The sequence below is a fragment of the Mytilus californianus genome, unplaced genomic scaffold, assembly GCF_021869535.1.
Source record: "Mytilus californianus isolate M0D057914Y unplaced genomic scaffold, xbMytCali1.0.p SCAF_5, whole genome shotgun sequence".
Taxonomy (NCBI): domain Eukaryota; kingdom Metazoa; phylum Mollusca; class Bivalvia; order Mytilida; family Mytilidae; genus Mytilus; species Mytilus californianus.
The window spans coordinates 17,531,055-17,673,970 of NW_026262701.1; the positions used below are offsets into that span (position 1 = coordinate 17,531,055).

At 32.3% G+C, this 142,916-nt stretch overlaps 4 protein-coding genes and 1 pseudogene across 6 annotated transcripts; 3 read left to right on the top strand and 2 right to left on the bottom strand.

Annotated features, from left to right (window-relative positions):
• Positions 1-22,217: 22,217 nt before the first annotated feature.
• Positions 22,218-43,111, bottom strand: LOC127701054 (Friend leukemia integration 1 transcription factor-like). The gene is made up of 7 exons (XM_052204835.1): positions 42,961-43,111; positions 41,385-42,363; positions 33,060-33,263; positions 32,530-32,634; positions 27,262-27,318; positions 23,110-23,160; positions 22,218-22,859 (listed from the first exon to the last, which is right to left on the bottom strand). Exons 1-7 carry the CDS (start codon positions 42,961-42,963, stop codon positions 22,330-22,332), a joined length of 1,929 nt encoding a protein of 642 aa, XP_052060795.1. The 5' UTR covers positions 42,964-43,111; the 3' UTR covers positions 22,218-22,329.
• A 21,762-nt stretch (positions 43,112-64,873) lies between these two features.
• On the top strand, positions 64,874-70,433 carry LOC127701078 (uncharacterized). Of its 2 annotated transcripts, none has more exons than XR_007981813.1 (3): positions 64,874-65,019; positions 65,349-65,502; positions 65,991-67,092. XR_007981813.1 is itself a non-coding variant. In XM_052204875.1 (3 exons), the coding sequence occupies exons 1-3, from the start codon at positions 65,005-65,007 to the stop codon at positions 69,592-69,594; spliced, it is 1,047 nt and encodes a 348-aa protein (XP_052060835.1). In that variant the 5' UTR covers positions 64,874-65,004; the 3' UTR covers positions 69,595-70,433. The 2 variants fall into 2 exon arrangements, 1 of the variants encoding a protein (XP_052060835.1); XM_052204875.1 differs by lacking the exon at positions 65,991-67,092 and adding an exon at positions 68,717-70,433.
• Positions 70,434-84,185: 13,752 nt separating this feature from the next.
• LOC127701082 (uncharacterized) lies at positions 84,186-89,822 on the bottom strand. Its single transcript, XM_052204888.1, has 2 exons — positions 89,576-89,822; positions 84,186-85,566 (listed from the first exon to the last, which is right to left on the bottom strand). Exon 2 carries the CDS (start codon positions 85,558-85,560, stop codon positions 84,655-84,657), a length of 906 nt encoding a protein of 301 aa, XP_052060848.1. The 5' UTR covers positions 85,561-85,566; positions 89,576-89,822; the 3' UTR covers positions 84,186-84,654.
• Positions 89,823-96,135: 6,313 nt separating this feature from the next.
• LOC127701056 (RING finger protein 145-like) lies at positions 96,136-103,833 on the top strand. Of its 2 annotated transcripts, XM_052204840.1 has the most exons (4): positions 96,136-96,174; positions 97,881-98,034; positions 98,993-99,011; positions 101,213-103,833. In XM_052204840.1, exon 4 carries the CDS (start codon positions 101,242-101,244, stop codon positions 102,676-102,678), a length of 1,437 nt encoding a protein of 478 aa, XP_052060800.1. In that variant the 5' UTR covers positions 96,136-96,174; positions 97,881-98,034; positions 98,993-99,011; positions 101,213-101,241; the 3' UTR covers positions 102,679-103,833. The 2 variants fall into 2 exon arrangements, with proteins under 2 accessions (XP_052060800.1, XP_052060799.1); XM_052204839.1 differs by lacking the exon at positions 98,993-99,011 and having other exon boundaries at positions 96,142-96,174.
• A 13,872-nt stretch (positions 103,834-117,705) lies between these two features.
• On the top strand, positions 117,706-124,034 carry LOC127701871 (uncharacterized; annotated as a pseudogene).
• The last annotated feature ends 18,882 nt before the right edge of the window (positions 124,035-142,916 follow it).

The following is a 142,916-nucleotide window of genomic DNA, read 5'->3' on the forward strand; positions in this document are numbered from 1 at the left end:
TATTTACCGACACAGTAAGTGGATTAACGACAAACGGTCGATTTACTTCTATTATACATTCTTTAGTTAAAAGTTCTTCAATAGAATTTTCCACAAATTCTGAGTGTTTTAACGCGGATCTATTATTACTTAGAAAAATAGTCGGTGGTTCACTCAGAAAAGGAATTCTGTAACCAAAATTAATAACATTCATTATAAAATCATTAGCGTTAAGTACATTTTTCCAAAACAATGCATGTTTTCTTAAATTTCCTTTCACAATTATAAGATTTTGACAAGATTTTTTCTCATACTTGTTAACAAATTGAAAACAATACTCAACTTCATCTATGTCTGTATCTGTTTTGTTACTGGGTCTTTCCTGTGTTCTATTCCAACTTTCAACGGCAGCAAGCCTCTCCAGACGCTCGGTATTAAACGAATGTTGCACTTTAATTCCCTCACTTTGGAATACAAATTCTGGTTGGTCGACACCGGTTGCTTTAACACTTTTTCCTAAACGAGCTTCGAAATGATTAATCAAGGAATGTTTTTGCTTCTCTAATTAATATGTCCGAGGAAGGCTCCGACCATGATGAACGCCGTGCTACTACTCAACATGCTGAAAATAGTAACGAAACAGAGTTAAGTACGGACGGGGCTATTTCGCTTTTCACTTCAGCTTTAAACAATGCTTTAGAGAAGCAAAAACATTCCTTGATTAATCATTTCGAAGCTCGTTTAGGAAGAAGTGGTCTGATGTTACTGTTGTTTTCTGCACGAATATTTCGAGGGCGGTAGTACGGGTGGGGTTTTATAGGCATATATAAGTCCTGATTACGTTTGATTATTATCGATGTGCTCCAGTAACTTTGATAGACGTTAACGTCTGATTTACATACTAGCCAAACTTGTACCACAAGTCTAAAGATAGAAATAGAATAGGGAAATTCCAAATATAACGGAATAGAAATAAATATAACCGCTGAGTTACATGTTCCTGACTTGGGAGAGTTTACATTTGAGTGGAAGGATATTTGACAAGGCTGTCTCATGCCTAGTGATAACAAGACTGTTCTGTTCGTCAACAGCTGAACACAGAGTACTTAGTAAAATTCCGAATTCATTATCAAATAGTATTTTTCTTTACCATTATAAGGGTGTTCGCAATATTTCTCTCTTTGGGAAATATATTACATAAATAGATACATACCTTTAACCCTTATGAAAACTAATAACATTAATTTGACAAGGCATCATAACTGTTACTTAGTATAATTCCATGCGACCAAGTAATGTGTCGCGCTCGAATCTGGTGAAAACTTTGTGTCATTTAAAATATAATTGCTTTGTGATTATAGAATACACTTATATTATAAATATTCAACACTCATGTAAAACTCCTTTTGGTATATCTTATATTATATACATGTATAATGGTTTTCTTTTGCTCTTGATCAAATAAATATTTTGGGTCAACCACGATAAAACGTGCAACATTATATAAATAACACATAGCTGAGAGGGTGATTGAGCAGATTGTTACCCCGAGAAAACATTGTCAACTGAGGCGAAGGCAAGGTTGACAATGTTTTTTCGAGGGGTACCAATCTGCTCTATCACCCTCTCAACTATGTGTTATTTAATTTATTGTCCATAGATTATCGATTTTTGATTGGTCTTCACGAGAGGGTGACATTCAAAAAATTGTCTCCCGCTCAGCCATGGGATATTATATAAATAACACATAGCTGAGAGGGTGATAGAGCAGATTGTTACCCCGAGAAAACATTGTCACCCTCTCAGCTATGTGTTATTTAATTTATTATACTGAATGTCCTATCATTATTTTTTTTTATATATGATTATGAGAACTTTAGATGTACAGTGCATCATAAGCCTATGAAGCCTGGCTGACATTATAAAATATGTTTTATATTTGTATTATTATGTTATATAAGGTTGCACTTTAATAAAACAATATATATATATATAGATGAATTTTATTTAAAAGTATTTTCTATGACGTCAGCTACATAACAACGTTACGGGTATTAGAAAAATCAACAGAAGTGAAGCAAGATGTTATATTTTTTTTTATTTTGACAGCCAAATAATAAAATCAGAGCCAAAACGTAGAACTTAAGCATTGTCTTTAATTACTTGATGTAAATTCAATTCATTGTCATTTAAATTATCGATTTTTGATTGGACTGGACGAGAGGGTGACATTCAAAAAAATTGTCTACCGCTCAGCCATGGGATAGAGTAAATTTTCTCCCTCGTATTAGCCAGTCAAAAGCTTGCATTTTAACGTGAAGTATAATAAAGTAAATTATCTCCCTCGTATTAGCCAATCAAAATCTGACATTTTAATGTGAAGTATGATAATTTCAGATACTGCCCTTTGTGATACAAAAAAAAAGCCGGGAAATTAAGGAGACATGTTAAGTCGGTTTTTGTTTGTTTGTTTGTTTGTTTGTTGTTGGCGAGTTTGATCTCGAATCTAACAAGATTATTAAAAAAAAATACGACAACGACCTGTACACATATGACTATCGTGCATTTCATCAACAATTTTTCATTTCAAACAGCGAAATATATATCATTTTATCTTTCAGAGTTTCTATCAACTTCTATGTTTCTACCTTTTAATAGTGTGAGAGTATCACTATTATTTTGCCAATCGGTTTAACTGTTTATGATCTTTGCCTCAAGAGTAACTTTTTGTATTTAAAATTTTCTTACATCTTTTTTCAAAATAAATCACAGTATATTAAATATAATTCGACCAGAACGTTTAACAAACTTTTTGGTCCAGTAGCTGTCGTTGTATATTTTTCTGGCTTATCAAAATAAAGGTATGATTGTTAGTTTTTCGTTCATTATTATAAATCAGGCTGTTAGTTTTTTCTTTTGAATTGCGAGTTTTACATTTTGTCACAAAGGGGTCTTACAATATGGTATGGGTTTTACTCATTCTTGAAGGCACACGGTCTGTTATTGTTCCATTACATCTTTGCTATTTGGCCTTTATTTTTAGCTGTCTTATTGGCAACCAAACCATCCTTTGTATTGCAACGGATAGACATATATCTCACATCGTCGTAGGGGGGAAAAGGGGGGGGGGGTATTCAGGGGACTCTTATCCACCACTTAATTTTCTTCAATGATGTTTAGTCACAGGTGTCTTTTATTATAGTCGACCCTTATTAAGAAGTTTTATTGCTATATTTATATACATTGTATCTTCCACCGTGCATCTATAATACTAATGGAATGAAGTTTTTGATTTTTAGAGAAACGCGTGGCTCATACTGAAAGAGATATAGTCTTATTGTACAAGTTGTTTTAGCATTTTTAACCTCTATTCATATGCATATACTTTTTTCTCGCGTTAAATTCATTTTTTATATACATGCATGAATGTCGTAGAATACTCTGGAATTATGTGACGACAAAAATATTTATACTGGGTATGACTTATTCTCCTACTGCGTTGGAATAACCTCCATGTGGATTGTATGTAGTACTGCGTATTACAGTGTTTTCTTTTAAGAACAAAAGAACAACACAAACGCAACGATAACCACGCGGCACATCGACATAAATGTTAGATAACTTGACAGACGTGTCTTTCTCGGAATTTTGAGAAATGGAAATTTCGTGTATAAATAGTTTCTTTTTATAAGATTTTTACGTGCATTCTATTCATTATGATAGACGTCCCAAGTTTTTACTCGATAATATATCTGGAAGAATATGTGCTACAAACATATTTTCTTCGATATTTGGAATGATAGAGTTAAACATCTAAATGAAGACAACATCTTTAAATGATAGAAAAAAACCCTCCTAAATACATATACATTACTCTGCCTGAAGTTTACAGAAAATGAAGGAACAAATCATAAACGGTCAACATAGAATAATGCCATATTTCAATCAGTACAACATTTCAAATACCTCAAATTTCAGTCAAATAGAATAGAAAGGATATGGTGTTACAATTCATGACGAAATTTTATTCAACGCACTTAAAAAAAAAAAAAAAAAAAAAATAAAAAATACTATCAAATATAATTTGCATAAGAGAAACTGAATTATTTTCAACTCTATACTAGTACCTTCCAATGAACCTTTTCAGGTATATATATAATACTATTTGGACAATTCAATGACTCATTAATCTGTTAATAAAACTTCACAATGATATCATATTGTAAGTATAACAAATGCAAGCTCTTCCATATCGTACAAGCTAACACATACATATTCCATAAACAAGAATGAATTGATCTTCATTGCTAGGGCTTGGAAATTAAATAATTTAACAGTTGACACAATCTTGTCTAAGTATAAAAGCAAATAGGTACAGTCAGTTACCATATGAATGCTGTTAACCTGCTTCAAACAAAACAAGTATGTTATCTATGAAGGGAAATTCGGGTCACAATGGAAATGTTGACACGTTCGCTAGAAAAAAACGTGGGTCAGTTTGTTCGCATACACGTTGCAACACGTTGCTGTTGGTTCGCTTACCTTAGAACAACGCGTTGCTGTTGGTTTGCATACCCTAGAGCAATGCGTACCAGTTAGCTCACGTAGCCTAGAGACTAATGCATTACAGTTTCTTCGCGTTACTTAGAGCAACGTGTTGCAACTGTTGTACGTTTGAAGTTGTTCACGATAGAAACGATATCCTGTAAATTTGTAATGAACTCGTCTGTTCTAGGAATTCAAAAATATGTTCTAACCAATAAAATTTGAAATGAAGGACACACACACTTTGCAATTTCTGAATGATATCAAACGAAAATTAAGTGCCTCTGATTATTGTATTCAGACATTAGTATTTGGGAAGTCTTCTCATTGCCTGTCGACTGACTCCAATTCGAACAATCTTCAACGCTATTCTCTATCGAACGTGTAAAAATTTCATTGTGACCTAAATGCCCCTTCATAGTTATCGAGGTGAACTCCTAGCATACGGAGCATGTTTTTCTTTCACTTCCTTAATGAAAAAAAAAGAATATAAAGTGGCTGTATCAATGTGAACTGAAACTGAGAGTAGTGCTCTAGTTTGATTCCCTACATAGCGGATGGAAAATTGATAAACCAAAACAAGACTAACTTTGACTTGTCAAACAAAATAGAAACTCGAATGTCAATTCCAACTTTACATCGAAATCGAGTATTTAACTTTAACCCAATATTAAGACACTCTTCAAAGAATGTCCTTACGGATATCCGTCTCATTCTCTTTATTATTCACGAAAACAAGAAAACATCAAGTGCATTTCCTGGACTAAGATCATGATAGATGTACCTTAAACTATTCTTAGAATTCTGTCTTGTTATTAAGTCAAATGATATTATTGATACACTTAAAATATGATAAGAGAACAATAAATACGATCTTAAAACAGTACTTTATCGTCTTTCGAGTTACCTAGCCATTAGATGAAAACTTAAAAAGCATAACGAGAGGTATAGGGTAATCTTAATAGATGAGTGTGCAATTAGAATTTTAAGGGCTGTCAATCATCCAAAGATCACTTCTTGATACATTCTAAGCAGATAAGATGATCTTAAAATGATTTAAGTACTAAAATAAGTTCATGATACTAGTGTTTGTGGTGGTGGTAGTAGGTGGGGTGCATTGCATTTGCGCCAATTTGTGCAAAAATCCAATCTTACATTTGCGCCACAATGTTATATTTCATTTGCGCCAAAAAATAAAACTACATTTGCGCCATTTTACAAGTAATATATAATGGAAAATTTTAAAATATTCATTGCTGCATCGTGAGTAAGATTTTTTTAAGTATCCCCCCTGGGTATATAAGTAAGTTCATACTCATTTTTTTAATATAAAACTGAGAGTCACTTAGGGGTAAAAGTATATAGTGTTCACATGTTTGAGGTGTCAAGATGGACAATGTCAATTCTGAGACAAACAGGTCGTTAGTTTTCTCAGAATTGGATTGTTTCATATTTTTCATGTTGGGGCCGCTAATAGCCGACTATACGGAATGGGTTTTTGAAGGCCGTACTGTTGTCTATTATGGATTTCATCCACTTCATTTGAACTTTGGTGGATAGTTGTCTCATTGGCAATCATACCAAATCTCCTTATTTGTATATAGAGGGAAACAGTCTGTATTTTTTTATGACCACACATATAGGTTATCCAGTGTAAATGAGTACATCCTAGTCGTTGCTTACAAGTCTTGTGTCAGAACAAACTTTTGGTTTAGTCCAGTGTATAGTGCTTTCTTTTAGGTTTTTTGATCTCGTTAATTTATAACAAACTATGTTTTAACATTATAAGGAAAAGCCTCTAATATATTAAAAACGTATCAGTATACTGTGCTTTCATTATGGTTACGATGACCGCTTTCGGAGGAATATGTTATATTATGCAATCAAAACTATGTTTTAAAGTTATTATTAAAAATCTCCTATGAATACAACTATTTTCTATACTATTTACCTGTGTTTACCTGTATTATTGGCGCAAATAAAATGTTTTATTTTGGCGCAAATGAAATATGGTTTGTGGCGCAAATGAAAGATTATTTTGGCGCAAATGAAATGCCAATTGGCGCAAAAGCAAAGCACCGAATAGGTGTTAACCTAGATGGATTGGGTGGTTATTGTTTGGGATTTCACATTTTAAAAGGTCTAATTATGTTTTGTATGCATAAAATCGTTTGAAATCCTAGTAGCACTGTCATTTGCGGTTATAATCTAAAGTTTAAACTTTGAGATTCCTTAATTCAAAATTCACTCAATCTGATTAATGTACAGACACAAAGCGGAGCGTTCATACAGGATCTGTATTCTAATCAGATTGACATTCACTATAATCTACATTCAATGTTCGAGATAACAGTTAATAATGGGCAATCAGAAGAAACTCTTGAATCACAAATCTAATACGGCCAGAGAAATACCATAATAATTCATCAAATTGTATGGTTCCTCTTTAACATCGTACTTTATTTGGCCTTTTTTATTTGAGGGTCACTGTTGGGTCTTTTGTTTACAAAACGCGCGTCTGGAGTACACAATTTTAATCCTGGTATCGATGATGAGTTTATTTAGAATTGGTAACAAAATTAATGATATATGTATCGAACTCGCTATGATTGATTGATGTTTGCTTAACGCCGCCTCAGCACAAAAAGGCTGTATCTCAGTGATCAATGTCGCTATGAAAATCTTTGTATTCAATTATTATTCTGATCAATAAACAGAGAAATACATTTTGATTTTTACTGGTTTATAGTTTCGCTTTGATAACTTAAACTCTTCTTCTCTTCGCGATATCAAATTCGAGATCCCCCCCCCCCCCCCCATAATTATGTAAATCATTATATATGTAAATTCGTGAAAAAAACCTAACACGTTTTTTGAATATTTTCTCACATTACAAAAACTTAAATGTGATTGGATTTTCGCAAATTGAACTTCAGATGTCAGAATTAGATACTGATTTTCAAATTTTGGATCTAAACCTCCCTCAGGGATTTCGAATTGGATTCGTGATAACACGTGACTGCACCCCAATATAAATGTATAATAAGAATCAATGAATGAATCCATTGAAATATGAGATAAGTTCAGCTGAGTGAAGAAAGTATGGATTGAAAGTAGATGTCCCATGTAATATAACAATTATAACTAATTAAAATATGTATCAAAATACTGTATTGTTATTATAATATGTAAATATCCCGCATCACTTGCATCACTAGTTGTTGAGTTGGACGAGATAGTCATATCCAAGTTGTTTAGAATACATTTCAGTATGAATAAAAAGAAAAATGAAGAGGTTTATATCATTTTTATCCGTTTGTGTAAGTATTTTCCAACTAATGAATTATTTACCAGAACTGGTAATCAATATTAAAATAGGTGTGATACGATTGTCAATAAGACAACTAACCTGCAAAGAAAATAGGACAGAGAGACAGTTCTCTCACATGCAATCAACTTATAACTAATATATCAAGTCATACACCACAAGCACGGGGGTACTTGAAACTACATCCACACATTAGAAGCACAATACCCGGCAACTAAAGTTCAAAAGGGGAGGTGTGGTATGATTGGCAATGAGATAACTATCCATCAAAGAATCAAACATAGATGGTGCAGTCAACCAAATATTGTAAAATCTAAGGCAATATACCGCAAGCACAGGGGTACTTTCTACTGCATCCACAAAGAGCAACAAATCAATATTCAAAAAAAAAGAAACTATGCTAAGACTATGTCCTCGAGACACATTTAAAAACTTCACTGACAACTAAAATATGTTCTAGTATGAAAATAAAAGAAATCTGATATGATTGCCAATGAGGCAACATCTACCAGAAACCAAAGGACGAGGATGGAACAATAGTTATAAATATCACCGTACGACCTAAACTCATACCGCATAGAAATATCTAACAGGTCCCGGCATGACACAATGTGAAGCTAGGAAAACAAGATTCAAAAGAGAAAACCAACGATTTGATTTATGCTAAATACAATAAACGAAAAGCAAAAACAAAAAATGGAGGGCAGCAACGGACAACAACCACTGAATTGTAGGCTCCTGTATTTTGACAGACACCCACAGAATGTGGCAAAGCTTAACATGTTTGTGGTGACGCTACACTCCCCCATTTACTTGCACAGCGGTGTATAAGAATAACATAAAAGTAACAGTAAAAGTCGGTTTGACTGAGATTGACGCATATGTCGACACGAAGCAAAAAACAGACCAATTAACAAAAAAAAAATAGGATTTAGGAGTACTCAGAGTTACAGAAATCAAGTTGATGGCCTATTTCAACTAGAAAATAAATCAGTTTGTAATTTCCCTAGATTTAGATATCAATCAGTACACATCCAAAAGATTTAGTATCAAGACGTTATAAACAGCAAGAAAAGCATAACATTTGGCAATACCAAAATTTAACTATCTATAATACAAATCTAGTTACTAGTATATTTTAATTCATTTAAAACAAAATCAATGTTACCGATACAAAGATCTTACTACAATGTTAAATTAATAACCGTGGATTAAAAGATTCAATAAATTAATGCGAATCTTGTCTAGACTTACGGGCTCTATAAACAACATATTCGGAAAAATTAGGGTGTGATTTCACGTTTGTAGTACGGTTTCCACATTTACAGCCAAACTTCCCAATTAATCTAACATTTAAGTATTTAGTAAATGTTATAAGTAAATTGTGGATACGTAATTTCTGACTTAGTTATTTACTAATCATACATAGATTCCATTCATTGAAATCCAAAACGTCAGTACATACACGGGCATAGTAGAAAAATACAAACCGACAGAAGAAACATCAACGAACAAAAAGTGTGTAATTGAAATATCCAAATATAGAAAAGAGCACGTATTGCTGTTAAAGTCAGTTCCTTTGTGTAAATTTGCGGGATATAACTTAAGAGAATTCTTTGTCTATGTCTATTTTATCGCATATTCAATGCTAAACACGTCATTATTCTTGTTATTATCCTTACAATCAATTTAAACCAAAACAGTATGTAATTAATACCGCATTTCTTTTTATCTATGTTCATACGACATTGTTATTCCAAGCAGATGACAAAATGTTTAATTTTTTACTTCGGATTGTGCATCAATTATTCTTTTGATAATGCGCTTTGAGGATGCAAATCACAATTGCGTTAAGTACCGCCTACCAATGATCATGTGAGCATACTATTGACTATTAACTACGCTGCACTGACTATCCGACAAAAGTTCGCTTTTCCGAAAGGATTTATTTGACCTCTGTACCAAAATAAAGAATGTTAAATATCAAAGAACATTCTTAAAGAAGTATAACAATTTGCCCGTAATAGATTGGTGATATTACATTGAAGAAACGTCAAGCTTAGCAGTAAAAGTGCATCTGCACTTCTTTGGTAGTATTCTGGCTTAAAATAATTTCTATTACATTCTATCAACAGATTAATAATTGTGTCAGGCATTTTTGTCAGACCAAGATCAAGAAACCCCAATTATGCAATCACGCTGTAACAATCAGGTCAGCAACGCATTAAGATAGACCAATATCAACATTCTTTATATTTTCTCACGTATTCTTTTTCCATTTCACACAGTTGTAAATTCTACTATCGTAATAAAATGCATCATTAAAACCAAGAAGAAACCTTACAATCATGGCAATTTGCGTGCTATAATAACAGTCAAAACAATTGCAGGATATTGGACGTTCGATTTGACATGAAGCGGTGCTTTATGCTTTGTGTGTAAGGAAATACAGCACCGAACCGGAGATGGTTCTATGTTAAGTGGCGTACAACTTCACATCAAAGCTTTTATAATCGTGTTTTATAATTGCTGTTTTTAGCGTTTCCCTGACTCTGACCAACAACCGTTTGACGCTCCATCGACTAAATGTTGTTATTACGAACTGACATTTCCCGATTGTTTCCCGTCTCTAATGGCATTGTTGTCGTCATTTTCCTTTGAAAGAGGAAATTATACTTCCAAGAGATATAGTTTTCTATGTAATGTTCATTTTAACTGAATAGATTCATGATTAGTGTTGCATAGACAAGCGAAATAAAATGTCTTTGAAAAATGGTGCAAATTACTTTCTAAAATATAATATGGAAAATTAGCATCGATATATTTCTTTTATAAAAGTGAAAGCATTGCAATCGAATTCCAATTTGCCCATTTGCTGTTTAAAAAGAATTTCAATACGGTCCAAATAATATTACCAATATAATAAAACACTCTAATAATGAAAGAAATATATTTGAATTTCCCTGTCATCACTAACATACGACTTTAAATACTAATTAAATCAATTTCCGTAAAAAACACGTATGACTTACAATGGCGATATTTCTATGTGCCGACATGTTTTATCGTCAACGAACAACCTCTTATTTATTATTTAATTTTGCAAAAGGTTAGAAGACTTGAATCAGAAGTGGTTACAAGGATAATCAATTTACTGCACAATAGAAAGAAAACTTGTTCAGTTCTTTGTATATTAATAGTTATTGAAAAGTACCCGAGGGTCTCTGAGTTCGCTTATTGAATTTCGTCCCCGTTGCCTTCAATATTAGGCTTGTTTTCCTTGTAGGTTTGCTTTATAATTAAACAGTTAGGTTTCCATTTTTTGCAGTGAATCTAACGAGCTGTAAACTACCGGCGATTGACGTGCAAAAGATTATTGTTAATTTCCTGTGAAACACGATGTAGAGAGTGCGTTAACTCGTACCACTGTAAATTCAAGGTAATCCACGTGGAATCGCGCGAGGATTGACTTAAAGTGGCACGTGGCATTTCTACTTTCGAACAAATTATAAAATAAATCAATTTGAGGTTTGTATTTTCTTAGTACCTTCAAATGCATAAAGTTCCTGTGAATAAACTGCTAATTTTAAGTTGAGCTATAAAATGGTATAATTATAAAAAAAAACTTAGGATCTGTTTTTTACTGTTTGAGACATTGTTTTCTAAAAGTAGACTTTTCAGATATTTTCATTTTGATACATTAATGCAGATGTTATTCAGATATTAAAATGCAAACTTTTATATTGCAATCAATTATTAAACACATTCTTATAAGGGGTTGGATCCTGGCTTACATCTCAACACAAAACATGTATTGGTCCAGGAAGAAAATAAATATAAGCATTGAGTGCAAATAGTGCCCTGTGAAGAAGTCATTAGAACAAGTTCATAGCTGTTCTACATCCAGACTAAACGATTTGTAGTTTTGGTATACATGTAATGACAAATACAAAGACGAACAAGTCGAAAAAATCATACGCACAAAGCATCAAAACGATTAGAGGTAAAACAGTTTTCCCCCAAACTGCATGCAATACAAATTCTAACATTTTCGAATTTACAAAATTTCTGTCTGTGTGTATCTTTGAAGGATCACTGCAATAGAAAAAATTGGATTTTTCATAGAATTGCATGGAGATAAATCAGTGTTACTTTGTATTGAAAATATATAAGAAATCCCAAGAATTTTAAAATATTTTACCAGAAGTGTAAAACCAGGTTTAATCCACCATTTTCTACATATGAAATGCCTGTACCAAGTCAGGAATATGACAGTTGTTATCCATTCGTTTGATGTGTTTGAGCTTTTGATTTTGCCATTTGATTATGGACATTCCGTTTTGAATTTTCCTCGGAGTTCAGTATTTTTGTGATTTTACTTTTGAGATGTATATGTTTTTAAATATTGATAAAATATAGAGGTCACTTGGCAACGTTTTGAATTCACAGCATATAGAAAACAATACAAAGGGTAACGAAATATAAAGCAAAAGTTAAAAATGGAAGACGTTAAGGTGGTACCCAACACCTTGACTAATATTAATTTGACTCGTTTAATTTTCATAAAATTTTGACAAAATGTTTACTTTGACCCTTTGACAAAAATATAAAAATTTCAAAAAATTTGAACCAACCACTTTATCAGAAAAATTTCATTGGTTATATAGCAGTTTGACAACCACTAATTTTGATCATTGAGAAACTTAATATTTCCTTAACAATACAACGTAATTAAAACGTTTAGCTGATTTTTACAGAGTTATCTCCCTGTAGTGTTAGGTACCACCTTAAAACATCATTAAGAATTTATTTACCGGATTCAATGAAAGTGGAACTTGCTTTAGATCAAACTCCGAAACAGCGGTTACGTCCTCCTTACTGACGCAACGTCACCACTGTTTCGGAGTTTTGCTTTAGATCTTCCCTAATCTAAGAGTAAAGGAAATCGTATCTCTTTATTTGTTCCTAGTTAAACTAGAGACATGCATTTTATAATTATTACCTAACCAAACGAATAAATTAATTACTTCTTGATGTGACTTGTCTCTTCCTGTAATTTTAATTTACCAACAAACTCTGGGTCTGTAAGGGGGATACAAAACATATCATCCATGGTATAGCTGTAATAAAATTAAAAATCTGTGCGGTTTCAACCAATCAGCTTTAATTTTTAATTGACAATTATCATTACTGCATTTATTTTCATATCAGTATCTCCACAAATATAGTGGTTCAAGTTGAAGAGAAATCCTACAGTATAAGATCAACAGGGAAGAGATTATTACTAGTATATATTTTGATTCATTGGATAAGTTTTGCACTATAAATAGTACTTTGTAGTTCAATCGTATTCCCGTCTATTTAGAAGCCTTTGATTTCAATAGTATCATTAGGGAAGAAAATATTGTTCTAAACTGCTTGGTATTTAAAAAAAAATATAGAAATTAACTACCAATAAACAAAATGAGAAAAAAAGGGAAACTAATAATTTTATTCCCGTCTATATTTAAGTAAATAATTTCAATATCACCATACTAATAGGATGAGAATATGTGTGACACTCTTGCACGGATGCGTTCCTAAAAATTTGAATCAATAGCTTTCTTTCTTCTTTTTTTTAAAAGAAAACAAGATGGGATTTCATTTCAGTATATTACTAAATGTTGTTTAAAAGGTTTGAAAAAAGGAATCCTCGAAAATAAAGATTATATGAAACATGAAAGTAAAATTTTTACATCCAAATATTAAAAATTAAACGAAGTAATATATAGAGAGAGCGGAGGTTTTGGTACGGATAATACAGTTCCTTTTTTCTTGATTTTGAATGATGTCTTATAGATTTCATTTTATTGTTATTCTTTAGATGTTAAGACTTTTTAATTCAGACACTGATTACAGACAAAATTAATGAACCGAGTACATACCATACATGTGAATTATTTAACTCTACAACATGACCAAATGTAAAAAAAATATTTGAAATGAAAAGGCTGTAAGTTTTCAGGATAGATGAAGGCCAGGACTAGTATTTATATATAGATTCACGCAATATTTCGCTGGACATACTAGCGTCATCAGGCGTGGATATAACATGATGATAGAAATAAATCGAAGGCCGAGATAACACTTTTCAGCCTATCTGTGATGTGTAACATTGTATGACTTTTAAGATTTATGCAACTATTTTTCGTCTCTCTCATTGAGTCTATCAACAAGAGTATGTTTCTTTTGCAGTCACTTTGGTTTCTGTGACTCCCTTGTGGTCTCCAATTTTGGTAAACCTGTATTATTAGAAAGAGGGTATTTTCAAAAGAATGTCTCGTTCTTAAGAGGTGTTACGTGATTAGACAGTTTTTTCTCTTGGTATAAATTGACCGGTGGTGATTTATTCTGTTCCTGTTTAACTAATATCTTGCACCTTGAAAGTTTAACTAATATCTTGCACCTTGAAAGTTTAACTAATATCTTGCACCTTGAAAGTTTAACTAATATCTTGCACCTTGAAAGTTTAACTAATATCTTGCACCTTGAAAGTTTAACTAATATCTTGCACCTTGAAAGTTTAACTAATATCTTGCACCTTGCAAGTTTAACTAATATCTTGCACCTTGCAAGTTTAACTAATATCTTGCACCTTGCAAGTTTAACTAATATCTTGCACCTTGCAAGTTTCACAAATAAGAACTTCAATACAATTTTCCGTTTAACAGTGGGATGTTGCATAGATGCAAAATATTCCTGCTTGTATTACTTTGCTGACGAAAGATTTTTCAGTGTTGACAGGTTTTCAGCACTTACAATTGCTTTTTCGCATGCATGATTAGTAATCCCCGACCATCGAGGTTTTTTTCACGATAGATGTAACTTAACAATGTTTGTCTTTGTGAGATTTTTTTATCTGCGGTAAGCCTTAACTGAAGGTGTTGGAAAAATCTGTTATATTGAGGACCATTTCGATAAGACGACAGTGCTTAAGAAACATGCATGAAATATTTGTCTGAAAGGGACGAAAGGTCTCAACTGCCTGGAAGCAGTGTTTATGATGAGAGAGACACTAGTATTTTCAGCTTTCTTCATGCGCAGATCAGGTGTCATTACGTTTTTAAAACTATGGTGGTGTCGAGAAACGCATTTTGTTTCAATAAAAGTATAATATTTAATTTCTTGTCCGAGAGAGAGAGAGAAAGTTTTAAAAATATACATATATACTTTGTTCTTGTATTTTTATTTCTATTCAGTTTTGAAAATGAATAATATTACAGATTTCATGGAAATCCCTATATTCAACGTGATTAATTTTAACGTATACAATATGTAAACTCCTCCGGATGCGTTTTGGAAAGCTCGGAAACTTTTTCCATTAAAGCTTACCATTTTTGTTTCATTTACCATTAGCGGACATTCAATTGTATTCAACGATGCATTGAAAAATTGTTAAAAACCGGATGTGAGCTAACAAGCCATTTTCCACAACACACAGGTAACAGTTCATTACGCCGAAACGACAATGTGAAAATTCGCTTTCTCAACGAGATTTAATGTTTGGCAAACGCCATTCGGAAAAAATCAATAGCGCTATACTTAGATACCTGGTCTGTTGTTGAGATAGGTTTCCGGGCTTTTGTATGTTCTCATTTAACACACCGGAAGCCACTTCAAGGCTTTTTCCTCATTCAGGAAAGTGCTTCCATAATATCAGGATATTTGCTACGGCATAAAACACTTTCAGAACCCTGTGATTGTAATAAAAGTTTATGCTATCAAAGATGGCGATTGTATGTAATTAAAGAAGTTTCTTTAGCGGCTTAAAATTTACATTTACCTGTGGTTAATTAAGCATACTTTATTGAGTTTAGTCATATTTTTATGAATTTATTTAAAAAGCTACATACTTATATTACCTACACATGCTATTTGACATATCTATTCGTTAATCTAGAATGACTAACATGCATTAGGAACCGTTATTTACGATCATCGGGAAATTAACGTATAAACGGTTTGTCTTTTATTGTAATAAATCAATGTTTGTACCATAAATTGACGTTTTACTGTTTGTTGTAAATCGTGACTTTTACAGCAGAAAACTTCCAGTAATTGCAACATCAAAAACAGTCTACAGCTCGTGTTTTATATCATTATGTGCAAACTAAGATATTTTGGAGTCAGATGCTTATGTTTTATAAAAAACATATTGAAATCTTCTTATAGAGCGTTTTGTGCTCTTTTCATACAAACTCGTCAGTGCTAGATCTTCTATTAGCTTTTCATTCCTAAATATTTGCATATCAAATGATGCATTTCCTGTATACGTTGTATATGCGTATCATACGTGCTATTGCCTATAAACGAGTACAAACTAGTACAATAATTGGAGTAAGACCATTTATAGTCCTTTTCAACATTCATTTTCGGCATATAAACCAAGGAAAAGTCGAGGCAGGCTGAGTAAGTGAACTTTCCGTCAGGTTTTCTGGCAGGGACTATCAAAAATGTATTATGATATTGTAGGGTCAATATAGGGAAAGTGTCTAATCAAACTGTGCCTCATGTTTGTATTTATATAGAGTTAGCACATATAACATTTAGTGTTAGTGGGCGATACACAAAAATTAAGCTACTGTCTAGATCACTCGTAGTCATAAGTTTGATGCAGGTTTATGTTTATAAAGAGCTATGTACGGAAGCGTATTGGCGCCACATGAAATGTTTTTAATCTTTGCGCAAACCTTGCGTCATTTAACACACTTTTCCTTTTATCATTTTTTGGAATTATTCAACATTAAATATATTGGTGTAAACGGAATTATCTGTCGTAATTATGTTAGTCATATATTGAGGAAGCTATAAAATTTCAATTTTCTTTTCATTTCATGCAAATGGAAAATCTGGAATCTTTAGCGCATACTCATGACATAATAGCGAGTAGAACGGTAAAAATAAAGTTGAGTAAATTGAAGTGTTAACCAAAAGTATTTAAAAGCAATCTTGTTGATGTAGCCAAATTTATTCAGACCATGCAATTTACAAGCGTCTGCGGAAGCATTAAAAATAGCATAAAAAAATCAAGGTTTTATCATTGATGAAGAATCTGTTTGATATATTGCATTAGTTATAGACCCTTATAGTGCTATCCAACGCAAAACAAGAAGATTAAATTGTAAAATGAACTTTAAGTTGCAGTGAGGTAAGAGTTTTTTTTCTCCGCGTTGAAGGCCTCACTGTGACTTTGAGATGAAGATCAGCAATAAAAGCGCTGTTCCATTGCTTTTTGTTTGTTTTTTTTTTTTGTGCATGTACTGATTTTGTGTCATGGATGGATACCCCATATTCTTTGTGTTTCTATTAAAGGGGCATTAGCTACGATTTTGACAAAAAATTAAACTACAATTTTTTTGGTTTCAATTATTAATGAAAGCGGAATTTTGAAATATTATTTTGTTACAAGCAGTCAGTTTGGCCCAAATTTGTTGAAATAAGCTCAAAAACATTCCTGATGTATTATTGACTTGAATTCAATCCGTATTCATGTGACCTTTAATTTAACCCCTTAGCTGAAGATGAGTTACGCACGTGTTCAGCTATTAAAAGGAAAATAGTGAAAACAAAGAAAGTGAAACAAGGGTGAACCTTTTCGTTGACTAATTTACAAAAAAATCATTCAAAAAACGATGAGTAATATATTTTTTTAAACCTATAACATAAAATCAAACAGACCTACAAAAATCCAATTGCACGTGCTCTCTATCTATTTATATTTATGTTTATGTTTATATCGGTTATATGACCGTCAGTAGTCTTTGGAGGTCATCTCGATGGTCGATTAGATGGCGTCTAGGCTATATTACACACGAAATGCTGATACATATTATCGATTCCATGCATTGTTAATTGTTAATTTAAGACTTATTGTAATTTGGATATACGTTTTGGTATGTTATACTAAAATAAACTAAATGTGAGAATTTGAGTCAAATCGGTGAACGTGAATTTGACAGCTAATGCCCCTTTAAATACTGGTCTTGATGAAATATAAGTGATTTTTTGTACTGCATGGTTTTTATTGTATATTCTTTTGTGTACATGATAAGTTTTAAATTGCCATATTTTTATGTACCTGTCCAAATTCAGGAACAGCGTCAGTTGTGGTCGTATGTAATATGTTTTATTTTTTTCGTTCTTGGAGGATTGGGTGTAAATGACAGAAAATTGATTTGATACATTCGTTCACTACTTTTTCGTTCTTGGAAGATTGGGTGTTAATGACAGGTTATTGATTATTTCTGATACATTCATTCACTACTTTTTCATTCTTGGAAGATTGGGTGTTAATGACAGGTCATTGATCTGATACATTCGTTCACTACTTTTTCGTTCTTGGAAGATTGGGTGTTAATGACAGGTCATTGATTATTTCTGATACATTCATTCACTACTTTTTCGTTCTTGGAGGATTGGGTGTTAATGACAGGTCATTGATTATTTCTGATACATTCATTCCCTACCTTTTCGTTCTTGGAAGATAGGCTGTTAATGACAGGTCCTTCATCTGATACATTCGTTCACTTCTTTTTCGTTCTTGGAAGATTGGGTGTTAATGACAGGTCATTGATTATTTCTGATACATTCATTCACTACTTTTTCGTTCTTGGAGGATTGGGTGTTAATGACAGGTCATTGATTATTTCTGATATATTCATTCACTACGTTTTTAGACCCTGCACGATTTAGAGCTGTACATATTTTATACACCTGTTTATTGTTGGAGACTTTATGTTTGCCTTCTTCGTGGCTCTCATTAAGGTATATCCCACATTTTCTTTCTGTTATTCATTGAGTTTGTTCCTTGTCCTGTGTGGATACGCCAACTCTATCCCTGTGGTTGGGGTATATACTGCTATATTTTTCAGTTTTGGAGTCTGGGTTGGAATAAATCTTCCTTTCTTATCCTCTATATTTATATTGACATTAATATCAATTTTAAGGTTTTAAGTTCCTATCTGTTGTTTTACGCCAAATTTTCTTATATTTACTTAATTCTATCCTGTATTTACATCATGTTATTATAGTGTGTATTTCTTGTTTCTGGCGATGCATGACAGTTTTTGTAAGTTTTCTTTGCCCGATTTTTGAAAGGATTTCACCTGTACTTTTGGTATTAGTATTTGTAGGACACTATCGTCGTTCGTCTTTCGTCGTTTTTTTTTCTCCCTCAGCCCGCCTTTACCTAAATATAACGATTTAACGAAATTTCAGGAAAGGATTAAAACTATTTATTGTTTGGTTGATATAATGTTTACCCCTCAGTGTTCCGGAGGGAGTGACCACTCGGGGACTATGTATCCAGAGGCAAAACGAACATTTCTAAATGAAATGTAAGTTAAGTTTTTATGACTCAGATTATTTCGTTACTTTTCTGGATTCCAATATTCATGTGTGTCCATCACTTTGCTTTTATGGCACATGTCAACATTCCAAAACTCATTGCACAATTTAATGTTATTTAGCACATTAGCTTTGTAAACCTATCTAAAAGCTTTATCTATGTATTATAGTAGGTATGATTATGAATACATAGGTGGGCTTGTATACGAATTATTTAATGAAAAATATTTTGATATACCGGAAGACGATGACTACATTACTCGTCAGTGTACATGTAAGTTCAGGACACTGAACTTTCATTTTTTATTGAAATTTGATATGCGAAATCATCTGTATGATGCATATCACTAAATTTTAGAATGTTCTAAGCTTGTAAATGAGCGGAAGCAATTCCTGTCGTATTTTTCGTACCTCTTGACCAAAAACTAATAGATTTCAATTACTTTTCACTCTTATAGCTTCATCTATTTAATGTATTAACAAAAATGTGAGATCATAGCTAGTAAATAGTTAATATGTCTTTTTATGCATAATCTATAAAAAATTCCGAAACTCATTGCACTATTGGAATAAGCGCATGAGTTTTGTTAACCCAATTAAAATATTCTTTTGTGACAAGGAGACAACCAATTTCTTTCTATTTTGATGGAAAGAAACATTTTTGTTCTAATGCAAACAGATATAAGTAAAATGTAATTCTAATTGTTTGAATAAATTTTTGGTATAATGTATTTTTTTCTCTAATTTTTAATTTGTTTTCTATAGTTTTCTATGTAATGTGATGTGGAACATTGTTTGACTTCAACGTTGTCTTTTTCTTCTTTAGCCAAACATCTTACAAAGTCTATCCAAATTATTTTTGTAAAGAATTCCGGATAAGCCGGTTCTAGGGGCCGTCTTAAACTTGCAGTGAGGTGAGAGTTTTTGCTCCGTGTTGAGGTCTCACTGTGACTTTAAGATGAAGAGCAGCAATAAAAGCGCTGTTCCTGTGCTTTTTGTATGTTTTTTTGTTGTGCATTTACTGATTTTGTGTCATGGATGGATACCCCATATCCTTTGTTTTTCTATTTCTGTCGTTGACATATAATTTTTATTTTCACCTTATTTCTTTCTGTTTGTAAATCAGGAAATAACAGAGAAAGCACTGTTATATATAAGGTCAACTTACAAACACTTGATAAAACTATGATTTTCTTGATAAAACTATGATTTTCTTGATAAAACTATGTACATGAATGTTAACATGCTGGTGTTTTCATTAAAACCGTTGAATGAAGTGCTTATGAACAACTGTCAAATTTTATTTGATATTTTTCAATATTTTTTTTAATTCATTTACAATTGACAATAACTACGCCCAGAATATAATGACAAACGTTCACGAGAATGGGTTTGCATACAAATCTGGTTAAACTTTCTTCAAGTATTAAGCCTGATATTGTGATTTTCAAACGTGTGTACGACTAGTTGGATGGAGACGGCTAACGTTTATATAAAGTAACTCTGTATACGGAATATCATTCTTACATGCTTAACAGATTTATTGACTGATCAATTGCAGGGAGAGATCTATGTTGTCCTTTTCTCGTTGATGTGTGTAGTGTGGCTGTGTGTTAGACTTTACTTGATTCACATTCTTTCCAATTCTGACAACAGTAATTCATTTACGAAAATAGGATATGTAAGGTACACTTAAGAGCACTAAAAACTAAAAGATTAGAATCAAGAGGTCGACACACCACATACCGTCTTAGTAATTTGGACTGACTTTTGTCAAATCCTTTGGAAAAAAATAATATAAAACTATTATACACAACTGTTTATACCATTTACAAAGCTCGAAATCGATCCGTTGGTAGAAAATTAGTGAATAAATTTAACAGACATTTTTTTCTTATGTTGTGCTGCTACATCACTGTCCCAGGCTGGAAAGGGGGAGTGGGGCAGGTGTTCGTGTGCTCACACAAGTGTTAACTCAGTCACATTCTTTACGATATGCCAGTCCCAAATCAAGAGCTTGCAATTCAATGGTTGTCTTTGGTTGCTGTTTGCCATATTTGTTTTTTGTTTAATGTTTACCATAAATAACGCTGTTGGTTTTCTGGTTTAAATTGTTTTAAATTTTGCCATGCTAGGCACTTTTTAGTTTACTATACGGTATGGTTTTATAATTGGTAAAGGCCGTACGGGACCAAACAGTTGTTAACCTCCACGTCACGTGATCTCTAATAAATATTTGTCTAATTGGTTATCAAACCTCAACTCATTATGTTTATTTTACCAATTTTCTGGAATTAATTTCAAATTGTTATAAAAAAACGTAATTTATAACTGAATACACAAACGATGAATTGGGATATGCACATACATTTTTGGTGGGTTTCACTTATTTTGAGCACATATCCGCCCTCTTATTAATCTCGATCATCAAAACAACAAAAGGTGCATGGAAGAAGGCACAATAAAAAAAAAAAAGTTTATTTTTCATACTGTAACAATATGCATCTTTCCCTGACGAATCATGTTTGCAAAGGAAATCAAAATGAATAACCTCTCAACTGCAAATGTCGAGAAAAATATGCCTTAATTTAATTCAAAATTATTTCAAATAATTAAAGTGGCGGCTGTAAAACTCATTTAAAGAATAATAGATGACATTTTCGACGAGAAATCTTCAAGTAATGGTTGCTGTTACATTAGCAGTTTTTCTTTTAAATTATAAAATCATTTCATTTTAATATGCTTAGTCAATCAAAATGTTTTTTTTTTAAACTTGTTGCTTGCAGTCTAGACTTGTCCCGGTGTTAAAAATTATATTCATCATTAGGAAAAGCTTGCAGTGACTAATTCGGATAAATTCAATAAAAGATGCAGGAATACCAACAAAATATTAGTAAAATTTTCAAGCTTTTTCCAATTCATTAGGCATATGAAATCGCAAATAATAGAATAATACATATGTCTCAATAAATAATCACAGTCTGACAAAATGATTTATTCAACAAAATCAACATAAATAAAACGATTCAAATATCAATAACAGGAGTATTTACATCAAAAATAGTACATGTAAATTAATTTGTTTTTAAAAGTTACGGATAGAACGACCCTACGTGCGGCTGTACTCCGTGGGGGGATAACCCATGTCCTGGAATGTTAGGGAAGATATTATTGGTCGTTGATGGCCAATACGGGCTTGGAGAACAAAAGAGTCCGGAAGATGTCGTTGGTGGCATAGGTGCATGCGGATTGAGGTAATTAAGTGGAGATGGACCATAACTTGGCATGAACATGTCTGATTGATATCGATGTGGTGTGTGATAAGTTTCAGGTGTTGTCTGTTGCATATTTTGAGCAAGTCCAACAAAATCAAATTTGTATGCATATCGCTTCCCGTGAACTTTTGTCATTATGTTCTTGTCGTAGTAATATCTCAGAGCACGGCTCAGTTTGTCGTAATTCATGTTAGGTTTACTTTTCCTTTCACCCCACCGTCTAGCAACTTCATCGGGGTCAACAAGCTTAAACTCTCCCTGCGTTCCTTCCCATGTTATACATCCCATGTTGCGTCTGTCGGATAAAAGTTCAAGAAGAAACTGCCATAACTGTATCTGACCTGTTCCTGAAAAAAAAAGATATGTTTTTCATAATACTAAGAAAAGTTCCTTGGAATTGGAAATATGTCTTCAGCATTAACTAATGGACAAATTGAATATGGAATAAATAAAATGCTAGTCAATTGTTAAATGATTTAAATGAAATACTTTCACTTTATTTATCATTTTTTGTTATCTTTGTATCTTTGCATGGTAAAATAAGAAGCGATATTTACATTTTTTTTTTCTTATTTAATTGATAAGTTGGAAATTTACCTGAACTGGAAAAACGACTCGACACGTGGACCATTCGTTGGTACAATTGTTCTAAAAAAAAGAAAATACAACAATTATATATAAATATAACATTAAGTGAAAACAATTCGTTTGCGTCCTTGTCTTTAGGCTGTTGTACCACATTTCTTTATTTTGATATATATTTTATAACCACTTAAAGTAATGGCAATTATTGAAAATGAACAAATACATGTACAATAACTGCAACGTATTTCAATTATCATATTATCATTTAATGTTTCTGTAATGTATTGATTACATGTAAATGGGTAGGCATGAAATTCTACTCTGTTTCTGTAATGTATGAGAAACCTGTAGATAGACCAGGATTTCATTGCACGCAAGAAAAAATGAGATAAAGTAGTTGTGCTATTCTTCATTCCTTTATCATAGTAAGATATTCAGCATCGAACAAAGATTTTTGAACAATTCTATTATAAAATGCAAAGTTAAGCAAATGCCCGAACACACAAAAATATAGTTCTGTTAATTTGTTATTTCGCCGGTTAATAGGTTGTTATTTAGCACTTTACTTCATTTAACGTGTTCAAATGTCTTTTAACAGATATTTTAGGTATTTTCGACCAATTGCTCTCACAACAACTTCAACAATAACATACAGGGTCCCCACATTAATCAAAATCAATTTAGTGCGAACTTTCGGAATCCCTCAGGACGAAAGCTAATTTCCGAGACGTGCGCATATCTAGATTGCTCGCATTATAAAGAATTGAAAAGGCAAAAAGATGGAATGAAAAAGTAAACGTATCGTCGGAATAGAAATCCGATTACACAGATTGTTTCATTCATTAAGTGCTTAATCGGAGACAAAAGTTAAATACAGTTCGATATTGGCAATTTTCTCTGTTAACCCGTTAATACGGTTTCATCCAACCATAGATTGTTACTGCTTGGGGGATTGACCGGCGTCATAGGATACACTAATAGATATTTTTCGGAAAACTGATTGTACATTAGGAAGTTGTGAGAGTCTTCTTATTATCAAAGTTTGAAAATAAAATGTTTTTTTGGCTACTGCTATATATATGTTTCAAAATTTACAGTATGAACGCACTTCGGGTAGATAAGTTGGAGTGGAGATGTGAACGAAGGTCCACTGTAGGTGGTACTTTTTAAAATCATTTATTTATTCTTAAAGTATTATACAAAAGATTATTCTAACGTCTCTTCGTATATAACACATTTAAAAGCACTTTTCTTGAAATTGTAACGAAATATGAAATGCTAATAAGATTATCTGGATTGGGGTTTTGTTTTATCTAGAAATTCATTTAAAAGAAGAAAATTTTGTTTGGCTGGAATCTATGCATTCATAACACAAAATAAGCTCAAGCTAATCGGAAACAAGATCCAAGAAGCCGACATTGAAGACCCCGAATTAAAGTCCAAGAGTCAGTTTGGTTTAATAGTGTTCTCGGATTGCTTTCTCGTTGTCCATATTATATCTCTTTTAGCTCAAAGTATGATAATATATTTTGATGCATTTGTTTTCTGTAATAAACTTTTGGAGAGAAAAAAAATGGAAAATGGAGACCAATATTGGACTCAGTTAAAAATTTGCCTGAAGGAGTTGAGCTCTCTTCCAATTGCCAAATGCAATAATCGCATGCAACTCGTATTTCTACTCAAGTTTGTGACATTCTTTAAACATTTTTTGGAAAAAAAATTATTTATGAATATTACCCCATCAGCGATTCTTTTTTTCTTTTTTTGATTATATTTCAAGTTAGCGTGAGCGTGTCAAAATTTTATGTAACTTCTAATGTTTCGAGGAGAAAACTTTTCACCATGACTATCGCAGGTGCGTAGAATTATATATGTTAATAAGACAATTCGCAAATGATTAAATGAAAACCGGAAAATCTAAAGATGACAATTTCAAGAATCCTAATAAAAGAAAATATGAAATTGACAACGACGATCAAGAGACCATGGATAGGATTTCATATGATTAAATCTGTCATTGAACCGTTTTATTTAGTGGAGGTTAGTGACACTTCAAAACGGCGTGTGCCAGTTTCTGGATTATAACGGTAATTATTGGGATAGAAAGTTGATAATTAGATGTTGTTTTCTATGAATAATTTCATCTTTTATGACTAAATTTGATTTTCAACACGCTTAACTCGAGCACTTATAAACAACTTGTGAAGTGTTTGCATCACTTTGGATTGTATTATTGTATTTTGAATTTTAAATATTATTTTATTTATGCACACACGTGACCTTAAAGAATTATTATAAGAAACAAAAAATAAAACATTTCTCTCATTTCAACAAAACTTTAACAACTTAAAAAACTTGATAGCTTTGATTTCATAATTTGCAATAGCCCTCACATGATTTTCATTTTTTCTTTCTCTCTCAGATAAATAATATCCTTAAAGATATGATCCTGTCGGATTTTTTTACTTCAGTATTGGGGAAATTGTGTCAGCGTATGACTATGTACAAGCATAAGTATGAATTATATATACATGTATGTGTCTTGTTGTTTTCTGTCTCATTGGTGAAACGCAACATCTCCTTTTATACATATTTTTTTCGTCCATGCGCAGAGTTGGTTAGTTTTAGTTTGATTATTTTTTCTCAGATGGTTCAAATAGATATAAGAAGATGTGGTATGAGTGCCAATGAGACAACTCTCCATCCAAGTCAAAATTTATAAAAGTAAACCATTATAGGTCACAGTACGGTCTTCAAATAGCTATTAATAAAAACAAGTTTAATACGTATTTCGTGCGCGCGACACTTGTTTCCGGAATAACCTTCTACAAGCACACTCGAGACAAAAAGTTTGAAAAGCCATAAAACATTTAAGAGCGTAAAATCAAAATGGCCTGAACAGAAGTCAAAACTGTCTTAAGGTCACTTTGCCTGATGCAATTGCAACCTACGTTTTTATTAAACTGTATATTAGTGGACATCATTTAATAAAGCTTGACGTAGGTATAATTTAGATAGGGTTAGGCGTATTCCATATGTGATATGTAAAACTGCATTGACCTGAACTATATCGACGTTTATGGAGACCAACAAGAAATATATATGCTTTATTGCAAAAAGTAAAACCCTAACGGGTTAAAATGCAAACATTAATGTACATGAACATAAGAAACAACACACGAATAAAGTTCTAAACAAGTCAAGTTAATAATATATAAGTATATAGATAGTTGACCAATGTGGACCTCATTTTCGCAACTCCATGGATAGCTTCGTATAGCCCACAATATCAGACAAAATATATTTATTGGGATCTAAAATATGCCAATAAGAAATAAAATAGAAAGTTGTAAAAAATCATCCCTTGTTCCTGTCTCTGTTTGGCGATGAGAGTACCAGTTGAAACAGAATAACATTTCAATATATATGTTATTCTTATTATTACTGTTAATATTCATATACCCCTGTTGGGGTCTTGAAAAATAAAATTTTCAAGTTTTAAGTTTTCAAACTAACAACTAGTATGTCTGATGATTTAATTAATAAATGAATTATATAAATTACTTGCGAACAAACATAAAACAGCAAATGTAAGCTAAAATGTTAGAAAATTGTCGGGTTAAAATGAAGTCGGAAATGTTCAGAGGATAAAAAAAATAGGTTCAATTAACCCCTTAGTAGAACAATTGATAAACTGGGCTGATTTGGCTGCTGGACTGGGCTGATTTTGCTGCTGGACTAGGCTGATTTGGCTGCTGGTTGACTGTTATTCTCAGAGAGTATCATCAACTCAGTAGTCAGCGTTTCGGTGCTGACACGATTTATAACATATTTTTACAAAAAATACCGTTAATAAATAAACTACAGTTCCAACTTCCTGAGGCAAAGTTACACTAAGGCAGACTTGTCTTTTCTTTTTGTATCCCTTGTGGTCATAAAGCTCCTTACATGTTCAGGTATTTATACATCCGGGGCTTTCAAATTTTTGGGTAAAACATTCTTGAAGGCTAATCCAGAAAAGGCGTTTCTGACACACACAATTAATAAAGTGTTATCTTCATACACATATAGAACCCTATGGCACCAAAAGTAAAACGCGACCCAAACTTTCCTTGCAGATTTTTAGTGGGGTAGTTAGCAATAATAATACAAATATGAACCTACCTTGGCTTGTGGGTGAAGGTTGTGGAGGCTGCCATTGTGACTTTGGGAAGCCTGGATCTGCAGATAGAAAGTGGTTTATGTAGGCAATGCATACTGATATTAAGAAATACATGTTTAATGTAAATTGTCATATACTCTCTATTACTACTTGGTTTGTCTGTTTTTCTTCAAGTATTACGTATTCATTTTAAACTGCTTATCTTCAAACCTACAATTGTTACCTACATTTTAAATTCAAAAGTGAATTTTACATTTGATAAATAAATCATATGAATAAAGACTATTTATATAAAAAAGAAAGATTCCATTTTATTACAGAAGCTGTATATTTCACAGGACTTAATTTGATAATTTGTATTTTTATAATGATCATTTTAAAGAACCAAACAATTATTTACAGATATGATAAACTTAACCAAATCTGGAACTAATCTCTATTTGTCTCAGACTCCATTTAAAGTTGAATCAGAAATAAACATTTAGCTTCAATAGTTAAAAATAATTAAAAAATAATTATCAAAAGTACACTACATCATGGTTTACCTGCAAACATGAAATTATGGAATCCAGATAGAGTACACTGTCTAAAATAATTAGCTTGTTTAAAATAGTCTGGTTTGAAATAGTCACTTTGTTTTAAATAGTTACTATAATAATCACTCTGTTTGCAGAGATCTTCTTTTAGATAATCCTGTTTCAAATAGTCTGCATGTTTAAAATAATCCACTTGGTTTAGAACCTGCATGTCGAGCAACTTTATAAAAATTTTCAACTATTAGTTTCACTTATTATTACTGCTCATCTTCTTTTGAAATAATTAATTTCGTATTTAAAAAGTCTGGATCGCTGTGTTTTTTATTTGGAAATATTTTGTGATGTTGGTTTTGAAGGAGATCATATAAAAATGAATACAAAACGGTAACTTATTTGTAATTATGAAAATATTTTATTGGTTTCTCATAAAAGAAAAAATTCACGTGGAAGATGTGAGTAAACACTGATTTTCACTTGTTAGCCAATCAAAGCCGTCGACGGATGTCACCATCGACCAATGAGTTCCTGTTTGTATTCATTGCTTTGGATCGATACTAGTTAAATGGCGTAACACGATTCCGGGGCACCTAGACACGTGGGTCCGTTGTTTACAAATTTCTTGCTTCCAGTTAAAGCTAAATTTTCTCACAGTCATCCTCGGCTATTGATTATTGGAGCTAATAAATCTATGTTTAAAAACGTTTAGTAAAACACATTTTAATGTGAGAGAAAACCGAAGTGAAGAAGTCCTTGTATTAGCTTCTATGGGAAATTATTCTTTCCTTTTTATGTCAATAAAACTTTTTTGTTTGGGAAATGTGTTTTTTTTTTAATTAGCCCTTAAAATTAGACAAGTCATGAGACTATATCATGAGCGGAGATATTTGGAATCTACATAGATTTCAGCATACTACAAATGTCCATTTTTTAAATGGAAGCCTGATCAGAGAGCAACTTTATAAATTATTTCTTATATCTTTTTGACTTGTAACTCTTCTGTGCTAATTTCAATGATTAGACTGAAATATCGTTATTTTCATTATAACTATAGAGGCAATCAACGAATCACTAAAAGTTAAATACTGAAGGCTTAAAGAAATTACAGAATCTATAGTTTTAAGTTTTATGCTTTGCGTTTCTAAAGATTTATTTGGTTCTTGTAACGGTTGTTGTTATTATTATTATTATTATTATTATTATTATTATTATTATTATTATTATTATTATTATTATTATTCATCTAACTAAGGTGTATTATGTAATCTTTAAATTTCAATAAATAAGATTTCAATAGTCCTTTGTTTACAAACCTTTTATTAATAATCGAAACTTTATGCAATGTGAGATCTAGTGCTTTTAAATTAAAAGGTTTTCCTATTGGATTTAATTACATCTGTGTAGCTTTAACCCTAGATATCAAAATTATGCATAAAATCGAGAAATTTAGAATGACAATCAATTAATGTTTAATTTTTATGTATGCTTAAAGAAAATAATTCACTTCTAATGAATAAATTGTTAAAAAATAAACAATATAAAATGCCACTGTCGATATCAATGGTAATCGGAGAACTGCATGAAAAATGAAAATAACGATTAAAATCTAAATTTTATTAAACATTTGATTTTTCCGAAACAAATTTGTTTCATGGTTAAAAATGACAGATAAACCGGAACAAGTATAATTAAATATTTGTTTAATACTTTTTATCTAAACAAATGAATTTCTATCAAATTGGATATTTTATCTGTCAAATAAAGAGTAATAATTCCAGCTATTATTTAATGAAATCGAAACAAACTGCTAAATGGTGTTCGATCATTTAACATGATTTCACGACACGGTGACACCCGAAGGTGCGAAATGGAAATTAACATGTTCCGGTAATAGTCATTACCGCTTCTTATTCTGTCAGCTATGCTATAGACTACGTTCGGTATCGCTTTTAATCCGTGTTTTCAAAATGATACTGTGGTTAAAACACATGATAATTAGTTTTATTCATTCAGGCTATATGTCTTTCTAAGAATATGAAAAATACTTATTTGTTACTGTGCTTCAACAACTCATTCCTAGTAATAAACCGTTATTTTTTTTTTATTTCAGATTGTTGGAATTTTACATATTTCCTGAAACCTTTAAAAGGGCACAACGGTACGCGTTCTCTTCAAATCGCTATAGGGTTTTTGTACTTTTGCAATAAAGGTTAACTAAAACATTCATGAAAATTGCAAATATTCTGACACTCGACTCTCAACAGGACACTTTAATTGACACGTTTCTGATAAATGGATAGGATTGTGAAAACAATTAGCCTCTCCGGACTACAACAGGATGCATCCAAGCATAGGTAATATTCAAAGACTATATCGGAATAATCAACTTTCCGGTCGATAAAATAACTCAACTGAATGATGTGTTTTCAGATCCTTTCTTTTTATGTATGGTCCAAAATCTGGACACACGGCTTGCTTTGACCACTCGCGTGCTTCAAGGGTTAACAAGTAGTTTCACCTGGTCAAAACTAGCCGATAATACATTAAAACAAATTTAATGTCCAGAACTCAAGTTGGAAAGAAAACTGACACTATGCCTGGCCATTAAACAAAGTGTTTAATTAAAACAGGTTAATAAATAATCTATTTTATTTCATTATATATTTCAATCACACATATATTATTTAAAATATAACTGTATTGAAAATAAGAAGAAACTAAGAGGGACAAGCAAAAAATAAAGGTCGAAGAAGTGAAAACAATATTCCAGAAACAGTACATATTAATTTATGATTAATATTAACAATCAAGTAAAAACCGTACTGAAACCATGTCCTTTGGAAGTGTAAGCAAGTCCTACAGAAATGTTGTCACCCGACGTCTAGCTGAAGACAGTACAAATCAAGCGACAAGTCATTCTCCCTTATAACTTTAAAATATATTCTTTTAAATCTAACCGTGACATTTATTCTTCTTTATTTCTTTAATCTATCTGTTATTATGTTCTGCTTATATTAATATTTTTGGGGAAATCAAGGTTTTTTTAATACAATTAACAATCTAAATTAAATCTAACGAAATTAGAAAAAAAACCGCTTACAGTCTTATCGCGTATGGTTCAAAAGAAACGTTAAGTGTCCCAGAGACTGTTACACTTTGTAAAAGATACTATTTACATTTAAAACGATTGACTACAAGTGACAATAGTCCCACCCTTTCATCCCATTAGAAGGTCCTTGTCTGGTATTTAATCTTAGTCTGAAGAGTGTTTGCACAATTGCTAATCACCTTAAATCCGATTGCTTCCGCATGTACACGACCATACTCTATTCAAAGTTTGCCTTCATCTTACAGTTACCAAAAATGGCGGAACGCTACTTTGTCGGCATCGTTTTATCCTTGTATGAATTTATTTGCTTGCAAAACAAGACAAAAAGTTCGTATTTGTATAATATCAAAACCCCCGAGAAAAAGAAAAAAAAATATTTAATTCGTTTGAAGCTGAGTTTATATTAAGAGTATTTGTTTTAATAATATTTACCTTATTCAACGCAAATTTCGCGCGAATTTTATAACTTAATTATATGACTCTCTTTTCAAATCAATTCGATAGAAAAAAGAAATAACAAAATTCCTTGAACTTTTTAAGGTAAATACTGGTGCTAACATTTCTAACAACTTTAAGCGCCATTGTTGCATTCGCTTTTGACGGCTTTGTAATTTCTTCGGAATTGTGTCATACCGTGTTTGATATTTATTCGCACTCCCAACAAAGTAAAGGAAATATTTAACTTTATGTTGTATGTTAGTACTTCCCACGAAATTAACTGTACAAAAATCTCTCACTGTATTTCATTAATAATTGTAAACCAGACCAGTTGTTACCGTAATAAATTCACTAACTAACAGAAATATATAAGGTTTAAAATTGTATAATTGCTAATTAGACCACATGAAAGTTAATATATGCATTCCTGTCTTCCAGTTTTTAGAGTTTTTATGAACACGAATATGTTCAAAATATTATTACAAATTGCATTTTACTATCTTGTACCTGGGTTTGAAAACCGGTGATAAAAAGACTTCTGAATGAAGTCCCAACGTTTGAATAGAAGTTCTCAAACTAATGAAAAGCCAAACCAAAATTTATAATTTATAATAATTGTATATGGTATTATATGTCTCTGGTGGTATATGATATTCAAGCAACTTTATACTGGTTTTTTTTAACCAAAATATCGAAAAGCATTTGAAAAGAAAATATAAAAAAGATATTAATTTTATCAAGATATACTTATTTATTTTGAATAAGAGATTCTAGTTATGATTTTGGGTGGATTTTGTAATCTGCTACGTCGGTCCTATGCAGTAATGTAGGGAAGAATAAAATACATGTATATTATATTACGTGAAATAATTATTCATTATATATGATCACCAGTCCAATAGTCAGCACTGCTGTGTTGACATGAATTATCATTGTTATAGTTATAATTATAAATTAACTGTTCACAAAACTTAAAATTTTTCAAAATACTAAGGATTTTCTACCCCAGGAATAGATTACCTTAGGTGTATTTGGCAAAAACCTTCGGAATTTTTGGTGTTCAATGCTCTTCAACTTCGTACATTATTTAGCCTTTTCAACTTTTTTTTATTCGAGCGTCACAGAAACGTGCGTCTGGCGTATACAATTCTTTTATTTATATATTTTTTTGAATTGATTTTATTCATTACCTGTTTTACAAGCCACATAACTTCCACCGCTGTTATGATTATAATTAATTGTAGATAATCCATTTGGAGATGGTATACTTGGGGGATAAGTCTTCTGTATAATTCCTTTAATTAGAAAATAAAACAAATTTTTGAAAATCAACAAAAAACAGGCAATAGCAAGCTTAAGTACAGTATCCCTGTATTACCTGAATTTCGTGATGGTTAATTTTATCATATCAAAATCAAAAATTTGTAAATAAGAAGAGACGTTGGATATACATTCATGTGACGGCAACCTAACAACACAAAATATCCAAAAGACATATTTGATAGTTGTAGTTTTATAGGAGCATAAACTCATAAAACATAATTTGTAATGTTTTATAACACTATACATCATCTTTAATCAGTACATATTCCATATTGCACGACTTTCAGTTTTACAATACAGACTGAAAATTCTGAAAGGCACAATGTGAAAGACAGGAATTGGTAAACACCATTTAAACAATTGATAAATGGGAATTAAGAAATGATAAACTTCTTACTTCTTCGCAAAAAATTCAAATGGCCTAGTAAGCAGTTGGCATTCATTTCACCACAGATCTGAGTGAAATCGTCCATCGTCCAAGTGCAAAGTTCAATTCCAGTAAGGGATGTAAATCTTGATTTATCAACATTTCGTAATTGATATTCCTTCACTGCCCAGTCTATCCACTGCTGGACGTGTTCTGATGTCCATACAGATGGGTCTTAAATAAAACAAAACATATCAGCTGTATAATTTAATTCTAAAGAAGCAGCATGGTTGCCATGAGACAAACTTCCATTAACATATAACGAGAGAAAGGGGCGCATTACATTTGCTCGCATTTGGGGATTAAATTATTTTACGTTTGCGCGCAGATTTTGATTACATTTGCCCGCATTCATTTTACAGGTAATACAGGTAAAACTAAAGATAACTCATTATAAACATGACTATAGTTATTATGAATTTTGAAAATATTTGTAAATTTAAATAATATATTTTCAATTTGAATATTTGAATTCTAAAAAAAAATAAAGTGATCATGAGAAATCCCGTAATAGCTTAAGAAATACATGCAACTTAATTGTGAATATTTCAGAGTAAATAGTATTCTCTTTTTCTCTATCCTAATTTTATCGAATAGTGTTTGCTTTAGTAAATTATTTAAGTCAGCTTTTAAAGTTGCATCAAGACACAAACCTGGAGTTTCGTTTGTCAGAAACAAATCGGGAGAAAAATCATTAGCGTACGATGGATTTACTTTCCGTATCGACAGAACACTTAAGTTGGGGGATATTTCATGGCGATGCACCGTAAATAATTGCAAAGGTATTTCATCATTACCGTCAACAGAATCCAGGCGTACTACAGACTACTTTTAATCTTTAGATTTGCTATATTTTTATATTTTTATCTATATATATTTCCAATACTAAGTAATTGTGTAAAATAAAACGGACTTATCCTGCTCGAAAATGATAGTTAATTAAAAAATTATTACACGAGTTTACTGATTTACCTGTAAACAAATGCGCGCAAATGTAATCCAAAGCTGCGCGCAAACGTAATGATTTTTGCGCACAAATGTATTGGTAATGCGCGAAATTGTAATGCACCGAGAGAAAGAACCAAACCCGAGCAATATAAAAATAAGGAGATTTGGTACGATTGCCAATGAGACAACTATCCACAAGAGTTCAAAGGGCGAGGATATAAGCAATTAAATTACGACAAGTTCACTTTATGGTCTTCAAGAATGAGCAAAGATACTACCGTTGAATAAAATGTAAAAAGCATCGGGAAAAGTGAAAGTCTTCAATTACCATACTAGTAAAGCGGAGATAGCAAATTCATCTTCTTATAAAACTAGGATGAGGATACGGCATTATTCTATAATCACAGCTAAATTATTTTACATGTCCCTATTTTGCTTTTATTTATTTATTGTTTTGTACATAAATCAGGCAGTTAGTTTTCTCGGTTAAATTGTTTTACATTTGTCATGTCGGGGCCTTGCTATACTGTATGGATAGTGAAGGCCGTACGGTGACCTATAATTGCTAACTTCTAGGTCATTTGGTCTTCGATGGAGAGTTGTCTCAGTGACAATCATACCACGTCTTCTTATTTTTATATTATATAGCGATCTGCGTGGTTCATTCGACGGCTTTTAGCAAAATATGTCCGTGCATGTTAATTCTTATACCTGTATGTGTCTGAGGTTATGAATTAAATCTGGAAATCTTGAAAATCCTATAGAAATGATTTGATATATAAAACTGAAGACAACTCATAATCAATAAGTTCAGCGCTCAATATAAAAACTGATTGATTGATTGGTGATTGCTTTACACCGCATCAGCCTCAATATAAAAACAAAAGTTTGCACAATTTAAGCTAATCACCATTCACTTTGGACGGATTTTTTCTTTCATTTACCGCAAATAGTTCGTATTTTCTACGCACAAGTTTATAATAAAAAGGTCTTTAATACATATCATTCACAAATGCGGTCATTTTATGGAGAAATGCAGCATTTCCTATCATTTTATTATTATTTCAAATATCCAACAAAACGACCACGCGACTTCAATAAAAAAAAAATAAAGATTCACTGCAGGTTTCACAAAAAGAAACATACCAAACATTGTTAAAAATTTGGAAACTGTCAAAATGTAAATTGAAGTAACAGCTAGTACGATGCCTTAGAGCGGTTTCATAGCCATATTGGTAATGTGTCAGAATATTTGTTTTCATTGGCACGTGGAAACAACCATTGTCATTTGACAAGAGAATTACATCTGCTGTTTTGTGGGATAATCAAGTAATTTTCAGTTTTATTGACAAACATGTAGTGGTCATTTAGTGAGTGAACAATGGTGATTAATCGACAGGTGACTATCTTCACACTTTTAATCAAATGGGTACGGATTTTGTAAATAAATAAAATAAAGTACATGGATTTACATGTGTTTACTTAAATGTAAATTGTGTTTGTTGTCAATGTTCATGATTTACTTTAATTGGATAAAGAACTTGCTGTTTCTCAAGCACATTACAATGGATTTTAAATCCTTTCATAAAAAAGAAAAGAAATTGAAATATAATGAAATAAAACACGCTGCATTTAATACATGTACATATAAGTTTTATTTAACTATTGACTTTGAAACAACATGTTTTGTGCTTTAGCCAAATAATTATTACATTTTCAGGAAGAGATTTTTTTGTGTATATTTTTTCAAATTAACATTAACTGTCTACTTTTTTGTATAACATATATCCACCATTATAGTGTTTGACACTCAAGCACTGTAAGAGACAAATCCTGAATCTATTGGAAAGTAATTGCTTTTATAATGCATATTCATTTCTTTACCAAATGTAAAAATATGCAGTTTTTTTTTATCGTATTACAGTCGTATTTGAGCTTTTGCTAAACTTGAATAGGATGTTCCCTTAATAGGAGCGATAACAACGCGTTATATAAAAATATGTAGTGTGAAGGTTTATATATGTGAAGTGCGTAGTAAGAGTGCTATATAAATGCGTTCGGCGTCTTTGTTAAGATTTTTTTCAATGAATGTATTCGGCACTGGTAAAGATTTGAGTGAAAATACCATTCTTGTATATGACTATGTTTTTGTTTTCGAATTTTGTTTTTGTCCTTTTTTATTTCTTTATTATTTTTGTTTCAGATCATTAGCCCATTTACAATCAATCCCTTTCTACCTTTATTCATACACACATAAACGAACATAATTAAACGGATGAAGAAATTTGATGTCTATAAACTGTCCGTTTTCGAAGTTATTTTGCCAGATTTTTATATATTTGTAAGGGATTATAAGTATTTTTGAAAAATCCCTCAATATAACCCTTCAATATATAATCAGAGAAAAGTGTATATGAAATGCAGGCAATAGAGGGTTTATGTGTATGCAGATAATTCCCCCATTCTAGATAAAAAGCGGCGATACAGTGGAATATTAATGTATTCCTTATGAACGATAGATATGTAATTTGTGTCACTATCTTATGTACTTGTGCGCGGCTGCATTTTTTAACAAATTTATGACTAAACACCGAGAAGTCCGTACACAAGTGTCTGTTATTTTGGTGGTAAAAATAAGGTACAAAAATGTACTGAATAAACACAACTCTGCCATTGGTATGAGGAACTTTAAAGCATCCACATGTTCTTACAATGATGTGATTGGTCTCAAGTCCTAGCCGTTACCAACTTAGCCACTGAATAAAAAAATGTATATAATAGTGATCAAACATCTTAAAGAAAGGGGTTGTGGCGACACACCTATAATACCAAACACATACACGTTTCTTTTTAATGAAATCTATTGAGACGCAAATAAAGCTATGGTTGAACGTTTTAATGTATGAATTAATTTGGATATAACTATATAATAAATACACGACTATTTAGATCAGCATCTAGAACCTCGTTTGAACACATTGTACACCATCCGATACTAAACGAGGAGAGACATATTTTTGTGTGTCGGTTCTCCGTCTTCCAGATCTAATCAATCCATACGGCTCTCTACTCTTAATGTAGTATACTGAAGTTTGCCCACCAACCCCCACCCCCTTAAAGCAGATTATTCTATTCGAGTTAGTTGGGTGTAATCCGGGAAACAATATGAATTCCGGATGTCCTTTCCGTCATTACCATCGGTTTCGGATTTTTGCCTACATCTAATATTATAAGTGTTGTCTCCCTTCCCATCTACCTAGTTTTACAAATATTGTAGACGGTGGGACAATTCAATTTCCATGATATAAAATATCAGGCAAAAGTCTTTGATAAAAACTAAAGATATATATAGTTGTTTGAATCATAAAAATATATCATGTATTGGCATTTCTTTTTAACTGAAATTTGAAAATATAAAAAAAAATCATAAATATCTGAATTTAAAGTGTCTTCGCTGGTTACTTTTAGTACAACTAACTTATGAAAGGCTCTATTTAAAATTGTTTTCATTTCACTTTTAGTCTTCCTCAATTTACTAGAGAGGTACTGACAATGGAAGGAAATGGTGAAGGAGGAAAACATTGATTCGGTCATTACAAGCAGTTAAACGGATATAATCTATCTTAACTTCATAATTCTCTATTTCCTTATAATATTTTAATGCACTTAAGAGTTGAATATAGTTTTATTACATGAAATCTGAGTGTAATATTATTATCCGTCTTAGTTAATAAAACTAGTGTATACATGGAGATTATTTACTTCAAATTATCACATGTATCGGTATTTCACAGTTGAGAGAAAAGTTTTTTTTTTTTTTACATAATGAAATTAGAAAAACGCCTAAACCTGTCTACTGTTGATGAATGTATGTAGACTAAGCCCTCAAAAGTCTCATAGACGTGTAACCAACTTCTTATTTATTCATTAAAAAAGGGAGACAATACTGTGGTGACAATCAGAATTTATAAAGCTGAAAAAAAAAACAGGACAAGTCCATGACTAAAAGAAAAAAAGACGAACAGACAAATAACAGTCCACGAACGAAACACTTCACCAACCGAGCATCATGAACCAATCAAAAACCGGGGTGAACTTTTCAATAACGCATCTACTACAAAAATCAAAACCAAATGGTGACTCGAATGAAAACATACTTCACGATTAAACTTTTAATTGTTTTATACATAATGACCTGTAGTTTTAAAACATATCGGAGATGTCCGGGTTTACTGAGGGCTCCATGTCATTACACTTGTTTTCAAATATGAAACTCTTTAAATATATAAATCAAAGATACTATTGATTATGATGGAAGTTTTTAACGACCTTGACTGGCTATACAGCCCTCGCACGGTCGGAAGATACTGTTTAACTTGTACCGCATAATAAATACCATAACGAAGCATACCAATAAAGATGCTGTTTAACTTGTACCGCATAATAAATAACATAACGAAGCATACCAATACAGATGCATCTATAGAAAGGACCAATATCCCCTGAATTAATTTCACACAAGGACCAGTATAAAACGTTTCACATTTTTCATTAAAGTTCATAGTATCACAGCTCCATGACTTTTTTTTATGCTCCTGCAATATCATATACGATTTCTAAGCATATGAACGACTTAGGAATGCTAAATGATAAAAATAAAAACTTATAGATTTGGTGTGCCCGAAATAAATTAACATGCTTTTTTTTATAGTTTTCGGTAGAGTGTGAAATTTTTGTACAATGTATGAGAATATTATTAACTAAAACCATAGTTCTATTGGGATTAAAACCATAGTTCTATTGGAAGTAAAGCCATAGTTCTATTGGAAGTAAAGCATTTGTACTTTCTTTCAAATACAAATGAATTTTCGTGCAAAATTTGACCAAAACATGAAACATTCGCAATAGCTTATTTTTGTATGTAAAATATGTATTTTGTGGATACTTGTAAAATCTTTATGATGTGGTTAATATGTATTTGAAAACTATCAAAATAATTTAAGTATATTGTTAAGACTCTTAATACTTTCTGATTCTGACTTATTTAGAGTGAAACAAATACACGGAACATTGGCTTTACATCTTAATACACGTCATCATATTCTGATCATGACTTACAAAGTATAGATAAAAATAATAATTTAATGTCTTTGAATACTATATCAAGAGGACAAATACTTAATTTGTGAGCCGGTTTAAGACTTTGGAAAAGTAAAGGGTTTTGGGCATATGTGTATTGAGGGAAATCCAGTCAAGAGGGAAATTTGAATGTAAAGATTTTTTTCTATATAACTAAATGAAGATAGAGAAAGCGGCTGAACGATTGAAATAAATCAACCCCATTTTGATTTATAAAAGTTAAATAATTTTTCCTTATATACTTTGATATCCGTAAAATGAAAACAAAACCAGTTCATGAACGTAGGGTGAACGAGTGTTGCAGGTATATAAAAATGCGATTAGTTTTAAACACTTCACACATGGGATTTATGCTACAAAGTTTTCTGACAGATACATGCACATGTGAACACTTTTGTTCCAGACTTCTCAATTGCAAACTATGCCACAACCTTACTGATTGGTACATACACATATGAACACTTAAGTTCCAGACTTCTTAAATGGGAACGATGCCACAACCTTACTGACTGGCACACACACATGTGAACACTTAAGTTCCAGACTTCTCAAATGGAAACTATGAATCATCCACTCCAACACAACTGCCTTACACATGCTATCACCAGTTCATTCATTCTTAAAAACACTTATACTTTGAATGTTTCAAAAGTACTTTATATGATTTTTATATATTACAAGTATTAAATCCAAAAATAGGTCTGTATTGGTCCCACTTGTTAAACAAACATTATAGTAAATCAATGGTTATCTGTACAAATATACACTTAAAAACTGTTTCGTTTAGTCAACATCTGCTGTTTATATTTTTTAAGAAATATGACCAATCATTGCAGATGATGTATAAACGTCAATAAAGCAGTGACCCAACAATATTATTTTAACTAAATAAGATATTTACAAATCACCATACAGTCTTGAATGACAGACAAGTGTTCACTTTGTATGAAACGCACTTTCAAAATAGGACGAAACAGAGATGTGGGGTACACGTCAATGAGACAGCAAACCAACACCAAAAGACTTCGTGAAGTCTTCAACAATACTATTTACAGACTAATTTTACGTTACGTCAATCACCTCGAAATCTTAAAATTGTGAATAAGTGTAAAAAAGTGTCATTAACACCAAATTCATCATATTGAGAAAAATAAACACCTTCAAACAGGAAAAATGCAACCACAAATGAGGTTTCTAACTTGCTTCAATACATTGTTTCTAAAAGGAAATAATAAGAAGGAGCAGAGAAAATATAAATTTGAGCAAATAATTCATTTACAATTTAAAAGAAATACTACTTAACAATATATATTATTGCCGATGCATCGTATTTTAATAGAATGGTACCGTATAATGCTTAACCGAATGTATCTAATTAAAAACATGCTTGTTTGTGCAGAAACAGTACTTAGTGTTTGGTTTTTTAAATCGGCGAATCTGAAGAAGATATAGTGTAGGACATTACAACATATGAATATAAAAATTTCATGAAATATAATGCCTATAATATATTTTTTAATAATCATTATTATTTGTATATATCACGTAGAAATAAGAATCACATAGTTATCTGACTATTTTTTTTCCTGTTTTGATCCTACATTTTTGTTTCAAATATTTTTTTACATTTTATTTTTTTTCTGTATTTTTGAGGGGGTGGGGTGGAAGAAGGATTGTCTATTTAAAATTTTGTACCCGTTATCTTTTGTTGTATTTAATATTTTCCTAGAGCTTGAGGTAAGTATATTCGAACAGATCCGTGGGAAATTGAAATAAATCGTGATCTTATTCAGTGATTCACATAATTAGAAATATTTTCTGGTAACCACTTATTTCAGAAAATCCCGATTTTAGTTCATTACTGCTAATTTTGAGTATAACTTCATATTTTCGAATCAAAATACGTCGATTTTTTTATACAATCTCATTTTTACATTTAGTTTCCTCCATTTTTCTTGATATAAGAAATTGTCTTTTTTTTTAAATATGTTAATAGATATAAGAAGATGTGGTATGAGTGCCAATGAGACAACTCTCTATCCAAGTCACAATTTGTAAAAGTAAAACATACTATGTTAACTAGGTATAATCTGGGAAATAAAAAAAGCACACAAACGCAAATAGTAAATTAGTAAATGTCTTCTCAATTTAAACACCTGTTAAAAAACTTATCAATATTTCAAAAATATATTAAGAAATATTAATTACCTTCTGGGACAATGACTTTTTCTTCTGATGAAAGACCAGGGTTCTCTGCATCATCACATGATTTTGATCTGGTCAGATTATTTGAGCCACTGAAATGTTCTCGATTATATATTGTTGGATGGTTTTGATACGGTGTAGTAGAAGATCTACAATCTAGAGCCGATTGAGTTGTTTTTGTATAATCAGGACCATAATTATACATAGAGTTCTTGTTTTGATGGAAATTGTCACTAGCCGAAGATTGCACCGCAGTTGTGTCAAAGGGGTGCAACTCGTCTCCATCATTTAACCTTGAAAACATTGGGTCAAACATTGCGTTATTTTTGTTCGGAATCTGATAATTGCTACTTGGATCAAATATTGGGATATTTGGATCAAAAGCACTTTTGTAATATGAAAATGGCTGCATTGTTGTTAGCTCCCCAACGTCATTTCCGTTCCCATTAAAAGAATTCCACTCATTGGAACACACTTCTTGTGTCGCATTTATTCCTGGTTCCAATTTGATCGTTGCTTTTGGTTGAATAGATGTTATATCAAAGGGTATCTCTTCATTAGCTAGTTCTGATTTTTGTTGCATGTCATTCTGGTGAGGGATCGACATTGGTTGTCGTGAAATGTCATGTTGTTGCACTTGAAAATCTTGAGCAAAACGTTGCTGTTGTTGCATATCTTGTCGAAGTTGGCCATTTTGTAATAACTCTGACTGGTTTGTCAAATCTTGTGGGCCTATGTCTCGTTGCTGTGCCAGCTGCTCAATATCGGACGTTGGTTGGAGATCGGTTGACTGTTGACTGTGTTCGGATTGAGGAATGGAACACGAGGACAGCGGATCATTTTGTTCCTGCTGTTGTCGAGATTGCAGAGGCGAAAAATTCTGGTTTTGTCCATCGTCGTTGTTTTCAAGAGAAGATGTTTCGTCATATTCCCCATCAGAGGTTTGAGGCGTTGTTGTAATGTTAACTTCAGGTTCTTGGTCCTTGAAATTCAAAGTTCACAGATTTAGTCAAAAGTCAATTTTGTAAATTATTTCAATGAGGTAAATGAGAAAACTATTTATCGATCACTTCGATTTTACTATTCTTATTTATATTTATTTCAATATTCCTATATAATGCTAAATTTAGAAAGCAAAAACAGCTTTAAATTTGCATAAAATAAAACCACGTATTTACACAAGACTATTTGACACATTATACATTCAAACACAAATAGAAAAACTAAAAAATGTAGTTGCGACTTTACCATATACAATGTACTTACTTATTATATTAAAAATATTTTTTTTCCAACTTCAAAAATGAAATAAACACTTTTCATATTAGAAACATACGTTGTTAAATGAATTAAAATTGTTTTATTCATAATATATTAATAACTCCGGAATCGTTCTCTCAACTTAGGAAATCCTTGTAAACCGGAGCCTAGGTGGAAGTTTTAACTCTTATATTTCCTACAAAATACTTCACAGATTTCCCCAGTAAGGGGAAGTTTAGAGTATGTAATATCATTTGTCATCTTCCTAAGCAATGCTAAAGTCCGTTTATACTAAAGAAATGATATTTCTATTACTTACCATGTTCCAAAAGTTAGGAAAGTGAACACAATCTCTAACGCGGAAATTTTTAAAACTTTACTGTGTAAATTTTAAGCATTACAAGGTTAAAACTGTGTTTAATTGTGATAAATCTTGTTGATTGGGTCAGGCGCTGAATCATAATTCGTCAAACATGGCGACCGTCAAGTACACCGGAAACAGAGACTTATCTTTACAATACAGATAGGGAAGAAAAGTGGCGAACAGGAAAGTCGGTTTAGTATGCGAATAGAGATATACATGTATACATAAAGTTACAAACACTTATTTATAAAACTATAAGCTGATTAGTATTTGTTTTAGTCAAGTTTTCAAAATGGTTACCCAGAACACTTAAATTTCGTGTATATATGATACTGTTTTTTCCTTCCTTCATCCGCTACATGAAATTTTATTTATTTGGTATTGTGCTACATCATTGTACACAGGCACAACATTAACAATCCCTGTTTTATTTTAATCCAGAATCAAGGAAGAGAGGTGATGGATTTTATAATTGTATGCATGAGATAAAAATCAGCTGTAATACCAATATTTCATATAAATAAACAGCGCCATTATTGCTGTTCTTCATCAGGACGGTGTTTATATGTTTTCAACAATAAGCTAGGGATTCACAACTTCATGAGGATGAATATTGCCTTTGGATCGACTTAACCAATCATGTTTGATATTTTTTAATTATTGCAACAGATGACATTTAACAAAAAAAAAGAAGAAAAAGCACACTTTATGAATTGATGCGGCCTCAGCGATTTTCTGGATTAATTTTATCAACGCCAAAACCGCACAATTATCAAGCAAAGGTTGTTTAACAAATTGAAGACCCGAGGAGCTAAATATACCTAAAAAGGACCGGAAAGAAAAAGTCTAACATTACCTGAGGGAGTTTGAATCCTAACTCTCTGCATAATTTAATACTAATAGAGCGGGATCTGCTTACCCTTCCGGAGCACATGAGTGGGGTTCTAGTTGCTCAGTCTTTGGTTTTGTGTACTGTTGTTTGTCTGTTTGTCTTTTTCTTTTTTAGCCATGGCGTTGTCAGTTTGTTGTAGACTTGTGAGTTTGAATTTCCCTTTGGTATCTTTCGTCTCTCTTTTCTAAATGTTTCATTTAAAGAAAGGTATGTTATAAATTACGTCATTCCCGAAGCTCTGACTACAGAGATGATTATACCCTCGAACACTATCAGTCCACCAGCATATCAGTATCGGCCCAGTGCTAGAAAACAAAAACAAAAATAACACTTTATAAATTTGGTGCGTTCGAATATCTGTTTTTGATCAACCCTCATTAGGAACGTTCAAACCCAAAAATTGGAAACGTACCGTACCAAGTCAGTACTAAAGTCGAGACATATGTTCGTATGTTAGTATGTTATATGCTATTTCTTCATACGAATCCCGGATGTAAAAGTCAATGGTGACAATAAATACAGCAGAGCGAATTTCAAATTGGTTCTGATAGTGTATGCTATTCCAAGCACATTGCTGGTGGTATTTTCTTATATGCAAGACTGGTCACGCCCAAGGCTGAATGTTCAATTGAATGGTAAACCTTTTAGAGAAATGATCTTGATTTCTTTAAACGATAGCTTTTTTCAAAAGTAAAACATAAGACCTGCAGGTGTCTTCTGCTGTCAGTTGACTGTTATACCGTCTGCTGACAGTTGACTGTAATACTAAACGTACTATTCTATTGGTTTTGTAATTCCGTCGTGTTCCTCAAAAATAATTAACACCAATTACCATTAGAATATTAGTTATTTCATATTGGGACATTTGACTCAAAGTTCATTTCATATTGAGATATTTGAATCAAAGTTCATTAAATATTGAGACATTTGACTCGAAGTTCATTTCATATTGGGACATTTGACTCAAAGTTCATTTCATATTCGGAATTTGACTCAAAGTTCTATTATGGTAAACCTGTAAGATCAGGGCAAAAGTATTGCAGTTAAAAACGTTGTAACTATTTTAGGAAGTTTGCTCCTTAAAAAGCTTTTTACTGTTAATATATCTTCATGTTTTCTGGTGTAGGGGTGTTTTTGGTGCCTAATCCTGGTCTTGCAAGATCGTCCGTTTTTTTCCTCATAAACTTCATCAAAAAACTTATATTCATCACTGTCTTTGAGAACCGGAACAGGATCTGGAAGCCAGTGAAGAGCCTCAAACAAACCTTGAGATAGACGAGGAGAATTTATTGTACTATTGTATAATAGGCAGTTTCCGCACTTTTTAATCTGATATGTGTATTGTCTTTCTCTTGTGTGCACTCCAGTAAAATTATTCAGACATCTGAACTTCTCTACATCCTTTTTCGTTTTCAATTTTTCAAATGAAATACCTTCATCTTAGTCGTCAAGAACGCTCAGCCAATGACCAGTGTCTTCCATGGCCGCACCATCTGCGCTTTAATGTGTGGTAACATTTCTGTCCTTTCACTTAAGTCTACTTAATCTGTCAATAAGTTTTCTGATTGTAACAATTCAACTTTGAATTCTGGTTCTTTCTGACCTATGTTTCTTACTTTGGTCATTGAGACGTTCCTCTTTATCTTCCTTTCATATTCCTAAATCATGTTTGGTCTTTCCAGGGGTACATTTTGCAAAACACGATTCAATAAATCCCATAATTCACTATACTGGATTTGCATAGCTAGTCGTTGGTCATGTTCGTGCCGTGACCATCATGTCCAAGTCCAAATAAATATCAATGTACAGGCTAACTGCATAGTCTAAACTTTAGACCTGTGATGTGGGCCGCCATCTGTGTACAAGAACAGTAATGGCACATCAAGATTCAAGTCTCCTGCCAGACTACGAAGTATTTCAACCGATTCCACAGCAGGACGTATAGCTGTAGAAGACTTTAAGATTTTATCGTTTAATGCCACAAACACTTGTCCTTCGTTGAAAATATCCCTTCTATCATCAAGAATAACCACATTAAAAAGTACAGATGACACAATCCCACATACAAACAAATCATAGACAAATGCTACTAATGCTCCACCCAAAGTGTCATAGATCTGTTGTGAGGTCTCACTTCAGTAGATAATGGCTGAATAGGTTCTCCAATTAGGACCGTGGCCTTATCATCTAAGGAAATAAATCTTGAATGGCTTTATTGCGCATTCCATCTAACAATCATTTCTTTAAATAAACTGAATTGATGTGCTGCAAAGAGTTTATCTTCATGTTGGCCATACAGAAGTCTTTGTTGTACTGCAAATTTAACTTTAAACCGTGTAGTATACTTTGCTGCATTGTTGAGACTTGGACTAGGTGGCCGAAAATCGGACCTTATTGTAGACAAATTTGGAATACGGGCTTCATTTGGCAAGCATGATGCTAAATCTGGTTACATATCAGACAAGCATATTGCACGAGGCATGTGTTCATTACTGTCAGCTCCTTGCCTTTCATGCACGGCTGTTTTTTCGTTCAAAAGTAATTTCAACTCTTTCCAAAAAGGCTCCAGATCTTCACATTTAGTATTAAAGTTATATTTTCTGAGGTCATATAAAAGTTCAGGAACGTCAGCATCAATTAAACTTTAAATGAATCTGATGTCAATTTTCTCTTGTAAAGAAGATTCTGGAGCTGCTTCATCATTGGTCAAAAATCTGTACATCTCCCGTAAAACAGCTGGTTTAAGTCCAGTTCTAGAGTACCTGTCGATATACTAGTTTTTCCGTACCGGTCTTGTTAATATATCAGGATCTTTTTTCTGAGTTTTTCAATTTCAGTTAACTGTGTCGTATCATTTCTGAGATTCTCTTCCCCAAAGAAAATTTTAACAGCTATAGAAAAAAATGTAAACTATCAAAATATGCATTCTTGGTAATTATATACCTTCTATAATAAAAGAGTAACACCTTCTTAGAATATCAGCAAGAAAAACGGGATAACACTTTATTTTTAAACAAATTCTCAAGACAATGTCTGACATCTTTTATAATGCCGATTAATTCTTTTAAAATCTACCTTCACATAGTATATGAAACTTGCTTCTGAATCAGATAGCAATGTATAGTTAAGTAAGTGGTTGTTGTAATTGACTCTTTTGACACTTTTAACTCGGGCATTCAAATAACTAGGTTAGTTACTATATATAGAAATAATTAGTAAAGCCTATATAGAAATAGCTAGAGGTACTAGGTACTGTTTGATGATTAACCGTTTTGATTAGTGCTTCAATACACCTCAACGTTACTTCATCAATATCATTTGTTTTATTTTACCAAAATAAGAATCATTTTCTCAAAAAAAGTGAAATATAAAACAAACTACTGTAACTTATGTATCCCTGGCTTAATATTCGACTTTGAGCGTTCCCGATGAAGGTCAACACAGAAAAGCGTGACGAATGCATAACATTTACCAGGTGTTATTTTCAAATTTTATTTCATGGGAAACTTGCAAAAGGACCATACAAGCAACATCATATTCGCACAACACCCAATGATTTACTGCAGTATACACGCTGACCTAGAATTATTTTACCTGCCGGTAAAACCTAGGCTGATCCGGTGTCCCATTGGTTGTCCGGGACTCATACTCATCCACGCCCGTTCGTCAGGAATACAATGAATACGATACATCGTGTAGGACATTACAACGCTCTCTCGCGCCAAAAAAACAAAAACCCTTGCTACACTTTTATAAAGGGTACACAAATTACATGTTGCAAGGCAAAATCTTTATTTTATCCGATATTAAACCTTTTCCTGTAGTTTAAATTCACAGCCCTTCATCCAGGCCGACTCCCTTTGTAGATTTACTTGTAATTCATTTCCGTCTTAAATATGCACTAGAGATTTGCCAATGGACACTATCAAAATTAGAATAATTCAAAAATTGAAATAAGCACCGATATTGCTTTACTCAAAAAGATTTCTGACCAATAGTAACATCTGTGTGTAAGACAAAATGTAATAAAATTTCTTTTTAGGGTGCGGCCTTGGTTCGTATCTAATTATTAATGACAATATCTAAAAGTATATATTTATCAGTTTTCGCTGTTTTTCCTCATTTGCAAGAAGCTCGATTCATTGATTGATCGTTTCTTGTTTAACGCCACTTTCAGCACGTTTGGCTATATTGTGACAGCCAATTGTTACTATTGGAGAATGTCGGGGAAAAACACCGACCTTCAGCCTAAAAAAAAATGTTAATCCTATCTAGTAAAGATCGGATTCGAATGCACCTGCCACGAGCGGGGTTCGAACTCACAACCTCAGTGTTGACAGGCTAGTCATCGCTGAAGATGAACTACCTAGACCACTTGGCCACCGAGGCCCCTGCAAAATATTTGAAGACCAAAAGCCTATATATATGTAGGACTCAAATCTGTAGTGGGTTCCAGATCTATGGCAGATTTCATATCTATGGCATATATGACGTCACAAATGAGATACAAGTCATACAAATTATAAATCTATGGCAGTATTTTGTTTTCTCCAAATCTATGACAGATTTCGAAATTGCGTAATTCTAAACTATTAACTATGATGCCACTAACGACGACAAAACATATAGATTCAAATACCATTCCAGATGACGGTTTTGTTATATCGAAGAAAATGAAAAAACAGTCAGTTTCCAAGGATCCTAGTCCCGAAGCGTTTATTTTTTTTAGGGGGGGGGGGGCTATGCAAAGGTACTGCTCATTTGCAAATCAGTAAAAGAATAAAATCCTAAATGGGACCCGTTTAAATATCAAGTTTTTGAAAGAACAGAGTAAAATGGTAGAATGATATGAAAATATTTAGAAACAGAGTAAAATTTTTGAAAGAACAGAGTAAAATGGTAGAATGATATGAAAATATTTAGAACCTTTTTTTACAATTCAAATTCTAATCATTTGTACAAAAATAACGTCTTAGCCACTCCACATAAAAATGTCTTTCAAAGGAGGAATTAGGAATTAATTGACCTGGTGAAAATGAATCACTCTATAGATCACAGCGACTACCTATAAAATTGTAGCAAATAATCTTTCTTGAGATTTGAAAACTAAAAAAAATGGTCATAGCTTATAGATTTCTAATAACTATCTGCATCATTTTCAGCTATATTTATGTCGAATAACTGTACTGTTGGATAAAGAAAGATTTATTGATAAATCATCCACTTGTTTAAGGTAAGACATTGGTAAGATATGTATTGACTAGTCCTCCATTTTCAGAAAATCTGCCATAGATTTGGAAACTAAAAAAATCCGCCATAGCTTAGGAAACTAAAGAAATTGGCATAGATTTGGATTCTAAAAAATCTGCCATAGATTTGGGATGGCATGACGTCATATTTACCATAGATTTGAAATCTGCCATAAATCAGGAACCCCCCGTGGATGTGAGTCCTACATATATACGCAAGACATAATAGAATATCTCAATACCAATATCTGACAGACATAATGTTTTATGAACCTTAGGAGAAATGTATAATGCTTATTGATTTTTGATGATATAAGTGGCCAAAACGTCGTCTGACTGATCATACCTTCTCCTTTCAAATCGGAGTTATAATCAGGCTTTTTATATACCCAAGAATGTTGTCCTAATATGCATTTTATGAGTTATGTGCACCATCTAGTTTGGGCGAGCAAACATTTTTTTTCACTTTTTGATCAATGCGTTCCAAATATAACACTGAAAACACGATATTGACCAACATAAAACAACCATTTTGATCAATGTTTTAAACACAAAAACAGTAATAAAAATTCATTTCATTAAATCAAAGATAACTAGAAAAACGATATCAAAACCCCGAAAATTTCTGCTTTTACACATTTGCAGGTGTATAACAGGCAGGTATTTAATTAAGAAAGAACAAAAAATGAAGTTTTGACAACTTCAGTATCAAATTTACTTTGACATGCAAGCTGCATGTCGTGCTATAGAGTGATTGATATGGCTTATGCTCAGTTTGGTTTATGATTGATGAATCGATTGTTGCATGCTTATTGCCTAGTAGCAATTGTGTCATGCATATTCCGGACTAGAGCAAACAAACAATTGATACAATAGGTAGGTTCTGTGGGTCAACCAGAAATAAAGGAAGGGACATTTTGGACTTTCATTAAATAATAGGATTATGTAGGATAAAGCCAGAAATATTTCCTTAAAATTACAACAAGACACCTAAAAACTCCTCAAAGAATTGCAGTAGGTATTCTTTAATGAAAAAAGAACGTGACACCCTCTTTACCCGAGCCATATCTGATGTACCGTCCCCATTCTAACCGGACGTTGCTGCGTATTTGTACATCCGACATTTATTTGTATTGTTCATTTTTGTTGCATTTTTTTATGCTCTGATTAAAAAAAACTCGGTTCAGTATAAAATGCTCATTTCATGCAATTTTAATTATTGAAATTTTTATTTATTTATATGTGAAACATTGAACATTGATCTAATTAATTATCTTCTCATTTTCATGGAAAATCTAGCTCATAAAACTTTTAATCGTGGGTGTGCGACCTTTTAAATTTTACTAATGGTAAACACAACGACAATACTACAGTTTTTATACTACGTCATTAACAAGTTGTTGTTTCCGTTAGTATATCTACTTGCTTTCCTGGCGCGGTTAAATTGGTTGTCATCGCACACCGCTCATCAAGATAAAAGCAAAAATAGATCAGAACTGATAATTATTACGCGAGGTCATTCTCCATACCTTCTATAGGTTGCATTTCTGTAAATATAGACAATGCAATTTCCCATAGGAACTCCCCTTACGGCTAAAACTGTGACACTTTTACTATGAAGTTTCGTGAAAAATCATATCCTAGAATGGAAAGTTGATATGCACCACTATTTTATTCAAAGGTCAAAACATAGGGCTTATATTTCCAACATTTATATGGCCCGAACTTCTAAGAGTTTAAACTTATACTTAAGTTCTGTACTACCCCTACCTTCACTTTAGGTGACCCCCAGAATTCAAAATTCACTGCAAACATGTGTAAATATACTGGTAACATTCCCAAGTTATGTCTCTATGGGATGAAACATAGAGATCATATCTGGGAAGCAGTGCGTAAACAAAAAAAATATCTATGAATATTATATATCTCCCCAAAAGAGGCGTGCTTTGTAAAACAGCTGTATTTACAAAGTGCAACCTATAAACTGAAAAGTTTATTACTGGGCATGAAAATTAAGGCCCAACAGGATTACGAATATCATGTGTTTGTTTTTTCTTAAGTTTATGGATTTATGTGCAAGGGTGGTTTTCATTTCGGGAATAGACGTACTGATATCAATTATTGTTCTACATTTATTATGCGATCATTGCATCTAGCACTGGGGGAGGGAGTTATTTTTTTAACCGTTTGTATTAGTACAACGGCGGAGCCTTGTTTAGTTTTGTTTTTTTTTTAATCCTGTTTACTAGCTTGATTTCGAAATTGCCTTGAATACTGTTTTGTTGGCAGTATTAGTGACGCTACTTGAAAGTGTGGCGAATGATGTTAGAGAGTAGGAGGGTATATCAGCAGATTAAAAGTTTTGGGTTGATTTCTGAAGCTGGAAATTATTCGCTTGTGCTTTATTTGTTTGTTGGCTATGTGGTGTCATTATCAGTATTGTAGAGTTAAACGATTTTTCAAAATGGCACGAATACTCTGTCGTATTTATGCAACCTCTAAATATGGGAATTTTATAAAATGAAGTTAAAGAAGTACAATTGCGATAGTTTCAAAACATATACCTTATAAATATTCCTACCTTTTTATTACCAGAAAACAAAACCTAATTATGTATTCAAATTCTTTCTGGTTGTTGTCTTTTTTTTGTCTTTTTGTGAGAAAGGAAGATAAACAGTGTTGTTTTCTTTGGGTTTTCCTCCTTTTTAATCATTAATTTTAATCTTGCTACATCTAAACGAACAAAAGGAGATGTCGGATATACGTTAATGAGACAACAACCAACTTTTTTCCTCAATTCGTGCAATTCCTGTTTTTATTTTATGATATTTTCCATCGATTTATTTCCTTCTGATAAACAATAGTACCCCTTTCTTAAAGTCATCTATAAAACATCCATCTTACTTTTTAAGTTTATTGTTTCTGAAGTTTGATAAGACATGCACAATATAACTTATTTTACGTTACATCAAAAGTAATGAAGATAATGTTTTACAGGAAACAATTTCTTAACATTAACTTGTCGTTCAATGTCAATAGTCAAAAGAAACCTTCAAAGTACCGGATATACCAAGTGTCATTTATAATGATGTTTGTTTCTTCGCCGGAAGTACCTGATTGCGCATGGGATGCATGCTGCACGCGATATTGAATGATTTCGACTGATGATTTTCTAGGAACATAGAATTATTTCTTTTTTTCCGAAACACAAATCTGTCCTACTTCCGTTATTATTTTGTTTAATGCATGGAGGAGTTAACAATAAGTTATTTTAGGTACGATTAAACGATAGTTTGCGATAAATTGAAAATTAGATACTTCCCTCTTGGTTCATTGAATAGTACAGAAAGGGGAAACTAGAATCGTGACGATTTGGGGCTTGCCACATTGTATAGAAACATGTCTACTATGGAAGACTGTATTTTGCCCTCAGACTGTATTTTGGTTGTTTTTGTAGTTTGGATGCTGTCTCATTGCCGTATATCCTCCTCATCTCTTTTATTCATACTAGTTTATAGATTGCATGTGAAAGAAAATTATGTTTCAGAAAATAAACAGGAAGGGGGTCTAAACACGTGATTTCTCAGATTATGCGTAATATCAGATTTCAGAAAGGTATGAATGAATCACAGAAAAAATGAAATTAATTATGTAATATATGTGTATGGAAGTAAATGACAAAGATTTATATCGAAAAAACCAATCAAACGTTAAAACGCCTTATACCGTGTAAACAAACCAGATAAAGCTTGATGCCAAATATCAATAATCTAATGCTAAAAAAAAATTCTCCATTTTATCTAGATAAATATTTTTGATAATTTCTCGAAAGCATCGCACAATGTATGATATCGCAAAAACATGTTCAAATCCGTATGTTGTTTATGTGAACAAAAGTATGATTGAAAATATTGAGGGTGCACGGACAAGCGGCTGGTTATACGGATGTTTACATGCATGAATATTTTATCTTATTATTGTAAATTTGGATTTTTTTAATATGTTTATTTACAAAATAGGTGACATAGAGAAAACAGTAACTTCAACACTGTGTTAAGTAAGTTTCACTGTTTTTGATAGATAATTCCCTTAGTATACAGCTTGCATGATGTGCAATGTGTAGTTTAATTGAGTTCTGAAAAGGCTATAATCAGATGTAAAATGTTTTCAATGTACAAATGCATGGCTAAATTGAAAGACATGGCAGTTTATTAAATAAATATCACTATACATTGTCAGTAAAAAGAAGTTTAAACGACGCATAAAACAATTAGCCAACTAAGTTGAATAAACACATATTTTCAAAAGTTTGAGAAACGCCATAAACCTATCAAATTTCGTGTTCGTGTTGCACGCGTTTTGTGCTAAGCATACTCCCACACGTAATTCAAATTATCCAAAAACAGGAAATAGGTGTTGAACAGACAAAAAAGCGTACACACATTACAACTCATCACTGTCAAGCTGTTAACCAAATATGAAGACATTCTGCTCAGTAGTTACTGAAAAACATGTGAGGAAAAGTTGTGTTGGACGAAAGGACAGGGTGATTGCAAAATATAGTCTTACTCCTAGAATTGGGGTAGGCTCCATAAAAATATATTTCAGGACACTCACTTACAAGGTCACTTTTGGGAAAGAAAAATGAACATGTCGCGGGTTTAACTATTATCGGTAAGCACTCAAACGCCTCTCCTAATCGTCTGTTTGGCTGTGCGGAATGTATCAATAAGCAGTCACGTCCAGTCGGAATGGGGATGTCAAATCCGATCCCTCGTACATGATGAATGTAACGCGCTTTACATTTTAAACACACTTGAAACAACTCTTCGGTAACTTTTGCAAATTTTCCTTAGGCAATCCTAAACCCGGTCGACTACCTTGCAGAACATATTGAGTTCATATTTATTTTGCTCTCGAATTGAACATTCATGAAATAAAACAACCTACAACGTAAAGTCCTGATTGGGAATGCCAACGGGCACATACATGTTTCACTTATTGATGAAGGCCATCCGTTTACCTATGATTACTTATAACCACGTCATTTGAACTCTCTTGGATATTTTCCTCATTGACAATCAAATCCCATCTCCTTATTCCTATGAGTACTAATTGTGCATCCTACTAGCCGTCTTGTTTTTACACTCATATGTAGCAGAATTCATACAAAACCTTCCCAAAGACAAAAGGAATGCATGTAGCAAAGACCTTTAATTTCACTTTCAGACATATTGATGATGTCCTGTCTTTCGATGATCAACAGTTCAGTGAGTGCTTGCTTCTCATATATCCGAAAAAAAAAATCAAAATTAAGAATACTTCTGAAACCAGAAGTTCTGCATCATAGCAGGAGATGCTGACGCGAACTCGGTCTCGTTCCTTGTGTAATTCATGCGATTCCTACAGATGTTTTATTTTACATTGATTTGTATTATCTTAAAGTATGTGTGGTATTTAAACAACGGAAAACTACTATTGCCCCTTATGTTATACAGAAGAATGGACTTTAAAGGTCAGTTCATAAATTTACTTAATTGTAATGACATCGATGTATGAGCCAGTTAACCTCAATTGGACGAATACAAATAAGTGCATAGAATAACGTACAGTATGAAACAGTTGAGAAAGATGTACTCAACAATAACTGATTACAATGACAGCAAGATGATATTCCTGAAAAACTGACATACACAGAAGGAAAAGTATGACACCATCAATCCTACTCATTCACTTTGGAGAAAGCTTATAGAGTAGGAAATAACAAATAACTTGATTGTTAAGATTTCTTCATAATGAGAAAATGTTGATGCACAAAAATGAATATTATAGACTAATATCATCTGTATGATACTAGTAATAAGTTTTTTTTTGTTTTTGTTTTTATCAAAACACATATCGTTTTTATGAAAATACTTCAATTGTTTATACTCCTTTATTGTGCATATTGAAATTTCTGCAAAAATAAAATGGGATATTTATAATAAGAAGGCATATGATCAGGAACAAATTAAATGGCTCTGTATAAGGATATGTGTACTGTGTCAATTGTGACTGTTAAAAGTCCCATAACTCTGAAATAACAAACAAGAAAAATTTTCAAAATCACCAATCCCAACAAGAGCTTTAAATTTGTCATAAACATGATAACAACATACTATTGCTACTGCAGGACATTCAGTTGCGCCTTTTATTTATCTGACGGCCAAAGTCCCATAGCTCTGGAATAACTTTTTTTTTTAATGGCACGGTATGTTATGTTAACCATTTCCAACAATTATGTAAATTTGTCAGTTTGATTTGATAATATTGTATTGCAATAATCAAGCAATAGGATTGGACACGAGTTATTACAACTTATATTAAGTCCTTTCCTTACATATATACATGTATGATGACAGCAAACACATAAATAATAAAGCTTTAGCTTTAGAAAACAAAGGAAGGAGTCTCACAATGACATTGCAGAAGAAAAAAAAAACAAAATAAACAAGACAGAAAAAACAAAAAAGAGAACACTACTGACCTGGAATGTTACAATGTTTTTGAATGATTAATGAAACAATAATTTGTCAGTATATCAATACTAACAAACTCAAGTTATGGTACAACACTTGAAAAATCAACTTAAACCTGACAATAAAAGTCCCGTAACTCTGGAACGGAAAAAACAGAAAATAAAAAAAAAAATGAAAGGGGGCTTTCTTTTATCAAATTGCAACAATAATGTAAAATTTTGAGGAAAATCAATCCATGCATTCGGGAGTTGTTAGTGTGCGATATGGGAATACCTGCCTTAATTCAAACGGTTGAAATCCCGTAACTCTGGAACAGAAATACAGATTTTGTTTTATTAAATCGAAGGGAGCTTCCTTTTGTCAATCCCAACAGTAATGTAAAGTTTTGAGGAAATCGATACAGGCATAGTGCGCGATAGGCGAAAAAATGTCTTAATTCAAATAATAAAGGTCCCTCAACTCTTGAACGACAACGCAAATAATTTTTAAAATCAAAAGGGAGCTTATTTTCGTCAATCATAATGTTGTGGTAAATTTATCTGAAAGTTGGTTAAGGCAAATTCAAAATCATCGTACGAAGTGTTGACGGACTAATGGACGGACGGACGGACATTGGTATACCATAATACGTCCCGTCTTTGACGGTCGTATAAAAATTCATTAAAATACTACATTGATTATTTAGCTAGCGCAAAGCGGTTGGAAGGCTATCCCAATTTTGAAGCTAAAGAGCGTGGAAACTTTAAAATTCCCAAAAGTTGTGCAAAATCTAGTCAAGGATATCTTCATCTGGGGGCAGATAAACCTTAGAAAGTTAAATGATTTTAACTTTTGAATGATTATTTCAGGAGCAAAATTGCTGACTACTGGACTAGTTATAACCTGGAGAACGAAACGTCAACCAGGTGTGGTATCGACCAAGTTCTTGAAAAGTTATCGGAGATACCAGGCTCATAACCAGGTTCCTCAAATGCGACTTTCCCCAACACGAGATCCATCAGTGACTCTCGAATAAAAAAAATAGCAGGGACACTTAAAGTTCGACGTTGAAGAGCATTGCAAACCATGAATTCCAGAAAGTGGTTCCAAATCTGGTAAAGGCCTTCCATGTCTGAGTGAAGAACACTCTTTTTTTGAATCGAATGTTTTAACATTGTTAAAACAGTAAGTTTGCAGATTAGTAAATCACTATTTAATTAATAATAGTACCTTCACCACCATACTGGTCATTAAACTTAAGGTCTCAACTCCCTGAGGCAGAGTTGATCTTAGATGGATTTGGTTATCTGCATGCCCCTGTCGCTAGCCAAAGGGGGCATTAAGTGTTACCCTTGTCCGTCACGTCCGTCCGTGGCGTACGTCCCTAAAATTAATTTCCGTTCTCTAACTTTAGTTTGCCTCAACCAGATGTTATAAAACTTACACTCAATACTCATTCCCACAAAACATAGATTAAGTTCGAAATTTGGTGGCGTTCCGTTTTCTAACTTTAATTTGCCTCAACCAAATGTTATGAAACATATACACAATGCTTATTACCACAAAACACAGATCACGTTTGAAATTGGGTGGCGTCACTTTTACCGTTCTTGAGTTATGCCCCTTTATAAATGGAAAAAAATGCTAAATCTGCCGTTTCCGTTCTCTAATATAAAACATAAGTTGTGGTATGTTTGCCAATGAGACACAGCTCACAAGAGACCAAATGACACAGAAATTAACAACTACAGATCTGAGAGTACTCGCAGTTACCGACAGCTAGTTCAAAGCCAATAACAACTAATATAAAAAATCATGCATCTAATGCCTCAACCAAATGTCATGCACAATGCTTATTACCACAAAACTCAGATCAAGTACGAATTTAGGTAGCCTAAGGTTACTTTAACCGTTCTTGAGTTATGTCCAATTATAATGTTATATGCAAGCGGACACATTCTCCATTTATTTTAGGTCCTTTATGATTATATAGCTCTTCAACTGTTTCGGATATTAATACATCCTTGGCTTTCAAATATTTGGCTTTAAGCGTTCCCGAGGAGGGTAGATCCAGAAAAGCGCTTCGGACGCATGATATTATAACGTGTTGTTTTCATTTTTTACGGCACTGGGTCGATACCTCTGTTTGTGGACTGCCAGTCCCAAGGGTATCAGTCAGTACTTCGATACTGACATGATTTATTACAAACCTTTCTAAAATTGTCCGTTTATAAATATTTTGAAATTATATAGAAACTAAGGTTTCAATTTTCTAATGCAAAGTTGACCTGAGATGAATTTGGCTATTTTTTATGTCCTTTTTTTGTTATAGAACTTTTTCGGTTCTTATACATCCTTTGCTTTCAAATATTCGGCTTCGTACGCATGAAATTTATAACGTGCTGTTTTTCATTTTTTATAGATATAAAGTAGAGAAAATATTAATGTGTTTATGATGACGGTGGTTAATTATTGCCAGGTAAAACACATGCACTTCACTGTTGGTTATTTTATAGTTTATATGTGAAACGTTGTTGGTGTAAGTTGACAAAACATGTCTTGATTGTAATTTCCATTTACAAATACAAATCCATTATTGCGAAAATTATTGAATCAATATATTAACGACTGACTTGAATAATCATCAAAAGGTACGTACCGTTTATACATAAAAAGAAGGGTCATATTGTAGTTGTGTTCTGAAAGTTTGGCAAATTTTCAGATTTAATTTAACTGTAGTTAAAGCATTCGAAATTAGGTTCACTTCTAGTTGATACTTTAAAGGTCCAGTCATATTAAAAAGAATATGTGATCTTATTTCAACATACAATGTATTTTTAAAACCTAGTCATAGAAATAATATTTTTTATAAGTAATATTTTTAAAATTAAGGTATTGTTGTTACTTTCAAAAGATATTATGCGAAGAACTAAACATTAAATTGTGCTTTTACTGGTACGTATTTATAAGTCCAACTACAAATGTACTAATGTTTGATTTTAAAGAATTGTTGTTGCTTCATCAATCACCTTTTTTTACATTCGACTTAGCTAAATGTTGAAACTGTTATCAGGATTTTCACACTTTCTTCAACTTTGTAAAGCACATACTGTACCTTTAAATTATTTCATACTGTACCAGCTGCAGATGACTAGGGTATAGAAATATGTTTAACATGACCTTTTCCCACTAACATTGGTTTGAGAGTTGAGTATGGAAAAAGGGGGTGGGGTAAAATGTTTACCGTTTGTATCATGACTGCGAAACCTCGTTTATTTTCCTTTTTTTAAATTGTAATCATGTTCACGAGATTAGTTAAGACATTGCCTCGGATACAGTTTTTTCTGTAGTATTGATTGCGCTGATTGACTCTAAGGCGAGCTGAATTATACATGGACTGTAAAAGATCTGACCCCAACACCAAATGGTCCTTCAGGACAAAATGACAAGAATGCCCGCATTATCGTGCTAAGATCACCCTCACTCGTAATTCAAGGTATCGGAAAACAGAAAGTAGGTGTTTGATGGATAGAAAAAAAGTTCACACACGTTACACCTCATTACTGTTGAGCTAATGACCAAATATGAAGTCATTCTGTTTATAGTCGTATTAGAAAAATGAATTTAGATGTGACGTAAAATTTTAAGGTCATTTAACATATTGTGAAGAATTCAAAGTATCAGCAAACAAGTAGCAGGTATCTTACAGATCTGAGAAAAATGTTACAAAACGTTGTGTTTGACTAACAGACGAACGGACACGGAATGCAATATATAGACTCCACTCCAAGAGTTGGGATAAACACAACGGGTATCCCGTTCAGAAATCCGCGTAAGGATTAGGATCCTCCGGGGTTAAGGATCGGGATACCGGTGATATAACTAATGATATATTTAAGCATATATATTTACGAGGTAACCATTGGGAAGACACATGAACATGTGGGGGGTTAAACAGGTATCGGTGTCAAGTTAGGAATATGACAGTTGTTTTCCATTCGTTTGATGTGTTTGAGCTTGATAAGGGACTTTCCGTTTTGAATTTTCCTTGGGGTTTGGTATGTTTGTTATTTTACTTTTAAACATTCAATCTCCGCTCTTAATCGTAGATCGGGGTTCGTAGATTACCTTTTGATATGCAACACTTTCGCCCCTATTCTACAAATTCTTATTTTACAGAGGTAATTTTGAATATCCAGCCTGTCTACCCAGTCGACCAACATTGCATAACATACCTATTGTATATTGTATTTATTGTTAATTTGTTCATGAACATGAATGAACAATTGCTACTGGACATTAAGCAAACAACAATCAATCAATACCCTCTTAATCTCGATCAATGGAATGCCAAAAGGTACTAGTACGTAGCAAAAGTACCATTACATCAGTTCAAAATTTTTTTCTGACCCCTGTGATATAACGATTCAATATACAACACCATCCACTAAAAGTCCGGGCTGATATGCATAAAATTACTTAAGTTAAGATTTGTTCAGAACGATAAATTAGTACTACGATTGGATATCTGAACTTTAGTGGTTGTATACATGTCAGCCCTTATTGGTAATGCCAAACAGTATTTATTGATGAAGGCAGTCCGGTTACCTATAATTGCTTACATCCACGTCATTTGGTCTCGTCGATGTTTTTCGTTGGCAATCAAACCCTGTCTCCTTATTCCAATGGGTACTAATTGTGCTCCCCATTGGACGACTTGTTTTTGTACTCGTATATCATACAAAACCTTCTCAAAGATGAAAAGAAAAGCATATTGCAAAGTTCTTCAATTTCTCTTTCATATATATTGATAATATCCTGTCACTCCATGACCCACAGCTCAGTCAGTGCTTGTATCCCATATATCCGATTAAATTTGATATCTATTGTACAACTGAAACCGAAGGTCTGTTTCACATATTGGTCCTTAGATTTCTCGATATTGACACAGATGGATGACTTCAAACTGAAATATGTGACAAATGTTATGATTTCAACTTTCCAATTGTCAACTTCTCATTTCTCAGGAAAAATTACATTCTCTCCCATCGTATGGCGTATGAATATATCAGATAATACGTTACGTTGTGTATGTTCACAATATACGGACTTCGTTAACAGTGGTGTGTTACTGACCAAAACTGCTCCAACAGAGATATTAGGATAAACGACTGAAATCGACAGTTCATCACGAAAAGGTTGATCAATACGAGGTGTCTGTGTCTCAACTCACTATCGACATGTTCTCATGGTATTATATCTGAAGATAGCAGTAAAGTCATCTAATAGGTTATTTTACCGATGGTGTCCTATTCCCGAGTGTGTAATTTTTAATGAGAATGAATATACTTGGCGGGTTTCCTCATAGCAGGAGGTGCTTCCCCTGTCGTTACACACGGACTTGTCCCTTTTTGAATTCAAACGATTCCCTCAGTTGTTGTTTTTTTATCTTGATGTGTATTTTCTTAAAGGATTTATGAGTTTTGAACATCGGTAAACTACTGTTGCCTCTAATTTTATATAGTAGAATATACAATGATGATCAGTTTAGAAATTGACTTAATTGTAATGAGACCGATGTAATGGTCATTTAACCTCAATCATACGAATACATAAAGCGAACAGAAAAACGTACAATAAAAAATAGTTGAGAAAAAGTACTGATCACAATAATACTCGGATAATATCTCTTATAACTGACGTACAAAAGGGAATAAGTATGACAAAATCTATCCTTACACTTTTATTTGGAGACTGTTAGTAGTTAGAGTAGGGAAATTCATTGATTTTTAACTTCCTTCATAACGTGACAATGTTAGTGTGCAAATATAAACTTTATAAAACAATATTCATTAGTATGATTAGTAATTAGTTTGTATATGAAAATTATTCTTATTTAATTGTTCATGAAAACATACATCAAACTTACAGGCTTATGATTAAGTTTCGTCTACACAAGACTCATCAGTGGCTGATATAAAAGTAGAGGCTCTAAAGAGCCTGTGTTTCCACCTTGATCTAAACGTATTTTCAACAATGACCATTTTCCAATATTATAGACTAGAATGGATTCATTCATAACTAAATTATCTTTTTTGTTGATCTTGTATTCCTGATTATTTTTGCCGTTTACAGTTTTCTTTATCTGCTATACTTTTTTCAAGAATACAAAAAAACAAGGTCTAAATCTTAATTAAATATCAATTACTACTATAAAAGAGTCAACTGTCAATAATGAAAATAACACTTTATAATTGACCTTCGGCTATGTTGACTTTTTTTGTATATCTTGTTTTGACAGAGAAAAGGCCAATTTATTTACATGTTTGAATAGGATTGAAAGTTAAAAAATAAAGTCAAAAGCTTCAGTTTAAGTCGGTACAACATAAGCTCATTAGAGCTTTCAAACCGACATAACGCTACAGTAAACTCATAAATTGTAAAACATTCATATGTCCATAGGTAAATGTCAAACACAAATCCTTTCATTCATATGGTAACAGATATAAGTACTAAAAGTATATATTCATGCATTAAGCTAAACCAGTCAAACTAATATTCATGCATTGAACTAAATCACTAAAAGTCTAGAAGTTAAAATTCGATAGTATAAATGAGTGATATATAGATAAACTCATCATAGATACCAGGTTTATGCTCTTATGTTTTTTTTTTTTAGTTATGGCATATTTATTCTTTAGATAACTTCTCTTATGGATGCTACATCATTATCTCACTTTTAGGCCTGTTTATGTAAGACGTACACCACCGATTCTTGGCCCCATTGCTTTCCATGATAATGTTTTCTATTTCAAACCTTATGGAGAGGGGACGGGGTCAATAAACCATTATTTACATACCACAGCGTACTGGTTACCGGAACTTTAGATATACCAAAACAGGTACATCATATCTGAGAAACAGACAATATATGCCCTCCTTTATAGATTTCATTCATATATTTTTTTATTATTAAAAGTTGTCAGTCAAAAGGTGTTCTACAAGGATCTACAGTTTGCCTTTCGTGTGATACCTACATTACCGATATATATTCCACATAGTTTAATATTTACATTTATTCGTAGGAACTATTTTGTTTTAAATGTGTACTACTTTCCGGTTTGTTTTCTTTGATCGGGCCAGAGTTGGTGGTGTTACTCCCGAATTATTTGCCCTTTACATACGTTATTTCCTGCCAAGTTATATAACATACATCACGATGTGCCACATGGTTGTCTAAATGTTAGTATTGTTTTTGCATCTTCAGTGTGATTGTAGGGACAAAATTTCGTCACTGAATGTTTGATTTCTTTGCAAGATTTCTTTTATTGATATTAATCCATGGCTTTGTTCCTCAATTCACATTTGTGGCGTGATCGTAATTTGCAAAGTATTCCGCTCAAACTGCTTCTAGTCTTACATTTGCAATGAGATGAGATCTTTTCCTCCATGTTGAAGGCCTCACTGTGACTTTAAAATGAAGAACAGCAACATAAGCGCTGTTTCTTTGCTTTTCGTGTTTTTTGCTTTGCATGTACAGATTTTGTGTCATGAATTGATACACCATATCCATTTTTTTCTATTAAAATTTTGTAAACTAGACACACGTTTCGTCTAAAAATGATTCAGCAGTGACGCTCGAATAAAAAAAGTTCAAAAGGCAAAACAAAGTACGAAACTGAAGAGCAGTTTATTTTCCTAGTTTGCTAATATTATTTCAAAATCTTTTTAGAACAACTAACTTTGTCGAGGCTTTTTCTCTTTATAGATGTAAGAATATGAGAGTTAAATTTTGATTCAAAATTAATTGCAACACCAAGCAGTTTTACTTGCTCTTCATTCGTTCATTCATTCGGTTGCTTAAACTCATAAAAGTTACCAGACAGTTAATGTACACAAATTGGTATCATTTAATGCAAATCATGATCAAATTAAAGAAATCGAAATGCATATCAGCAAAAAAAAAACAACATTTTTTTTGGATGTATCATTTAATCCCAGATATTTTTTTTTATGCGAATCATTTTAAGATTAAAGAAATCAAATTGCATATCAGCAAAAAGAAGCTTAACGTTTTATTTGGTAACACTATCCTCGTTTCTAGAAAACTTTGTTTGTGATTCTTTTTGAGATCTTTTAGTTAATGCACATGTGCATTAATCAAACAGTCCTTAAATGAGCTGCGTTGACTCGGCCTTTAGATTCTAAATACAGATTTGCGTTTCTGTTTGTTTTTGTTTTTTGTCTTTTGTTTTTTGTTTGTAATTGTTATTGCTATTGTTGTTGTTTTGTTTATATATATATATTAAAGAATATTTTCTAATGCAAAAATATTATTTGGGATATTTAAAATATTATCTATGAACGACTTTGTTAAACACATTTTACTTATGTTTATACATGTATACGTTAACATTCAAAATTGTGCTAATTTCTCATTAGTTCTTGCATGATTTTAAAATTAGTAATTGTTATTTAAGAAATAATATATTTCGATCATTACAGGAGAATTTATTTTTAAAAAGATGAGTACTGGGATTTCATGTTTAGTGAGAAAAGGACACCCTTATCATTTTTTTACTTGAACTCACGTGTATGCAGTCATAAGACCATATTGATAATGGACGGAAAGATTCACTGGAAAATAAAGTGTACCATGTGAAGATAAAATTTAGATGCAAATCAACATATTTCAGCAGTGTGAAAAATAATATCTAAGCGAAATATTAAATAAAAAAAAAAAGAACAATTGTCAGTTAACTATTGTACATTGCACTCGAGTTCATGAAATAGTTTATGAGCGTATATTATAAATTGTCCCTTTCTTCGTACTTTTATTATTGGTAAAATGTCTCACATATGCGGAAGACGATTTTTTATGAAAATGCAAAACAATATAAGTATAGTAAAAATGATAAATACTATAAAATTTGAACTTCGTAAATGATTGACTATTTAGCTGTTTTAAAGAATGCTAAGTATAAAAAAGTTGTTGGTCACCCATACGGGAATTTAATAGACGGCCTTTTTACGTTAATTTGTTTAAGCACATCTCAAGTAGTGCACAGTTGATAGTATACTTTCGGTTTAATTTCTGTTTATGTAATACAATCTAGGTTTAACATCCATGAATAGTTTAAAGACAATATGTGATCTTATATCAATAGGAATGCAGTTAGTTGTAAAACATACATAGTTAAAACTAAGTGATTTATTTCAATGAGCTTCAATGTGGTATATTTAAAACCTTGTCATGGAAAAATATAATTTTATGTAGGACAGCTTTCATAATTTATATTTTTAGAATAATATCGGATTTTTTGTTATTTTCAAACCGAAACTACTCGGAATCCAACATAACATGGAGGTTTTACTGGTATGTATAGTATACATATACAAATATACAATTCGAAATCCATCCATTCATTCATGTTTAAAATAATTTTGTTCATCCACATCTCTTACCTTGCCGTTGCTTTATATAACATTTCATTTTTTATTTCTAGATTTTTCAACCTTTGGTGTTATCCCCCATCAAACAACAACAACTCAAACCACAACGTTCTCCCTTTTAAATTTTTAGATGTTTTCATCTACGATTCATTCGTTTACTTAATAATATAATCTGCTATATTAAGCTATATTTTACATCTTGCTAATATTGGTAGCGAAGTATATGTGTTACTTTTTTTGTATTCATTTCAGAAAATCCATTTTAACTTAACTAGATTCAAGAGACTACATTTGACCAAAATTAAGGAAGTTAGCATCGATACTTTCAGTATAGCCTTTCTAGACATCTTCCTCAGATTCAGTTACCAGTATTTAGGATGGCTTTCATATATTTTGCGGCCACTAGGTAAAGATAACTTTTGTATATTCTGATTTTACCATCACCCAAAATATGATCGTATAGTATAACTAAGTATTATTTGTTAATTAAATATTGTTGTTAAAATTAGCACCAAACACGAGTATTCGATGCAACAGTAATATAAAATATCAAGCATCAAGTAAAAAAAGTTTAGCAACACCCGCTTTTCAGCAGCATGTTACAAGTTTATAAAACTACATATAAAAAGGAGACAAACATTTAAAAAAAATGGTTTCATTCAAGAAAACATTCAATTTTTAAACCTCAATATTTTGGAACATCGGACATGGGGTGACGTCCTCAACTGGCCAAATCCATAAAAATGCCAAGAAAAGTATGGGCCACAACAATGCACTTACAACAGTTACAAATTTACGTGTACGGTTTTAAACTTAGGCCGCGCAATGTGTTTAAACATTTTATGTTGTCTACCTTCCATACTATTTGTGGTTTTTTTTTATTGCTATGAGTAGGAGACGCTCACTTAGCAATGACGACCGACAACGGCTTCTTGGCATGCTTCAGACAGGTCTGTCTGCACGACATGTTGCAAGTACGTTCAAGTTGCCCCAGGCACCATTTCAAGACTTTTAAATCGTTTTAAATCGACAAATTATGTCCGTGATAGGGCTCGGACCGGAATGCGCAGAGCCACAACACAGCGTCAAGACAGACTCATCAGAACTTTACGACAAAGAACAATTAGTGATTGTTGTCTTCAGTGTGAACTACGAAAAGTTGCAGTTGTGAATGTTTCCGACAAAACAATTCGTAATCGTTTACTTCATTTAAATGAAATCAAGGCGCCAAGGTGTATGTATTCCCTTAACAAGACGTCTACTAAGGTTGCGTTTTTTGAGAGTGGTGCCGACAATTTTTGTGCTGGAAAGAACGTCAATGGGGTAATGTTTGATTTTAAGACGAGTCTAAATTCAATCTTCAGTTTAATAAGGGTTGTTTCTGGGTGTATCGCCGTCATGGATAACGCTATTCCGATGTCAATTTAAAAAAACATGGCGGATGTTATGTCATAATTTGGGCAGATTCAAGCTTCAACAGAAGAACTTAACTTTATGTTGTGAACGGTACATTGAATTCACAGCGTTATATTGATGAAATTTCGTGACCGCATGTGTTACTATTTGTACGACAAATTGTCTGCGACATATATTTCAAGATGATAACGAGCGACATCATCATTGGAGGATTGTGAACGACCTTATTTCAGCAAACAATATCAATAGACGGGCTAATTCGCCAAATCGTAACCCCATAGAACATTTATGGGACGAATTAGGTTGTACAACGTACCGCGAAAATCCAACACAAACTCTACACAATCTACAAATGGCAGAACGTTACACAGGAAGATATTCGTAGATGTATTGGCAGTATGAGAAAACGTTGTCAATCTTATATCAATGCTATGGAAGGACACACAGAATATTGATTGTATTAACTAAACTTTTCACAGATGTTGTAAAACGTCAATGTGACCCCAGCGCTGTTGTGGATAAAACAGCAAAAACATTTCAAAAAAATTACAAATTAAAGTGAAGTAAAAATTCAATGAGTAAACGCATTCTTCATCATTATTCTGTTTTATTTGCTTTTTTAAATTGTATCCTTTTTTGTAGTCAAATTCAAAAGATGTGTTACTATCGTTTTTGTGTAGTATATATATGTGTGTGTGCGTTTGAAAGGAGGAGGAGGATAAACAAGTTTATAGACATCTCGATACCCCAAATCCAGATAGACGATCTTTTAAAGTATCTGTTAATTTATTCACAGCTCCTTTAGTCTAAAGGCGATTTACAGCAAAACACATTGTAAATACACTTGTCTATTTGTTAAAACCGTATGTTGACTTTTTATGACTTTTGGTTTTGTGTGTCGTTGGGTGGCTATCGCATTGACGTATACTCCTTTTATTTATATCCATATGATGAAGCTATTTGAATTATGCGTAAAAAGGGAATGTTCATATGGCAAAATTAAGTTATCCCTTTTATCGTAAAGTTAGTTCAGAACAACCCTCACTGTCAATGTCTAGGTGTAAGTCAAGATATGACACATAACTTACAGTATCTGTGGTGGTCTTCATTTAAAGTAAAATGAGACTGATGCGATCAATGGCACCCTAAAATATTAACTCATACTACGAGAGGGAATCATCTTTAAATCAGAACTGCTGGAGTTTGCTTCCACGAAGCAAGTGTTAAGTTGCAATTGGCAGGAAGAGGACCGTTTGTTCCCTTAATGATGTGGACTGTCAGTTTAAAACACATCCACAAAACGTTACACACATGTTATCAATTAAAGCATAAAGCATCACCGACATTTTTGTTTCGAATCGGAGTAGTTTCCTATAAAGTATGATTTGTCCACCCATTAGACCAGATATTTGAAATAGGCATATAATGTTGCGTTTAATATTTAGGTTTTTAGTTTTTGGTTGAAATTGAAAAGGAATAATAACATTTGTTTTTAAAAAGACAATGATTGTCCATGCATTTCTCTTTAGTTAATGTCGTTTGAGTGTATGTTGCGTTACCAGTAGTTACTTGAGGTATAGAAATTGGTCACAGTATCTACATCTGAGAGGAACGACTAACCGCAAGGCGGTCCGTTTGACTCTTCTGGATATATTATATACATAGCCACTTCTTTGATGTCTCGTGTAGGGAAACTGTCATCCTTATGGTTACCTGTTTCAAAACTCAATGTTTTCCTCTATCCAACATACCCTCTTTTTTAGTGGTAGTCCAACATTTCAGCCCTTCTTCTTGGTCAACCGACTGTTCAGTGCATATCAATTGATTTATTCAAAATTTGTTCTTGTTCTGTATATGCATCATGAAAATATTGCAGCTGGACGTGAAGCAAAAACAAACAAATCAATCAATAGCTGAGATCCATACGCACAATGACGGTATTGACTGAGAATGTCTGCTTGGACAATTTCATATTTGTCATTGAAATAAGAGTGATGTCTAGCGCCATGTGTAGTCTTTGAAAACAGGTGTATCGTGAGTGTTCAAAGTACGTTTATGTTTTATTCCAATTTCATGACCTCACTGCTTGAACTAATTCGTGTAAAGAGCTACGTTTCCACGTCAAGTTCATTGTCATATATAATATGTTTTTCATTAACAATAGCCCATAATAAGTCAATAAATCTGGATTTTTTATTTTATAGGTTTATGTTGCTTAGCAATTATGTTTAATCTGCATAGCCGTTATCGACGAAGAATTATCCAAGTTTTGCTTACACTCACACAGATTATATGTGCTTGGTTGCTTGAAGAAAATGCAATATTTGCAAGAAATTATGTTTTCTACCAGCTATTACAGATGTGCCTTGGTTTGGCTGTTTGTTATATCTGTAACATAAATACACCACGTCGTTTGGGAGCTTATCTGTGTTGCTTTCTATTGGCTGGAGCGATTCTTCAGGATGAACCTAGATGGCTTTTTAACACGTTTGTTATTTTGATTTCAGTTTTGTTGTTTATATTGTTGATAACTGAAAATAATTGGATAATGTTTGCCAATTTTCGTAAGGACACTATAGAAGAAAGGAATGGTTGTAGAAGATTTAATGATTTTGCCTTTCATGTATATTTTGTGTTAATGTTTATTTTGACATTAGTTTACAATTACTTCAAAACTGACCTATCGGAGATGGGGACTGGTAATTTCAAGTCGGTTCTTTTATCAACACTCGGTATGTGTTGTTGTTCAATTTTATCAGCCAACGCTTTGGGTTCTTTGATAATTGAAATCTCAAAACGATCATTAAAGTGTTGCTACTTCACCGTCACAGGTTTGCTTGATATTGAACCAGAAAAACTTATGGAATTGTCTTATTTCTTTGATGTGTATTTAATTTTAGCGGACATAGTTATATATAACATGGACCCTTCTGATCGTGGACAGCTAGTTATTAACAGGTTACTATTGATTCTGACGTTTTTTATTGGTAACTGTTTAGTCATTATAGAGGCAATGACTTCCAACACAGAAATAATACAAGGGAATATGTTGACCAGCATACGTGTTATTTTTATTCATTAATATTTATTTTTGTACCTGCAATATTTATATATTTCATATTTTTTCAATATAAAATGTACAATTTAGGGATCTTTTTAACGATATCATGTTTTATAACAAATGTAATATGTGCAATTTGTCTACTGTGTCTTTTTATTGTATTTAAATATGATGCAGTTCGTCAAAATTTCTGGGATGGATTTGACGACCTAGTGTTTTATATTCGAATTTCTATGGGGATATTTTTGATATTTATTCAAATGTGCACAGTCGTGTACTCTCTGTGGACATTATTCTTTGGTTTTTATAGCTGGCTAGAGTTGTTGCTTTTAATAGGCATTTCTCATACAAGCATATACACCAGAGGAGTAAGATTACAACGTGTCATAAGCCATAAAAACAAGATCATGCAGTTTACCAATAATTTGGTTGACGCGACAACAGATGAACTTGCTGAACATAACGACGTTTGTTCGATTTGTTTCCAGGAAATGGAAGAAGCAAAGGTTACATCATGTGACCATTTATTCCATGAATCATGTCTTCGGAAATGGTTAAATACCAGACTTATTTGCCCAGTTTGTCAACTGCAAATAATTATTTGACACGTTCCAATCTTGTGTTAGTGTCATACACGCTTCTATAAACATTTCAAAGAATCGGGTTGTATAAATAATTTTGTCAAATATTAACATTGTAATAAATCAAATATTTTCAAATTTGTCTTACTTGATGTTAAGGAGATTGAATGTTCGTATAAAACAGTTGATTTCGAACCAAATAGTGCATATGTTAAGGACGAATACTTTGCCATTCTATCATCATGTTTTATTAAGAGACAAATAAATTTACTTACTGGCGATCATATTGTGGTATGAAAGTGATTAATATTACAGTAACATAAAGGATTTCAAGTTTTCAGCCAAATTAGGTTAAAAAATAAAGTGACAAAAGTCTACACAACATGTCATACTCTAAATCGCCATAAGTCTAGACGAGTTGAAAATAAAAACAAACATGACTGTACATACAAACAAAATCTACTTATTTGTAAATCATATATTTTTCATTGTCTTATATTTAATTATATTTGCTCACGAGGAATTATTGTCCCCAGCTGAAATGAGGAGCAGAAGAAATAGAAATATCGGACATCCGTGCTGTGCATGCAATCCGTCCGTCCGGCCTAGTAGTCTAATATCTTAAGAAATGTATAAACAAGGTATAGCTCGAAAATGTCACGAACGATCGAGTTTAAAATTCAATTCCGATCAACCGTATAGAAGAGAGCTATATCCCTTGGAAAATAGAAATATGAAAATTGCATTGTAAGCACTCTGATTTGTTCATTTCTTGTTGATAAAAAATATATATTAAAGTTTTGTCTAGGTATTTTTTTTCGGACGATTTAGATAATTAGCGACGAACAACATTTTTACTGGAAATATTGGAAAATATAAAAATTATTTGAAATATTGCATCGTAAAGCTCTCCCGCCTTTATTGTATGTCAGATTTTTAATTTAACAACATAAAAGATATATAAAAGTTACTGCCATTGGACAGATTAACTATGTGCATGTGGGGTACAGGAAGACTGTTCTTTTATTATAATTATCACTAGTGTGTTTATTTAACATTCATTTGAATACTAGTAATAATTTGAAAATATAGAGAATCTGTGTTATTGTTGAAGACTGTATGGTGCTCTATAGGTAGATGTATGACTATTTTTGTCCAATATTGCTTTTCAATGACTATATGAACCATATAGAAAGACGTTATATTCCTCTAGTTATTTTTCTACCGATGCATACAATTGGTATATTTAAGATTTGAAAAAGAGGTATTGGACAATTATTTCTGTAAATATAGACAATGTAGTTTCCCATAGGATCTCCTTTAACTGTTAAAACTGTGCCACTTTTACTATGAAGTCTCGTAAAAATTTATATCATAGAATGGAAAGATCATATGAACTACTTTTTTTTTATAGGTCATAACATAAGGCTTTGCGACATTTTTTCAACTTTTATAATCCTCGAACTTCTTATAGTTTAAACTTATACTGAAATTCTGTACTACCCCTTCCTACTTTCTAAAATTTTAATTTGGCCGCTATCCATGTGTATCTATACTGGTAAAATTTCCAAGTTGAGATGAAACATAGAGATCATATCTAAGAACCAGTAGGTAATCAAAACAAAATATCTATGAATATTATGTGTCTCCCCAAAAGAGCCGTGGTTTGTGTAACAGCTGTATTTACAAAGTACAACCTAAAGCTTAAGCCTAACAGCGCAAGAAATTTGTAAAAATCTCCATTGAGTGAATTGACAAATTTGATGATTTTTACTAATATGCAGATCTTCTTTTGCTGAACGTTTTTTGCTGTCAATAGTTTCGTTCTATTTTTTTATTTTTCAAGAAAATAGCAAAAATGTTTACACCAACTTATAAAATTCCCATCAACCCTAAAAATACATGTCAACTTCAGCAAAAGCCAATTTAGCGTCTCTTCAGAACAATCCAGAGAGTGAAAATCTAACTAACACGCTATCATACCGAAAAAAAATTAGTGCAGTGTTTATTTAAGGGTTTTGATGCAATGGGTAATAATTTTGTTAAGTGATTCTCCTGACCAATTGCCTTTGTTCTTTACTAAAAGCAAATGCAAAGCATAAATGATGTCTGATGTAAACCGTTCTATATGAAAGTTGACATTGTACAACGCAAGAAAAACAAACTGTCCAAAATTGTTATGGTTTAGTTTTCAGATTGGTATGGTTGAGATAGCTCAGGACATGGTTTATATCAAAATTGTTATGTTTTAGAACCAAATTTTCACATAAAAACGTATAACAAAAATACTGAACTCTAAGGCAAATTCAAAAAGGGGGAGTCCATAAAAACTGACAAAATCAAACGCTATCAATCAACGGAACAAGTGAAAAACAACTGCCATATTCCTGACTTGGTAAAGGCATTTTCCGAAGATAATGGTAGCTAGCTAAACCTCCCAATTGTATAACAATTGTTTCCGTAATAATTCCGTTGTATTTACAAAATTGGGTGAGCAACACAAACTGACATAATAGAATAATGTGAAATTTGTTGGGATCCAGCAGCCACAACTGTGTAAACATACATCACAACGGACTAAAAAAATCAAACAAACATACAAATTAATCTAAGTAAGCCGGCAATAAAAAAAAAGGTGTATTAGATAGTCAATTCGACAATGAATGACGTTAACAAAAACATATACGGTACTTGATATTGATAATTTGTTTGAAGACGCACATAAAATGCATGTTGGATAAATGTAAATGAAAGTTTTGACAAAATTTGAGAAATGTGAATAAAACAACATCAACACACTTTTCCGCTTTATTTTGAAAAAAATCGAATTCAGGCGTATGTTTCGTACAGTAAGATAGCGTACTGTATGATCAACAATTGAATGGTTTAATTGACCATGTGTGGTGATTTATGTACTATTTACTGTTAGGAAAACAATGTCAAACTATGCATTAATGATATTTAAATATCCTTTAATCAGTATTTTCTTATCCTATATCATATCCTTTTTTTTTTTAAATTTCTACGTCGAACTATTGATACAATGCTTACCCGATAATTACACATGTTCTGAATTCTATTAGTACGGTGACAAGTAAGGTATATTTTACAAATTTAATGGACCGAAATACCTCACGGCTAATTTTGGTGTTAGTTTGAAGATGAATATTATACCCTTTGATTAAGGCATGTCGTAGAGTGCAAAGGTGGGGCAAATGTTTTAAAACTGTAGCCAAAGGTCAAAAGATAGGATTTAAAAAAAGTCGCAATTTTGGACATTTTGGATTATTTCTCGGTGGTCCCATATGCTAACTGAGAAAAATTTCTATGGAATCATGCTCTGGGAATGTTGCACAAATTCAGCTTGTCATATTTAAGCCTGATTGCCAGAGATTAGTGATGTATAGACCCACTTTTTTTAATATGTAAGAAAATAAAAAATAGATATCTTTATCTCTGGAAATTAACGAAAAAATATTTCTATCTAATATTTAGCTATGCATTAATATATGTCGACACATAAAGATATTTTTGGGCAAGTTTTGTTAACATGCCATAAAGAACAAAGGAGAAAGAATTACTGTGAAGTTAACAACCGGTCCATGATTCAGTGAAAACATGATGAAATTCATTTAAAATTGATTATTTAAACCCAAAAGAATGTTGAAACTATATAAAATAGTCTTGATGCATAATTGTCAACATGATCACGATAGTATATGAAGTTTTTTTTTATGTAAATATATCAATCAGAACAAGAGCAATAGCATATACATGTATTGAAAATGTGTGTCCCACTTTTTATAAAACAACATAAACAATGAAATATATAGCAGACTTGACTAAACCGATTTTAAAGCCCGATATATATGGAACTTACAAACAAACACGATTCACAGAGATATTACGCTTCAAAAGAAGCTTTGTATGCATATATTACACTAACGCTAGACATCAATATGCACGTCCATTTGAAAAGGTAACGGAATGCAAAAAATAATATGTGAATGGTATGTAATACCTGTACTTCTGAAATGTTCAATACAAAAATATCCCCAGTTGGTTGAAAGCCTACCAACCGCGTCAAGGTCGGAGACCAATGGCAAGTTTGTTTGTTTGGTTTTTTTTTCACAGAGAGAGCTCTCCAACCAAATCAAGTCGGAGGCCACTAGCAGCAGAAAACATGTCCATATAAAAAGAATTGTCATCTACTAACCAGGCAAAAATATCTATAGAGAGGTAAGAATAAATTGTAAAGCTGTAGGAAAACTAAATTCTGACGGAGATGGATAGTAAAAATTTGAAATTCGAACGATCGTTAACTGCTTTTCAATTATTTCCGCATCATAAAGGGTCTGGAAGAAAGGAACAATATGTATCTAGCAATTTATACGACAACGAAAATGTTTTGTTTTCACAAACAGATCATCGTGTAGACTTTCTTTTAGTTTTTGGAAAGCAACATCATGCTCCGACTAATTTGAAGCATTAGAAGCAAGTTCAATTTTTCCTTTAAGCAAATAGTTAACAAAGCATGTTGAATGATGCAGCATCTTGTCTATGAAGTAATCTATAGAGAGTAAAATTACAACTGGATAGTCGCACTTGTAATTTGCGTCATTTAAAACATAATCGGCACTCGAATGACTCGACATTTTGTCTGCAGAATAATTATCTTTATTTCAACTCCTCGGAACAACTTGAGATTTTGAAAGAACACAAGAATTTGACCATTGCAAAACTTCTTGTTACATACACGCGAGACGGAAGACAGCAAAGTAATATTCAAACTCATAAGTGAAAGGACAAACTGACAACGCCATGGCAAAAAAAGAAACAGGGAATAGACAAACAACACTCCACAAAACACAACATAATAAATAAAAAAACACATACCCCATCGAAAACTAGGGGTGGACTCAGGTGCTCAAGAGGGTAAGGAGATCCAGCTCCACATGTGCCATCAACAACTTAAGTCTTCATTTGGCTGTTCCGTTGTCAATAGGAGAATTTTCAATGTTCCATGATTAGTTTTTAGGATTTTATCCTTTAACTTCCTTTTGATTTCTTTAATATCCTATTTTAATACACTTCTACTTTACTACATGATTCATGGTTTGGGTAAAAATGGGCAATTCATTTCAGGTAGGCGGTAATGGTAGCCTTTTCATCCATTCTTCTGCCCATATCATAACCTTGGATATGTATGATGGCTCGTATGGTTAAGTTTTCGGGGTACGATTTTTCCGTAAATTAGCACACCCTGAAAAAAACCTTTCGTGATGAGGCTCCGCGAAACATCTTTTTTTTGCATAATATGTTCTCTGAAAATTTAGTTCTTTTTGCCGCGCATTAGAGATATTGACCCATATTGAAATCCATAGTCCTGATGTTTCCAAATATTCTTTTGTGATTTTCATCGGTATGACTTTCTGAAGAAATCTGTGTATTTTTGTCCATTTCTGAAAGAAAATAAGGATGTTTCAGCGCTATAAGGCATTGACCCTAATATCGCTATATTGAATTATTCTGACTATAATGTGTAAAAATAATTGATTTCTTCCAGTCTACCTTCATAGGTCACAATATGGATGAAACATCTGATGATAACGTTCAATTACAAAATACAGACCCTGTTAAAGCATTTAATAAAATTTTCTGGTGTCTAAAAGTGCATTTTAAGAAGGAACCAATGCAAAAAAGTAGACTTTTTCAAATAACCCCTTTGTAAATCCGGCATTTTCAACCTCAGAAACCACTATAAACTGCTTTAAACAACATTGTTATCATATGATGAAAAACGCATTGAAGTGCAAATTTTTAAAAAAATTGTCCTTTCACATAATTCTACTTCAACATATTTTTAAAATGTATTTCAGTTATAATTACACCTTATGTAAAAATCCTGGGGTTTGATTGGTTGGTAGCCAGTGTATTTTTCACCCATTTACTTTTATCAAATGAATATCGTTCATTTTTAAACAGCGCCGGGGTATATGCAAAAAGGATATGCCTTTTTTACCCTCTCTGCCGTGGTATTTGCCAAAACATACTCTATCCGACTGGACGCTTGTAATGTCACGATCATCAATGCGTTTTATGTCACGATCATCAATGCGTTTTTTGACGTTAACATTCGGTGTAATTAAACAGATATAGCATGTTCTTGAGGGTTTTTTTTTCGCAAATACCCCTCCTTAACATGATATATCTGTTCAAAATATCCTTAATCAGTGAGAAATGCACATTTGGTTTTTAAGTTAACATTATTACACCAGGGTTTTCGATATCATAAACTAGTCAAAACATTAGCTAAATTTTATTATCGGTATAAGGACATCATTCGTAAATATAACTCAACATGCAGACATCTTATACGTTTGGGTATTTCACATCCAATCTTTATGATACTATTCTTTACAAAGCAAAAAAATGTCAGTATTCACCTCAAAAGCTAACAAAACCTTTAAACAGACTTATTAAGAAGGGATATAGTTACGATACTGTTGTCAGATCATTAAAGATTGCATATTTTGGCTTTAATATTGATTCACTTATAGGGTCTTTGCATCGGAATTAAACATATTTATTCTAAAACCAGTTGTTGGCATGACACGGATTTTGTTCTTCTCATATATTTTATGATGGTATAATACTAAACCCCTAACAGGAGGAATTGTGCCTGATATTCATATGATGAAGACATAATCTTTCAATCAGTTTAATTGAAGTCTGGAGCTGGCATGTCAGTAACTGCTAGTAGTCTGTTGCTATTTATGTATTATTGTCATTTTGTTTATTTTCTTTTGTTTCCTATTCTGACATCAGACTCAGACTTCTCTTAAACTGAGTTTTACTGTGCGTACTGTTGTACGTTTGTTTTTCTACATTGGCTAGAGGTATAGGGAGAGGGTTGAAATCTCAAAAAACATGTTTAACCTCGCCGCATTTTTGCGCCTGTCCCAAGTCAGGAGCCTCTGGCCTTTGTTAGTCTTGTATCATTTTTAATTTTAGTTTTTTGTGTAAAGTTTGGAGTTTAGTATGACGTCCATTATCACTGAACTAGTATACATATTTGTTTAGGGGCCAGCTGATGGGCGCCTCCGGATGCGGGAGTTTCACGCTGCATTGAATAACTATTGGTGGCCTCCGGCTGTTGTCTGCTCTATGGTCGGGTTGTTGTCTCTTTGACACATTCCCCATTTCCATTCTCAATTTTATTATGACATCACAGGTATTATGATGTCATTAAATAACGACTGATTGAAATATCGATAAGCACAGTTTGCAGTGTTACATAATGAACAGTTGCCTAAGGGTTTAACTCAAAATGTGGAGCCAAATCAACGACCTCACAGCCTTAATCCTTTCGGAAAGAGTATCTTCGTCTTCTTTGTCGTGTTTAACCCATTGCCTTGTATAATCCTCGATTGAATCCATCAGTATTTTGAAGTTGTGTTTCCAATTGATGGATTTAGGCTCACGATATTTCGGGCTTTTGGATAACACAGTTCCCAGAGAAGAGTTATTGACAATATTTAGGTCATCAGTATAACGTGGCAAGCTGGACTATATATAAATGGGGAACTAGCACAGGGGCAATCATGAGGTTTAAACTTGAAGTCGTCAATATTGAGATCCTGCAATACGTGTTTGTTATTGTCCCTGAACGACAATGTTCTCTTATTCTATTATTATTTTGCACCCCAAACTTTTGAATTAAAAAAGGTCGGAAGATGCCAAAGGAACAATCAAAACTGTCTACAAAACAGTAGTAAGGATAGAAAAAAAACTGATAAGAAATATAAGAATATACAAATAGCAAAAAAAAAAATGAAAGCAACACGTTATAAACTTCTTAAGTCCGATGCGCTTTTATGGATTTACCTTTATCAGGAACGCTTAAAACCGAATACTTGAAAGCCAAGGATATATAAGAACCGAAACAGTTTAAGAGCTATATGAGCTATATAAAAAATTACATAAAAAATAGCCAAATCAATCTAAGGTTAACTTTGCCTGAGGGAGTTGAAAACTGACAAAAACTGTCGGTTACTCACAATGGAATATTTGCCCTTGAATGACGTTTTGTCTCTTTTTTGGAACCTATAGTAGATAGAAAATGTAAACAGAAAACATGACTAACATAATAAGATCTACAAATTATTTGGTTTGACCTTTTTTTATTTGAACGTCACTGATGAGTCTTATATAGACGAAACGTGTGTCTGGCGTACAAAACTGTAAGCCTGGTATCTTTAATGAGTTTGTTTAACCATATAACACTTTTTCCAGAAGCTCCTCGGGGCCAAAAAAAATATAGAAATATTTTTGAACTCTGTTATAGATCAAGCATGTCCACTCCTTTCTGTCTGACATTTTGAACAGTTTGTCATGATCGTTGTTTGATCATTGCTCTTATAGATGAATTTGAATCCGCATGACTGCTTATGCACATTCTATCTTCAAGAGATGCTCAGTTTTAAGTTTTCTATGTTGTATTTTGTGTACTATTGTTTGTCTGTTGGTCTTTTTCTATTTAGCCATGGCGTTGTCAGTTTATTTTCGACTTATGAGTTTGGATGTCCCTTTGATATCTTTCGCCTCTCTTTTACACTGTCGATACAACTGTTCAAATTCCGTTGTTGAAATCTTATTCAATTCAAAACTGTAAACATGCAATACCTGAACTTATAATATTGCAACTGAAATATTCCTACTAATATATAGCAAGTAGCACCAAAATAAAAGAAAAGCTTAAGAAGAGGTCAGGTTTTTATTTTTGTTATTCTTTTTTTTTTATTGCAGCGAACATTCTTAAAGAACGACAATTAAAATGAGAAGCATTTCCTGCTATTCTTCAACAGTCGCGTACTTCCGTGTCATGTACGACGATAGCTTAATCGTGACATACGAAGATTTACAGAGGAATATATGTTTGGCGAAGGTTTTTGAAGTAAAACGGTTCATTATTAGATCTCTCTCTGAAGGGAGACTCAAAGTGTCATAGGAATTTAGATATATGTTCATACAACGCCACAATTGAACAATTTGTATATATGTTTGTAAAACAGAAAGGTTTTGCATGTTTAAGATTTAATTGTAATTGTTCCGTATACTTACTTATCGGTAAAAATGAACGGATGTTTTTTTTTAATCATTCCGTATATTTAGTTGATGTTACATTTAAAAGGTCTTTTCTGTAATCATTCCATATGTATAGTTGCTGTTACAGTTGAAAGGTCTTTAATTTCTGGAACCATTTCGTATTTTTAGATGTTGACATAGTTGATTGTTTATATCTGGAATCATTTCGTATTTCAGGTGTCGATGTAGTTGATTGGTTTATCTCGATTATTGTATATTTTCGGATTTGAATTTTCAAATTCATATATATTTATATTTGTATGTACCGGTGTAAAACATTTAAAATGAATTTCAAATCTTTTTGTAATATGAGTTATCGATATAGTTTATTTATATATTGTAGATTTGATGTGAACAGATTATGCATTTCTTTAGTTTATTTGTATATTTATGTGTCGGTGTAGATACCCAAAAGGAGATGTGGGTATATACATTGAAACAGCAACCGAACGACAATAATAACCAAATAACTTCTAGGGGAAAACAAGGTATTCGGTATCAGACAGGTTTTTATATATTATGTAAAGTTCTAAATCGTCCAGAATCTACAGACGTTCGGAATAATATAGACTGAAACAGTTACAAACAAGATTTGAAAGAACCCAACCACTGACAAGGTTCCTGACATGGGGCAGTAACATAAAAATATGTACCGAGTAATAACGTTCTCTTGAGATCACCTCCAATTCAATTAAGATGTAGTAAGGAACCCTTGATTTGTTTTGTCTAGAATTATGCTGTATTTTGAAATATTTGTATAGTTGTATTTCCAGGAATTCAAATAATCATCTGGACTTTATTTTCATACGTTCATATTTAGTAGTCGCTTTTGTACTCATTGAAGTTTTGTTTACATGTATATTTAATATGTCTTCATAAATAAAACAACGATTTAATTGTCGATACATAGAAATGGAACGTTCACCATTGTGAAGCTGACTTCATCTCTTTTGACGTAGAGTTTTTTTTTTTCAACCGACTCTCAATTTCTATATGATAGTTACGTTATGATGCAGACTTAACTGAATGTGTTGAATCCATTATTTCAAATAACTTTCAATAACAGCGAGTACCCTTAGATTGGTACTTTGTGTATTTATTGCTTTATGTTAGTTTTTTTGGAAGGACACGGGTCAATTGATGCGTTAAGCTAATTCTAATCTGTTTTACGTTATGTTCTTATTTTTTGGGCAGTTACACAACTGTCATAGGTTTGGGAGGGTTCATCAATCACAGTCATGTTTATCCCATCCACATTAGTTATGTGTCTGATGCCGTACGGTGACCTACAGTTGCTTAAATTCATGTCATTTGGACTACTCGTCTTATCCTAAATTTTACCAATTGTGTCCTATTCCCGATTGTAAAATATCTAGTGTAGATTTGTATGGGGATGATGCATGCATAGAAAGAGACGCTTATCATGTCCTCGCATCCAGTCTCGCTCCTTTCAGAGTACATGCGACGATTCTCTCAGTTTTTGTTTGTTACTATGATTTGGTCATCGGTAAACTACTGTTACCTTAATCTATACCATCTCGGAGTGTAGTTTTTCCTTTCGAGATATTTGCATCCGAAATTTAACTGTCTTGAATGCAAATATTTCTACAGAAACAATAATCATTAGTTACGAAAATCTATTATAGTTCTTTACATCATCACGTTATTGAATATCTGTGTCACAGACTACAAGGATATGTTCAAAACTGTCTTTACCACAATCCCGCCCTCTTTTCTGCAATTATGACTCCTTCGAAAGAGAGTTATCACAGAATTTGAACTTACCATGGGAAACACGACAGATGCCACATGTAGAAAAGAATCTGCTTAGCCTTCCAGAGCAGCTGCGATCTCCCCCAGGTATTAAGTGGGTTCATGTATTAAGTTTTCCATTTAATAGTTGGTATACTATTGTTTTTCATTTCGTCCTACTGGTATTGTCACTTTCGACTTATGAGTATTAAATGTCCCTTTGATATGTTCAGCCTCTTTTTTTAAACTCATTATAAATTCATAAAATTGAGAATATAATGGGGAATATGTCAAAGAGACAACAACCCGACCAAAGAGCAGACAACAGCCGAAGGCCACCAATGGGTCTTCAACGCAGCGAGAAAATCCCGCACCCGGTGGAGGTCCTCAGCTGGCCCCTAAATAAAAATGTGTACTAGTCTAGTGAAAATGGACGTCACACTAAACTCCAAAACATACAAAGGAACTAAAATTAAAAATGATACAAGACTAACGAAGGCCAGAGGCTCCTGACTTGGGACAGGCGCAAAAATGCGGCGGGGTTAAACATGTTTTGTGAGATCTCAACCCCCCCCCCTATACCTCTAGCTAATGTAGAATAAAGAAACACATAGCAATACGCACAGTAAAACTCAGTTTAAAAGAAGTCCGAGTCCGATGTCAGAATAGGTAACAAAAGAAACTAAGCAAAATGTCAATGTAACATAAATGAACAAAGGACTACTAGAAGTTACTGACATGCCAGCTCCAGACCTCAATTAAGCTGATTGAAAGATTATGTCTTCATCATATTAAAAATAAAGTACAATTCCTCCCATTAAGGGTTTAGTATCATACCATCATAACATATATGAGAAGAACATAACCCGTATCATGCCAACAACTGGTTTTAGAATAAATGTGTTTATTTCCGATGTAAAGACCCTATGAGTGAATCAATATTAATACCAAAATATGCAATCCTTAATGACTTGACAACAGTATCGTAACTATATCCTTTCCGAATAAGTCTGTTTAAAGGTTTGGTTAGCTTTTGAGGTGATTGCCGACATTTTTGTGCTTTGTAAAGAATATTACCATAAAATATTGGATGTGAAATACCTGAACGTATAAAATGTCTGCATGTTGATTTATATTTACGAATGATGTCCTTGTACCGATGATAAAATTTAGTAAATGTTTTGTTTAGTGAAATCAAATACGTTGTTACATACACGAGCGAATCTAACAAGTTGAGATATATAAACACCATAAGATGGCGACAAGGGAACGTCACCATCTAAAAATGGATAATTAACAATAGGAAATGAAAAATCATCTCTTTTATCATAAATTTTGGTATTTAGCTCCCCGTTAAAGATAAAGATATCAAGATCCAGGAAAGGGCAGTGTTCATTGTAAGTATTAGGTTTATTTAAAGTCAGTTTGGCAGGATAAATCTCTTTAGTGTACATACTGAAGTCGTCATTATTGAGAGCCAATATATCATCTAAATATCTTAAAGTGTTATTTAATTTTTGTATCAGATGTTGTTTCGATGGGTCTTTGCTGATTTTAGTCATAAATTGTAACTCATAACAATACAGAAACAGGTCCGCAATAAGTGGTGCACAGTTAGTCCCCATGGGAATTCCGATAACCTGACGATATATGGAATCTCCATACAAAAATGTTATCTAGTAAAAATTTAAAGGCAGTTATAGTATCAAAACAGGTCAAATTGACATAGTTCTTTTGTTTGTTGTTACTAAAAAATGACGTAAAAGAGTTTGAACATATATATTCGCATTCAGACTTTTTAAATGCCCATTTAATCAAGTGTGTGAATTTTTTCTTAATAAGATTATGAGGCAACGTGGTATATAGGGTAGAAAAATCAAAACTTTGAGCAGATTCGAAATCACCAATTCAAGCATGCAATTTATCAAGTACTTTCAACGAATTTTTGACACTCCAAAAGTAATCAATTCCACTATTTTCAAAGGCCTTATTTGAACAATTTATTACCAAGTTTTTGATTGTACCAAGTGTACTAGTAAGTAGAATAGATAGTTTAGTAGTAGAACAATGGTTTGAAGACGAAATAAATCTATATTTGTAAGGAGTTTTGTGCAGCTTCGGAAGCCAGTACATAGTTGGAACTTTCATTGTAGTTGGTTCTGCTTGTAAAGAGGTAGCTAAAAGTTTATGTTTGTTACAGATGTCATTTTCCGAAAATGGAGTCAGTTTGAATATGGGTGTATTCGTGATTTCCTTTTGTAGAACATCAATGTAAAATTTACGTCAAACAATAATGATATTGTTAGCAGCCTTGTCAGCCGGGACAAAAATATATTCCTTGGCAAGTTCTTTAAGCTTATGTTTGATACGGGAAATTGGGCTATTTTGGTTGTTGTTAGGAGTAAAATGATCTTTAAAATGTTGAATACGTATATCAACTATGTTCATTACCGAATTAAAAAAAGAAACTAATGATTTCTTGTCAGCTTTTTCTCATTTTATCCATTTACAGCAGTAAGTACGGAGTGAGTCGTGGATGATGTTACGACACTCATTCCAATTAATAATTGACGGGGGACGATATTTAGGTCCTTTACTGAGGAAAAATTTCAACTCTCGGTCACGAACGATGTTAAGGTCTCCTGTTATAACATGGGAACTGGGGCCATAAATGTATTCGGATTAACTGAAATTTCATGAGGTAGGTGTATTGTCACTGATATTAACATCTTTACACACTTCGCTGTAATTAAACACATATTTCCGGGTAGATTTTTTGTAAACATAACAAGTAAGAGGGAGTTCAGTATTATCAAAATATTGTTCTTGAACAGAATGAACATTAAAAATACCGGCAATATTTACAAAATCAAAACCTTTATTGACATATTTAATTTTAATAAAATGTGTTTTGTGATCTTCAGGGCGATTAATTTTGGGAAACAATTTAGAATAACAATATGCAATTATAATTAGTATAATCAAATAGTTAGAAACAGGAATTTAAAACAATCTGTTATAGAGATCAATTGGACAAAGTAGATCAATCAATCACAACACCAGCACAATATAAACGCTACCAATGATAAATGTAAGCACAGTTTTTACCATATTTTTATTCATGCATATTAAATAATCATGATTAAAAGTTATAATGTTTTGTGTTCCAAGATATCAGCTCCATTGTACATCTATTAAAAATCAAAATATATTTATTCAATGGTTTCATTAAAACATTTATGTTTTGTATACTCAGCACCACACGAAGAGGTTTTCGTAGAATATACTTTTGACTCAATTTCAATTTAGAGTTGAAGATCCTTGTCAACTCTTATTTGCATAATGTGTCAAGGTATTTTTTTGATAATGACTCTTTTATTTTGTCTCTCTCATAGTCATAGCTGCTTCCTGAAAGTCTTTGCATTGACCTTAAACAGTCTGCCAATGTTCTAAGGGAAGTCAGGAGACACAAGTCGCATCGAATCTTTGTTCTATAGTCAATTTTGTATAAGCTAGGGAACTCTGATGTATTTTTATATCTACATAAGTCGCCTAGTACATCCAAGATACAAGGTCCTAAATTAACAGTGTCGAACGTTTTTCAATTAAAATGATGATATATCATCAAAGTTTTAATCATATATGAGGAGTAGGGTTTATCAAAATTTCCTAAATTATCAAGTTTGTCAACATCACCATGTCCATTTATGAGATATTTCAGGATTCTGTAAATTTGTCTATGTTTCTCTGATAATATGTTTCTCATAATATGTACCTCTGTCTGAGTTAAAGAAAAATTGGCTCCTATACAAAAGCAACTACCGACTGACAACGTCTCTTGAGCAAATTCTGTCAATACGCATGATTCGTTTACAACCTGATTCAAAACATTCCTGTTAGATATATGTAAAGCTGCAACATAATCTACATCTATCTCTTTTTTCCTGTTTGATTCACTTTCGTAAATAAATCTTAACCATGTCGCCGGACCATGCTGACGCAAATATTTACCAAAATACAGTTTTCGTGCACATTTAGGATCAGGAGCAGTATAGAGTAAGGCATCTTTATTTAGTTCGGATAATTCTTTTACTTTCTGTGAAAAAGTGTCTGCAACTGTATTAAAAACGCTTGCTTCAAGGAGAAACTGTTTGTATTCTTCAAACGTACCTTCACAACAGAAGAGAGTGAGAATAAAATCAAATTCGTCTGGAAAATTATTTCTGGTTTCTTCATAAAAACTCCCGACACCAAATATATTTATTGGACTTTTTATCAATTGTCCCTTTAAATATTTTGCAAATTTAATTTTCATACTTTCCTGTAAAGTATCATTGTCTAGGACTTTATCAGCAATCCTCTGAACAATTGTCTCAATTCCAGTTTGGATAAATTCTACTTCTTCTCGTTCTATTTTGTAGACACATTCCCTTTCAAATACATCTTTCAAATATAATTCAACTTTATTAGCCGTCTTCTGTCTTTCTTTTGAAAATGGATTTCCCATGTGTATCTGAAAATATTTTGGATTGTTTATGTGTGATGTTAGTCTACACGGGTTTTTATCAAAGTGTAAGAAATACTTTTTTTTTTTACAATCACCAAAAGATTGAATAAAGCTAGTATTACATATACATTTTTACTTTTGTCACTTCTTTAAATCACATATAAAAAAACAACAGAAACACTAAGGCGGGTTTGAGAAATCGTAATCAATCTGGAGAGACAACTCTCTTACAAAAAAGCCAGAGACAAATGATACGCGACTAGACTAAAAAAAATTAAGATGAACAACAAGAATACCAGAATAAAAGTGTAGGTGAAAACAGGTGCTCCGGATACAGCTGCTTTTGCTTCACTGTGAAAATGTATTTAAATTCACTGACCAAGGTATCAGGGACGATTTAAAAAAGAAACAAGTTGCAAATTTTGTCAACACTGGCTAAAAGTTTTGTCAATATTTCTTTCAGATTTTTACCCTTATCTTTTTTTACTAGACACCTATATGTCTTTCGTCAGTCATCTTAGGGACTATAAACTGGACTCCAAATGCTCAAATACAACTACGAATACTATTATAAACATAAACAAACTTAATAATATAACGTTTTCTTTGTTCTCTAATCATATAAACGATAATGAATTTGTCGATATTTGCTCAATAACATAAACACAACAGGCACATATATGCGAAAATCCCGTATCCCGTATCCCATAAAAATATGCAGTTTACCTTCATTAAGGAGTTACACAATGAAAAATACAGATTACACACGATTAACTCGGTTATCCCGTTAAACACTATCAATAATTGAAATTTTTTGTTGAAATTAATTTGAAAATTTAATAATTTTTCATATGAAACGAATTTTTGATTATTACAATTTTGGCAATCATTGGACCAATTCATGCATATATACTAAACTAAGTCATCTGTGCGCGTTTTTGCATTTATAACCAATTATTAACATAAAGTCGACACAAAATATTTATTTCGGGGATTGTTGATCGAAACATATGGCAACTAATCAACATTCGGTTTTGGTGTCAAACTTTACCTATCAATAATTGATAAATAATCAAGACATAATCATGGAGCACGTAAAAACAGGATAGATTATATGATAGAGCTATGTTCATATCTTTATTTATATTATCCATGCGTTTCCAGTTTTTTAATCAAACAGTTGTAAAATAATTTGGTTCATTAAAAATGTTCAAATTCGGTTAATACTATCTTTCCCTTTCACGTTTGTTTACCCTGTCTTTCATTACGAGTTTCCCTTCGCACTTGCTGGGTGCAGTTACCGCATTTCTAACGGAGATTTTCACGGTTAAGGTCACTACATTTGGAAAAGGATTCGGTGAATTAGAGATCGAGAAGACAATAATTCAATAGCAGTATATTTCTGAAGATTGATTAGAATAAAGGATTTTCTTATAAAAGAAAGTCGACATATACGTGTTTAACAGTAAATCATAGCCATTCAACTAAGATAAAACATTTTCATCCTTTTGTTAAATTTTAAGGAGTATATGACTTCAATTAATAAGTTAATCATCGTTCGTTAAAGTGGAATATCATATTCTCATTATTACACTATTTAGTTTCCTCTAAATATATACATATGACAGATATTTCATACAATTCAAATATTATATTATACAAATATAGCCTTTGTTTGAGGTCGTTGATACGAGGATATATCGACCTAAGAGAAGCATATTGACTAAGGAGGAAGTCCGAGGTCGATATGCTTCTTTAGGTCGGTATAACATCGTATTGACTTCAACCAAAGGATACAATTGTAATATTATTAATCAACAACTATTGCATGAGCAATGCAAAATTAGGGATTTCTAGAATGTATTTTAGTAACGTAACATGCTGTATGCCCTTTGCAATATGCTGTTTTTGACCTCAGAAAATTACAAATCGATTAATAATATAGTTGTATATTTACATATTCTTCGATCAGAATATCTGAAAGGGAATACAACATCTCTCAATGTATCACTGGTAAATTATTAAGTCAGGGATTTCGTTACCACAAATTACTTAAAATATTTACTAAATTCTTTCATAGATACAAAGATTTGATTAGTAAATTTGGCTGTACCTGTAGAAAACTTATTAAAAATGGTATTTCACATCCTAAATTTTACGGTAATATTGCACTAAAAGCGCGGATCCGTGTAAACGTATCGAACCTTTAAACAAACTTATTAGTAAAGGTTATCTTATTAATGTTGTAATAAGATCTTTGAATATTGTTTTCATTGGCACTAACATCGATTTTGTCATCAACAAATTAAAACATAACTAAATTTGTATTCTTTTCGAATGGTTTTTGGGGATTAATATATACACATCCATGTTTATTTTCTATTTGGATATTGTTTTATCAATACATAACATCATACATATTTATTATAAGGAAAAATCCTAACTATCCCACTGCCTGTCGTTACTTTTATTTTGGCATTGTACAAGTCATGTCTTCTTTGACTGTCCGTGGCTTTTAAACACTAAATCCCTGCCTTGGATGTGTTTTCATTGATTTTAGTCTCTGGTGCATGATGTTTTATTATTAATTGTTTTTTGCTTTCAACTAGATTTCAGTACTTTCCTGTTAATTTGACCTGTTGACACAATTTGTAATGCATTTCTGTTATTCAATGTTTACTTATTTTGTGTTATATCTTGTCTTACTATTTTTAATATGTACCACCTTTGATAAGTATTAAGTATGACGAAACAAAATTTCACTTCTGTACTCGTACTATGAATAACAAATATATTTTGTAAAAAATGTTTCTGTACTCCTAACAACAAAATTATTATATTTAAATTTACCTGTGTACGTTACTTTATTTAACGCCATTTTATCCTGGTTAAACTTGTCTATTTGACATTGAAACATATTTTGTATTTATTTTGTGCCATAGATCAAACTTATTCGTTCAGTATTTATTTACTTGTTTTACTTGTTTTTGTGTATTTTTTTTTTTTGGGGGGGGGGGGATCGAGTAAAGCCATTTCAATTGATACTTTATAGTCTTTTATGTTGTAATGTTAAACCACTGTTTTATGTTAGATGAAAGTTGGGGCCTGTTAAAACGTTTAAACCCGCTGCATTTCTAAGCACCTGTCCTAAGTCAGGAGCCTGTTGTTCAGTGGTTGTCGTTTGTTGGTGTGGTTCATAAGTGTTTCTCGTTTCTCGTTTTTCATATAGATTAGACCGTTGGTTTTCCTGTTTGAATTGTTTTACACTAGTCTTTTTGGGGCCCTTTATAGCTTGCTGTTCGGTGTGAGCCAAGGCTCCGTGTTGAAGGCCGTACTTTGATCTATAATTGTTTACTTTTTACACATTGTGACTTGGATGGATAGTTGTCTCATTGGCACTCATACCACATCTTCTTGTTTATATCTAAACACAATTTAATTTTGCTGAAGTAAAACCAAATTATAACAAACACCAATACCTACGACTCCTGAAATGAGAATTAATGAATTATTATAGATGTATCTACAGGGAGTTCAGATAGATATTGACAGTGTCATACCCTGAGCTATATCACTGAAATATATGCATACACAACGAATACTGTTTTTTTAAGGATTGAGTATATGATTTTACAGCAGGTTTGTTCACTCTCGGTTAAGATAGAAGTTTGTGTTGTCTCTATTCTAGGTATATGAAGTGGTTTATATGTAATAATTGTTTTGATATAACGGTGAATGAATTATTGCGACGGAAGTGTTATTTTCTCAATGTCTACGCTTTATTATGAAGGGAAACTTAAATATAGATATCAATACACCAGCGGGTGAAATTTCAATAAAATTCAGAATATTTAGCATGTTGAGTCTTAACAGTGACCCACATGCAGGCCATACTTCTATCTAAAGTTTACAAAATATCTTGTATTTTGTATGTACGTAGGACATACAATCACTACACACCGGCCTATTGTTTGACACATTTATTGGAGTGCAGTGAATGTGTTTGTGTACTTACGTTTGTATTTGCCGTATAGTTGTGTATGACAAACGTTAAATTACTTCCTTAACAAGGCAATCAGTTTGGTTGCGCTTTCATTAGCAAATACTTTATACTAGTAATACATTGAAATGCCCGAAATGCTTTGTTTAAAAAGTATTATTAGAAATGTTGTCCTTTCTTTTGCTCATCTTGTCCCGAATTACTGTTTTGATTGGCAAAAAATTTTATCCTTAAGATTCCAATACACTTCAAATATACTATGTTTTGGGTTGATCGATTTACTTCCCTTTATACAGGTATTTAATCACTGTTCACATGATGTTGACACAAAATATATGTCAAAAGTTGCCACTTAATTGAAGTAATGCTTAGTTAAAAGGTTTGTTGATTTAAATCATACATTAACTACTCATTCTTTCCATCTAATTAATTTAATTTGTGAAAGCGGTGTTTGTAATTTTTGCCCGATTTGGACGTAAAACAAACCATTTTAATAAAAAAAAAATAAAATAAAAGAACACTGACACTTACATGTTTCACTTTGGTTGAAAGGTTTAAATGATATTGAAAGTTGTTGATTAGAAAGTTGAAATCATCGCATTGGTCATAGATGGTAGTTTGCCGTCTGTCTGTGTTAATATAGAAGAAAAGATCAAGATATGAAGCAGACCTGTTAGTTACGGTAGTATCCATAATTTCTAATCGCTTGAATATATGAGATGCAAGCATTCACTGAAATGTAAGTTACTGAGTGACAGGACACCATAGATGTAAATGAAAGTGAAATTGAAATTTTCAAAGTTATTTTTTTGTCTCTGCGGAGTTTCTGTATGCTGTTTTCTTCATATGACTACAACTAATTGACATTAATATATTCTCAGTCATCATATTATTCAAATAGTGTGCTTATCAATGAGAGGGACGGAAGAACCTTTTCCGGGACGTTGAAATTGGACATTTTTTTCCGGGAATTCGGGATTAGGCCTTTATTTTCGCGGGAATTCGGGATTTACACCTGTCAGGACTAGTGAATTAATGGTTAATATCTTGGGATCCAGGAAAGAATGATTTATTTTTTTCGAGAAATAGGGATGACAACCACTCCTACCGCCCCTCCAATGAATTTGTATTATAATCACAAAATATGAGCAAGCGTGGAAACATGACTACTGTGGATACATTTATATTCGTGGATACCAATTTTCGTAAATTGAGGAAACATTGTATTTTTGAGGTTATTTGATTTTGTGGTTATTTCAAGTATGCATACAGGCCTTTACAGAATGTGAACTTCATTGAACATTAAAATTCGTGGTTAACCTATACCGACGAAATCCACGAAGATAAGTATCCCACGATTTATAATGAAAAGTAATGAACAAAAATACCGAACTCCAAGGAAAATTCGAATTGAAAAGTACCTTATCAAATGGCAAAATTAAAAACTCAAATACATCAAACGAATGGAAAACAACTATCATATTCCTGACTTGGTGCAGGCATTTCCTTATGTAGAAAACGGTGGATTAAACCTGGTTTCATAGATAGCTAAACTTCTCACTTGTATGACAGTCAAATAGAATTCTATTATATTTACAACAATGTGTGAGCAAAAACAACCAGACATAATCTGCACTTTGGCCGGATTATTGTCTCTTTGACATATTCCCAATTTCCATTCTCAATTTTATAATAGGTTAAAATGTCAAAAATTAGGGTACAACAGTCAACAATACATTGTGTTATAATCTTAATCACTATAAAAAGAAATAACTATTTCAAACAAGAAAAACAAAATGACATATAGTCACTCTATAGAAAAAGTACATAAGCAAAAATTAAAGCCAATAATACAAAAATGACCATAGTTATCCACAGTATTTGTACGCACAAAATATGGAACAGAAAACAAAATAATTGTGATCTAAAAGTCGTGAATATATATTGGCTGTTATTACCAACAATTAATTTTTATATCTTCACCTCAAAACCATATATATTCTTGCTTGACATGTCAGGAGATTTTCAACAGACCTGAGAGTTTGCCCTTTTTGGTAATTCTCCGTCCCCTTATATGATAAAATGGTATTAAACATGGGGAAGAAAACAGTTAGTTTAACAAAACCTATATGAAGGATTAATAATTCACTATTAACTTTAAACAAGTTAATCTTATTTAATAATGTAAAAGTAATTATATAATTTGTTGTTGAAATAAGTATGCTAAGTATATTTCAAAGACTAAACTAGCCCTCAATTCATATGTAAACCATTTTTTTTTAAATGAATCTTATATCTAATTAGGTTAACAAAGTCAAACTAAAAGATAAAACATAAAAATAAGGAGATGTAGTATGATTGCCAATGAGACAACTATCCACAAAAGTTAAAATGAAGTGGATGTAGGAAAAGTATGAAACAATTCAATTGAGAAAAACCAACGGCCTAATTTATAAGAAAACAATTTACGAAAAACAAATGTGACAGACATGAACCAATGAAAAGTTTATTTGATGTATATAATAATAATATACAGAGTGAGTATTCATGCATTTACTCTAAAACAGTAAAAATACAAAACTTTCAAAAATGAGAAGTACTGGTTGTTATTGAAAATGAGAGAGGGGGATTGTTCACATATGAGAGACTCTTTTATGATCTTGTGAGTTTTTTATGGTGTTTTAAACTATTCCATTCTGGAACATTCCGGTGCTCATCGCTTTATAACTAACAATGTATGTAATGTCTTAACTGACATTTCTTTCTCTAGAGTACTGTGAAATCCTTCCGAATATATTCTAGTTACCAGCTGTTGAAAATGACATATTCGTTGCGATGACGTTACAAATTAAAAAACGAAACGGATCAAGGGTATTTATGTCAATTTTGACAAACATACATGACGAAAACATCTTGCATGAATAGAAATCAAGTAACTTTTTGGCGCAAGCACCAAATGTTACGGCTGGAAACTATTTTTTAAGACAGATTATAAAAAAGATAAAATGTGTCTGAGGGTTATGGATGCCACCATTACAACTTTTAAGAAACAATTTAGTCAAGGCAAATTAAGATTTGCATTACATGGATTAACATAGTGACATTTTTCCTTTAATAAACGGGCTTAATTCTGAAAAAATAAATGATCCACCCCTATGACATCTATCTGTGTATTTTAGTCATAAGCATTGTGGCATTTGCCGGTTGTTTTGTTAGAGTGAATATGAAGACAAGTTAACTTATTCGTTACTATGAACTAGGTTATATAGTATCTGAAAAATAAATGTTGGCATAAAATTCAACCAGGTTCATGGACCATGAAATGAAAGACAAAGTAACCTATCGATGGAGTTGGATCTACTCTGTAAAGGTGTACTAATGATTCTTGCTGCTTGCGAGACATTAAATGTTTCATCTAAGAAGAGTTATCTTTATTTTATTTCACATTGGGACTTTTTATTTGTTTTTTCAAAAGTCTGGACTCATAGGTGTGAAGTAGCGATATAACATCCTGTGTACAAGGTGTAGATTCAAATTCATTAAACCATGTTGTAACTTTTATCTACACAAACATTAAATTATCCAGACAAATTAGAATAAGAGGAATGTAAAATAATAATTAACTATCTCAAGAGGATAAGACAAACCCGATCATGATTATAAAGTTAAAAATATTAGTTAGTTCGGCGAGTCAAGAAAATACTATTAGATAAGTAAATGATGGTCATAATTATGTAATATAAATGTCATATGTTAAGGAAAGAAGATACCTTTCATATAATTAGAGTAAATCTGAATTCATTGTAAATAAAGTTTTTTAACAGTTTTATAAATAAATCAGCTTTAATAGTACATTATACTCAAACAACCCCTCCTACTAATAACGGTATTTATCAATGTAAAGTGAATAGGTTACTGACAAGTGACAACAATAGAATTCATCTTCAAGGTTAACTTGATAAATATTTCAAAGTTGACAAATATTTTTTTTTTGCAAACAAATATAGAAATTAAAATGCTGCCGTAATTTACGTATTTTCCTATTTCAAACTTCGTGCTGTGGTCATTTTTTGTATTTTTCTCTTTCATTTTTGCTTCTGTGCTATGTCTATATACCATTTTGTTTTTTTCTTTTTTTTAACATATCTGGTTTTTTTTATAGTGATTAAGATTATAACACAATGTTGACTGCTATACCCCAATTTTTGACATTTTTACCTATTATGTCTGTTTGTTTTGTTCACACATTGTTGTCAATATAATGGAATTGTATGCGACTGTCATACAAGTGAGAGGTTTAGCTAGCTACAAAACCAAGTTTAATCCACCATTTTCTACATTAGGAAATGCCTGTACCAATTCAGGAATATGACAGTTGTTTTCCATTCGTTTGATGTGTTTGGGCTTTTGATTTTGCAATTATATAAGGGACTTTCCGATTTGAATTTTCCTTGGAGTTCGGTATTTTTGTTATTTTACTTTTTTCCAATTAAATGTTTTTAAATGTATTGATTTATTGAAATATCAAAATACTATCTTTACATTAGACACACGTTTTGCACGAGCTCTAAATAGCTAAAGGTGGATAATTAACTTATCTAAGAGTAAGCGAGGAATTACAAGGAAAGGTCTAAAACGTCGCACGAAATTGCTAAGAATACGGAAAACGTCTAAAAATAAAGGAAGACGGTTATTTCAGTGTCAAACGGTTATTTTGTTTTTGTGAATTATTGGTTAATAATATCACTTTGACCGTATCTTTAGACTTTTTTCGGCATTTTCACCAAAAGGCATTCAAGTATAACCATTTAGCTTTTCAAGGGAAACTATTAATTACTATTTATTTGTAAATCACGGATCATATGTATTTTAATCAATTTAATTTATTAGATAATTTCAAAGTATTCAATGTGTTCCTAATGTATATTTTCATTATACCCATAGTCCGCAGTAAATAATGTTCACCGTATCTCAGTAAATCATGTACACTGTTATACCATATCATATGATAGACCAGTTCTTGCTAGCCAATGAAAATATCATTTTTTACAAGGACATCTTTTTTGGCTTGTTAAACATTTTTGACCTATCACAATAGCTCATCGTGAATTTTGAGCTTTCGATGCATGCAATCGTCAAAAATGTTTACCAGCAGACTCGAAAATACTTAATCGTTACTGTGAAGTATACCAGACAGACAAAACACTTGCTTATAAATAAAACAGCAACACACACACCGAGTGGTTGACAAAAGTATTGAATTGGGGTTAATTATATCTGACTCTGGTTCACTTACAACTGAAATTTGAAAACAGTGCGAGTAATCTATGGTCACATATTCCTTTTTATGAATTTAATCCATATTTTAATGAAGGTGTACTTAATCTTTCAATACTTTTTCACTGTGTATATGTATACTGACTAATTGTTTTATATTTGCAGATCAGGTTCTTTGATTGTTAGATGCAGTGGCCCAGACAGACAGCTTTTAAACAATTTTTATCTTTTCGTGTTTGTCAATTGCTTCGCATCACGGTGCGGAGCTATTAGTTTCAATCGATATACACACCATCTTGAAATAATTACTATTAACATATAGATTCTAATTGGTTGCTTTATGGTACGACTGAAATACAGCAACAGCTACTGGCTTAAATGAGATAAAGAAATGCTGACTTTTCTCGTCTCAGGATAAAACATCAAATGCCGGAAAATTAACTATGTGTATTTCAGTTCCGATCAACTGTCATTAATTCATGTTCGTTTTATTATGCATATATTGCACACTGAAATTCAATATTGAAATATCAATTATTGATACGTGTTTATTTGCTTTGTTAATCTGCAATATGCACGATTTGGTTTGCTAAACAATGTTCCAATACAATATTTACAAAAAAGCATTATCTGTATTTTGTAACTTCTGCCAATTTAGGCACACCTCGAGAGTCGTGTCTATTTGTAAATATTTTAATTTTCAACAAGTAAAGTGAAAACAATTTTAAAAGCATGGGTGTATAACGCACAACACCGAACAGCCAGTTTAAAATGTCAGAAAAGTTCATCTTAATATTTATACAAAACTTGATATTCCAAGTCTAAGACATCCATTTTATATCAATCAATATCTTAAAATACCACATTTCCAATACTGAATCAACACCACATGCACATATATTGCCTTAAATTAGTATAGAGCGAAGCAGTCCACACCTTTTTAGAAAGGTCAAAATTGTATAAAATGAGGTTTGCTGCAAACTTTATCGTGAACTGATCCCGTAAGCAGGTGTTACGTTTATTGTAAATAATTATGCAAGTTAGAATTTATGAAAAAAAAATTAAAAATAAGATGATGTTTTCCGATATTTTTGAACCTATGTCAGAACACATTTAATTTTATACGAAGCATGCAACAATAGGTTGACGTCTAGTTGATATCTGACAGTTCCATTCAGATTTAAAAGATTTTTTTTTTTGTCTTATTTCAATGACCTTTCAAACGGTGTTATATTAATTATATTTATAAATAGACATGTGTAATATTTTTATTTTTATAATTATTGGATTTCCTGTTATTTTCATTTAAACTATACATAATCATGGAGCTGTACCAGGTAGGTATATCATATTTAGTCAAATACTTTTTTTTCTGGTACGTAAATGAATTGATATGAAAAATAAGGTGATGTGTTGTGAATGCCAATTAGACAACTATTAAAGGACGAGGATGTAAATAACTATAATAGGGCACGGTCTTCAACAATGAGCAAAACCAATACCTTATTGTAAGCTATATGTTTATTATTTATTATTTAGCACTAGTCGTCTGCAATTTTGGCAATTTTTTTAAAGTTTACGTTATGTTACTTCACTTGAAACGTGTTTAATTAGGTTGTATTTTAGTAGATATTTGAGGGGTTCGATTATATCAAAAGAAATCGGATCGTATTTTAATTGTCTTTCAGTTGGTAAATAATAACTTTATATTTAAAACCCAGTCATGACAATTATAGTTCTTACTAAGTTTTAATTTTAGAAGTATGGATATATTTTTCAAAAAGAAATTTTGTTTGGAATTGAACTAAACACGGATTGTGTGTTTCCTGTTGTCATACTTAAAACGCTATATTAAATTCCAGTCCGCTTCTGAAATTAAGTTGTTGTTTTTTGTTTGATTTTCAACTAAACGTCTTGTGCAATTTAGACACTCTGTAAGAGTGTACGCTATTTTAGATCAAACGTAAAGAATTAGGTATCAGTTCTCGTGTCCTAACATATCAATTAATTAATATGGTTTTATTTGGTCTTTCATATGTTTAAAAGTCGAATATAGTTGAAACCCAGTAATGGAAATTATATTTACAAAGAATGGGACTCGCATTGCATTTTCGAGGAAGGGCAATGGCAGGAGGAATTTTCGAAGACGGAATACTCATTGTTCACTTTTTCTTAGGCAGGCTTATTTATTTCCGCGCGAAAATCGTTTTAGATATCGTACACATCTATATCCTGTATTGTGTGGAACAGAATATTCAGTTACATCCTGTATCGGGTAAGATATGTTCATGTATCCTCCTGCACCTTCATCCCCACCCCTAGAAAATTAAATAGATCTCCCTATAAAAGTTAGTAATACGTTTTTGTAGACTTATTTAATTGTTTTCTTATTTCTAAATTCTTTTTGCAAACATGGAATTTTTCCTGGAAGGTTGGTTTTTTTTTTAGATATATAATTTTAGGCTGCCCATGAGTTTAGATTTTGATCATATTTTTTTTTGTTTACCCAGGTGACGTCACTTTTCACCATGACCTTTCATTTCTATAATCAGCCTTACTCTACATGTAGTTTGAGTCTACAAACATCACTTTCTAGATTTCTCATGAACGAACTCTTTCTATAAGAGTTTTCACGTCTGCTATGTTCGTTTGCACTACAACTGCACCTTTGAATTTTTATGCTATATTAAATCAATTATTTATTTATTTTTATTTTTTCTGGATTTGGAAGGTTTTCTTTACTGACGGAAGTATAGATAGCATTTTTTACACTCGAGACAGTTAAATTTCAATATATTTATATAAATAAAATTTAACTGTTGAGAATGGAGAAATATCGTAATACACGAGTTATAGTGGTAGAATATGTCTCTCTAATGATTTTAAGACGATATCTAAACAAAGTTTATCATTCCTTTTCAAAGATTTGCAGAAAGTTGTGTTCTTTATATGTAATTTAGTCTTTTGTCTGAAAGCTCGGCCAAACATTATGCCGATAATACTGTAATTTATTACGTATATTTGTTATTTTTGAACATTTCAGAAAATCCAATCAAGTTTATTCAGATTTAAGATGCAGCATTTGACCAATTTACGGGATATTGGCATGTACATTTATGGTATATCCTTTTTTGACATCTTTTTGAGATTCAGCTATCAGTACTTAGGATGGCTGTCATATGTTTTGCGGCCACTAGGTAAGACATGATTGTATCGTTTCTATGTTTATTACGCGTAAATCTGATATTTATAACACTAAACTGATTGTTCATCGCAACATCAATATAACATTATAGGTGTCAAGTCTACCCTACCGTATATTAATAATAATAACATTAACATTCACAGTAGTAATCTCACTACACCGGATGCGCATTTGAGAAATTTTCTTCATTGATACTGAGGGTCAAAATATTAAAAAATCCAATGCAAAAGTATAACTAAATTACCGAACTCCGAAAATGTTATTAAAATGGTAACTATTACTATGGAAATAGCAAAATTGTTAAAAACATAATTGCTGCAAACTTAATGAAAACTTACAAAAATGTATTTTGGCAAGTGAAGATGTGTTATTTAAATTTTGTATTTTCAAAATGGCTATTGTTACCTAGGAAACAGCACAAATGTGAAAAATCTAAAATTGAACCTTTCTGTATATCTATATAAAGGTATATCCTGTCATGTGTAGCTGTGTCTTCCGCCTTTAGAATTTTTAAAATGGCTGTCATTGCTATGGAAACAATTCGGGTGACATCTGCTATTGTTTTCAATCGCAATTCTTGAAACAAAAAACTAAAACAAACAGGTTGAAGGTAAGAGACAACAGTAGTTCAAACAAGTTTATCGAAAAATTCCAAGACCTAATAATACAAGATGGTCTTGAGTTATAGATTATAGGCGCTAAAAGTGTATATCTTTTCATTATACTTAAGTTTCCCCTTTGTTTGTTTCGTGCTATTATTTTTCTCTTTGTTTTATACCTTTGACCTCCTTCGGTATTTATGCATCCCACTATCGGGATCTTGACTTTTCAACTCCGGCATTCATGGGACAGGTTGGTCATGAGGTGCGATTCGGACACAAAGGGTTTTTACAGAGTTGTTATTTTGTTTACCCTTGTATTTAAATTTACTTAATTTTTACTTTATACAGAAAGTGTATACTATATACGGTATGTACTATCAACGACAAAAACTGTTTTTGTTAACGCCATTGTTACATTTACTATCAACTACATCTTTTTTGTTGACGTCTTTGTTAGATTAATTTTTTATGTTTGTTTGAATGTTTTAGTCAGTTATGTGTTGTATATCTGTGATATATGTTTACACAGTTTTGGCTGCTGGACCCAAAATATTGTCATATGAACCTGTTATGTATTTTCGGGCTGCTTATCCAAATTTGTCAATATAACGGAACTATAAACAACTTTTATGCAATTGGCAGGTTAAGCTAGCTATAAAACTAGGTTTGAAAAGTAAATATAAGTTACATTGTTCTTTTTATTTGTTTTTGTATATTTTTAACCTTTATTGTTCAGTCCATTTTAAGTATTATCATTTTGGCGTTGATCGGTATTAATACATCCCGCCATTGTGTTATTGTGCTATGGTAATTTTTTGTATTCTTGCCTACAGTTATGCTCATGTGCTTTGTCTATAGAGTGTCTATATCCATTTTTTCTTTGTTGACATACTGTGAAAGTATTTTTATTCGTGGGTATCAATTTTCGTGGTTTCAGCAAAAGTAACATGTTCGTGGGTTCTTAAATTCGTGGATTTTAGTTTTCTGGAAAAAAAAATCGAGTGACGAATTTGAGGACATCAGAATCGAATATTCATGATATTAATCATATGTTGTTTTATAATGATTTGTGGGGCATTGTTAAATAAGGTGTTCCTTTTCACCCACTTGTTCGTCCTTCATTAATAACAAATTCATAATATTTTGATTTCTAGAATCAATTATTATGACATAAAAAGGCAAGCCCAAAATGAAATCAGTATTTTTTTTTTTTCGTATGAGAATTATGAAAAAAGGATTATTTCATTATCGCATATCATCACCAAATATCTGACTTTCATCGATAAAAAATTATTTCTAATGAGAATTAAAATGTTAACAGTCGTACATTTTAGATTTTTAAAAGATTAAATGGGTAAAATGCGGTCTGAAGTTGTACAAAAAAATGTATATTTAGTTCATAGTACATGTACGTTGGTTTATATGACCGTATCTATGTAATCAAACCTTCATGGGGATATTTCCATGTCTGGAATTGGCCAACAGCTATTATATTCGTTGAACAGTTAAATTTGTGGATAAAGCCATCCACGAAAACCACGAAAATTCGTACACCACGAATAAAAGTACTTTCATAGTAGTTGTTTGTTTTGATAATGATTAAGATTATAACACAATGTTGACTGTTTTACTCAATTTTTTGACATTTTAACCTAATATGTCTGTTTGTTTTGCTCACACATTATTGTCAATATAATGGAATTACATGCGACTATAATACAGTTGAGAGGTTTAACTAGCTTTAAAACCAGGTTTAATCCGCCGTTTTCTACAAACGAAAATGCCTGTACCAAGTCAGGAATATGACAGTTTTTCCATTCGTTTGATGTGCTTGAGCTTTTGCCGTTTTGAATTCTCCTTTGAGTTCGTTATCTTTATTATTTCACTTTTTAATATATTCGGAATCTAATAGTATCCACACCCAATTTACATCGAACGTAAATTAGGTAGTTTCACAATAAGCCAAGTTTACTATGCTGATTGAATGTTTGCTAGTAATTTGGAAATGGTTCGTGGGTTCCTGAAGCATTTGGCATGATTAAGCAATACATATCACATTTCTTGTCAGCACACTCTAGTAACATAGGTATGCAGTAGAGCGAAGGAAAATCGAGTTCTTCCTCTTTGGTTGAAATTTAAAAGGAACATAAAATAAACCTTAATTGTCCACAATTTCGGTTGTTAATGAGTGTCGTTGGCGTATACGTTTGGTAACTATCTGAATTGATATTACCTGAATTCCTGAACTGCTTGTTCATATAAAGTGATGTAGACACGAAAGTACTATTGTTTGGTGTTTTATCTGCAGGGTACAATAGCATATGTATCATGTGTTGGAACATGTGACTAGTAGCATTTTGGGTCTTTTGACATACAAAAGAAACCCATGATATTTTAATTCTAATTTGTATTAATATAAAAATAAGGTGATCTAGTATGATTGCCAATGAGACAACCATCAAGTTCAAATGAAGTGTATGACATTTTAGCTTTAATCCATTCTGAAAGGTATATTATGTGGTATATATAACTTTATTATCATTAAAATCTGATTATTTTATTATAAAGGTCTATGTTTCCTGGGATGTTTGTTTAATATGCCATATATTAATCAACAAAAATTAATCAAAGTCATGCTGGCAACGACACAGATTATATGTGCTTGGATGCTTAGAGAAAGTGATTTATTTGGAAGATTCGATATTTTCTACCTGTTATTACAGACTTGCTTTGTTTTGTGCGTATGTTATTTCTGTAGTATTAATACACCATGTCGTTTTGGAGTTTATCTGTATTGCTTTGTTTTGGCTGGATCAATTCTGCGGGAGGAATCAAGCTGGTTGTATAACATTGTTGTTATTTTCATTTCAATTGTCATGCTTATTGTGTTACTTACAGAAAGAAATAGGGTAATTTTCGACAATTTTAGTTTTTCTTCAGACACAATAGATATACAGAGATTGAAATCCAGAACAGACATTATATATCCTATATATTATGTGTTCATGTTTATTGTGACATTAGTATACAATTACTGCATTGATGATCTATCTGAGTTTGGAATTAATGGTCAAAAGTCCATACTTCTGTCAACACTCGGTATGTGTTGCTGTACAATTATATCAGCAAATGCTTTGGCTTCCATAATATTTGCAATCTCAAAACGATTACTTAAGTTTTGCTACTTCACCGTCACAGGTATGCTTGAAATTGAAGCTGCAAATTTTCTGCAATCTTCGTATATATTTAGCGTGCTTTTCTTTTTAATAAACATAATAATATCGGACATGGGACATTATGAGCGTGGACAACTAGTTATCAGCAGGTTATTATTGATTTTTGCGATGTTTGTTGGTAACTGTTTAGTCATAATAGAAGCAATGACATCAAAAGTAGAAATTATACAAGGAAATATGTTAACTTGCATACGAGTTATTTGTATTCATCTGATATTTATTTTAGGACCTGCAATAATAATGTATTATATGTATTATCAATATACAATGGACAATTTAGGAATCTTTTTAACAATGTCAAATTTTATTACAAATCTGATATTCGCTATTTATATGCTATTTCTTTTTATTCTTTTTAAATACGATGCAATTTGCCAAAATTTCCGGGATGGATTTGATGACCTTGTGTTTCATATTCGAATTTGTGTGGGGATTTTTATAATATTTATTCAAATATGCACGGTTGTGTACTCTGTGTGGACATTATTCTTTGGTTTTTATAGCTGGCTAGAGTTGTTACGTTTGATATTAATTTTTTATGTTAATATATACATCCATGGAGTTCGATTAAAACGAGTCATCAGCCATAAAAACATGATCACACAGTTCACAAATAATTTGGTCGACGCGACAACAGATGAACTTGCTGAACATAACGACGTCTGTTCGATTTGTTTCCAGGAAATGGAAGAAGCAAAGGTTACATCATGTGACCATTTATTCCATGAATCATGTCTTCGGAAATGGCTAAATATCAAACTGATTTGCCCGTTGTGTCAAATACAAATAATCGTATGAAACGTTTGAGTTCATCTTGTTCATGTAAGTGTCCTGAACCCACATGTGTTGTCACTTCAAAGCATCAATTTAACGATATATAAATCGTTATTTTCATCAAATATTTAAGTTTAATAAATCAACTATTGTCAATATTATTTGTCTAACCTGATGTTATCAAATGTGACTTCTTATAAAGCAGTAGGTTTCAAATGCAATATTGCATACGTCCACATAAATATTCTGCATCATTATATATGTTGTCTACTGTGTATGATTATATCTAACTGAATAAAGTGTTAATTCAAGTTTGACAATTATGTAGTATTCATCAAACGTTAAATAGATGAACGGTTATCTTCATGAAAACCTCTAGAATTGTATTAAGTTGATATTTCTTTTAAATGAACAAGCTTTCCATCACAACCATTCCTATTGAGTTCTGTGAATTTGGTACACGTCAAAAAAAGAAACGTAATATTGTTAATTATACATATTATACTTAATGCAGTCAAAAAAAAATAAACTTATCCCTGTTGAAATTTGTTTGTTTTTATAGTGATTAAGATTAAAACACAATGTTGACTGTTGTACCCCTATTTATGACATTTTTACCTTATAAATTTTTATTATGTCTGTTTGTTTTGTTCACACATGTTGTCAATATAATGAAATTCTATGCGACTGTCATTCAAGTGAGAGGTTTAGCTAGCTATAAAACCAGGTTTAATACACTGTTTTCTACATCAGGAAATGCCTGTACAAAGTCAGGAATATGACAGTTGTTTTCCATTCGTTTGATGTGTATGAGCCTTTGATTTTTGCCATTTGATAAGGGGCTTTCCGCTCAAAATCTTGTAGTATACATTTCAAGTGCATTGAACATTATTTTATTCATTTTTTAATCATAGTTTATCATTACGCTTAACGAGATTTGAACATCAGTAAACCAAGGTCGCCTAAATTTATAATCAAATATTTATTGGAAACGTTATCTACCAATCAGAATAAAAAACATTTTTTTTTATAACATTCTATTATTGAAACACAGGTCTTCCGTGTTTTTCCAAAAGCTCGCCTCTGAGTGTGCGGTTGTTGGTGATGTTAATGTATTTACTTTATGTATCCTTAATATATACAGTTTCTTATAATGTCTTTCTATTAAATAGTCTTGAATACGAATATAAGAAGTCATTTGGTGTATAGAGGACCTTAAAGGCATTTGATGTGCAGTATATTATCGTCAATGTCATTGGCAAGTGTTTTGATGATCAGATCTCCACACAATTGTTTCATAAGAACTTTGAAAAACGGCGAAAGATTCCAAAGGGATTGAAACTCATGTCGAAGGCAATCTGACAACGCCATGACAAAAAACAAAAAACGACCAAAAGACAAAACACAACATAGAAAACGAAAGACTGAGCAACACAAACTGAACAAAAAAACCGGGGGTGATATCATTTTCTCTTGGAGGGTTCGCAGATTCTGCTCTGTATGTGATACCCGCACTGTTACTCCTATAAGATAAAATAATTAGGATTTACATTAATAGCGGATTGGTGATTGACTCTTATCTAACATTAAGACATCACATAATTCGTAAACAATATGTCATGTAAATTTTCTAATACTGAAATTTTACCGCATGTGAAATTTTGAAATAGAAACATGTTTTGCATGGCAAGCCTGAATGATAGAAGAGACTGTTACTGTTATAAACAACACAGACATTGAAAAAAAATAGTCAAGTTAAAAGAATGAGAAATCTTACTGTTGCTAAAAGATGAAGAACATCAAACAAATTTCCTTTTGTTTGGTTTATCCAGTGTTTGTAAATAGTGTGTTGTATGAATTGATACACCATATCAATCTTTTGTTGACTCGGTTTTTTTTTCATACCATATGGAGGCAGTAGAAAGCATATCTGTTACTTATGAGTATTCTTTTTTCATTTTTCAGTTATGACATGCTTGTTCTTATGGTAAATTCTGTTATGTATACTACTTCGTTTTTTTCCTTCAAACAATCGTTTAATGATATTAAATTTCAAAACTCCGATTTTTTTAATCCCCGAAAGCCGAATGACAAATACAGTTCTGAGCTTTTGATTATTCATAATGTTTGTTTCTGAATTACATGTAGAGGAATCCATTCTTCTAGTGTTTTTTTTTTTAGATTAAAACTTTAAACTACTGTTAATGACTGTTACGGTTCATTTTCTATAAATTGACTGTCTTTATTAATTGTTCGAAACTCAAAGGTTTGTCTACAACGGGGTTGTTTTCGGATTTATTTTTGCTAGCAATGCTCTTCAGCTTTGTGTTTGATTTGGCATTCCAACTTTTTTGTAAACGCAACTGTTGAGTCTCATGTAGAAGAAATGCTCGTCTGACGTACTAAATTATATGTATGTTTGCTGTGATGAGTTTTTACAAGTGTTGTTTTGACAATATGAATACAAATTAATTGTATTTAAAATTTTCGTTTTACCTACAATGTAAGATATGGAACAGTAAGTGATACGTTTACTTTTGTCGAATGATATTGTACAGATCCAAAACATGGCAAAGGTTGTGTTATGTGAACGTGGTGCCTATGAATTAAATCTAAATTCATAGCATACCTTGCATTAAAAAGTTTGTTATATTTTGTTGGAAAATGCATTTGATATTATGCGTTTTAATTCTGAAGATAATGCCAATTTTCCGAATAGATATCACTCGTTGGGTCAAATAAACTCGTCTTAGATACCATTATTAAAATTGTATACCCCAGACTCGCTTTTCGTCTACAAAAGACTCATCAGTGGCGCTCGAATCAAACAAGTTAGAAAGGCAAAATAAAGTTCGAAGTTGAGGAGCATTGAGGACCTAAAATTCCGAAAGGTGGTGCCAAAAACTGCTAAGGTAATTTATTCCTTATACTTGAATTTTAATACTGAAGCGTCTTAAAAATACACATTTGTTTATTTATTCCACATTGGCTAGTGGTCTAGAGGGGGCGTTCAGATATCACAAAACATGTTTAACCCCGGCGCATTTTTGCGCCTGTCCCAAGTCAGGAACCTCTGGTCTTTGTGAGTTATGTATGTTTTTTTTAAATTTTGGTTCATTAATATGTTTTGAAGTTTAGTGCGACGTCCATTTTTGCTGAACTAATATACATTATCGTTTAGGGGCCAGCTAAAGCCCGCCTCAGGGTGCGGGATTTTCTCGCTATGTTGAAGACTAATTGGTAGCCTTTGGCTGTTTTCTGCTCTTTGGTCGGGTTGCTGTCTCAATGACACACGCTCTGTTTCGATCCTCAATTTTACATTAAAAATTTTACAATACACATCTCCATTAAATTCGAAAATATCATTAGTCTATTTACGTTGATGTTGACGACCTTTACATTTAATATGTAAGAATATCCTTAACAAACAAATATTGATTTTAATAAAAAGACAAAACATAGCGTTCCGTCCATTGGAAATTTTGATTTGGTTACGAATTTTCTTTTTGTCAATAAAAATATAAAAGTAAGGAGATGTGGTATGATTGCCAATGAGACAACTATCCACCAAAGGTTCAAATAAAGTGGATGTAAGCAATAATAGGCAACCGTACGAACTTTAACAATGAGAAAAAACCCATACAGTATAGTCGGCTATAAAAGGCCTCGACATGAAAAATATGAAACAATTCAGTTGAGAAAACTAACGGCCTAATTTATAACAATACAATTTCCGAAAAACAAATATGACAGACGTGATCCAACGACAACCAATGAACTACAGGCTCCTGACTTGGGACAGGCACATAAAAAATGTGGCTGGATTAAGCATGTTTGTGAGGGCTCAACCCTCCCCTAACCTTGTACAGTGTTGTAACAGCACAACATAAGAACAAACTATAAAAATCAGTTGAAAAGAGCTTAACTCATCAGATCGACACAAAGAATAACATTAAACAAAAACACAGACAGGACATGGCAGGGTATATATCCATCCTTCATCCCTAACAACAAAAAAGACACTAAGTACAGATCTGAGAGTACTCGCAGTTACTGACAGCTAGTTCAAAGCAAATAACAACTAATAAAAAAATCATGTATCTAAGACTAAAATATCAATCCGTACACATCAAACATACAAAGCATGGAGGTAAAGACGTCGTTAACATTAAAAAATTAACCGAACTCCAATGAAAATTTAAAACGGAAAGTACCTTGTCAAATGGCAAAATCAAAAGTTCACACACGTCAAACGAATGGAAAACAATTGTCATATTCTTGACTTGGTACTGGCTTTTTTTATGTAAAAAAATTTGGATTAAACCGGATTTTATAAATATGGATTCTTTATTTGCAAAGCAGTACTTACATGCTATAGCAACACAATAAACACACAATAAACAGCAGAGAACAATATTCTAAGATAATTCAATGAACAAAAATCAACTAATTAGATGTGATCTAATCTGCCAAGCAGATTTCAAATAATTACACAATTTTCCAACTAATGATCTAGATTTTGTTTGATACAAATACATACGTTTTGTCATATTTGGTCACGAACAAAAAAAAACTGCAGCCTTACAAATCTATACACGGGACACACTGAAGTAAAATGTTACTCATCTTCAACACTTTTCATTTTACATCAAGAACATAATCTGTTTCTCTTGGTATATTTGTATACCGCCCAACTTCAACATTTAACTTCATAGTACCGCTACGTAGCTTTGTGGGAAAAAAATTGAGTTATAATTATATCTACGTAATCTTCAAGGCAAAAATTTAATTTTATATTTCTGTACATACAATGCAGTGAGTTTCTCACAATTCTGTATAGGTACAAACCAGCTTTAAATATTGATCTTTTATCCTGGTTTTTATAACATAGCTTGCTAGCTTAACCTGTCACTTGTCAGTCGCATAGAATTCCATTATATTTACAATGTGTGAGCCAAACACACAGACATAATTGGTAAAAATGTCAAAAATTGGGATACAACAGTCAATATTGTGTTAGATAAATATGTAAACGTTGCCCACATCTACCAAAACTGCAGTTTTGAGCTATTTTTTTTATCTTTTAAAATGTGGTACATGATCAGAAATACGCCATATTCTTGTTAGGCCGTCAAAGTGCATACATTAAGCTGTTACACCGTGAATTTGTGTGCAGATTGACAGACTATTCAATAATGGATCTGGCGTGAAAAGAATTTAGTGGAAGCTGTCTCTTCTTTTATGGTAAAAACCACACAAACTGATTTTCAAAACATGTTAAACTATATCTATTTGTTAAATATATGTACACCGGTATGTGAACATTACCACTTTATTTGTTTATAATTAATACACGTGTTAAATGTATATAATAGGTAAAATGTGTTTCATTGGTTGAGTTAGAGTTAGAACTGACCATGATATTTGAATAAGGTCAATTCAAATATGTCTTGCTATACTTTTGACGGTTGTGTGATTTTAAGATATTGTCATTCGAGGTTCGCCTTAAGTGTAGCAAAGTTTCCCACCCTCACTTTGTTATCTGCAGCGGCCTAGGCAGACAGTAACTGATAAACTCTATTCCTCGAGGGTATCACCAGCCCAGTAGCCAGTACTTCGTCACTTGCATGCAAATACGGATTGTGTGTTATTAAAATTTGCTATTACAAATTTTGGAAGTTATTTTAAATTAAGGAATATATCTCCCTCGTGCAAAGCTCTGATTTCTTGCCCGACTTTGGCTATACTTTTTGTCCTTTTTGGTTTATAGCTCTTCATCTTTTTAATAAGCTTTGGATTTTCAAATATTTTAGCCTCGAGCATCATTGAAGAGACATTGATTGTCGAAATGCGTATCTGGTACAGAAAAATTTATGAGTTCCGTTTATGTTATTGCATCTGTCTTTAGTGAAATTAAAGCTTTGCTGCACACTGTCTGGCGAGCTGATCCCATGTAAAGGAGTTGAGTTTATTTTGTAGATAATTTATGTTCGCTTGAATTTGTTAATTAGATCAGAACATGATATATATTTCCGATGGTATATAAGGTACTTAGCACCAAGACACGGAATAAAATATATCTACTTTGGAACAAGAAATTCTACAACTCCTATCTGCCTCCTGGAATGCATTTAAAGCAGTTGTGACTATAGAAAAAAGTGATTCAGATTATTGTTAGCTTGAGGATTTTTTTATTTTTTTTTAACTTTTTTGATTTGAAAAAAAATTGTGTCCTTAAATTCGAGTTAGTGTTCCTTTCATATTGGTAAACTGAAATGCTGTACTTTAGCGTAAACCGTCTACGTCATAGTTTGTTATCATCTATTAATTTTAAGGTTTTTTTTTTAGAATAGAATTACATTTTTGCCATTGTTGTATTGACCAATGAAAGCTCGGAACAGAAATCTTTTGTAAGTAACACTTCATACCAAAATATTATTTGGTAAATATATTGAATGTCAATAAACTAAAAGCATATTACATTTTTTATAAAAGAAAAAAAAACAAAAAACAATCTCATTCGAATAAGTTAGAAATACTGTCAATTGTAACCCCTGTCATGTATGTGTATGCTGATTCCGTCAACATATGGGATTTCAAAATGAAGTATTTCCATAAAATTAACTAAAATTGTATTTTCTTATTACATATAACTATTTCAAAACACTATAGAATTTCTTCGCCACATAGCAAACACTGATTGAGAACAAACCTTCAATCGAAAGTACTATTGGCCAAAGAAGTGTGTGCATTGATGGTGGTTCGATTTACATGATATATTTTTCTTTAAAGTTCCCGTTCATAAATTACATACTTTGACTAAAACAAAGGTTCCTACTCCAAAGTGCAAAATTGGGCTTCCCCTTTTTGAATTTACCTTGGAGTTCGGTATTTTTGTTATACTTTTTTAAACAGTGTTGGCTGTTCTATTAAAGATTTTTTTGATGCTACGCTCTTAAAAACGTAATAACTGACAAAATTGGGCGAGCTATCCAAACAGGCATAATTGGTTAATCTGACAATAATTGGGATCCAGCAGCCAAAACTGTGTTAACATACGTCACAGACATACAACACTAAAAAATTTAACCAACATAGAATAAATGTAACAAAACCTCCAACACAAAAGTTTTTTCAGTTGACATTAAATCAGACAAAGACGCAAACAAAAAATATTTTGTAGTTGATTGTACATACAAGTAAATAAAAATATAAATGCCTTAAATTACTGGTATACACTTTCCCGATAAAGTACAAATTAAGTGAAATATGAATACATGGGGTATGCAAGTGTAAACAAGGTAAACAAGGGTAAACAAGGGTGAACAATGGTAAACAATGGTAAACAAGGGTAAACAAGGTAAACAAGGTTAACAATGGTAAACAATGGTAAACAAGGGTAAACAATGGTAAACAAGGTAAACAAGGGAAACCAATGGTAAACAAAGGTAAACAAGTGTAAACAAGGGTACACAAGGAAAACAAGGGTAAACAAGGGTAAACAAAGTAAACAAGGGTTAACAAGGTAAACGAGGGTAAACAAGGGTAAACAAAATGAAAACAACACTAGTAACACTTTGTGTCAAAATCGCACCTCTGGACCCACCTGCACCTCTAGACCCACATGTACCTCTGGACCCACCTGCACCTCTGGACCCACCTGCACCTCTAGACCCACCTGCACCTCTGGACCCACCTGCACTTCTGGACCCACCTGTACCTCTGGGCCCACCTGCACCTCTGGACCCACCTGCACCTCTGGACCCACCTGCACCTCTTGACCCATCTGCACCTCTGGACCCACCTGCACCACTGGACCCACCTGTACCTCTGGGCCCACCTGCACCTCTGGACCCACCTGTACCTCTGGACCCACCTGTACCTCTGGACCCACCTGCACCTCTGGACCCACCTGCACCTCTGGACCCACCTGCACCACTGGACCCACCTGCACCTCTGGACCCACCTGCACCTCTGGACCCACCTGCACCTCTGGACCCACCTGCACCTCTTGACCCATCTGCACCAGTAACGCTTTTTTATATGTTTGACTTTCCATTACAACATGATAAAGGTAATTGTACGTATCGGTATCAATCGTCTTCAAAATCAAAAGATCCGATGACAGTAATAATTAAAATAAAGCGCATGCAAAACAACACATTACAATTCCTACCGTTGTATACACATACAAATATAACAAGTAAAGGCTTTTCTAAAAACATATATCTGTCTCTTGGCCTGGTTTAGTTACATACATATTGGTGAAATAATCACGATACAAAAGATTTTTACATCCCATATTCTCTATGGATAGTTTTCTATCTATGGCAAAGGTTTTATGGGGTCATAATATGAATCTTTTTATTAAGTTTATTAATTATTAAGAAACTAAGGTTTCAATTCTCTCTAGCAAAGTTGACCATAGATGTAGTTGGCTGTTATTTTTAGGTCGTGTTTTGTGATATAGCTCTTGATCTGTTTCGGTTCTTATACATACATCACTTACTTTCAAATATTCGTCTTTGAGACTACCTGATAAAGGTAAATCCAGAAAAGTGCTTCGGACGCATGAAATTCATAAAGTGTTTGTTTTCTTAATTTTTTTAGGAAGTTCCACATATGAAGTTTGTTGTTACTGCAAGTGTTATGATCATTGATATTTTGAATTATGCTTGAATAAAAATAAACAAATTAACATCAAGTTTCATGATAAAAAGAAATAATTCAGAATGTTTTCGCCAGTTTTGCCTGCACTTCGGGCAGAGTAGTCAATTATTTGAAGTGTCGTTTGCATGACTGTACTTCGCGATTAACTACAGACTCTGTACAAAGTCTAATTAATTCATTGATCTCATGTTATTTTGACGTATTTCAGGTAAACGTTAATATTAAAATTATAATAAAAAGCCTATGCAATGTAGTTCATAAACTGGGACAACTTACCCTTCCGGAGCACAACCTGTTTTGTTGGGGTTAGTGTTGTAAACTTTTTGTCTGTTGTGTGTTTTTCCTTAATTGGATTGTCTTCTTTTCTTAGACTTATGTTTGATTGTACAGTTAGTGTCTTCTTCCTTTTGTTTCAATACTTCTTAAATGTCAAACATATGCTATCTGCACAGTAAATGTTAAAACAATTGTTCGTCATTGTAGGCATGCATGTTAACAGAAATAACCAGTCGAGCATATAAAGCTATCTTCATTCATGCTCAGTACTTGAATTTGTAATCTTATTTTAGAACTACCATTCTAAAATGAATTTAAAATGTAACCAGAAATCAAATGTTTTTAAAAGTATATCTCGAAGAAATAGTATCTAGGAAGCCATGTTTCCGCTGGATATTTTTTTTTAACTTGAATTAAATTAAATTGTGAACATTCACTTTCATAAAAACGTTACATTACCATAAAAATGGTCCGCAGTTATTGGTCATTAAAATCTGGTAATGCCTTTCTTTCAGTAAATGAGAGTACTCTTTGATCGGTACTTTGTCCTTTTGTATTTTTTATGGGTTTTTTTTCTGTTTCGTACCGATCTGATGAATCAAGCTCTTTCAAACAAACAGTTTGTTTTATTTAGTGTTGTTTTTTGCAGTGTCATTGTCAGTTTTTGTTTTAGCCTGTACCAGGCTTATAGAGGGGAACACACACATGTCCTAAGTCAAGAACTTGAAATGTTAATGAATGTCGTTGAGTGCTGTCTCTCGTGTTTGTTTATCGTTATACTTTATTGATTTAGAATTTATCAGACCATTAGTTTTCTCAATTGAATTGAATATTTTGACATCCCATGTCATTTTAAAGATTATTATACAGTATGGGTTTGTCCATTATTGAAGACCTTACGTTGACCTATAATTGCTCACATCCATGCACATCCTTTGGTTTCTGATTGATAGTAATCTGATTTGAAATCATGCCATATCACCTTATTTTTATGTTGGTTTGATACGCATTAAAATTTCATACTGTTATTTTTAAACAAGGATTGGACAGTTTTACATCATCTGTAATGTACTGTTAATGATATGAAGCGATGGGTTTGTTGAAAGCAGTACTATCGACGTATGTTCCTGTAGTTATCGACGGTTAAATTACTAGTAACCGATAATGAAATAGTTTTGGCACACTTTCTTACAAACTCTGTAACATGATATGTTGAATGCCAATATCTGTTTTTTTTTTGTATGACATAATGTACCGGCACTACAAACCAGTAAAAGTCTGAAATGGCCTATATCTGTACTCGACTGTACTGATTTTTACTCGACCAGTCTGAATTGGTCTGAATTTTACTCGACATTACTCGACCCCAGTCTTAACCATATTCGACTGTACTGATTTGTACTTGACCCTTATCTTTGCCATTGAAAATAGTCTGAACTATTACTCGACCAGTCTGAAACAGTCTTAACCCATTCTCGACCTATTTTTTTTCAGTCTAAACCATACTCGACCAAAGGTCTGAACAATACTCGACCAATCTGAACCATACTTGACCAAATAACCTCTACTTTTTCTAAATTTTAACTTTTTAAAATAAATTCCTTTTTAATTGACATGACAACAGCCACAATAAAATAAAGATATATTATAAAAACAGATTTTTACATTCTTACATGATTCTCAGATTTATCAAATAGAGATAGTTAAATCAAATTATCGTATGTGCTAATTTAAATATATTAATTTTAAAGTTTTAGAGTTTTTTAAAAAAAAGATTTTCTTTTACCTAAAAACCACACCTATACTGAGGGTAATTAAACCTTATTAAGGTGCTTCTTGTTTGGCATGTTTTTTTTTTAAATCAATTTTCCTAAATTCCTAAATAAAAACTACATGGTTTCATGGTTACATACAAAAAATGTACAATAGTTATATAATTATCTTTTTAATAAGGTAACAACAGCCAACAAAATCACTGAAACTGTTTTACCTTATTTTAGAAATATATCTATTATTATAATTTGGGATATATTATATACAATATATATCAAAAAGGGATAAAATTAAAGAAATTAATAAAATTGTTCTTCTGATTAGTGGTGAAGTATAAAGTAATACCTCCTGCTTGGGGCAAACTCATGAAAAAGATCACACCTGGTCAGAGAGTATTAAATTCTAAATAACATTCATTCAAAATTGCAACATCCTGTGAAACTTAAATCACAAGGCCTTTATGAATTCACTAGATCAGTAATACACGAGTTTAAGAAAAATAGGGCTTTCTTTTTACCTGTAAAACATACATGTACTGAGGTAATTAAACCTTATTAAAGTGCTTCTTGCATGCCATGTCTTTAATTTTGACAAAAATTATTAAAATTTAATTGAAATAAATTTTTACTGTAACTTTGGAACACATTTCCTTTTTTAAAAGTTTATCACAGGATTACTATGGAAGTTCTATTATCATGATTATATTAAATTCTTGGTTTAACAAAACAAAGGTGTCATTTTTTAAATTTATCAAGTTGCTTTATATGCTATTTTATATATATTTTAATAAAAAAAAAAGTTCACTGCATTATTTGCTAAACTCAACTGACACCATAAATCTATACTAGGCTTAAGTTAGTGATGAAAATTGTCCAGTAACCATAAAATATATCTGAAACATTCAAAAAATTTTGAATAACATTGAAAATATTAGTCACAATTCAGTTTTGAGATTATTTGATCAGCTTGTTTTATTTTTATTTTAAAGGTGATATATATGTATGTATATAAGTGTTGATGAATATGGTGTTGAAGTTATATTATGTTTATTGTGAAATTTTGGTTTCAATGCTATATTGAATACATTTTTAATTTCAAATTGTTGTTCAAATTTCTAGCCAGGGGAAATAGCTGTTGTTAAAAACAGTTCCTAAATTGATGAAATACAATAGATAAATACAAAAAATAGGTCTAGGTTGGTTAAGACTTGGTCGAGTATGGTTCAGACTAGGTCGAGTATGGTTCAGACTAGGTCGAGCATGGTTCAGACGTGTATAAAATGGTTAAGTACTGGTCGAGTACAAGTTCAGACTGTTAAGTATGGTTCAGGCTACAGTCGAGTATTATCAAGTAAATTTCAGACCAATTCAGACTGGTCGAGTAAAAATCAGTACAGTCGAGTACAGATATAGGCCATTTTAGACTTTTACTGGTTTGTAGTGCGGATAACATGATATCATTCAAATGTTAGTTTTGTCAAGTAAAAAGAAATGTTTTGTGCCCTTAGCATGGATTTTACAATGGCGACGAGTAAAACATGTTAAGAATTATGATTGAAAATGATTTTTGTATGTGCCCTTTTATGAAATTTGAAATAGAACTTCACTGAACACTATGCTCAGTAGCCTGTAGTCACACTTCAGTTTTGATTTGAATTATCATTGATATGGTCATACTTAAAATTAACTGTATAAAAACTTTGCATTTTTTCGAAATACTAAGGATTTTCTATCCCAGGAACAGACTACCTTATCTTTATTTGGCAAACCTTTCGGAATTTTGGATCCTCAATGCTTTTCAACTTCGTACTGTATTTGGCCTTTTTAACTTTTTTTATTCGACCGTTACTGATGAGTTTTTGTAAACGAAACGCGCGTCTGGTGTACAAAATTTTAATCCTGGTAACTATTATGAGTTTATTTACACCAGAAGAACCATTTGATATAAAATCTGGAGATCAGACTAACATTGCTCAAAGATGGGAACGATGGAAAAAGACAGACATGTTTTTTTTCTGACGGGTTCCTGAGAAACTGATAAAGCATATCACGAGCATTATTTGTACATTCAGGAGGAAATTATGTAGAAGAAGTTTTTGATACTACAAAACACTGGTGAAGGTATGAAAACCGCTATATATTTGGACGTAAGATGAGTTTAACACATCATGTTTAACAGACATATGTTGAGAAAAACTTGACAAAGGAAGAGAGATTATTGATGCATATGTAACTCACATAAAAAATTCAATAAAACATGTAAAAAATTGAAAACAACACGTTTAATAATTTCATGCGTCCGAACCGCTTTTCTGGATTTACCTTCATCAGGAAGGTAAAAACGAAAATAAATGCTATTATTAGAGATCAAGTGTTGGACAAATCAATTCTTCAAAAGTAAGGCGTAGGTTACTCCGTGAATAAGATTTAAGTTTGAAAATCTTACTGTACATTGCTCAAGCTTGTGAAATTTCAGACAAACATTCAGTAGAATTTAGAATCAGCCACACTATGCAGACGTTGTTAATATAATGAATAAAAGAGTATTCTGACTTAAAAAATATACAGATGAAAATAATGCACCATCAACAGTATAAATTCTGTAGAATGATAAAGATGTGGCAATACCGGACATTTCGCCCGAGATTGTACAAATAAAAGAATAAGTAAGGTTTGTCATAAATGGGGGAAAAAAAATATTTTGAATAAAAATGTGCAAAACATAACCAAATTCCTAATCGTAGAAGTGTAATAAAAAATAGATGGTTTTCACTTTCGTGGAAGAATATGTGTTTGTCGAAGGAAATGAAACTGAGAATGGATTTATATGGGTATATTTGCATGGGTTTTATGAAATATTTGCCATTTATTTAGAAACAAGTTGCCGCATTGCAATCACTCCAATGTTAATATTTTGTAGGCCGAGCCATTTGCTGCTACTTTTAGAAGTAATCCAACAAATTAGAGAAATAAATTTACCGAATAAACATAGGACGTGTTCATAGTCCAAATTGAATAGGTTCGCTGCAGAATTCATCGGAAAAAAAAACATTTTTTTAAGTACATTTCTTTCCTTTTGAATCTTTTTAGCATATGAATAACATGGTAAAATAGTTCTTTCCCAGTTTCTAAGCCTCATACATAAAAGTGAATATTTTTCTGACATTGATTTTATATTGTAGATTTATAAGCCTTATCAAGAACTTGCTAACACTTTGTCTTTTATTTTGTAGATGCATGTTACTGTTTATAGAAGACATCAACTGTTTTGGACTATTTAGGAAATTAAAAGTCTAATATTGCATACAAGAGATAGAACTGGTTTGTTTGCCGTCTTAATTCTTTCGATTTGTGTGTTTTATTTATTATTGAGAATTAAGAAATGTTTAATATTCTGAACAACGAAGTAAGGAATTTGAATAACATCATCAATTCAGATATTGATTAAGTGGAATGCAATAGCCGGATATTTTAGTTATCTTCCCTTGAGTCGAAAATAAAAATAGAATATTTCATGTTAATGCTCAGATGCAAAATTTTAGAGCAGTGTCCGGCGTACAAAATTTTAATCCAGGCATCTATGATGAGTTTATTTACAAGAATATAAATTCTGCATGATCAAAATTAAAACCTAAATCAAAGGATACATCAATTACAAGGAAAACTTATCTTGTATTGGAATGTAAATATTAGGTATAGGGGAGAAGTTATTGTATCAATGGTTTAAGAAATACTTTGCGTTTAGTTTGTCAGATAGAAGAAATCGGGTTACACGCCATTATTCCGACAGCCCATTAGTCCGAGAGCTCATTAGTCCGACGGCCCATTGTTTCGACAGCCCATTGGTCCGACAACCTATTAGTCCGACTACCCAATAATCCGACAGCCCAATAATCTGACAACCCATTAGTCCGACACTTAGAAATAAATATTGCGCGGTTTCAGAGTAAAAAAAAATATGTCTGTCTGTATTATAATGTATATGTTATTACATTTGTACAGAAATAATTACGATATATCATATAGGTAGTTCGAATACTTTTTATATTCTTAATTCGAAATACGTATATACGTAATTGAAATGTGTGTTTATGTATTTCTTGTATCTATTTTATTTCAATTTTTCATAATATTATTGAAAAGTGAAATTTTCGTTTTCCGTCCACATATCGGCGATGTCCGCAATTAGGCGAATTTCCCCTAGCGGTAAATTATTCAATTATGTATTTTCGCGCCTTAAAGAAATCGTTCATGTATTTACAGAATTCAAAAAACGGATATATACAGAACTATTTCCGTATGGATTGACTTAAAATTCCGTATATACGGAATTATGACGTAACAAATCTTTGCATATGCAAATACAGACAATTCAGAATTTTAATTGTGTATATATATGCAGAATTCGAATTATGTTATACAGGGAATTATTCATACAGATTCTCATCAAACTATTTTCAACAAAGTAGGAAGGATCAGAATATTATGCTGCGTTCATACGTATTCGAATTCGATTCGCATTAACTAATTCGAATTAGTTTAATTCGCATTCGAATCGTTTTACGTCCAAACGTTAATTCTAATTCGAATTGCAACACGCGTCAAATTTGCTTTACTGTCCGAAAGACGTTTACTTTTAATTCGTATCAACAAAAACGGATTTCTAATGCGAATTTATTAATGCGAATTAGCCAATTCGAATCAATTCGAATTAAAAAGGAAGAGTGTGTGAACGCGATTAGCGAATTCGATTCGCATTCGATTCGAATTCAATTCGAATTAAATGTACGTGTGAACTAGGCATAATTTGCTTAATAAAATACAGAATCTATTCTGTATATTGGATATTGTGTGGTTCCAATATGGCCAAATCCGACCCGCCACCTTATGGATTAGGTGGGCGACTCTGCGTCTCATTTAAAACAACCTACGACTAAAAAGTATCTTAAATATGCTTAAAAGTGAGGCAAACTGATGCATTTTATTAACGCGACCTATGTGATGCATTAACATACATTATTATACTTCACGTTAAAATGCCATATTTTGATTGGCTAATACGAGGGTGTTAATTTACTCTATTACCCTTCATGGAGACGCTTGATCAATTGTGCGCTTTATTAAATACGACTCTATCCTATGGCAAATACTCTATTACCCTTCACGGAGAAGCTTGGTCAAGTGTGCGCTTTATTAAATACGGATGTGTGTTATGTACAAGACGTCATAGTTTATTACTTTGAATTCGAAATTTAATCGACAGTAATAACAGAACATTCAGTATCATAAATTAAATAACACATATCTGAGAGGGTGATAGAGCAGATTGTTACCCCTCAAAAAGACATTGTCAACCTTGGCTTCGCCTCAGTTGACAATGTTTTCTCGGGGTAACAATCTGCTCTATCTCCCTCTCAGCTATGTGTTATTTATATACTGTACATTTTACAAGATATTGTCAATAATAAGTATCTGTTTTCTTCAATTTTGAAATCGACATTCAGCATCACACGCCTATTTTAAAAGAGACATTGACGCCAGTTTACTCCAAAATAAAAATAAAAAATCTATACAATAGTGTTATGCACAGTCAGTTAAATGATTTTTCTAAGTTGGCTTTCAACTTGTTGTCAGTAACTGCAAGAACTCTCACATCTGTTCTTTGTTATTGTTGTTATGAGGGATGTATATATTCCCTGCCACGTCCGGTCTGTGATTTTGTTAGATGTTTTTTTCTGCTTTGCATCGATCTGAGGAGTTAAGCCCTTTTCAACTGATTTTTATAGTTTGTTCTAATGTTGACAACGTACTGTTACACCACTGTCTCAGGTTCGAGGAGGGTTGGCGCCTTCAAACATGTTTAACCCCGCCACATTCTGTATGTGTCTATCCCAAGTCAGGTGCCTGTAGATCATTTTGTCATATTAAGTTAGGCCGTTAGTTTTCTCAGTTGAATTGTTTCTTATTTTTCATGTCGGGACCTGATAGCCGACTATACGGTATAGGTTTTTTCTCATTGTTGAAGGCCGTACTGTTGCCTATGATTGCTTACATCGACTTTATTAGAACTTTGGTGGATAGTTGTCTCATTGGCAAGGATACCACATCTCCTTATTTTTATATTACACAAGAACAAACTATAGACACTTAAAACTAGTTAAACCAACGTATATATCATGTATATATTGACCTCCATTGGACTTTGTTTTGTTATGATTGCTTTTCACCAAAATATAGAAATGAAAAAGAACCCCATTGTGATACATACAGCCATGCATTAAGAATAATTACACGTGGTTGTGGAGGGTCCGTTTACATTTTTTCAATAAAAGAATATACGCTGAGTTTACAACAAAATACCCTGTTTCTCCTATTTTCTTGTCTTTCATAAAAAATATAACATTTCCGCGACAAAATCAAATAAAACTTAGTTGAGTGATACAAGTGGTGGAAAGTGTTACGACCAAAGAGGGCGGGTCGGGTTATCCAACTCTTATATATTTATTTAATATAGTTAATAGTGGTGAAACCTCACTCCCTTGATACGAAAGGAGGAAAAAAGGAGAACTTGTAAAATGAAGGTAAATCAAGAGACAAAAACAAAACCGGGGACTAGAACAGCACAGAATGACAATGGACACACAAACGCCGAAATATAAAGACAAATAAAATACCCAGATCCGTAAAACGAAAAGGAGGAACGAGGATAAGAACCCAGCAGTTGCAATATGCATGTGTATCAACTCCAAGGCACTGAGACAAATATCCCGCAAGAGAAGAATAATCGGAATCTAAAAGGACAACCAAAAATATTATCGAGAACAAAGTTGGTCTTTTGGAGAAAATTAACCCATACACTTATGACAGATGCAATGTCGGAATAATGAGCTGTCGGAATAATGGGATGTCGGAGTAATGGGCTGTCGGAATAATGGGATGTCGCAATAAAGGGCTGTCGGAATAATGGGATGTCGGAATAATGGTTGTCGGACTAACGGGATGTCACAAGAAAGCGGATATCGAAATTTACAAGAATATAATCGTCCATGTTACAGGACTTGATTGGTATTATATAAAAAAATAAAAAGTTGTAGTACTGTGAATTCAAATGAATGGAAAGAACACAGTGTCCATTGCATATTCGTGGAGTTATAACAGAATACGAAAATGTTATATTCGTATGGATCTAATAAACCATTGAATGTAAATATACTCTGATATTCATATTAGGAAATTGTGATCGCATTCATGATGTTACTTGTAATAATTAAGAAATGAAACTGTTACAAAATTTGGAAAATTCTCTGTTGGTACAGGGATTAACACGCTAAAATAAAAGAGATAGAAGATCCTACAAAAAAATGTTGGTTGATTTTTAAGAATTGAAAGAAATAAAAGATTTTCAGCTCAAGATGTTATCTTTCGGTCTGCTTCATTCATACGAGTTCGGGCTATGCCCGGTTAGCCCGATCGCGTGACCGGGTCTAAAACGCTTTAAAAGCGAAGCGAGCGAAAACGGCTTATCAAAGATGGAGATTGCTGCAGTTGCTAGTGAGATAGACTTTCTTATATTTGATAAAGAGGACTAAGAAGATGACATAATAATGTTGGAGATGATACAACTCCAAACAGTGTACATGCGTCGTATATGTTGACCACAGGCACTTGTTTCTAATCATGGAATGGTCGACTGGATAGAAACAAGTGCTTGTGATATTGAATTAGGTTATGAAATCACCAAACTATATTTGCTTTAAGCTGTTATTTACCCGAATGTTAAAGACATTTCTTTTTTTATGGTTAACTACAGACATATTCAAGTATTTATTATTTTTTAGTGGACGTATAATTTTTAACAAAACATTTTTGAATATCCTGTTACCTTTCCCAAATTTTTATCAATAGGTTGACCCATTTACCTTCATCAAAAGTCCATACCCCCCTCGATCTCCCCCTAATATCAAATAGTTGTCCCCTAATTATATGCATGTGTAATTCATTTCATTATTTTTCAGCTCTTACCATGTTGTTTTCAAAAGTCAGAAGTGTATAACCACCAAGTCCATTACTAGTCCTGAACATGCATGAAACATTTGTCACTGGACGTTTGAAAATATAGTACATGGTAATTCATACTTATAATTGATACCTCACAAACTTTATTTGTTGCATTTGTAATAACACTAACCTGTCATTTGATTTTTTCTTTTCTCATCTTTTCAGGAACAGAGAAGATAGGATATTGTCTCTTCAATATTTTGAATATACTGTTCCAAACTATTTGCCAGGTTCTTTTAAACAGTTTTTTTCAAAGTGAATTATGAAACCATTGAATATCTCTGTCAGACTTTGGGTCAATACCCAGCATTACTGCCTCGAACTGTTCCTGGGGGTCGATCTGAAATTCCTCTCCAGAAGAAGATTTTAATGACTATGCGGTATTTATTTTCCCAAGAAACAATTAAAGAATTGAGTGATTGATTTGGAAGTAAAGAACATAATTTTTTACGTTGTAAAAGATAGGTTTTTGAGACAATATGTAATAATCTGCTTTCAATTTATAGTATGGCCACAAAATAATGATTTTCAGCACAAATCACAGAGATTTGATGATATGGGAACACACAAGCATTCAAGCATTTTAGGAGCTATTGATGATAGCCATATACAAATTGAGGTACCATTCCATAATCCAAAATCTTACTTCAACAAAAAAAGTTTCACTCAGTGGTGCTTCAAGGTGTTTGTACTGAGGATTTGAAACTTATTGACATAAATGTAGGTTGGCCAGGATGTGTCCATGACGCTAAAGTATTCAGGAATTCAGGTTATATGAAAATGGTTTTCAGAAATATGGCAATGGTCGCTATCATCTATTAGATGCAGCATATCCTTTAAAAGAATGGCTTTAACTCCATACAGAGACAATGGAAATTTAACACAACAACAAACTCGTTTTAATGTTGCATTGTCATCAAACGCCAGGTAATTGAGAGGAGATGTTTTGGCATTCTCAAAGGAAGATTTAGAAGACTAAAATACATCAACATGAAATTAATGAAAGAGATTTGTCAGACATTTTGCACAATATATGCATTATTGAACATGGCATTATAGAGGAAATCTTAAATGATGTAGTTGTTCCAGCACAAAATTTTGTACCTGGCATAGCCGGATTATTTGAGAATGATGCACAAGGCCATTTGAAAAGATTGAACATTACAAACAGAATGTCCAGATTTTTCATTCTTTTTCTTGTTTCTTTCATACTGTTCCTTTAATCCTTTAATTTTCAGTCTGCATTGGTCTGCAGTAAATATATAATTATAAGTTTGCATTAAGTTGGATACTTTCTTCCATTTATTTTTTACTGAAACATTTGATTCCTCCAAATCTTTGTGCTGATTTAAAACCAATTTTTCAGCTGCAGGAAATCTTCATATCTCCCGAGGCAAAGGGAAATGAATGTTTTATTCCACTGCCTATGCTTTGTTTACTATCAATACATTAAATATTATTTTGCATACATTTTTTTTCTTATCCGCTTGTTTTTGTAAGTCAAACTAAACACAATTTACCCCCTGATAAACAGTATAAGGATCAAAATTTAATTATAAGTCTTTTTGTTTTATCGTCTGAAATAAATTTGAATATGATAATGATTTTTGCTATCGCTATTTTAAGAAGAATAAGAAGTTCAAAACGTTATGTACATTAACCGCGCGTAACGTCGCACGAAGTAATTCCGACATTTCAGAGGGGAATATGATCCTCAGAATGGAATATGAAAATTTGTTCAATGACACGTGGGATAGTCTCAACCAATCAAATATTGATTAAACTATCAATATGTTTAAACAGTGGAATAATGCCTTGTATTAAACTCATTACTGTGAGCTAAACAAGATGAAGAACAACACTAAAGTGATGTTTTTATCTATATGTTGACTTAAGAATCCTTGCTCTTCAACAATTTATATGAATTTTTTTCAAATTTCATATTTTAAAGTTTTTTAAAGTTTTATGATCAAAATATGTGAAAATATAAAACTTAAAAGCTCTGACAAAAGTATAACATACTTGAATGATCCCTTGCATTAGTACAAACAGTATGCTCATTGCCACTAATGTTAGCACTACAACCAGGCTGTTCCACACTGTTGTTATTGTTTTGTTACTCATGGTTTTGTTGCTCGTTATTGTTTTGTTCCTCATTATTGGTTAAAGTTTGTCCCTCGTTGTTGTTATTTGTTAACGTTTGCCAAAGTAGAGCTTTTACCTCTGGATCTAAATAAAAAAAAATACATATGTTACATATCTACAATTCAAAGTCAGGAATATACATTGCATATGAAAATATCTACATGTATAATTTGTACTCTGATTTAAAAAAAAATTAATACCACAGACATGTTTTTTTTCCCTCTGAAAGCCTTATCTGTGGTATTCTCACCAATACACACTGTCAGTTGGGAGTTCAATGTTGATGAGTATTTGGAAACCAAAAACAAACACAATGTGACAAAGCCCAACTTTGCATTTGTTCAAGCAACTGTCTATGAAGTACAGATCAACACATTTACAAAGCATGTCACTTAATTTATACTAATTTGAGGAAATTTAATAGATACCTAACTATGTGTCTATTCATTGCAGATGTAATTTTTGTATGATGACCTATACAAAAAATAACTATATAGTTATATGGACTTGTATTATATTTTCCTTCGGGTTTATATGATCCGTTCATCCTATTTCGACTCTTTAAAATTCATGAGTCTATCCTAAATTGAGGTAAATTATATGGCCTTCCAGATACCGTTTCGATCCCTAACATAACTGAAGAGACATTAATTGTCGAAATCCGGATATGGTGTACAAATTTTTGCACCTCATGTATGCGATATACCATCTTTTCCGCAAGTTTATTGTTTTCTGTTTGGTATTAAATTAATAATTAAGATCCATGTTACATCTGGTGATCAATTTATTTGGCAATCGCCAATGGCAGTCAGCAGGGTTTAAGAACATCAGTTGTTCGACCTGTTAGTCAAATGATTTCTGTTAAAATATACTTTTCACTTTTTGGTCTTTTGGAAAATGTTGTTTGTGCTGAATTTAGACCCCTCTACCAAGAAATTTGTTTTACATGCACACGTATAAAAATTGCGGTTTTTATCCAACGCAATCATAGGTTTGAACGTTGTTTTCAATTTAGACTTATTTATATTTTTTCGTTTGAGCTTGTATTATATTTTCCTTCGGGTTTATATGATCCGTTCATCCTATTTCGACACTTTAAAATTCAAGAGTCTATCCTAAATTGAGGTAAATTATATGGCCTTCAAAATACCGTTTCGATCCCTAATATCACTGAAGAGACATTAATTGTCGAAATCCGGATATGGTGTACAAATTTTTGCACCTCATGTTTGCGATATACCATCGTTTCCGCAAGTTTATTGTTTTCTGTTTGGTATTAAATTAATAATTAAGATCCGTGTTACATCTGGTGATCAATTTATTTGGCAATCGCCAATGGCAGTCAGCAGGGTTTAAGAACATCAGTTGTTCGACCTGTTGGTCAAATGCGTTCTGTTAAAATATACTTTTCACTTTTTGGTCTTTTGGAAAATGTTGTTTGTGCTGTATTTAGACCCCTCTACCAAGAAATTTGTTTTACATGCACACGTATAAAAATTGCGGTTTTTATCCAACGCAATCATGGGTTTGAATGTTGTTTTCAATTTAGACTTATTTATATATATAAATTGGCATTGACATAAAAAATCACGATAACTGTATAATCATCTTGACCAATTATCTAGATAAATTGTGAAAAAGATTCATGACTTGTCGAGATAAAATCCTGATAAGTCGTCAAAATACCTGATTTATGTTAACTTATCGAGATAAATTATGTCAACTCAGATTTATCACGATGGCAGAAATATGCCACCATACAGTCTGTTTAATAATCTCTGTTCAAAAATACATTTACACCTTTAAACACACATAATACTGCCATTGCAAAATACATACCTACATATAATATTCCATACACCTACAATTAATAGTGCAATTGTTAGGTATAGTTTTTTTGTTTTTTTTTTTTTTTTTGGGGGGGGTGGGGGGACATGATCGAGACTAGACCGAATTCTTCTGTCTCTATATAGCATATATTTCCTGATCTTCATTTGCTTCTTACTATTTTTGCTTTTTTCAATATTTTTTTTTGTTTGTTTTTTTTTTTTGCCATATAATATATGCTATATAGAGACAGAAGAATTCGGTCTTGATCGAGACCGCATGTGCGACCCATCAAACGTGATAACTGTTTATATGATCTATCTTATTACAGTTGCTATTATGAAATGATAACTTGGTTCACTATTGTATATCGTCATACAAAAATAAAGCAGTATCACATTTCAATAATTACATTACATGTATGTCTCATTATAATACGTTATTTTGATTGGCTAACAGCAATCTCGCGTCATTCTGAAATTAATCTTCATTTCAACATGAAATGTAACATTCATGATGACACGAGCTTCCACAACAAAGTGCACAGTTAAACAAAAGAAAAACTTGATAGAAATCGTGTATTGAATACTTCTTTTAGTAATTTTATAGGGTTGTAAAAGCGTTGACCGTGCGCACATTTTTAGAATGAAGCGCTTCCGCGCTTCATACAAAATGTTTCGGTCAACTCTTTTACGCCCCAATAAATTTACAAAAAGAAGCATTCAATTCGCTTTCCGCCATACTTATTTTAACCGGGTGATGTCTTGCCGCTCTGTGAAGACCGGCAAGATCGGCTTAAGCTGTTAAGTTTTCTAAATTACAAGCTGGGTTCACATTGCAGATTAAGGTTAATGGATAGGGTGTTTTAAAACTGAGCGTGATTAAAAAAGAGCAAAGTCTGTTTAAGCAGCAGTTAAAATTCTACTCCCGGAAAGATGAGAACATACTTAGAAGTTTCTAAAATTTTTCCTTTTTCATTTAAAATAGCAAAAATGGAATTATTGTTAGAAGTCCATTACTTTTATTCGTAAAATATCGGAACAAACTTTCCTTTATCGTTATCACAATACAAATCAAATTAAATAGAAAATAGATTAAAGAAAAACACACTGAACCTTAGAATCGTTGAGATGTGTAAAATGCAGATATAAGATGCTACAACGAAACATTTCATTTTTAACTTATAATTTTTTCAGCGGTATGATGACGATTCTGAAAGATTAAATGTTTGGCCGTGAGGTCTGATATTATGCATATACAACATCAGCGGTAACATACTAATATAGGGTCAGAGATAAAAAAAAAACGAATGTCTTTTATAGAGATTGAGTGATGACAGATACAGTCAGAGATAGTATAATGAACTTCTATTTATAGTAATTTTAAAAGGCTCTACATTTTTAACAAAATATCAATAAGGAAACAAAAGCAATAACAAACGACAACTCGACATCAGGCAGTTAGTTTTCTCGCATGAATAATTTTACATTTGTCATTTCGCGGCGTTATATAGCTTACTATTGGGTATAGGTTTTGCTCCTTTTTGAAGGCCGTACTGTGACATATAGTTGTTAACTTCAGTTCTACGTCATTTGGTCTCTGATGGAGAGTTGCAACATTGGCAATCAAAATACATCTTCCTCTTTTTATATATATAAAATAAAGGCAACAGTAGTATACCGCTGTTCGAAACTCATAAATCGATAGAGATAAAAACAAATCCGGGTTACAAACTAAAACTGAGGGAAACGCATCAAATATAAGATAAGATAAGATAAGAATTTTTATTAATCTAATCAAGAACCCATAAAGGGCATCATTTACAACAATATTAAGCACAATATGATTGGAAAAAAGAAAAACTATATCCTAATATAATACTATCATATATTGGACAGGATCAGAGCCTAACACATCATGTGTCTTACATAACATTAACAATAATTGCATAATAATTTTATATATTTTGTATCCACCTGGATCTTATTTCTAAACACTTAATTATATAATTGCCTAGGCACATAAGAGTTGGTAAATGCTCATTTGTGAACAGCCAGAATATATAAGAGGAGAACAACGACACAACAAAAACACAACACTAAAATGTAACACACACAAAACATACTTAATCTTATAAAAACGTGCAAATTAACCCTGGAAATTGCGACCAAATTTTCGAGGCACCTTTTATGTGTGTTAAATGCAGAAATTATCGAAACAGTCCATAAATGAATATGCGTTTTAGTCCTGAGAATAATTCTATTAAGATGAACGATTTTCAGACACACTGAGTGATATTCTTTTGTGTGGTATTTGACCCCACCCCCTTTCAGCACATACACAAAATATCAGACTAAAAGTTAAAGTAGCAGGTGCATAACTTCATGTCCAACCTGAAGAAGAATCAGTGCAAGTTTCTAGGAATTCCGTCAATTTTGTTTTCAAGGAGTTGAGGCAATATGTATGTAGTATGATTGCCAATGAGACAACTATCCACCAAAGTTAAAAAGAAGTGATTGTAAGCAATTAAAGGCAACCGTACGGCCTTCAACAAGGAGAAAAACCCATACCGTATAGTCAGCTATAAATGGCCCCGACATGAAAAATATGAAACCATTCAATTGAGAAAACTAACGGCCTAGTTCCTAACAAAACAATTTAATGACAGTCATGCCTTAGAAAAAGTGTGTGGCCAACAAACTGCTATGCTTTGCAAAAGCATTGAGATAATTCAGGAAAAATATTCCCAAAGTATTCAATCTTATGAGACCAAATTTACTAACATGTTTGACTAGTTTAACACGGTAACAAATCAATGTGTATTGGTAGAAAAAGAAAACACTGAATTGAAATGTAAATTGAAAAATCAAACACACCTGAGTACCCTTGAGCAGCAGGTTCTGAAGTCCGAGCTGGAAGCTAAATGCACCATTCTGAAGACTCAATTTGATAATCAGAAGGATATGCTTCACAAACTCAATACTGACATTGAAAAGATAGCTTCTGAGTTAACTGATAAAACAAACAAAATTGACACCTTGCAAACTGAGTTAACCAGTAAAAATGATACATTAGAAAATAAGGATAAAGAAATCCTAAGCTTAAAAATGCACAATTGCAGAGATGACAGCACATAGTTTCAAGAAGTTCCTTCAAGAAAAGAAACAAGACAGTCAAAACCGCACATTACTTTAATTGGTACATCAAATATAAATGGTATCCAACCAGACAGGCTTTCAACCAATTTCACAGCCGACAAAATAACAGCTTATACTTTAGAAGAAACACATAAGGAGATAAAACAATTGCCGCAAGCCCCCTCAGTGCTTGTTCTTCATTCCCTAACTAATGAATTACGCACAAAGGAGCCAAAAGAGACTGTGTTGAAGGCATGACCACAATTATTGATTCAACACTAGAACAATTTCCAAACACTCCAATAGTGATTTCTCTACCAACACCCAGAACAGACTCGGAGGAGTTAAACTTCAAGGGACAACTTATAAGCGTAATGGTTAAAGGCTGTTTAAGAAAATACAGTATGGTATCTTTTTGTGATAACTCTAATATGTCATATAAGGGAGAGGCCTTTCCTAGATTTATAGATGAAAATGATGGGTTCCATCTCACATCAAATGGGACCGCTGTATTAGCCTCAAACATTAGAGACACTATTGACAACGTTTTAGATCTACCAAAACGTATACCGCGAAGACAAGGATCCAGACAAAACAGCAACCGAGGCAGAGGCAACCCTAACTACAGAGGTCGAGGCAGTGGACGTGGCCGTAGAGGGTACTGAAGAGATTAACTATATCATTTCACATACTAAGTATAAATTTTTGTGAAAAAAAAAAAAAAAAACATAAGTTACTAAGATTTTAAATACTCTTTCTTATTATATTGTTTTTCTTTTTTTTTTCTTTTTTTTATTATTTGTTTATTATCCTAATAGAGAACATTTAATACTTGCAAGAGAAAGCAAAGAGTGTTTTATTTTGACATTCATAAATATAGACTAAAGAGAAATATCTATCATTAGATATAAGAAGATGTGGTATGAGTGCCAATGAGACAACTCTCCATCCAAGTCAAAATTTATAAAAGTAAACCATTGTCTATATATATCATTATCATTATATAATTTTCTTCTTTTTATTTCTATTGTTTTTTATATATAAAACAGTTAACCACATTATTATTTAGAAGTTGTCATCTGGAACTATATATATATACATATACAAAAAGGGGGGTCTACGTCATCACGCAGGGTGTCGGCGATTCAGTGACATTGGACCACCATCTTGTCGCTTGAAGGTAAGAATTTTACTTATTATGCCAGTTATATGAGGGTTATGGTTATACAAAACAGTCTATCAAAGACCTTATAAACTAGGAAAATAAGTGAGCCATCACTCATTGTTATTGGTTCTCTCATTTTTGCAAACACTTCGATACAAGTTTTAGGAATTAGGTCAAACTTGCAGGATATCGGCAAAATTTTTCATAACAACATCTTGAATATCAGGAACCGCCTACTTTATCAACAAATGAACATGTCCGAATTCTTCATTGTACTCGGGAAAATACTTGTAACTCACTAATATCCGTCATTATGGTCGAAAAATGTCTTATTTTTTTAAAAAAAGGAAAAAGGATGTCGGCAACACATCAAATATCGAAGGATGTCGGGGACACATCATTTACTATTTTTAACACATATGTTATTCAACATGTCACTAGATCTATTTTCTTATTTTTTTCGATAAAACTAATGGTCATGACAAGACGAAAATCTAACTTAAACTTGTGCAGGCGGAAACGATCGCGAATACAACCTGATATTGACCAGCCGACCAGATCGCCCACTAAATCGCCATCCGTAAAAAGATCAAAACTATGCAAATCCTCATTTGTCATCAAAATAAAAACGCCTGCCAAAAACATTAAGTTTCACCCAATGTCAATTACTGAAGAAATTTCGACAAAACCGCCAGTAGACTTGAGCAAAGGTCACGATAAAGAACGCACAGGGCCATGCATACGATTGTTTGCAGATCAACTTCAAAATGACATGTTACATGAAACGGAACATGAAATACAGGATCCAAAAAAAAAATTACAAACTGCAAGAAGTGATAGCACTTGCTCCTGCAGTTCTTACAGTTCTTGGTCAACAAAATTGTGGTGTTTCCATCGTTAAGTTCTTCAAAGTTGTATCAAACGGGAAATTTCCCCTTGACAATATTGCGTTTCTCTTATGGATTGAATTAGTTAACTTTTTCAGCACCACATACACTTGTGAAATGCGTTACATGGACAGTACAAAAAAGTATTGGAAACTGGGAAGGATATTATTTGGCAGCAAGTTTGTTCGATTCATGATTGGATTCAAAAAAACGTCGCAAATTACGTTTGGTGAAACAGTCCAGGGTTCCTGCAATCCAACTGAAGCAGATATAAACTTTGCAGTGCCAGATATTAAAATTCTCAGAAACTTTCAACCAAATAACTCTACGAAAAACAACATACGTGAACCGGGAATAGTATCATCTGCAAGTACACATGTAAACACCCGGTAGATGTAAGACCAGATGAAATGTCTTATATATATATATATATATATATATATATATATATATATATATATATATATATATATATAGAAGTCTATAAAAAGGACCAACCAGCAAATTTACTATGTACCGGATCGTCTAGAATAGACGATACTGTGCAGATAAAGAAAAAAAATTTATATAAGTCTAGAGATTTGCACAACGATACTAATATAAGATGGTATTATACGAAGATGTTATTAATAAATCGTGTTGACAAATATTTCGGCTTAACAAATAGCCTTCTTCAGTGTCAATTATTTTAACAATACTAAATAGCCTTCTTCAGTGTCAATTATTTTAACAATACTAGTGTATTGTTAAAATAATTGACACTGAAGAAGGCTATTTGTTAAGCCGAAATATTTGTCAACACGATTTATTAACAACATCTTCGTATAATACCATCTTATATTAGTATCGTTGTGCAAATCTCTAGACTTATATATACTAGTATATAAAGTACCAAAAAGACTTGCTCCAATAATTGACCCCTGTGGAACCCCTGACTCAACTGAAACGTAATCTGATTTTCACCTTCTAAAACTATTGCTTGTTTTCGAATATTTACAAAAATTGAATCCTGAAATTGAGTGCATGAAATGGAAGCAGGCAAGAAACACAATGCCTGGTTTTTTTTTATCGTATCTTTATAACGGTTGATAAAGTCAAACGATATTTACATTGTAAATATATAGTGTGTCCCCGACATCCTTTTTCCTTTTTTAAAAAAATAAGACGTTTTTCGACCATAATGACGGATATTTGTGAGTTACAAGTATTTTCCCGAGTACACTAAAGAATTCGGACATGTTGATTGTTGATAAAGTAGGATGGACTGTTTTGTATAACCATAACCCTCATATAACTGGCATAATAAGTAAAATTCTTACCTTCAAGCGACAAGATGGTGGTCCAATGTCAATCGCCGACACCCTGCGTGATGACGTAGATTCCCCCTTGAGATATTACATTTTTGACATATTTTATACAACTGTTATTGTGATTATAATGAGAACATCTTTGAATATTTCAACTTGGAACGTGAGCGGTCTTAAATCAGTAAATTATGATAAAACAACAGACCCTAGTTTTTTGGCTGAATTTAAAAATGATGACTTGATATTCCTAACAGAAACACATGTGGGATATGATTCTTGTATCTCAATTGAAAATTTTCAGTAGGCCTATTACCCCTTTTGTGGAAGCAATCAAAGAACAACAGATATTTTGGTGGATTAGGTATTTTGATACGTAATAATATCAGAAAAGGAGTGAAATTTCAGAATGACGGTACATCTGAGTACCAATGGTTAAAACTCTGTAAGGAATATTTCAATTTTAAGAAAGATATATATATATTCGTGTAGTCTATTATGCCCCCAAAAGCACAATTAATCTTATAGAAATAGTAGAAAAAGACATTATTGGAAAATATGGAAGCAAGGGTGAGTTCATGTTGCTTGGTGATTTTAATGCAACAACTGGAATTGACTGTGATTTTATTGAAGGGGACAATACACACCACGTTCCATTAAACAATAGCAATTATATTATTGATGATTTAAATGAATGAAGAGTTAGCTGTGATAGTATTATAGATTCTAGAGGGAAGGAACTACTTGATTTTTGTAATTAGCAATCAAATACGCATATTAAATGGCAGAATATTTGGTAACAGTACAGGAAAATATACATGTTTTAAATACAATGGATGTAGTGTGGTTGATTATGTATTAGCATCAGAACAATTATTTTGTAACATTTTTTATATGTGTGTATCAGATTTCAAAGCAAATTTTTCAGATTGCCATTGTAAACTATCATTTAAGATATAAGCATCATTTCAAAATCAAAATATTTATACAAATTTAAATGACTTTCCAACCCGTTACATTTGGAATGAAGAAAACTTAAAAAGTTTTCAAGACTCCTTTGCTCATCCTGCTATTCAAAACGAGATAAATGATTTTTAACAGAAGTTATCGACTTTGACTCAAATAGCATAAATCAAGCGACCAACAAAATTCATTCACTTTTTGAAAAAGTTTGTAAAATTTCTCTTAAGAAAAAAAGGAAAAGAGCTAGTCAAAACAAACAAAAAATGGTTGGACCATGAACTGACTTCATTAAAAAGAATTGTTGATGGAAAAGCTGAATTAATGAACAAATATCCTAAAGACCATATCATTCGTGGGTCCTTTTTTAAATCAAATAAAAAGTATGCAAAACTTAGAAAGCATAAAAAAAGAAAGTTTAAAAATGTAATCTTAAACCGTTTAGAAAGCTTAGAAACAGAAAACCCAAAAGAGTATTGGAAGCTTGTAAACCTTCTTCGTAATGAAAATTATGATTAACCAGATAGTAATATTGACGGTGAAACGTTGTATAAATATTTTGCTACTTTGGCATCTATCCCTACAGATAAACATGCTCAACAAAAAAAATTTTGAAGAAAAACTAAAAATACTTGAAAACAAAATATCCAGCTTCACACTTCTAGATAGTAAAATTTCAGAAGCAGAATTAAATAAGGCATTTAACAAACTAAAATCCGGTAAAAGTCTCGGACTAGATAATATTAACAACGAAATGATAAAGGCATCTCGATCTTATATTAATACAATTTTACTTAAACTTTTTAATGCAGTTTTTACCTCTGGTATATATCCCAATGAATGGTCAAAAAGTTTTGTATGTCTAATATTTAAAGCAGAAGATAGAAAAAAAAACTGAAAATTACAGGGGAATTCAGTGCTATAAATAATAGCCTTGGTAAACTATTTAATTTGATGTTAAACAACAGATTTGATAATTTTCTTCACTGATAATAATATAATTCATGAAACTCAAATAGGATTTTCAAAGAAGGCCCGTACTTCAGACCATATCTTTGTATTTAGATGTTTAATTGAAAAATATTTGAAAACTGGTAACAAAAAATTGTTTACATGTTTTGTAGACTTTCGAAAAGCATTCGATAAAGTTATACACATGGGCATTATGTATAAATTGCAACCTTGTAATATCAATAATTATTTTTATAGAATATTGAAATTTATGTATTCAAATGATAGGTTATGTGTAAAAGTGGACAACAAGATGACAGAGTTTTTTACAGCAGAGGTTGGAGTAAGACAAGGTGATGTCTTGAGTCCAAATTTATTCAAGTTTTTCATTAATGAACTCCCCACAATTTTACAAGAAAAACCAGATTCAGTTTGTCTAAATAACAAGAAGATATATCTGCTTTATGCAGATGATTTGGTTATTTTTTCAGAACCTAAGGTAGAGCTTCAAAACAAACTTGATATTTTACATGAATATTGTAATGAATGGTGTCTGGAAGTAAACTCCAATAAAACAAAAATTATTATTTTTAATAATAAAGGTAGATTGTTACAAGATTATTTTCATATTGGGAAAGAAGACATAGAATGCGTAAAGCAATATAAATATTTGAGCCTTATTATTGAGAATACTGGGAAATTTAATGAGGCTAAAAAACAACTATTTCAAAAAAGCTTGAAAGCCTGTTTTAAGTTGTACAGAGACTTGAAATCCTCAAGCCCAAGCATAAGCATATCCCTACATTTATTTGATCATTGTATAAAACCTATTATTCTATACGGTTGTGAGAATTGGGGAATTATTAATATTACTCCAAAGAGAAAATCATTAACTCTTTTTGATATATTCAAAGACTGGGACACTGAAAAACTCCACTTCAAGTTTTGCAAATACATACTTGGGGTCTCTAAATTATGTACTAACATAGGCGTTGTAACAGAACTTGGAAGACAGCCTCTTTACATAAATATGTTAAAACAAATTTTCATGTATTGGCACAGACTAGAAATTTCACCATCAAACTTGCTTAACAATGCATACAAGGAATATATTCATTTGCATAACATAAATAAAGGTCAAAACTCTTGGTTCACAAACCTACTCTTTTATAGTGAAAAATTAAACATTGATCTGACCACTTGTAAAAACTGGAGTAAACATAAATTTAAGAAATCACTTAAAATCTGCTTCTTAGAGACGTGGAAGGAAATAAGGTCTTCTTATTTACATGATAAAGGCAAATTAAGTACATATTTTAAATTCAAATTCTCTTTTGTTAGAGAGAACTTTTTATCCTTTGCACATACTGATTGGAAAATTCTCACAAAATTGATATTGAGTAATCATAAATTAAGAATTGAAACTGGCCGTCATGAACGCAGGTTCAACTCTTCAGGTAAATTGGAATAAAAGCTTTATAACATCTTTATGCAATTACCTGAACATCAGTTTAGAAACCAGAAAACTAAAAAATGCAAAATAAACTTACCAAATTGAAACACCTAAATATAGGTTTCTGTTCTTAGTGTCTTTATATAGATTCGAGTTATCTTTCTTGCACCCAGCTGGCTCTCTCACAAATTGTTTATCTATGTACATGTTATATTAATCATAAAATAATGTTTAATGAATGTTTTTGTCTAAAATTATCTATATACATGTTTGTCTACCATTTTCTTGTTTGTAATTGATATGCCCTTACGGGCCGTTTAATAAGGAAATAAAATGATTTTATTTGATTTTATTTGAACCAACGACAACCACTGAACTACAGGCTCCTGACTTGGGACAGGCACATAAAGAATGTGGCGGGGATGTTTGAGAGCGCTCAACCCTCCCCTTACCTGGGACAGTGTTGTAACAGCACAACATAAGAACAAACTATAAAAATCAGTTGAAAAAGGCTTCACTCATCAAATCGATACAAAGCAGAAAAACATCAAACAAAAACACAGATCGGACGTGGCAGGGTATTTATCGATCCCTCATCTTTAACAACAAAGAGGCATAGAGCGTTTTTGGCAAAAAAAAATATGACGATATCTTTACAAATTAGGCGATACAAAAACGTGTGTATTCATAAGCAAAAAATAGCACATCTTAGTAACAAATTATTTTTCTTAAAATCAATATCCGTATTCAACGACCATGCGATTGCAAAAACAGGATTTTTAATTTGCGTACTGGACATGATCTATACTGAATTGGCACTGTTATTCCTGCTTTCCTTTGTCTGTCACACAGTCTTGAAAAACAACAAATCAACAACTTCATTATATTTTATCTAATTCAAGTATAAAGTTAAGGTTTCAAATTGTTTCTACGCTAAAAGTCTGATTAGAGTATGTTGCCTAGGGTATAAATAAATTGAGATCAAGCATATCTTGAATATGATAGCCAATGACCAAACAATACAAACCAGTGTAATTGGTTTTCCAGAACGGTTTTACTACGGGATTAACAAATAAGAATATAGCTTTGGGTTTGAATTTTTTTCAAACTTACTACAAAAACAAATAATCATGATTCATTTCTTTAAATTTCTTAAAAACAAAGACTGTTTTGACATTTACATGTCGACTTTAGCCAGGAAGCTACCTCTACTTTTCGATACAGCATCTCAGAAGGGAACATACAGTGGTTGCCTCCTATTTAGCATGTTGTAATGTTATCTATCGGAAGAGAGAGGGATGGGAGAGAGAGAAGAAATGATTTCTTTAACAAAAAAATTATGCCCAATATTGAGCAGAAGTTTCATTTAGAATCCATGTCAGTTTTTCTATATCTTATATAAAACATGAGGTAAAACTATGTATCTGATATAACAATTATCTAATCTTATATACCAAACAGGCATTTAGGTTCGCGATTGCATTTCTTTTTTTTAAGAAAGAGACTTGTACATATGTTAAATATGATATATTAAATGCGATCTTGTAGCGAACACACTGTGTTTGGATTTTCTACAATATAAAGTGAAGATTTTCTGTTGTTTTCAGAGGAGTCAAAAGATGGAGAAAATAAGGTAGAATATACATATTTAGAGTGCATTTCTTTCTAACCAAAATTTTGTAAACGTTGTGTGGCGTTTGTTGTTGTTTTCTAAACGCTACAAAAGTAGAAACAAATACATCGTTAAATCAATGTTTACTGACCCTGTTTGAACTTCCAATAATGCATGCACATGTTGTTGGTAAACAGACTTTTTGCAAACGTAGAAACAAATACATCGTTTAATCAGGTTGAAGTTAGAAACAAATGCACTTATTTATTTTTTTTTTGCAGCTTTTATCCTGCCTTTTCAAATGTTTACGGTGCATCGCCATGAAATATAAGGGATATTTCATTGCGACGCACCGTAAATAATTCCAAAGGCAGGAAGGAAATGCATCGTTCACTTTATATATTTTAAGATGTGCATTGACGCAACTAAGAGTGCATTTCTTTCTAACACAAACGATACAAACGGCTAAGCGCGCACATGTTTTGATCATTTGTTTCTAACATACGTTTGCAAAGTTTACCTAAACTTTGACAAACTATCCACTCGCTAAAAATGCGTCTACAGTTTGTCGTTCATCGTTTGTTACTACAAACGCTACATTTGTTTCTAACTTCAATCTGATTCAACGATGTGTTTGTTTCAACTTTTGTAATAAGTCTGTTTACCAACAACATGTGCATGCATTATTAAAAGTTCAAACAGGCCTAGGGTCACGGTAAACACTAATTAAACGCTGTATTTGTTTCTACTTTTGTAGCGTTTAGCAAACGATAACAAACGGCACACAACGTTTACTGGCAAAATTTTGGTTAGAAAGAAATGCACCCTTAGTCTGTTTACCAACAACATTTGCATGCATTATTGAAAGTTCAAACAGAGTCTGTAAACACTGATTAAACGCTGTATTTGTTTCTACTTTTGTAGCGTTTTGCAAACGATATCAAACGGCACACAACGTTTACAAAATTTTAGTTAGAAAGAAATGCACCCTAAGTCACAAAATGACTTTATTTATATTCAGTAAAATTAGGAAACAGGATACTATTCAGTCTTCAGTATTTGCAATAAGAATAGAGAATGGAAACGGGAATGTGTCAAAAATACAACAACTCAACCAAAGAGCTGAAGACAGCCCAAGGCCACCAATGGGTCTTAAACGCAGCGAGAAAATCTCGCACCTGGAGGCGGGCTTCAGCTGGCCCCTAAACAATCATGTTTACTAGTTCAGCGAAATGGACGCAACACTAAACTCCGAAACATACAAAATGAACCAAAACTAAAAAACACACACAAGACGAACAAAGGCTAGAGGTTCCTGACATGGGACAGGCGCAAAAATGAGGCGAGGTAAAACATGTTTTGTGTGATCCCAAACCTCCCTCTATACCTCTAGCCAATGTGGAATAAACAAACTCACATGCAGTTGAGTTAGATTTTTATAGGCCACCATACATCGCAAGTAAGTTACATGTATGTGTTTTTAAGGAATGACTGTAATATTTTTTCTGTCTATGAAGAAATAACATCAAAATGTGGTGCACACTGAATAACCCGCGTAGCGGGTTATTTAAAAGTTTGCACCACATTTTTGAGGTTATTTCGAATTGACAGAAAAAATATTACAGTCATTCCTTATAATCTAATTCTAAATTCCATTTTTAAGGAGTAAATCAATAAAAAAAACGTTGATAACGTCACTGTCACATGACCAAATTTTGTCTATGAGCTGATAGAGAAAAAGCTTTCAGCCAATCAGAAGACTACGTGTTACATCCAAAATTAAATTATTAAGAAATAACGGGATTTCTCATAATCACTTATTATATTTGTTAAGAAGAATGGCTTTGCAATATGAATCAAAGTACTGTAGTACTGAACATCGGATGACCGCTAGTTCTGGTGGATAGTCACATGCTCTTGTCTCAGAAAAAAATAAATATCTCTATACCTGAAAGTTAGGTTAAGGTACATAGATTTTTTTTTCTGAGCCAAGTTCCTGTGTGGATGATGAATAAATGACAGGGAATTCAACCTCACCGTAATAATTGTTATATTGTAGTGATATAATCGTGGGACAATCATTTGTTATCAGCATAATCTGGTTTGTCGTTATATATTATATTAATATTTGTACAACATGCAGTTATATATATAGCAGATCATCTTAATAACTCTACCGGCAAATTTTCATCCATTTATACCATCATTCTATTCTACGTTTATTCATCCTATACGGTAGGGGATTTGCTTATTGTTGAATGCCGTACAGTAAACGTTTAACAAAATGTTATAAATTGGGCAGTCGCACTCGTCTATCCGTACGCTCGGTCAGCGTTATCTGTAATTTGTCGAGCGATTGTATTTTCTAACCAGTCTACACTTCCATATTGATTATGACACTTCTTGCATGTACAAAAGAACTCAAAAACTGCCAAGTGTATTTCAACTGTGCAACGGATATGATATGGTGGCTTATGGTGGTATATTAATTTTTTTAAACATGTATATTATTTTCTCTAATTCTATGGAAATCTATCCCTTTCCGAACCCATTGTATAAAAAATTTAATCAACGTGTGGTTGCCGGTGATCTTAAAAGATCATTGGATGATTTTAAGGGTCATAACCTTTTTAGCTAACTGGATGAATCAAAATATGCTAACAGGTGTTAATGAAATTGACAACTTCGTGGAATGTGAAAGGCACACGAAGGGGATTTTCGTTTAACAAAAAAAGAAAATTTATTCTTTAATCATTAGAGAAACAGATTCTTACATAGTTACTCGTGGATTATCGGATTTATCCAATCTCGATAGTTAAATTATAAATTTTAAAGTCCTCGCCGAGGCTCGGACTTTAAAATTGATAATTTAACTATCTCGATTGGATAAATCCGATAATCCACTGGTATCAATGTAAGAATCTATATATCCACAAATGAAAATATGTTTTAATACTTGCAAAATTCATTTGACAAATACAATTTTTTTCGCAACGAATCGTACAGTATAAAAACAGTGTACAGATAACGAAGCGTACACAATTTGAAAATAAAGACATGTAAGAAACATGCATTGTTTGTTCCTAGATAACACATAAACATACAATATTTACAAGTTTAATAAGCCTAAAAAATGATATTATCAAAAATGTATGTTTAAAAAAATATGAGGCACGGGAAACTTGAAACTTTAGTCTAAAAAAAAGTGAGCATGCTTTTATCAGTGGCTAGGTCATGCGTTTTTTTTTTTTTTATATTTGCCTATAAAAAATATCAAATATTAAAAAAAAAGCCTTGCAGTAAGAAATGAGTAATACAGCAAAGAATATATTGACGCAAAATATTCGAAGAATAAATATTAAAATTTCCTAAAAATTGTAAATTCTTCTCTGTCTGAAATCCGTGGTACACGGTATGCTCCGGATTCATTTGTATTGGGGTTATACGGGGTGAACATTTTCTTTACAACCTTTCTAGAACGCATCCATCCATGCTGTATTTTCGCGGCGTTTTAGAGAAGGTAAACATTTAGACCACTCAAAATGATAATGCGAACGTTACATTCAAATAGACTTATTTACGGACGAATAAGCTTACATCTCAAAGAAGTAAATATTCAGATAAACATAATGAAGGTGCTGAAATGGTCATTATCAATAATGCAAAATTATTCCAAACTACAGCAGCAGGTTTTCAGTTCACTGCCATTGCGCGCTAAATCATTTATTTCTGTTACACATGATACCGCCATACCGTCTGTACTTGGTTTTATAATAGGTTTAGTAAATCTAAAATTGAAACTTCATTAGCTCGAGTGCTATAAAATTTTCTTGAATTCAGGGACCCTGGCCCAAACAAGATAACGTTAGGAGTGGGACTTGTGAAAAGCCTATGCATTAATCACATATGTAGCTCCATAAGGAGGCGGGTCTCCTTTCCAAAAATGTTAAGTTAATAACTTGAAAAAAGAAAACTAACTTAATATGATTAAAATGAGGGGGGGGGGGGGGGTGAAAAAAATGCCCCTCCCATTTTATTTTCATTTTTATTAATTTGCGAGTGAAATGGTAGTTTGTGTTCATATGTTATCAATTATGTCATCAGATTCAACACTTCGTCCATTCTGTTCGTTGTGTGCATTTTTTAACTAGACCACTGATTTGTCATTTTAAAATTGTGACTTAATTGCAGTTTCAGAGGTGGATTTAGGGGCAGAGTGCCCGGGCCCATTTTATGGAGCTATATATAATATGTATATGGTAAAATCATAAACTTGTAAAAGGATAAATTCATAACGTTGCCTAATTTGGGGACCCCCTTTTTTTCAAAATCCTGGATCCACATCTGAATTTTGACCCCTTCCCTCAAATTTTTGGCACAGTGTAGCAGACTAATGTGACTAACATGCATGTTACTGTTGTCCTATTTGAATACACAAATGATTGAAGATTAAGACAACCGTGACAAACCCGAAAGATGAATCTAGATTTTCTTTCAAGTTGCTTTTCAGGAGTTGTGTTAATTTATATGTGAACACACATTAAGTACTGATATGAGATTTTTAGATTTATTTCTGTAATTGTAATTGTAATTTGTGTAATTGTCTTCTTAGCACATACTTACAACTTCTCGTCCAATCAAATTGCTTATATTTGCCTTCTAATTTTCATAGTACATACTTTTCCTGTGTACTAAGTAACTACGCATGAATGACCACAAGGGTAAGATTTCATTGTATCGTAATCAAGATATTTAAAACAAAAATTGCCACTGGCTATTTTGAAATGAAATGCTGTGTTCCAAATTAAATTAAATAGTTTGTAATTAGTTTTCACATTGATTTTTAAATATCCTGCTATTAAAATCTTTGGATCTAAAAAATGCTTTTGACAATTGCAAATGTTATCATTTAAATAAAGGGTAATACATATGGTTCTTTTACCTTGATTAGAGTACAACGATATCTTAAAATTATGATAATGTATCATCCATGCAATTTACTTTGTACACAGAAAAGTGTGTACTATGAAACCTTGTGAAGGAAAATTAAAGCAACTTGGTGATAATTTTTTAAACTTTCTTAAGGAAAGTGATCTATTTCGTCATGAATTGATTGATTTATTGATTATTGGTTGCTTAATGTCCAGTGGCAAATATTTCATGCATGTTCAGGACGATGTCATGAATTGAAAAACTGTGATTATGTCTGAAGATAATGTGCAAGCTATATATATATATATAAACATATTCTGATAAATCTTTTAGTTTTTACTTTGAACTAATAAAAAAAAACCCCACAAAACCTATAATCTTTGATCTATTTGTAGTTGCTTTTTAATGCCTATCTGCTAGACTATATCTTTGGGGACAAACTATCTATATGTTTCAAATTTATTACAGCTTTAGTTTTACTGTGAAATTAAAAAATGTTTTCAAAACATGTAAAGCTTCCACTGCAATTTAATTATTGCCTGCTTTTGGTCAATTTATTTTGTCATCTTACCTTGTAAGAAGAACATGTATAGTAAAACACCGCTTTATATCAGTATACATACTTACACCAGCAGCTACCATCTTTTCATTCTGGAGTGAAGGGCCTTTTGAAATCACATATTTTACAATGATACTAGTGAGAAGATTTACAAAACTCGTTAATGAGCTCCGTTTTACAAACACCTGTGATACAAGTAGTCAGCCAAAATAAACTATCAATAGACCAATTAAAAGATTACTCGAGTTGTAAATATGTGCTAAATTGGATAGTCTATGGAAAGGTATATACTATGAAATTAAGAGCTTGGGGCAAGCTAATTTCATAGTATATACCTTTCCATAGACTAACCTAGACATAGTCAATGTAATGAAGGAATATGTAATCTCAAATGTAATCATTTAATTGTTTCCCTGTAATTTAACTTGAGTACACAGGTCATTACTGGGCGTCATAATTGACAATAAATACTTTGTATTGAATAGTTTATGTATAATTAAGTATTTGTTTGTTGTTGTTGTTGTATAAATTGTTATGTGATGATATATTTAAAT

What these genes read in the sequence shown, in the direction of transcription:
- LOC127701054 (XM_052204835.1), bottom strand. An exon ending in AAAAGTCATTGTCCCAGAAG is followed by an intron (nt 33,264 to 41,384) that starts GTAATTAATATT and finishes GTTTTATTTAAG; the next exon opens with ACCCATCTGTATGGACATCA. An exon ending in TTTGAATTTTTTGCGAAGAA is followed by an intron (nt 32,635 to 33,059) that starts GTAAGAAGTTTA and finishes TTCTAATTAAAG; the next exon opens with GAATTATACAGAAGACTTAT.
- LOC127701078 (XM_052204875.1), top strand. An exon ending in ATATATTTTGCGGCCACTAG is followed by an intron (nt 65,503 to 68,716) that starts GTAAAGATAACT and finishes TTTATTTTATAG; the next exon opens with GTTTATGTTGCTTAGCAATT.
- LOC127701082 (XM_052204888.1), bottom strand. Translation starts at nt 85,560, where the DNA reads ATGGGAAATCCATTTTCAAAAGAAAGACAGAAGACGGCTAATAAAGTT.
- LOC127701056 (XM_052204839.1), top strand. An exon ending in ATATGTTTTGCGGCCACTAG is followed by an intron (nt 98,035 to 101,212) that starts GTAAGACATGAT and finishes TTTATTATAAAG; the next exon opens with GTCTATGTTTCCTGGGATGT.